This window comes from Vulpes lagopus, chromosome 2 (assembly GCF_018345385.1).
Source record: "Vulpes lagopus strain Blue_001 chromosome 2, ASM1834538v1, whole genome shotgun sequence".
NCBI lineage: Eukaryota > Metazoa > Chordata > Mammalia > Carnivora > Canidae > Vulpes > Vulpes lagopus.
This window is the reverse complement of record NC_054825.1, coordinates 19,916,876-20,061,054: the sequence shown is the minus strand read 5'-3', so window position 1 is coordinate 20,061,054 and position 144,179 is coordinate 19,916,876. Positions and strand designations below refer to the sequence as shown.

Here is a 144,179-nt window from a genome sequence, read left to right as displayed (position 1 = left end):
CTGGGCCTTGGTGAAATCACCCTTTATATGGCCTATAAGATACCAACGGATCCAGTCTCTAACATATCCCGCCCCTTGTGACACTTAGCTTTCCACCTCAAACACACCACCATCTCACCAGCCCCAGGACCTTTGCATGTGCTCTTCTTTCTATCTGAAACTCTCCCCTGTAGCTCTTTACATAGTTTAGAGTCCAGCTGAGCCTTCACATCCCAGCACAAATGTCACTCCTTCAGGGAAATCCTCCCTGCTTCCCCAAAGTCAGGTCTCCTTACTCTAGGCTCCTCAGCATCATACATGACTTCTTTGCAGCACATATCATTCATTCCTTCTTTTTCCCAAAGGCTGTAAAGGCACAAGCTTGACACTTTCCAGCCACATAAAGAGGGCCAGTGTGGCTGGGACACAGTGGGAAACGGAGATGAGTAGGTCAGAAAGGCAAATTAGTCTGGCCCAAAAAGCTTAATTCAGGATTTTATTCCTAAGAGCAATCAGAAAATGCTGGAGGGTTTTAAGCAACATAGTGACACAATCTGATTTACATTATGAATGTTACTCCAGCTCCTGTGTGGAAGGAGATAAGGGCAACTTGAGAGCAGAGAGATCATTTGGAAGGCTGTCATCCTGAGGATATAGTTGGGCTATAGGGGGATTTGGTGGAGGTGCAGAGGAGCAGATGGATTCAGTGTGTTTTGGAAAAAAAACATAACATGATATATTGCTAGATGGAATGTAGTGTTTGAGGAAAAGAGAAGAATCAGTTTGTGGCTTGAGTAAATGTGGCATTGTTTATTGACATGGGGAAGACGGAAGGAGTGGGTAAGGGAGGGAAATCGATGTTGTTTTGGGGAGTTAAACTTGAAAACTCTTTTAGATACGCAGGCAGAAACGTCAAGAAAGCAGATGGACTTGCTAGAAAAGTCAGAGCTGGAAAAAGAGATGGGTGACCATTAGCCTCTAGACGGGTTTACCAGGGTCAAGGCAGCTACTGAGTACAATGAAGGAGGGGCTGGCATCGATGTTGTGAGTCAGTGAGCATATGGAACCATAAGGCCTGAGTGAGCAGGGCAAGGAGGACCTGAGAACAGTAGGAGAAACGGAGGGTTGAAAGTCACAATGAAGTGATGGGGGAACTCTAGAGTAGGTGAGGTGAGAGGATAGGATAGGAGATTTAGGGAGGCAGAGGCGTCCACTTCAGACTCACCTCCTTAGCTAGCACACACATTCCATCCCAAGCCTTGCTATGCTGCTGGTGTTGCTCTGCTCCAAAATATCTTCCCTCAGTTTCACGTACCCGTCCTTCCATGACTGGTTACACACTCGGCGACTTTAAACCATCTCCATGTGCCTGTGGGCTGCCTACACACTGACCATTAAATGAGTGCGAGAAAGGCTCTAAAATCATCAGTGAAAACATTCCCAAACCACCTCCTGCTCATTGCTGCTCTGCTTGATTTCTCACCCTCTGGAATTCTGCTCAGCTCCTACACTCTTTGCTCTGGTCCAGATTCTGGGTTCCATTGTCCACACAAGATCATGCCTTCTGCTCTGGATTCCCTCCGATGGTCATCACTGCTCCAGTTAGCTCAGCGGCACTAAGTGTCTGGCTGATGGCACCCCAGCTGGTTCTGCCTGGTTCTCCAGGAGGGAGAGGATTAGGAAACACCCACCCCCCTCTCCCTGGAAGGCCTCCACCTGCAGACACCATCTCTGTACTGATGAGCACCGCCTCCCATTCTCTCCTTAGGTCTGAGACTATGTGCTCGTCAACTTTGTAAACATGTTCCTTCCAGAATGCTTTGTCTGTAGAAACGTCCTGCTTCTTATTCTCTTTCTCTCTCTCTCTTTTTTTTTTTTTATTTCTAACATCTTTTTTGGAATTTGATCTCAATCTTTTTGTTATTCATTTTTATAGAGATTTTGGTTGCTGTATCCTTCCTAACGTCTTGGCTCCCTCTTCTGCTGCTTTTGCGAAATGTCCACAATAGGTTTCCCTTTCAAAAAATCCTGGTCTTCTCTTCTTCCATCTGGACTTTCTTTTTTCCTTGTCTCTATTGATCCCAAGCTGCTCACTCTGGATCTCATTCCCAGCAGTTTCCACTCACTGTGGGGCTTTGTCTTGGAAGGCAGTTTGTATGGTTAGTGTGAGGGTTTGTAGGGCCCCGACTACCAGGCACTTCGGATCTCGTCACCTGCACCCAGTCTAGCCCAGTCTAAAAACTCCTCCAGTTCCAGCCATTGCTCCCCAGTTGGCCCACTACGTTTCCAGTGAATACCTATCTACTTATCTGAGAGATTAGAACACTCATCAGATGCCCTGCTGCTCTCCTTTGCTTTCTTCAGCACAGACGTGGATACAATTCAGGTCTTGGGGTGTTGGTGGTTTGTCCTCACCTACTCACGTGTAGAGCTCATGAAGATATTTTTTGTGAGTGTTGACTCTAGATGTTGGGAGTTGCAGGGGAGGTTCTAGCCAATGGCTTTACAGGTATACGTAGAGAAATTACAAAATCATGCCACCACTGCCATTTTTCCAGAATCCCTTGGGTTATCTGTTTAAGCCTTTTAACAACCGTCTGAGGTACTTACCATTATTATGCCCATTACATAGTTGAGGAAGTAAAACCTAGAGAGGTTAAGCAAATATCCCAAGGCCAAATAGTGTAAGCAGTAGAAATCAGATACAAATCCAGACATTCTACCTCTTCAGCTTATACTCACCATTCTGGAAGGCTTCATTTAAGTGTCATTAAGCTACAGAAGGACAAGTAGAAATTGAACAGATGAACAATAGGGAGACACTTGCTCTTAGTTGAAAGAATGGGATAAACAAAGGCCCTGAGACTTCCCTGCATTTGAAAAATTGAAAGGAACCAGTGTGACTAGAGATTTGTGAGACATGAGGGCATCACGTGAGAAGCCACATGAAAAAGATGCCAAAGTAGATTATCTAGGACACTGCAAGCCATGGGAGGGATTTTGCATTTTAACCTCTATGCAAGGTCATCCAAGAAACTCCAAGTTGTATGCAACAGAACTCAGAAGAAGGATCACTTTGCTCCACTTAAAGAACTAAATTAGGTATCTTTGGACCTAAAGAATAATTTAACCACAGAGAAGATGGGTGAATGGCACAGTCTAGTGCATTCATTTCCCGTTAGGCAAAGAGCCAAGATAGAAGGAAAATGATACCCAGAGAAGGGAAGAATTAAGAGAAAGGAGGGTAGATAGCTTGGACAGGGGACCAGATTGAGAAAACTCTGGACAGTCCTTGCTCAGCAGGTTCTGGGAGCAATGGCCATTCCTCATATCAGTTACTACTGAGAGAAGAATGGTGACAGAGCCATGAAGACTGTGACACAATCAGAGCTAAAGAGCTACTGCTTTAAGCTGAATAGCACAGCACATTTTTTCAAGACGCTGCATCCTCTTTCACAATTTTTAGGACTCTGCATCAGAAGGTCAGCCACATTCACCTGTCAAGATATTTTGGGTAGTAATGACTCCCCTCTCTTGCTATTCATACCAATCGCCTTTTGTTAGAGTTACCAAGGCTTTGAGAGCTGGCTTTGTGATAATGCCTTCCACACAATGCAATATTCGGCACTTTTTCTACTCACATTCAGACTTCGGGAGAAGTATCAGGGAAAATGGGAGAAAGGATGATGCTCATGACTCAGGTATTATTTTTATCTACATCACATGGAGGGAAGTTGCTTAGATGCTGTGGAATTGTTTTTTTTTTTTTTTGGTGGTTTTTTTTTTGGATTTCATATGTTTGATAAATACAGCAGAGTTACTTTTCCACACTTATTGATGATTTAATTTCTAGAGCTATTTTAGGTTTCCATTTTAAATGTTGTCTTCTTTGGAATTGTTGGGCATTATCTGTGGAAAGGCCACTGGGTGATGAGTCATAGGCCATAGGCCAGAGGAAGGTCAGGACAGCTCTAGTCAACTAAAGGCAATCATAGGGAGATTGCCACTAGTCAACCAGATATTATCCTCTATCAACTCCCACCACTAGTGTAGATGGCAGGTAGGACATAGTTTAGGAGGGTTAGGAATGAGGTGAGGGACTTAGGGCAATGGTGAGACATGCAGCTGGGCACTTTGTCCCAGGAAGGGATAGGCAGCAGCAGTGATGTCATCATAAGATTTAATGTTTGACATGATGAGCATGATGGTTTCCTACTCAGCTGGAGCTACTCTATGGATGGAAACAGGTGCCTCCAATTCTCTTACACAACTCTGCATGAAATTTCCCTTCCTAAACCAAATGGGCCAGGGGATCCTCTACTTAGCATACCGTGGTTCTCAGCATCACCTGGGAACACATTAAACTACAAAGTATGTACCCCACCCCAGAATTACTGAATGTGAAAATCTGGGAGTGGGGCCAACAGTCTGTCTTAATAAGTCCTCCAGGGGATGCTGGTGCTCCCTGAAGATTAAGAACTGTGCATCATACTAAACATAGCAGCTAAGTAGGAAGTATGGGGTGGTCCCAGAATTCTCCTTACCTCTGGGATGTGGCATTGTCACTGTGTCACTTGCACAGACACACCACACTTGAGTCTCATATTCTTATGGGCTCCTGTACATATGAAATTAAATTTGGTCTTCTCCTATTAATCTATCTTATGTCAATGTACTTATTAGACCAGCCAAAGAAACTAGATGGGAAAAAAGGAAGTGTTTTCCTTCCCTACACTGACAACTCCTCATCCCAGGCTGAAAATTAGTCTATCCACATTTGCCTAAGCAGCCAAGGAAGGCAATTTCCACAGATGGGAGGTGGGGAACTGTGCTCCTACACTCCACCTCCCATGTGATGATGATGATGATGATGTTGATATGACCCCACTGGAAAGGCATGTCCTTCATTAGTAATGAGATGAATGCACGATGGAAGCTTGGAAAAACTTCTTAAAAGACCATCTCCTTGGGGCACCTGGGTGGATCATCTGCCTTCAGCTCAGGTCAGAAAACCAGGGTCCTAGAATCGAGTCCCACATCGGGCTCCTTACAGGAAGCCTGCTTCTCCCTTTGTTATGTCTCTGCCTCTCTCTGTCTCTCATGAATAGATAAGTAAAATCTTTTTTTTAAAAATCTCCTTTAGGAATCTTCCCTACTACAAAAATGAGGCAACATTTCTCTCCTCTTGCCCATCACTCAGAATCCTTGGTAGAACCATTTGCATTAATGTTTGCAATGCATCCAAGTTTGGGAAGGTGGAGTTTGTTCTTGTTGTTTTGTAGTGTTTTATCTTATTTTAAATAGAGTTTTGAAGTAGAGACTTTGGAATCAGAAAGGTTAGGATTGGGGATCCCTGGGTGGCTCAGCGGTTTAGTGCCTGCCTTCAGCCCAGGGCATGACCCTGGAGCCCCGGGATCGAGTCCCACGTCAGGCTCCCTGCATGGAGCCTCCTTGTGTCTCTGCCTCTGTGTGTGTGTGTGTGTGTGCGTGTGTGTCTCATGAAAAAATAAATAAGATCTTTAAAAAAAAAAAAAAGGTTTCGACTTGAATCTTACTTGTTGAACTTAATTGTTGTATATCTTGTAATCTAAAGCAAACTCAACCTTCCAAGGTCTCTGTTTTCTTACCTGTCTAGTGGAAATAACAATTTGTGAAAATTTTAATAAAATAACTGATGCTTACTTTATAGAACAAGTACCTTTTTGTCTCCCCTGCTGTTTTCTTTTACTTGCACACAGATACCTCCTAGGTGAGACTTCTTTCCATAGGGGAAAACAAAGGACATCACTTTATGATTCTCTAGTTTTTAATGATCCCTATATTAGTCATGTCCAAATCTCCCACAGGACTAGAACACTTCCATTTCTCTATAAGCCTCTGACGTTTGTGTCCCATGTCCCCCTAAAACGTTAGAACCAAAAAGAGCCTTAGAATTGGTCCATTTAATGTAATTTTTTCATTTTATAAATGAAAAAAAAACAGTGACCACAACGGCTAAGAGGACCAGTTCAAGGTCATTTGTTTAGGTAGTAGCAAAGCACAGATTCAAGTCTATTCTAGTCCATCTTCCATTCTGTTATCTTCCCTAATGGCTGAAATTAAAGACACCACAATTCTCCCTTGTTTAGCTTCCTGCTAAATTTTTAGCTTAAAAACAACATGAAAGAAACTGATTTTTCTTCCCACTCAAATCCTGGCTCTAGACTATGTACCTAAGTTTTTAAATCAGAGAATAATGGAACAGGCATGATCGTGGATATATTTCAGAGAGTTGCAAGAGCAAAACAATCCCATGGATCTCAAACATCTTTTTAAAAATAATAATCTTTGCAGCCCAGTAAGGAAACACCGGAGCCCTCCCAGACCACCCACACGGTTCTGCATCCAGGAACACCCAATAGAAAGTCAAAAACATGACCCAGAAAGGAGACTAATTAAAGCACACAGCAGGAAATGAAGCTAGCCACCTGCATCATCAATAACCAGTGTTTGTTCAAACAACTATAGCATCAAGAGAAGAAAAAGTAAAGAAAACTCCCCTATTGTAGTTGATTCCAAGGGAGGCATGGTATGAATTCTTTGATGTTCCACCACAGGATGTCTGCAACAAGCAGCCAGGCCTGAAAACAGAGCTGCTCCGTTGGGAGGTCAGCATTAAAACCAAATGATATCAGTAGAGATGCGGTAAGATGGACCCAAAGGTCACTACATGTGTGACTTAGATGCAGAGTAAGACTCCTTCCAAATGTCAGATTTGTTCAGCAACCATGCACCGAACCATGGCATGAAGACGGACCAGGGTCTCCTTGATCTGACAGGAGAGAAAAGCAGCCCCACCCTAACAACACTGAGCACCAGAAACAGCAAGACTCAGTGCTAGGTGGGTAAAATAGCAGTGAGAGCTAAGACAGTCCAGCTAAGAAGAGACCTCTGAGGGTGGAGGTGAAGGAGGACTTTACTTAGGAGGGAAACAGCCTGACTCTCTCCCACTCCCTATTCACCAACTCTCCTCTTGGGATCACGGGTCTTAACCATGATAGTTCACTTTGGGCCATAAGAGTGTCATTCACTACTGACCTCTTTGTGTTCCTACTCAAGACTTACAGAAAAGTTGGGAACATGGGCTCCTGATTCTGTGCCACTTCCCCATGTCCTCATCACCCACAGAGGCCATAAGGGAAGCTCTTCACCAACTCAACCTTAACACAATACATTGCTGCTGGTACTATAGTCCTGCTTATACACTCCCCAGGCCTCCGTCTTTCTTTCAGAAAGTGCTATTCATTCCAATTTCTTCAATTCTTCATGATTGCTTTTTTAACATGCCTCTGCAATAGTCTCCTCCCCTCCCCACCTCCCTCCAGACAACTGACGAATAATCCTATGCTTCAGTGATTCCTTCCAGCCCTGGGCTTTCTATTCACCCATTCCCTCTACTCTTGTCTTTGAATGATACAGCTTCTGGAGTATGAGTGATTTGTGCGTATCTATGTACGCACAGTGCATCTCTTCACTCTTCTTATCCACATTTAACTTGGACTTAAATATCCCAGTGAGCTATCCACAATATAAGAAAATAAAAAGGTTCTCTAAGAGCCTCCTAATTTTCCCAAAACATATGCTGTACTTGTTACTCTTAAGTATTATTGTAAGCATTATTTAACAGTGCACTAGCTGCTGTGAAGAAACAGAGATGCATTCCCTTCTCAGTGAGTTAACAAGTTAAATCAGAAAAAACATCCGTGTGTGTGTGTGTGTGTGTGTGTGTGTGTGTGTGTGAAAGCACAACAGGAGAGGAAACAAAATACTAAGGAGATTGGTAATTACTTGGTAAGAGTGTTTGAGGTGCATGGGGGTTAGAGGTTCTTCTAGTATGTGTTTGATAAACCTGGGAACCCACCAGAAGGTACTTGTGAGACCCATGGAGCATTGCTTGGATGACCTAAACAGGCAGCAAACTCATTTCCAACTGGAAAAGATCTCCTTTACTCAGTTTAAGCAGCCAGTGTTAATTGTCCTAATCACTTTGAACAACCACCTACAGGTCTCTGGATCGTGGCGATTTTTCCCTGGCCATTCCCAGATGGGTCGCAGCTTGCTATAAACAGCCTGTCTCCAAGCATGGGCTATAACCTACAGTCATTTCCCCTACAGAAAGGAGATTGTTTCCAGTATGCACAAGATGCTAGCAGCCCTTACGTCTCCGTCCTCATGGAGTTTACAGTCCAGTGGAGTGGGCACACTTACCTGTGTACCCATGTGATTCTGTGTTTAATTATACCTGCTCTGGAGGTAAAGTCCTATGAGAGTTCATGGCAGAGACCCAACCTCTAGGAAGGGAGGTGATCAGAGAAGTTGTCCCTGAAGATGGGGTAATTAAGTGATGGCATAAAAAGTGAACAGGATTAATCAGAGAAACAAAAAGGGACTGAGGGGTTGGCAATATCTGGAGGCCCATTAGCCCAGGAAGGGTGACACATTTGAGGAGATGGACAGTAGTCAATGTGGTTGGGACACAGGCAAGAGTGGCCAGGTACGGGTTCAGATTGCCCAACAAGGACCAGATCAGACACGGTCCTGTGGCTCACGTGGACAATTTTGAATTTTATTCCAAGAACAACAGCTAGTCATTGTGGGGTATGATTTTGTAGTTCGGTAACCAGGGACCATGGAGCAAGACTTGAATGTTTAAATCATACTTACCTTTAGCTGATATGAAGAAATAGTTCTTTGAATACCTCTCAAATTTCTTTTTACAAATTAAGAATGTCATGTGAGGTCTTTATTCTCTCGACATCCATCTGGAATCTGTGCTCTTAACTGTCCTGACAGGATGTGGGATCAGGGAGGAGTAGGGTTCTGCTTTGGCTCTGGTGACAGCAGAGACCTCTTGTGTGCTACACGTCTGCCCTCTTGTGTTTACTTCAGAATCGACTGCTTTGTAAGCCCAAATTCCAAAATAAAGCAGCACGGGAGTGTGAATGAGGGAGGAGAGGGTGGATTGGGTCTGTAAGGAAAAACAGCCTCTAAGTCACAACATGAAGGGGAATAACGCTCTCTTCCCTACCCTCACCCCCCTGTCCTCCCAGGACGGGTGTTAAAAACTTAGGTTATGCTGGTTAACATGAATAGTTACGGGGTTTTGAAATGGATTAAACATCGACTTGTATTTAGTAGCCCCAAAATTGACCAAATCCTTACAGATTACTGAAATCAACATCTTGAGGCACACTTTCAGTTTAGAGAGAGTTCAATATCTTTTTTTAAAGGTTTATATATTTATTTTAGAGAGAGGGGGGGAGAGACAGAGAGTGGGGGGAGGGACGGGATGAAGGGAGAATCCTCAAGCAGACTCCCCGCTGAGCATGGAGGCCAACGTGGGGCTCCATCTCATGACCTTGAGACCATGACCTCAGCTGAAATCCAGAGTCTGATGCTTAACTGACTGAGGCACCCAGGCGCCCTGAGACAGCTCAATATTAAGAAGGAAATTTGTTGTTGGTCTTGAGCTGCTTCTGCCTCAGATCCATTCAGGGGGGCGGAGGGCATTTCCCCCAACTAGTCTTTCTATCAGCGTTTCCTGGCACAGCACCTGCTTGTTCTCCCCTCCTACCAGCCAGCCACTACCCCTCTCCTACCCGGTCTCTCTCCTCGCCACATTTCTCTCTCGCTCGCTCTCTCTTTTTAAATTTGTATTGATTTCTTTATGGAATGGAACTGAATAAAGGGAAATGTATAGAGAAATTGTACACCCTAAGATTGTGTCAAGAACAACGTCCTAAGAGTCAGCTCCATTACGTGGTAGAATGAGTTCCCGGGAGAAATAAGGAGACAATCACCCAAGTTATTTAAAAATCAACTGGACTAAGTCACCTAGGATGTGCCGGCAGGAAGGCCCCGGTCTCAGCCCTGGTAGAATGAAGAAAATGATCCTAATAGGATTTCTTTCTCCTCGTCTTACTTTTTCTGTAGGCTGAATTCTTTCACTCATACTAAAATCAGTTATATCCAAAGACAGTGAGATTCACTGCTTTCCTGTGGCCAAACTCATCAGAAACTAGAACAAAAGCTAGGGAGGGGGATATTAAAGAATCCCTTCTTCAACTATCAAGAAACAACCCTGGTCCCATGGGAGCAAATCAATGCAGGGCTCTCACTGGCAGCCTGCTCCTGACTCTGATCAAGGGAAAAATTCTCTGAAAACAGGAGGGTAAATACTGCTAACATTTTGTGGTAAAAACTACTGGTTATAGATAGCTTCCTGCAGTGTCTGCATATAATTTTTGCCCGTCAACAAGTAAAGTTTTATCCACCAAATACCACCTGTTTTCCCATTATATGTTTATGGTAATTTCTCTGAAGACCATTTATTATTTTTTGTGTATAGCCTTGCAGAGCTTTGCAGTAATTTTTTCAAAATCAAAACATGAAATATGAGCATTACTCTTTGGGGACCAATCAGTGCCCTTACTGTCTAGCACTCTCTAGGTCCAAGGAAGTATTGTGGCTTTCTATAGAGCATGCTCAGATAAACATATCCTTTCACTTTACCCAAAACTTCAGTGAAAAAACCTACCATGTTTAGATAATTTGCTAGTACCTCATACACAGAGCACTTGTACTTTAGAAGCTCTTTCACAAAAACCACTCTTTTGATCTTGAATTGGAGTATTATTAAGTCCATTTTACAAATCAAGGATCTGAAGCTCAGAGCAGGGGAAATCATTTTCTCAATGAATGGCACAGAGATGGCAAGAGCAGGCTAGAATACAATCGTGGATTTGTCTCCAAAACTAAACCTGTTGCTGCATAAAAAATTACATCAACAAGAGGCTTAAAACAATGCTCAGTTATTACTTCACAGTTTCTGTGGGACAGGAATCTAGGAATGGCTTCATTGGGTCCCTTACTCAAGGTCTCATAAGATTGCAGTCAAGATGCTGAACATACTGGAAAAGATCTGCTCAAGCTCCCTCAGGCCGTTGGCAGATTTCATTTCCTTGTGTTTGTAGAACTCATGGTGGGCTGGCTTCTTCAAAACAAGCAGGAGAGAGAGTCTCTCATCTCAGAGAGAGCCTCCAGTTTCTCTTTTAAGATATTTCACCTGATTAAATCAGGCCCACCCAAAATAATCTCCCTTTTGATTAACTCAAAATCAATGATTTGGGATATTAATTACATCCTCAAAATTTACTGCATTCTTGTCCTACTCTATTAGCTAGAAGCAAATCACCAATCCACACACACACACAAGGGAAGGGAATATAAGAACATGACTAACTGAGAGTCACCTTATGATGTGTCCAACAAGGCAAGGTACCGTCCAAATGTTCTGATTGGTGCCAATAAGTACTTTCATTTAGCCATATTATTTTAGCAATTTTCATTAACTTTTAGTACTTTCATTTATCCATTATTATTTTACAAATTTTTTTATCTTTATGATGAGGATCTGTATCTCATACATATTGCCAAGTGATTCCTTTCTAGGTGTCAGTATCCTAATTAGTTTGCATTAGAGCACATACTGATTTCTGTTCTTATAAATACATAAAACTCATTTTCTAAGTGAACCAAAAGGATCTCACAGTCCCCCTAGCTGCTGAGTCTTAGAAGATGCATCATTTATTCTCAGAAGAGGCAAACCTTAGAGTCTACAACCACAGTGCCTAAGAGTGACTTGAGCCTCCTATAATAGACCATACTGAACCAGTTAATGATGAGAATATTTTTCCCACAGGCTTCCTCCCCTGGCAGTGTGTCTCAATTCTCAAATCCTCAGCAGGGGCAATGAACAGTAGTCACCAAAGGAGCAGAGGATCAGGACCAAGTGTAGGACTCTTGCAAGATTCTTTCTTAACTTTCATGGTAACTTTTCATGTTCTTTGGGTTAAATAGTTAAGTGATCTAGACATACCCCACAGCCTTGATTTCCTTCCAAAAGTAGGAAGACGTGTCTGTTCTCTACCCCAAACTGGTCAATAGAGCAGAGAAAGACAACTCATGAGATCGCTTATAACTTGAGGAGAGGAAACAAAGTAGAAAAGTAATTGCCAAGGGCTAGGGGTTGAAAGAAATAGGGAGAGACTAGTAAAAGGTACAAACTTTCCATTAGAAGATAAATAAGGTCTGAGGATCTAATGTATAACATGGTGATCATGGTCGATAACACTGTACTGTGTAACTGAAATTTGCCAAGATTGTAGAGCTTAAATGTTTTCTCAAGAAAAAAAGAAAAGGTAGGGGTGCCTGGGTGGTTAAGTCAGTTAAGTGTCTAACTCTTGATTTCAGCTCAGGTCATGATTTCAGGGTTGTGAGATTGAGCCCCTCTGCTGGAGCAAGCTTAGGATTCTCTCTTTCCCTTGCCCCCTACCTATATCTCCATCCCATATGCACACTCTCTCTGTCTCTGTCTCTCTCAAGAAAAATAATAAAACTTTAAAAATTAAAAAATTTTAAACATTAGAAAAAGAAAAAAGGAAAGTAAACGTGTGAGGTGATAGATGTGCTAATGAACACAATGAGGGAATACTCTCAACTTATACGAATGTCAAGTCATCATATTGTATGCTTTAAATACCTTACGATTTTATTTGTCAATTGTATATCAATAAAGCTGGGTGGGAAAACTAATTAGTAGAGTACACAGTACTTGATGCTTTCATAATTTGGAGAGGTAATAAATGAGAGAGATGAACTCAAGTAACTTTGTTGTAACTCATCCTCTAATACTGTAAGATTTCAAATATTTTTGAGTACCTTCTTCCATGGGTTTTTACAGGACCAAATGTCCCTGGTTTGGAGTCACTTTGGCAAGGTTCCCTTGTCCGTGCGGTATAATGAGATCCTTACACAGGCAGTCTGGGAAAAGAAAAAAGAAGTAATTGTACAAATCTGGAAAGATCTCCACCATCTCCTTGCTCCGAGGCCAAGTATGAAAGGGTGCTCAGGCATGCCTATCCTGCCAAGAGGAATATGGGCACCTCAGTATTCCTTGTGTTGACAAACAAAACTGGTCTATGAACTGAAAGAGTTAAGCATCATTTATGGGGAAGCTAAAACCTCCTTTCCAAGTCAAAAATATCTTCCACACACACCAGTCCATGTCTTTTATTTAACACATGTGTCCTAAGCAGCCACTCTTGGCCAGGAACTACCTGAGGCTCAGTGGCTTCCACAATATGCAAGAGATGCCCCATGCTCTCAGTGAACTTGGTGATGCCCCTGGGAAGGAAAAATATATTCTCAGAAAGGCCAACACATTGAGCTTTATATGTTAGGAAAACCTAGGACCAAGTCCACACTCAGTGGTATACCAGCTACATGACTTGAGAACAATTAAGTCACCTCACCCACCGAGGACAATAACAATACCCACTTCCTTGGAACGTTGTGAGGATATGTAAAGCATCTGACACAGTGCCTAGCATAAGGAAGTTTCCTTTTTCTTCCTAATCACATCCCTCTTTCCCTGAAGATTCTTGTAGAGAGCAGGGCAATGAGTTGACACACTAAGGACAGGTATAATTCAAGATGGAGGATACCTGGGTGGCCAGGCCTAACTAAGCATGGTATAAGACATGTAGCATTCAGGTGCATGCAAGAATTGTCTGGAACACTGAAAGGAGGTCTGAGGACCATCAAATTCATACTCAACAGCACACTGCAGACCTTCTGAGACTCTGAGTCTGGTCAGCGTGGGTCTTTCTGGCAAGAGTCCCTGCCTTATGGAAAATGAAGTCAGGGCTCTGGGGGCTATTTTGGGCTCATCTTATTTTTCTTGGTGATTTATGTTTCTTTCACATTCTTAAATGCCTGGGAATAGGGCTGGCTTATGAATCCTAGAATTAATGTCTTCTATTTTCATGAAGCTGGGAATGTGTTTTCCTTAGGGAGAACAGGTTGGCTGGCCATAACAAGAATTACATTTCAAGAGAAAATGGAAATGGTATGAATTCTAGGGATGGAATTCACAGGAAGAGATATCTGTAGGAGAAGGCAAGGTCTCAGTGACCCCCTCCCCACCCTGCCCCGTAGGCCCAAGGAAAAGGCCACACCCTATCCTCTGATGACCTCTGTTGACTGTCACTTCTTGAGAGAAAGGAAAATAACTACCCAATGGAAACCCAGTTGGGTTTGAGGTTCTGACCCTCAGACTAGTAGATGAATAACTGAATCATGAGGCCATAGGAACCTATAGGCACCACAGCTGTTACTTACTTAGGGCAAAATATGAAGACAAACAGGGAAGAAAGAGGAACCAAATATTGTTCACTTCCTCAATTAGAGGATATCTATTATTTCTTACCATCCAGGATTCCTTCATCTTTCTTTAAGTAAAATAGTTGTCTAAATTCCCTTTAGTACATCACACCTCCTATACTCTCAGTCTGGGTTTCAGCTACAGTTGACTTCACCCTTCCAGGGGCAGGTACTGAAAAGTCTAAGTGTCTCGTTCTCAAATCTGGGTGCACAATGAAATTACCTGGAGAGTTTTTAGAAAATGCTTATGCTTGCAATTTATCCCCAGATATTTTGTCATAATTCTAAGGTATGGAAACAACATAAACATTTTTAGCAACTCTAGGTGACTCTACTGTGAAGCCAGAATACAGAACCACCAGTTGATCTTATCAACATATCCTGTGCTCCTAGCTATATTGATTGCTTCAGAGATAGGACTTTAACCTTATCTAATATAATGAGACCCTGACCCTAAACATTTGTCTATGTGGAAGGGGGAGGAAAAGGAAACAAAGTTCTCTCTCTCCAGCTGGAGATAAAGCTAAAATGATAAAATGTTTGGAGCTGCTGTGACTCTGAGGAGCATAAGAGTGAAAACAACACTGTGAGGAGCATAGCACTGAGCAGAGAGATGGAAGAAGATTGGGTCATCGTTCCAAGCTGCACCTGAAGCTCACAAGAGCTCTAGACTTTGCAGTTCTCAGCCAGTACATTTCTTTTCAGCTTAAGATAATTGGCGGGCAGGCAGGGTGTGTGGAGGGGTGTTACTTGCAAACAGGAATTGTCCTAATATATTGCCACTGGCCAACTCAGACCAAAAGTCTAGTTTTCCAGGTTGATCTCCACAACAACATAGATCAATCAGAGTTATAGATTTTTGGGAGGCCAGAAAGAACCCATTGAGTTTCTAGTCCAACACACTTACTTTATGGATTAAGGTCTATAGCACTTTGAGAAAAAGCCCAGTGGGTGACAAGCTATATATCAAGATCAAATTTCTTGACTTGAAATCAAGTGGTTTTTTTTTTTCACTACTCCACACTACTTCAATACTACAGTAAAAATCTATTAGACAGTGATTTTTGAGAACCAACTATGTGTGCAGTTATATGAATTTCTTCCCATAAATAGTCAGCTGTCCCATAGAAGGAGAAGATATGGTTCCCATTCTCAAAGAATTTACATTCCATCTATTATGAATTGCCCAGTTGAAGACAGGAGATGTGAACACAGAATTAGTGGTAAGGCATACAGAATTGTAAAACCCACCCACTTATTACCACTTTCTTTTGACCTTGAATGATATATTTAACTTCTTTAATTTCTCTATTTCCTCACCTTAAAATGTAGTTAATACATGCCTTCATATGGCAAAGATTGAGTTAAATACCTTAGGTTTGAGTCCTTAACACCATATCTGGTAATTTTCAAGAATGATTTAATACTGTTATCATTACATGCATGAAAACTCATGCAATATAATGAACAATTTAAATATCACACATGGAAAAACTGAAATATATCAGATAGCACAAAGCACTGGATGATAAGTGATGGATGCATGGTCTTTTCAGAGTTTGCAAGTCCTCAGCCTATAGGGTGAATCTAGTTGGGAAACATGTTTTGTGTGATCTACACAGTGTTTTTAAAAACATTCAAATTATTTTCTGACCCCTAAAGCTTAAGGCATTTTATATAAAAATTTAGATTTCTCGAGTGAAATAAGTCAATTGGAGGAAAACAATTATCATATGGTTTCACTCATATGTGGAATATAAAAAACAGCACAGAGGATGATAGGGGAAAAGAGGGAAAACTGAATGGAAAGAAATCAGAGAGGGAGACAAATCATGAGAGACACTTAACTCTGGGAAACAAACTGAGGGTTGCTTAAGGGGAGGTGGATGGGGGGATGGGTAAGCAGGTGATAGGCATTAAGGAGGACACATGATGTGATGAGCACTGGGTGTTATATCCAAATGATAAGTTATTGAACACTACATCTGAAACTAATCATGTACTCTATGTTGGCTAATTGAATTTAAATAAAAAATTTTAAATTTTAAATTTTAAAAAAATGTACCAAAATAGAAAAATAAATAAGTAAATAAAAATAAAAATCTAGATTTCTCTCTTCATTTCACAAATCAGAAGATTCAAAACTCCTGGAGCAGCACTCCAGCATTGCAGCAATCAGCTGGAGCTGAGAAGTGCCCAATTCAGAAAGACCACATCCCCACCCTCCTACCCCATCCCAGACCCTACTTAATTGTAGTTTCTGTCCAACCCTTGTAGACTTTGGAGTTTTGTGACTCAAATAAACATGTAACAAAGATGTTCTTAGAATCCCCACTTCCACACTATGCTAACATGCATTTCACACACACACACACACACACACACACACACACACAAAGCATCTCCTTTGTCACATACATTAGGAAATGCTTCATAATAAATCCTCAGCCACCTGGAGCATCACAATTCACTTTAGACTATAGAAACATTGGAAGAAAGAAACCTGTTGATGGCACCTGGATGGCTTGGTGGGTTAAGCTTCTGCCTCCTTCTGCTCCAGTGGTGATCCCGAGATCAAGCCCCCGCATCAGGCTCCCTGTTCCATGAGGAGTCTGCTTGAACTTCTCCTTCGGCCTGCCACTCCCCCTGCTTGTGTGTCCTTTCTGTGGAATAAATAAAATCAAAAAGAAAGAAAGGAAAGAAGAAAGAAAGAAAGAGAAAGAAAGAAAGAAAGAAAGAAAGAAAGAAAGAAAGAAAGAAAGAAAGAAAGAAAGAGAAAGAAAGAATGAAAGAAAGAAAGAAAGAAAGAAAGAAAGAAAGAAGGAAGGAAGGAAGGAAGGAAGGAAGGAAGGAAGGAAGGAAGAAAGAAACCTGTTCAGAGTGTTTTAACTTGGTATTTCTCAAATATATTAGACTGTAGAAAATTTTCTTCCAAAGACTTGGTAACATTATCTACACTAGTGTTTCGGGAAGACAGCTGGAAATTATTGGAATAGACTTTAAAGGACCGTATGCTGATATGAAGAGAAGGTTCATAAGAAGTAGTATCTATCATGTCCTCTCTCCAATGTGTAGACATAGCCTCTATACTAAGGCTGCAGAGCAGTTAATAAACAATGTAAGAGTGAAGAGAAGTTGGAGAAACGGTATTTATGAAGACTGATACAAGGAAAAGTAATATATTATGATCTCACTTAAAAAAAAAGAGGACTTGGGAAACCAAGCCATGTAAGTATTTGGTACCATTTCTTGAAGAGAAGCAACCCCATGATAATGGCACCCAGATAGCAAAAACTCCTGATGGCATTGTAACAGAATCTCAACTTTCATCTGCTGCTTTAGTGTGCCATTGCTTTTTCTCCATATGCTACATTCTGACAACTTAAGACCAGATTTTCCTTTTATAATAAGTAGATTGGAGAATTTGACTAATGATCTACTTTTCTTCGGCAAACTGAACTCAGAATGATCAGTCAACCTTTAGTTACATGGGCCAGCATAAAAGTCCTTTGTTCACTGGCTTTCATCAACTCAAAAAGTTGGTTGTGCTCTGGGCCAAGGGCCTGGCTTGGTGAGTCATCAAATATTAGTAAATATCAATAATTTATGGCCAGATTAATTTGGCAAAGCTTAAGTCTTTAATTTCATGAGGTGATTTTATTTGTTTTGAGTACTGAACAAATAGTTGTTAGCTAGAGAAATCTGGAAAGTACAGATAGAAGACAATTCGAAATAAAAAAAAAAAAGAAGACAATTCGAAATAACTAAAAGCAAATAATAATAATAATTGAAGACAGAATTAAGGGTTAATATTTGATATATCCCCTAAACCTTTCCAAAGAATATTTAATATATACATAGTATTCTGTATAATGTGAATTTTTAAACCCATAATTTTAAAGGTTCAATAAAACATTTTAATTGTAAATGTATTCAAACTATCCAAATGTCTAACAACAGCAGAATAGATAATATCCTATTATCTATACACAATGAGAATGAACTCTCTGAAATCATATGCTTTAGACAAATCCCACAGAAACAGAACATTAAGTAAAAGAAACCAAACACAAAAGAGTACAAACTATATGCTTCTGTTAATACAAAAAACGAAAATAGACAAAATGAATTTATGCAGCTAGAAGTCAGGATGGTGCTTTCTCTTCAAGTAATGATACCCAGAAGAAACTCAAGAGGTCCACTTGGGATGCTGGCAGTGCTCTAGGTCTGGGTGTGGTTACACAGACATTTCTGTGTATTAAGATTAATTGATCTGGCATTTACGAGTGCTTTTTATGTATGTATGTATATATACAAAAAAATTTTAATAAAAATTTTAGTTTTGTAAAGTTTATGTAAGCCATTATCTCAGAACTTATATGAGACATCTGCCTGCAGCTGGCCATGGTCATCGTTTTCTGCTCCCTCTTCAAGGAAGACTGAATATTGAGTCTAGAAAAACAGCCCATTGAGAACACTGAATAAAAACATTTAAAATGTCAGTGCAACCACAAAACAACAATGAAAATTCTGTTCCCCTCTCAAATACTTTAAGATGATATAAGATTTTGTGGATTTATGTTTATCCACATCTAACTTCCTCCGTCGTTAAAATAGTCTATATTCTCTCACCCAATTTTTTATTACAGTAAAATGCACACAACACAGGATTAAAAATAAAAGTAGTAGGTGGAAATATAGTTGAAATGCTTGTTAACGATCTTTTTAATAGTATGGTTCCAGTTACTCCCTCCTGACCTTTATGCTATCATTGTCGTATATTTTAATTTCATGTATGCTATAAACTCACAAAACATCGTTACTATTGTTGCTTTAAACAAGCATGTGTAATATGGAGTAGTTAAACATAAGCAAAAAAATTGTCTAAATTTTTTTAAAAGACTGAATAGTTGTTTATTTCTTTTCTCTGACTTCTCTTCTTCCTTCCGTTTCTCAGACACAATTACCCCTATTATCACTTAAAGCAGGATATACTTTACATAGCCAATAAACACGATCACAGATCAGATTTAATTCACTGGTTCTAGACATGTATATTAATAGAGTTATTTTTTGTTGGAGTATGATTGACCTATAACATTATATTAGTTTCAGGGGTACAACAAAATGATTCAATATTTGTATACACTTTGAAATGATCACAATATGTCTATTTACCATCCATCACCATAAAATGTTACAAAATTGTCCTTTCTTCTGATGAGAATTTTTAGATTTACTCCCTTGGCAACTTTCAGATATGCGCTACAATATTTTTGGCTACAGACACCATGCTTTACATTATATCCCCAAAACTTACTTATTTTATAACTGGAGGTTTGTCCCCAATAAAGTTATTTTTAATGGGATTCTAGACTACATATGGAGGTAAAAAATTCCCTATCTTAATCATAATTTTTCATTTATTTATCATACGATAAATAATTTCTGAATTATGACCATGAATAAAGTTAAATTCTGTACACAAAATATAATATTCTCTAAAAGTCATAAATTTTTCTCTGGCCATTTTTTAATTATACAGTTCTATAGTATCAGAGCCAGAGGTAAGTAATTTGGAGCTCTTGTTTTACTTACTTTCAGCGCCTAAAAACAAAAAAATTATGTTGCTACCAAGAAACCATTCCTTTTAGCGAGGAATGAGCTGGAAGCATTGGATCTGGAACAATCTCTAAAACTGAATTAGTGTTACATTTGATTCAAGCTGGCTTTGAGGACCAGTTCCAATATGGCTTAATTATAACATGTACAATCAAATATAAATGAAGATTTTGCTTCTAGCCATAGTAAAATAACTATGACTTACCCAATCTTTTATTCTGTTCTACAGCCAACTTGACCTAATAGATATTTATAGAACATCACACTGAAAACAGCAGAATGCACATTGTTTTTGATTTCTCATGTAACATTCACCACAATACACCAGATGGTAAGCCATAAAACAAGACTCAATAAATTTTAAAAGACTGAAATTAAAGAGAGTATGTTCTCTGACCAAAATATAATTAAATTAGAAATTAACAAGAAGATATCTTGAAAATCTCTAAATATTTAAAAATTTAACAACATACCAATTAACCAATATGTCCAAGAAAAAAGTCACAAAGGAAATGAGAAAAATGTTGAATTGAATGAAAATTAAAACACACCATCTCAAAGTATGAATGATGCAACTAAAGCAGTGACTGCAGGAAAAGTTAGAACTGTGAATGCTCACATTAAAAAAAGAATAAAGGTCTAAAAATCAAGGGTGTAAGTTACCATCTTAGGAAGGTGGAAAAGTTGAAGCAAATTAACCCCAAAGTGAATAAAATTTTAAAAAATAAAGACAAGCAGAAACCAGTTCACAGAAAAGGGCCAAGAAACAGAGAAATACAATATAAACAAAGCTCATTGAGAAGCTCAGTGCAGTTGATAAACTTCCAAGTTCATCAGGAAAAAAAAAAGAAGTAAAGGTACAAAGATATTAGGAAGAAAGGGAGGAAATTGCTACAGATCCTACAGATTTTTTAAAAAAAATTTTTAGATCCTACAGATATTAAAAAGATAAAAAGGAAATATTGTGGGGCAGCCCGGGTGGCTCAGTGGTTTAGCACCGCCTTCGGTCCAGGGCGTGATCCTGGAGACCTGGGATCGAGTCCCACATGCGGCTTCCTGCATGGAGCCTGCTTCTCTCCTTGCCTGTGTCTCTACCTCTCTCTCTCTCTCTTTCCTCTCTGTGTATTCTCATGAATAAATAAATAAAAGCTTTAAAAAAAAAAGGAAATATTATGGAAAACTTTATTCCATTAAATTCCACAATATGGATGAAATGAATAGATTTCTAGAAAGATAAAATTCTTAGAAATATTAAATCATCATAAGAAATTAAAACATTAACAATGCTATATATATTATGGAAACTGAATTCCTACTTTAAAATATTTCTATAAGAAAGAAAGAAAGAAAGAAAGAAAGAAAGAAAGATTTTTTAAAAACATTTCTATAAAGTAAATTCAAGCTCCAAATAGCTACATGATAAACTTTATTAAATATTCAAGAATAGGGCAGCCCGGGTGGCTCAGCAGTTTAGTGCTGCCTTCGGCCCAGGGCGTGATCCTGGAGACCCGGGACTGAGTCCCATGTCTGGCTCCCTGCATGGATCCTGCTTCTCCCTCTGCCTGTGTCTCTGCTCTCCCTCTCATGCTCTGTGTCTCTCATGAATAAATAAATAAAATTTTAAAAATATATATTCAAGAATAATTTGATGTAATATTAAACAAATTCTTTCATAAAATACAGAAGAAAGGAACACTTCTGAAATGATTTTATGAGACCAACTTATTCTGATACCAAAAACAAAGATATTATAAGAAAAGAAAACTAGATACAGGCCAACATCCCCTGTGAAGAATTGATTTTTTAAATTAAGAAAGTTTATCCAGCAATATATAAAAAAGCCAAAAAATTGGGGCACCTGGGTAGTTCAGTTGATTAAGCTTCCAACTTTTTTTTTTAAGATTTATCTACCCATTTGGAGAGAGAGAGAGTGTAAGCATGAGTCAAGGATGGGCAGTGGGAGAGAATCCCCAAGCAGACTCCCCTCTGAGTGCGGAGCCAGATACACCTGATCTCATGACCCTGAGATCATGACCCCAACCGAAACCAAGAGGTCAACGCTTAGGCAACTGAGTCACCCAAGCACCCCAAGCTTCAACTCTTGATTCTGGCTCAGGTCATGATCTCGGGATTATGGGAAGGAGCCCTGCAACAGATTCCATCCTCAGGGCAGCCCTGGTGGCTCAGCAGTTTAGCACCACCTTCAGCCCAGGGCCTGATCCTAGAGACCCGGGATTAAGTCCCACATCAGGCTCCCTGCATGGAGCCTGCTTCTCCCTCTGCCTGTGTCTCAGCCTTTCTCTCTCTCTCTCTCTCTCTCTCTCTCTCTCTCTCTCTGTGTCTCATGAATAAATAAATAAAATCTTAAAAAAAAAAAAAAGGATTCCATCCTCAGAGGTTCTTCTGCTTGAGATTCTCTCTCTCTCTCTCTGCCCCTCCCCATGTTTGCTTTCTCTCTCTTTCTCTGTCTCTCTCAAAAAAATAAATCTTTAAAAATATATAAATAAGTAAATAAGCCAATAAATTATGACCAGGTTGGTGGTTTCTCAGGAATAGAAAGTTGGGTTAACAGTCAAAAATTAATCAACATAGTTTTTCACATTAGCAGAATAAAAGAGTAAAAGCAGATGATCACTTGCTTAGATGCATAAAACATTTTCCCAAATTCAGCAACCATTCATAATAATAACTCTCAACACACTAGCAACAGAGGAGAATGTCCTCAACCTGATTTTTAAAAAGTATCTGTGAATCATACTAAATTATGACAGATTGAATACCTTTAGACTGGGAACAAAACAAGGATGTCCACCATAACTATTACTATTCAACATTGTACTAGAGGCACTAGCTAATTAGATAAACCAAAATAAATAAATAATAAGAAAAACAGGCATACAGTTAAGAAAAGAAGTAAAACTGTCTTTACTCACAGATGATGAGTAAAAATTCTAAGGAATCCATTAAAAAAAAAGCTACCGGGATCCCTGGGTGGCGCAGCGGGTTAGCGCCTGCCTTTGCCCCAGGGCGTGATCCTGGAGACCCGGGATCGAATCCCACATCAGGCTCCCGGTGCATGGAGCCTGCTTCTTCCTCTGCTTGTGTCTCTGCCTCTCTCTCTCTCTCTGTGACTATCATAAATTAAAAAAAAAATAAAAAAATAAAATAAAATAAAAACACAAGGTTTTAAAAAAAAAAAAAAAAAGCTACCATAACTGATAAGTCTAACATGTTTGCAGGATACAAAGTCAACATACCTAAATCAATTTTATGTCTATAAACAAGTATAAACTTTTTTTATTTTTATAAAAATAAAAAGCAATTTCAAAAGACTGATAATAGTCTAAGCAATGTTGAGAAAAGATAAATAGAGAAGCCTATACTACATCATTTCAGACAGTAATCAAAATGTGTGGTGTGGGCATAAACATAAACATACAAATTAATAGACTAGAACATAGAATTCTGAAATAGATCCACACATTTATAGTCAATTGAATTTTGGTCATTTTAGGGAAATAATACCCATTTTGATATTGCTGCTGGAACAGCTAGATATAAATATGAGGAACCATATCTTGACCCTCACCTTGATGCACCTCACACCATATATAAAAATAAACTTTAAATGGACCATAAACTTCTATAAATAATTTAAAACTTTAAAACTTCTGGGGCACTTGAGTAGCTTAGTGGTTGAACATCTGCCCTTGGCTCAAGTCATGATCCCAGAGTCCTGGGATCGAGTCCCACATCGGGCTCCCTGCAGGGAGTCTGCTTCTCCCTCTGCCTGTGTCTCTCATGAATAAATAAATACAATCTTTTTTAAAATAAATAAATACATAATTTTTAAAGAATAAAACTGTAAAACTTCTAGGAAAAAAAGGATAAGGAGGAACAGATCTTTATTGGCCCTAAGATGAAAAATGATTTAAGAAAAAGGAAAATCAGACTTAATCAAAATTTAAAATTTTTGCTCATTAAAAATAAAAATGCAAGCAACAGACCAGGATAAAATATTTACACTATACACATCTGACAAAATATAGAATTTTTTAAACCTACAAAATAATAATACAAATAAAATTGGCCAACTACTTGAAAAGATACTTGACAAAACTTATGTGAATGACCAAAAGTACATGAAAAGATGTTCAACATTATTAGTCATCAGGAAAATACAAATAAAACCATGAGATACTATTCCACATACAGTAAAGTGACTAAATTAATACTGGGTGCCTGGCTGGCTTGGTCAGTAGAGAATGTGACTCTTGATCTTGGGATTGTGAGTTCAAGCCCCACGCAGGGGGTAGAGATTACTTAAAAATAATTTTAAAAATCTTAAAAACAAAAAAAAAGACTAACAACGCCATGTGTGCGTGAGGATATGGAGCAACTAGAAGTCTCATGCATTGCTCATGGGAATGTAAAATTGTACACACACTTTTTTTTTTTTTGTACACACACTTTAGAGACTATTTGGCAGTTTCTTAAAAATTTGAATCTATACTTACCATGTGACCCAGTAGTTCTATCCTTAGATACTGATCTAAGAGAAACAAAAATGTATGCCTACAAAGAACACCTTTGTTCATAGAAACTTTATCCACACAAGCCAAAAACTGAAAACAACCCAAATGGCCATCGACAGGTACATGGATAACAAATTATGGTATATTTATGCAACAGAATACTGCTCAGAAACAAAAAGAACTACTGGCATGCAGAAAAAATGTGGATGAATCTCAGAAACCATATGCTAAGCGAAAGAAGCCAGAAACAAGAATACATGCCATATTGTTCCATTCATTTAACATTCCTGAATAGGTAAAACTAATCTATAGTGACAAAAAGCCATGGTTGCCTGGAGCTAGAAGTGCAGAGCATTGAGTGTAAAGGGCATGAAGGCGTTATGGGGGGAAGAAAAAATGTTCTGTATCTTGATTGTGATGGTTACATGAGTATACATATTTGCCAAAACATTCAATGGCGCACTTAAAATGAGTGCGTTTCATTATAGATAAATTAAATCTCAATAAAAGTGTTTTTTAAAAAAGAAGAGTCAGGTACAAGGATGAGAATACTTTTTCCCCTTCAGATTAATTCCCATTTCTCATGTGGTATGGGTCTCCCAAAGACAGTGTACTGAATGTGCTGATAAGCCCATGTGCTGAGCGGGAAGTTTTCTCTTAGTGATATCAATTGTCACAAGCAATGCCTGAGATATGTTCTTAAGAGTCCTCTAAATGGGCCTCAGGTCTTTGAGGCTATGAAAGTTGGAAGGACTGTAGTTCCTGCCTTCTGGTCCCAGTGGACAGAGGATGACCTTCTGATTTAAGGAGCAAGTAATGTCCTTGGTCAGCACAACCAATGAGTTCTCCCAGTGGCTGCATCCAAGGGAGACTTGCTCTTTGGCCCCTAGCAGTGAGCCGACCTCCACTGGGTTTGTTAGAGCTGCACCAGGAAAGCGGGCAAATTGCATACAGGGACACCAGAGGCATTAAATATTGTTGCCACATAATTTCAGCTCTTGTCAACATCTAGTAATCCCCTATAAATCAGGCATCCTAAAATGGCAAGCAGTTGTTTATTGGAGCCAATAGAGGTCTAGCAATTACAAAACTAATTATTAAGACCAAAAAAAAAAAAAGAAAAGAAAAGAAACAGAAAACAATGAATAAATAATTGTTCCTGCAGTTTTTCCACCTACTTGTTATCAAGAAGCTAGTGCAGCAAGAAGCTGCACTAAGGGGGGTATGGCATGCTTTTAGAGTAGAGACATATCCAGAAAGGAATTTTTTTCCTGAATGCTTTCCATCTAAATTTATCAGGGATATTTAGAAATAGGCTAGGGAGAAATAAAACAAACAAAGATGGTATGTTCCTGAATTCAAGGATTTACTAAAGAATTCTGTAGAATTTTGTTATCCTTAACTTTCTCATCAAAGGATGACATTCAGATCAGAATATCATGAAACAAGGAATGGGAATGTGGGTTTGTTTGGGGGAAATGAGAGGAACCACCTGCTCCAAATTTATTTAAATTTAAGAGCTGGAAGGGACCCTCAAGTCATGTAGCTCTGAAGTTCCCCACACTCAGGAATTAGGTGGTAATGCCCACACAGAGACTAAGAATCAAAGGTAAACATGGCTCAGCTTCTAAGATAATTCTGTGCCTTTAGAAGGTTTCCTACACACACATTATTATGTATTAAAACAAACACAGATATACTGTTAAGTCAAGTGAACAATTAGCCAAAATTTTTTTAAGAGGCCTTGTCAAAAAACTTTACTGATTGCAATGGCTGCTCCAAACCCACAGGGCCCATGGAATGTCAGAGAAGCACAGAATGAACTGCCTCCTCACCAATTCTGTGATGATGAAAAGGGACCCAGGAAACACAGTCCATGCTGTGTCTATGGGCACAGCCAGAGCTCTGTTCCCATTTCTCCTCTTCCAGAGCTCTTCCTCTGACCTGAAATAGGGTGGAACCCGGGGAGGGGAGCCTGTCCAACCTCGCTTGCTCCAAGCTGGACTTTGAGATAAAAACAGAACCACTGACTGCTCTTCCCTGGGAGAAATCAGCCCCTGGGTGATAGTTCCCAGTTTTTCTCTAAGAGCCAGGTCACATCCCTTCCCACCCTGTCTCTACCTTCCTGCAACACTCTCCCCTAAAACAGAACTGAGTACTCTTCTGTCTTCATGGGTGGTGTTTAAGTGAGCTCATTCCTGGGATGCCTGGGTGGCTCAGCGGTTGGGCACCTGCCTTCGGCTCAGGGCATGATCCCAGGATCCGGGGTCGAGTCCCACATCAGGCTCCCTGCATGGAGCCTGCTACTCCCTCTGCCTATGTCTCTGCCTCTTTCTCAGTCTGTGTCTCTCATGAATAAATAAACCTTTAAAAAAATAAGAGAGCTCACTCCTTCTTTCATTCTTTCACTTGTATTCTATGCATGTAGATGGAAGTACAGAGCTAAGTAAAGGAGCCATTGTCTCTCCCCTCAGGGAGGTTACAGTCTAGTCTAACAGGAAGGTAGGGAGAATGATGTCCCTTACACAGTGTGCCTTCTACCTCCCGGTTCCCACCCAAGTATGAGTTTTAATGACAAAGAAAATGATTTGGGGGTGCCTGGGTGACTCAGTTGGTTAAACATGATTTTGGCTCAGGTCATGATCTCAGAGTGGTGGGATAGTCCAGTGCTAGACTCCATGCTCAGCAGGGAGCCTATCTCTCTCTCTCTTTCTCTCTCTCTCTCTCTCGTTCTCCATCAAATTTAAAAATCTTTAAGGAAAAAAAAGAAAATGATTTGTCCTGCCCATGCCCAGAAACTGAGATGGCTCAGTCCTCTCTCCCAGAAAGTAACTGCTCCTTTCTAATGCTGCCCCACTACAATAAAATATATCCACAACAAACAGTGGAACCAGAGTTCTAGAAATTAATCATTTGGTAAATATTTGCATAATAGTGATGAAGCCTTTAGCAAACTTCAGACTAACTCCTGGTGCTAAGATGGAGACTCAGGTGTTTTGTGTAGCCTAAGGACTTTTTCCCCTTGTTTCTAGAAAGTATATCCTCCCCTCTACCTCCCACCTGTGTCCATGTGAGGGCAGGATGGAGATTAAGGCCAATCATCCTGACCAGCAGTAACAAAGCGTGGCCCCAGGGACTGTCAGCCAAGCGGTTTCCTCTTCCTGGCTCCCTCCATGAGCCACACCCCTCTTCTTCTGGTCTTCCTGATGCCTCATGTTTCCCTACATCATGATGAAGGAGCAAGAACCTTAAGAGACCCTCCTCTTCCCCTGGGCCTTCTAAGAAGTAGAAGACCCTGGATGTCAGAGGCAAACCTGCCACCTAAAGTCTAAGAGTACAGCACCGTCACTGTTTGCCAATACAACTGTTGACAGGCAGATTGTGTTCCAAAGCCTTACTCTACCTTGACATTCAGTACATCTCTCCATACTTTACTTTTAAAAAACTGGCAATACCTTTCCCTTTTTGACTCATAATAAAATGGAATTTTTTTGTTGTTGTTCTGCTGAGCTGCTGAGGCAAGAAACTTGGATTCTTGAAGTCGGATTGGCAGACACCAGCTGGGTTTATGAGCAGCCATGTGATTTCTCACACAGATTCTTCTTGTCCGGTTTGATTTGAAGATGTTTGATTAGTGTATAGTTCATCAGCAGATATTTTAATACTTATAATTCCCCTTGATCTTTACTACAATTCTGTGAGAACTTTTCTCATTATGCTGGGGAAGAAACTTACTCAACCAACATTTACTAAATGTCCTCCAAGCGCCATCACTGTGCAGTGGATATAAAGTTGAACCAGACACGCCTCCTGCTTTTAATACTTATAATACTCTGTGATACATGAGCTTCACCACCCCCACACTATCTTATATACATGATACTAATAAATGCTGATGGCTGTCCTGTCATCTGCTCTACCTAGAGAGATCAGGGGAAGATCTAATGAAGCGATGTTCTAGCAGAAACTTGAAGGAAGACAATTTATCAAGTGACAGACCTTTGAGGAAAAGAGAAGAGGGTGTTCTCTAAGAGGCAGCAGGGTATGCAAAGATCTGGAAGCATTAATGTGCATTACAGTGTGTTTATGGAACTACACGGGGTGGGGGGGGTGGCAGTAAAGTGACCTCTCCAAGGTCCTGCCGCAAAATTGGGGACAGAGGTCAGCTCTCTTTCCACCACATCTTTCTCCCGACCTGTAAGTGGCCAGGCTCTCCCCAACCCACTGAGGCCCCCAAATGGAACTGTGCCTGACAAATTGCCCTCTCAGTGTGCGATCACAGCAAATCACCTCTGTTATTCATGATTTCAAGCTGCATCTCTTTGGATAAGCTATCTCAATACACTAGCAAATTGCAATAGTTATGATCACAGTAATAACATCACAAGAATAATCAAATGCTATTGAAACAAAAATGCACCAATTTAGACTAGGCTTCACCCACTGTAATGTGCATTTAAGTTTATGCACATTTGTGATTTATGATCAAAGCTGATGCCCTTTATGATTCCCTGGAAGCTGTGCTAGACTGCCCCCTCTGCAATATGATTTTGTTTGGCAATTTATCTCCCCTTCCCCAGTCTTGAAAGGAAGGGAAAGCAACCCACTTGCTGCAATCTGAGCCTCTGCACACTAAAGCAAGGCTAAAGTCATAATGAACTACTAATTGATAATTCCCTTCAATCCACTTTTCACTGGCCAGGACCAGATTGGGTTTGTGTAAATAATCTTCATGCAGCAATCAGCTCAGCAAGTTGGTCCCTTATCATTTTCCTGAGGCCGGCTGGATACCACATTCTCCTGCCCCATGTCTGCTGGCGGTGTCATTCTGGCTGCTCTGGTAATTTTCAGACTCTTGAAAGTAGACAGTATCTGTCACGAATTTTCTCTGCAGAAAGAAGCTCTCCGGTTGGTTGGAAGTGGGAACCAGAAGACTTTTTTGAAGCTATTATACTTGCATATCAAGAACATCCGGTTTACTACAATTGTGTGCCTATTTGAGGTGGCTTGGGGAGAGGTGATGCCAGGTGTACTTAGATTCGCTCTCACTCCTCAGTGTCACCAGCAGGGGACCACGCATTGGGAAGATTGCTTTGCTCTTCCATATCGATTTTAAAGTTCATGTTTCCCAGCAGCAATTTCTTCCAGAAGGCCAGGAAATATTTTATTGACAACCAGGGACATAGCCCTAAGAGAGGGGGGCACACAAAACTGCAAACCCCATCTCTCCCATCTCCACAGTTACCTTGGTGCTCTTCCCCTATCTCAGTGCTTATTACAGCCTGCCAGGTACTAGGATTGCTCAGGTTTGTGTATCTTTTTTCTGGTCCATGCTGAGCTCTTAGGGGAGGGTGTCATAGTTATCTCTGCCTCCCACCTGTACAATAGAGGTTCAACAAAACCTGGGTAGCTTGTCAAAGGCAAAAACCAGTCAGCTGAGGGGAAAGGCAAAAACTAGATGAATAAGATTGATGGTATTCAGAATATTGCAATAAAAGAGAACCCCAGATCCAAAGATCAGGACGTCTCCACGGGATGGTTTTGCACTAAACTTTTGTAGGAGCAAAAGGGGAGTAAATAAGTGCGATGATTTACAGTTGGGGTTGTTTTGCAAGCAGGGCAGGTCTCAGTCAAGTTATCAGACCAGGAAATGTTTTTCTCTGTGGTTAGCTAGTTTTAGGGGGCACAAACAGTTCTAATCTCAGCTAATCAATCATGAGACAAAGAACAGGAAGTTGGAGAGGTTGTGTCCAGCCTTGTCAGCAGGTCAGACAAAAGGGAGAGGGGTCTGTGTTTGGCCTTGTCACAGGTAAATAAGGGAGCCACCCCCATGTCTTCTGAGAGCCATGAGAAAGAGTGAACCTTGAGTCTTATCTAAGTCACATGGGGAAGGGTAGTTCTTTGTGATAAACTAGTTGTTTATCAGAACACAAAAGAGTAGGAGATTTCTTAACTGTCACTGTTTTCCAGGAGCAAAGGGCTTGGGTAAAGTTTAATATTGTCAAACTGAATAAAAGCAAATGTGCTTACACACACACACACAGAGAGAGAGAGAGAGAGAGAGAGAGAGAGAGAGAGAAAATACTTATGTAGAGAGTATATATGTATTTTATATGTATATATATACATATATATATATTCAATATGTCACTCTACATTGGCCAGTGGTCACTTTAAAGAAAGATTATTCTTGTTTTTCTCTTCCTGCCTCTTTTCTATATTTGTAAACTACTCAAATGAAGAACTAGAGAGAGAAGGCAGAAAGTCCAAAGGGAAGAATTGCCTTTGGAGCTTTTGGATTCTAAGACTTGCAGGATAAATATCACACTGGCAACTTTTCCACCAGAATGGAATGTGTGAGAAGCAGTGAAAACAGAGTGCTTCTTCATGTGTACTGGGTGCTGATGGTGGTCAAGGGGGCTGTGACCTGAAGAGCTGTAGTCAGGGAATTGTGAAAGTTTGGTGTGATCCTTGTTTACCCCATGGTGGTCCATTACCCACCATCCCCACCATTCAGTGGAGCTAAAACCCCATATCGATGTTCTGCAACCACCTACCTCTACCTGAGGCTCACTGGGGCAGGGCCCATGTGGGAAGAATGACACTTGCTCAGGAATGAGCTACACATTTCTTTCTACCTGCACATTTCTTGCTCGGGACATGGAGCTTTTGCACATATGTTTCTAGCCCAGGCTGGAGAGGAAAGAGGAGGCTTGGCCGTAAGGAAAAGAATTGTAACGTGAGGAAGTTCTTGAAAAACAAGCTTTGTTTGAAGTCCTTCCTCTTTTTTAAGTTTCAATTTGTTTATCCCTAACAAACGGTAGATGAACAGCTTTGGATATAATTATTTAAAAGGGGGAAAAAAAAAAAGAGGAGAGCCTGAGTGGCTCAATCAGTTAAGCATCTCCTTTCAGGTCATGATCCCAGGATCCTGGGATGGAGCCTCACATCAGGCTCCCTGTTCAGTGGGGAGTCTGTGTCTCCCTGTCCCTCTGTCCCTCCTCCTCCACTTGTGTGCTCTGTCTCTCTCAAATAAATAAGTAAATCTTAAAAAAACAAAGATAAGCTTGTATGTACAGAAATTCTTATCTTGTGGCATTTGGTGGGGTGCCAGGCTGTATTTAACCCTAATACCCTGTTACCTATCATAGTCTTTGGCATGTAATAGATGCTTGATTAATGGTTATTAGTTGACTGAATTGCCTCTCAGTGGTGTATCTCATTAGGGGATATAGCTATACCTCCTAACATTCTTGTATGGCTTATCAAAACCCAGCAAGGCTTACTTGTTTCCAGCATTTTTTAAGAAGTTGCCCTGTCATTAGTGCAGCAGGTGAAAGACTTTACCCACAGACACAGAAGATGCAGGCCAGCTGGCTCAAAGACAGCTTGGGTGGACACCCAGGCGGTGCTAATTCTTGGTCAAAATGAAGAAAGTTCTCTTCCACCTGCCTGATGAAGGTTGACATGTTGCTCATAGAGAACAAAGCTTTTCACATCACGACTCATTTTGGCCTTGGAGGCCGGGTCCTCTCCTCCTCCTCCTCCTGCTCCTCCTCCTCCTCTTCCTCCTTCTCCCAGCCCTTGACACAGCTCAGTAGAGCTGAACAAAGTGGAGGCATAAGATTCATGTGGAACCAGGGCATGGTAAACTTCGGAAATGGCCATCGTGTGCCCAGGAGGTATATGGCGCTAAATCGAAGTTTCCTCAGCTACCCTAGGAGCAGGTATGAAAATGCAAGCCCCCCTCCCCCCCCTCCACAGTGTAATGGGCACTGTCAGAGACTTCCCCAGAGGAGTTTGGGGTTTGGGAAGTGCTGGGGTACTTTCCTCCTGTGACAGGGAGTCCTGATTCACAGAGAAATCAGAACTGAGCTGGAAAGCAAGGCTCAGAGCTAACGCCTCGTTCCCACACGGCCCAGTCCTGCTGAGGTGAAGCTTTCGGAAGATGCCAAGGCCAGGCTGTGCAGCTCCACCAGCTGGGCTCCCTGAGCTGAATATCGTTTGGGAAACCTCACAAGCTTGCTTTGCTGTTTGACCTAGTGGCACCACCAGTTCCTAACTTTTCAGGGTCATTTAGAGAGGTTTTGGGGTTTGGGGTTTGTTTTATTTTTCTCTCATGCAGTATGAGCAGATGAAGCCACTGGGTACCAGCGTGTTCTGTGAAGTTTGGTGGTTGTGGGAATATCTCTACTTCCTTCATGCAGGGCTTCTCCCTTTGGCCTTTCTGGAGGTTTTCGGACCCCAACCACCGATTCTGATTCTCCAGACACCAACTGGGTACTCAATAATTCAATTCAATTCTGATGCTTGGTCCCACAAGCTTGCCCCCAACCTCTTCAGACCCCAGCCACAAGTCCTGGGCCTCCTATACTTCTGACTACCAGGCTATAAGTCATGGGTTCCCACAATCCCTTCCTCAGGGTTGATAATTTCTTAAGTCAACTTACAGAACTTAGGAAAGCATTTTACTTAGTATGAGCAGTTTTTATAAAGGACACAATGCAGGACAGCCAAATGGAAAAGACACACAGGGCAAAGATGCATTAAGAATAGGGTGCACAGAGATGCCTGGGTGGCTCAGTGGTTGGACATCTGCCTTCAGCTCAGGGTATGATCCCTGGGGTCCAGGATTGAGTCCCACATCAGGCTCCCCACATGGAGCCCACTTCTCCCTCTACGTGTACCTCTGCCTCTCTCTGTGTGTCTCTCATGAATAAATAAATAAAATCTTTAAAAAAAGAAAAAAGAATAGGGTGCACAGAACTCCCATGCCCTCCTCAGGTGTGCTATCTTCCCAACACCTTGATGTGTTTGTTTACCAACCCAGAAGCTTTCTGATCCCCATCATGTAGGGTTCTTTACAAATATTTCATTTCATAGGCATGATTGAATCACTGGCCATTGGTGATTAATTCAATCTCCGGCCCCCCTTCCTCCCCGAAAGTTGAGAGGTTAGGGCTGAAAGTTCCAAGTTTCTGTTTAAAGCTTGGACTTTCTGGACCAAGTCCCTATCCTGAAGCTATCTAGCGGCCTACCAAGAGTCACCTCATTAGAACAAAAGACTCCTATCACCTTCATCACCCAAGAAATTCCAAGGGTTTTAGGAGATCTGTGCCCAAAACCAGGGAGAATAGCAGCTCTCTAAATAGTGTTTCCTGCTCCTTGTTTCAATCCACTCATAAGCAATTAGATATGGCATTTTGAGTGTGTGCAATGAGAGGCAAGTACAAAAAAGATAGGAAAAACAGTGTTACTTCCATGGGAAGCCTATGGAAATGTCACTAGTAATTACTGTATCAATTAAAGAATTATCCAAGGCAATGTCTTATCAAGTGCTGAAGTGGGCATTTTTCCAGTTTCCTGCCCAGCTAACACTGCCTCCCACTCCCATGTCAGAAAAACTGCCCCTACCTACAAAGTATACTCTCGCTTGGGTCACAGCTGATTGAACCACAGTGGTGTCCACTGAATACTGAGATGGACTAACATGAGTGTCCCTTTTGGGGTGTCTTGGTGACTCAGTTGGTTAAGTGTCCAACTCTTGATCTCAGCTCGGGTCTTTAATTTTTTAAGATTTATTTATTTATTTATTTATTTATTTGAGAGAGAAAGAGACCGAGAGCTGGGGAGGAGGCAGAGGGAGACAAATAATCTCAAGCAGACAACGCACTGAGTATGGAGCCGGACACGGGATTCGGTCTCACAACCCTGAGATCATGACCTTAGCCAAAATTAAGAATCAGATGCTCAATCAACTGAGCCACCCGGGTGCCCCAATCTCAGCTCACATCTCGATCTCAGAGTCATAAGTTCAAGCCCTGTGTTGGGCTCTACTCTGGGCAGAACCTACTTTAAAAAAAAAAAAAAAGGGTATCCCTCCCACAACATTGGAATTCCTGTGTGTCTCTTCAAACATTTGAACTAGAAGAACATGTAAGAGTAGAGGGATGCTGACCAAGTAATGGACATGAAAATAACACAGAAAACCTTTTGTATGGGAAAAAATGAAGCAAAACAGAGACAGAAACTGAGACCCATAAGAGAGAGTAGCAGCCTTGCTTCCTGAAGGCTTTCAGATCCTGGATCAAGTCCCTCATAAGTCCCAGATACATGACTTATCCCTCAGTCTCGAGAGATAAATTTTGTGTCCTTCTGTTACATTCATATGCCTCATTCCTTCATATGCCTGAGGCTAGAGTGGTGTTTGCTACTTTTGACCAAAGGATATGGACTAAGACAAGTCTCACCTGCCCTGATTATAATAGGAATTCAAAGAAAAGAAAGGTCTACACAGCCTGGAGTGGCCAGAGAAGATGTCACAGAGATGAGGGTTTAAACTAAGCCTTAAGAAATTAGTATTTGGAGAGGAAAGTAGAGGAGGAAAGAGATTCACAGATGGTGACAGTAGCAGGACCAGAAGCAAAGGGACAGGAATGAACATATGTAGGGGATATCACGGGGCCCACCTGATTAACAAGATGTGTTTATGTCTGAAGCTGTGACAGGTAGAGCAGGAACATCAACTCGAAATGCCCATTTTGAGGAAGGCCATGATTGTTGCCCCTTGGAGTGTTAACCTGAAATGTCAAGAATGCAGCCACGAGAGCCTTAACTTCCATTGCCTTTCCATTACCCCTTCTGCAAAGTTTATGTGCTGTGACTGAACAAGGCAGTCAGTTGTGAACGAAAGCACATAAACTTTGGGACCAGCCAGACTGGGACCCAAACCTATCTCTATCATTTATCAGTGAGACTAAGAAAGATATTTAGATGTTCTGGCTTCAATTTTCTCATGTGTAAACTAGAGATAATAATACTTACAGCAGAGATGATTTAAGGCTAAACGAAACTATGTATGTAAAGTGCCTAGTACAGTCCCTCAAAGATGCTAAAATATGTGCCATTACCCACAACCATTGTGCATCAGTATCACTGTTAATTAGGGTTGTAACACAGCACTGATTAAGAATTATGATAGTAATAATAACATTGCTGCTTACTTCTGTTTATTGAGCACACACACTGCCACAAGCCCGACGTTAAATGCTTTTAGTGTGTTACCTCATTTGATCCTTGTAACAACCCTGGGAGTGAGACAGTACAATACAAGTTTACCCTTGTAAAAAACCTCCGATGAAATTATGGACAAATGATTATCAAGTTTAGACAAATAACTTCTCTGTTCTGAAGAGGAGTTGAACATTGTCATGAAAACAAATGCTCTCCCACAAACCTAAGCTCATCAGGCTTCAAAGAATATGGCTTTGTTCTCATGAGAAGGGGGAGTCAGAGTTCAGAATTCAAAGAGCATTGACTGCTCATAAATTGGTTAGGAGAAAGTAGCTGAATTATGGAAACAGCCCAAGTGTCCACAACTGATGAATGGATAAAGAAGATGTGGTATGTATATGTATTTTTTATATTTATATATACGTATATATAATGAAATATTACTCAACCATAAAAAAGAATTAAATCTTGCCATTTGCAATGACATGTATGGACTTAGAGAGTATTATGCTAAGCAAAAGAGGTCAATCAGAGAAAAACAAATACCATATGGTTTCACCCATGTAGAATTTAGAAACAAATCAAATGAGCAAAGGGAAAAAGAGAGAGGGCCAATCCAAGAAACAGACTCTCATCTACAGAGAACAATCTGATGGTTACCAGAAAGGAGAGGGGTGGGGGATGGGTGAAATAGGTGATGGGATTAAGGAGGATACTTGTGATGAGCACCAGGTGATGTATGGAAGTGTAGAATCACTATATTGCATACCTGAAATTAATTTAACACTGTATGTTAACTAAATAGAATTTGAATAAAAACTTTAATAATAAATAAATGTTTTTTAAAGCAGCATAAGAAGGAGACTTTGGTTCTAGATGCAGATTCGCTATATATTAGGTTCCTTGTGTGACTCTCACACAAGTCACTTGACCTCTCTGGACTTCCTTATAACAGATATGACTTGTCCTACACAAGGAATGTGCCTTAGATCAGTGGCTTTAACTCCTGATTACACATTAGAATCACCTGAGGATAATTATTTACGCTGTTTTTAAAAATTTTATTCATGACAGACACAGAGAGAGGGAGGCAGAGACACAGGTAGGGGGAGAAGCAGGCCCCATGCAGGGACCTTGACATGGGACTCGATCCCGAGTCTCCAGGATGACGCCCCAGGCTGAAGGCAGCCCTATGCCGCTGGGCCACCGGGGCTGCCCTGTTTTGTTTTAATAAGATATCCAAGCCTCTACCCAAGCCAATTAAGTCAGAGTTTCTAGAGACTAGAGAGTGGATCCCAGGCATAGATGTTTTTTAAAGTCTCCCGATGTGATTTTAACGTGAAGCCAAGTTTAAAACGCAACAAACTAGATAATTTTTTAAGAGTTCTTCCAGGTTTAAGTACCAGACACTTGATACAACAAGATGAAGAAAAAGTAGATATCTCATTGTTTGAATTGAAAGGGGTCAATGAATATAGTGTGGTACAAATGAAAGTTATGGCTGCCTGGTGATTTGAGACAACTATTTGAGAGGCTGAGCCCAGGGTGGTGAAAAGATGTAGGAATCTGGACAAAGTTGATGGAGTTGGCAATAAACCTAGAGATCAGCATCCTGGGAGATTTTCATGAATTTATTAATCAATAAATATTTATTGAGCACTATAGGCCAATCGCTGTTAGACTCTGTAGTTGAAACACAGGTAAATTGGACATGGATAGCTCGATATGAGCATAAGAGAGACGCTACCAGTGGAGACACTAATCACTTCTCTGTAGGCATCAGAAACTGCTCAGGGAGGAGGTGGTATTTGAATTGAACCTGAAGAACGCGTGGAAGCCCACACACATGTAGAACTCAGGTTGGGGGTAGGAAGCACCCTGGAGGCAGGAGGAAGAGGGTAAACAAAGCTTCACACTTCACACTCAGCAAAACTGAACTCTGTGTTTCTGCACCCACAGTTCTTTCATTTCTTCATACTTTAATCAAGGTAGTCTGCCTGCCTCTGGTACCTCTCCTCTTTTCACCTGGATGTAGTCCGTCATTTCTAAAGAGCCAGCTGAGTGTAACTCCCTCTAGGACCATCCCTGACGCACCAGATCTGTTTCCCAATACTTCCCTGTGCTTGCCTCCATCATAACGCTTACACATAATAGCCCCAGTCACACCGTGAGCTCTTCAAGGGCAAGAATGTCTTATATATGCTCAGCGATTGAGCATCTACCTTTGACTCAGGACATGATCCCGGAATCGAGTCCTACATCGGGCTTCCTGTGTAGAACCTGCTCCTTCCTCTGCCTGTGTCTTTGCCTCTCTATGTCTCTCATGAATAAATAAAATCTTAAAAAAAAAAAGAATGTCCTATATATTATTCATGGTCTGATTTCCATTGTCTATCATGTACCCTGACTCATAGAGGTCTTCAATAAGTGTTTATTTAATTGGACTGAGAAAAGTCTTTTTAAAAAAATAGATTATATCATTCTTTGAGTCTTTTTTTTTTTTTTAAGATTTTATCTATTTATTCTATAGAGAGAGAGAGAGGCGGAGAAGCAGGCTCCACGAAAGGAGCCCAACGTGGGACTCGACCTCTGGTCTCCAGGATCACATCCTGGGCTGAAGGTGGCGCTAAACCGCTGAGGCACCCGGGCTGCCCAGATTGTATCATTCTTTCACTAAAAATTTTGTAAACCTTTCTTGTTTACTTTAAGTAAAATTCAGACTCCTTACTGGGGCCTACAAAGTTCTAGATGATTTGTTCCCTAAATATTTTTCTAACTTTTAATCACCTTCCTCCCTTTTTCACTATGTACCTAAATCAAGACCTGACCATCTTAAACCACAAGTAAATACACTCTCTGCCAGGATAAAACCTAACTCTTCTAACAAGGAAAATGATAAAATACAGATAATCATACTTTGGCATCCAGCATACAATCAAAACTTTCTAGTTATGTGAAAAATACCATGAAAATGTGACCCAAATCCAAGAAAGAAACCAGTCAATAGGAACAGATACAGAAATTAAAGGAATGGTGGAATTAGCAGAAGGGGCTTTAAAATAGCCATTAGAGGAGATCAAATAACATACTAAAAAAAGTCTCAGTTAAAGAATGCAGGAAGGGAGGGGAAAAGGAACAAAGAACAGAGGGCCCAAACAAGAAACAAAAAGCAAGATGGTAGACTCAAACCCAGTTAAAGGTAAATAAATTAACCACTCCAATTAAAGGACAGACGGTTGTCGACTGGATAAAAGTAAAATTGAAAATAATCTCGTGGGAAATGGCAAATGTCCAGTTTGACCAGCTCATCAGGTGTGAAGTAATGGGGGACAAGACTGAAAAGTCTGACTGAACCCAAATTATGTTGGGTCACAGATGTCAAATCCTATACTTACTTCAGGCACTTGTGCCTTCTGTGTGTAAATAAATAGTCCACACCATAAAATAGAATGACCTTCTGGAAGAACAGGTATAAAGCTGACTTATTTTCCAGAATGTTTTATTTCATAAGAGAAGCAAAGCTTTCTCACATCTAATTCTTACCTTCCTCATGAGAAAACAGGGTGGCCATGGCCATGCATTTCAGCCTCCCAAGTCACCAATGCATAAATAAGCCAGGTGACAAACAAAACATCAACCTTTAAGCTACACACTATGATCTTTGTTTTAAAAGTGAAAATGTACTTGGACACTGAAGAAAGCAATAAGTCTAATCTTCTCTTGTCATTAAATCAATAAAGAAATTAAAGAAAACATTACTCAAAACTGTGGTTCTTAGGAGATATCGCTTTTTTTTATTATTGTCATTATTATTATTTCATTTTTCAGTGGCCACCAAGTATAAAAGTTCCTGGAGTTAAAGCCATAGCAAGATATAGAAAAGATATTGCTTTTTGCCTGAGTTTCATGAAGCTGATATCAATCTTTTATTTCATAAACGTCAGGCTGGTTATTGCTTTAAACGCAGGCTTTGGTGCATTAAAAGTGGCAGTGACAGGAATACAAATAAGAGAATTCCCAAGGATACTAAGCAGGGGCCAGAGGAAGGACTGGCTTCCCTCCCACACCTAGAGAATGAAATTCAGGAAAGGTCAAACAGCCAGGCTGGAGATAAATCTGAGCTCAACAGACTCAGTGAATAACTCAGAGGCACTGTGTTTGCTGTTGTTTTTCCTCAACCAGAGGAGAAAAGACAAAGGATTTGACTGAGCCTCAGAGGGAGGTCTGGCTGTGGGGAGGTCTAAAAGGCCCAAACCTGCATCAGAAGATCTAGTTAACCCCCCAATTCAGCTCCCAAATATTGCCCCCTAGGGGCCTCAGTTAGATCTATGTGATAACAGCACTTCCAAGCACACTTGCTCTAAGGATCTGTACCCTAAAAACCACAGAATACTACTGAAAGAAATTGAGGAAGACACAAAGAGATGGAAAAATATTCCATGCTCATGGATTGGAAGAATTAATATTGTGAAAATGTCTATGCTACCCAGGGCAATTTACCCACTCACTATCACACATTACACAATCCCTATAAAAATACCAGGGACTTTCTTCAGAGAGTTGGAACAAATCATCTTAAGATTTGTGTAGAATCAGAAAAGACCCCGAATAGCCAGGGGAATATTAAAAAAGAAAACCAGACCCAGGGGCATCACAATGCCGGATTTCAAGTTGTACTACAAAGCTGTGATCATCGAGACAGTGTGGTACTGGCACAAAAACAGACACATTGATCAATGGAAAAGAATAGAGAACCCAGAAATGGGCCCTCAACTCTATGGTCAACTAAGATTCGACAAAGCAGGAAAGACTATCCACTGGAAAAAGGACAGTCTCTATAATAAATGGTGCTGGGAAAATTGGACATGTGCAGAAGAATGAAACTAGACCATTCTCTTATACCATACACAAAGATAAACTCAAAATGGATAAAAGATCTAACTGTGAGACAAGAATCCATCAAAATCCTAGAGGAGAACACAGACAACACCCTTCTTGAACTTGGCCACAGCAACTTCTTGCAAGACATATCTATGAAGGCACGGGAAACAAAAGCAAAAATGAACTATTGGGACTTCATCAAGATAAAAAGATTCTACACAGCAAAAGAAACAGTCAACAAAAAGACAACCTACAGAATGGGAGAAGATATTTGCAAATGACGTATCAGATAAAGGACTAGTATCCAAGATCTATAAAGAACTTATTAAACTCAACAGCAAAGAAACAAACAATCCAATCATGAAATGGGCAAAAGACATGAACAGAAATTTCGCCAAAGAGACATAGACATGGCCAACAAGCACATGAGAAAATGCTCCGCATCACTGGCCATCAGGGAAATACAAATCAAAACCACAATGAGATACCACCTCACACCAGTGAGAATGGGGAAAATTAACAAGGCAGGAAACCACAAATGTTGCAGAGGATGTGGAGAAAGGCGAACCCTCTTGCACTGTTGCTGGGAATGTGAACTGGTGCAGCCACTCTGGAAAACTGTGTGGAGGTTCCTCAAAGAGTTAAAAATAGAGCTACCCTAGACCCAGCAATTGTACTGCTGGAGATTTACCCCAAAGATACAGATGCAGTGAAAGACCAAGACACCTGCACCCCAATGTTTATAGCAGCAATGTCCACAATAGCCAAACTGTGGAGGGAGCCTCCGTGTCCATCAAAAGATGAATGGATAAAGAAGATGTGGTCTGTGTATACAATGGAATATTACTCAGCCATTAGAAATGACAAATAAAAAAAAAAAGAAATGACAAATACCCACCATTTACTTCGACGAGGATGGAACTGGAGGGTATTATGCTGAGTGAATATTACTCAGCCATTGGAAATGACAAATAAAAAAAAAAAAAAGAAATGACAAATACCCACCATTTACTTCGACGAGGATGGAACTGGAGGGTATTATGCTGAGTGAAGTAAGTCAATTGCAGGAGGACAAACATTATATGGTATAATTCATACAGGGAATATAAAAATTAGTGAAAGGGATTATAGGGGAAAGGAGAAAAAATGGATGGGAAATATCAGAGAGGGTGACAGAACATGAGAGACTCCTAACTCTGGGAAATGAACAAGGGGTAGTGGAAGGGGCAGTGGGCTGGGGGTTGAAGTGACTGCGTGATGGGCACTGAGGGGGGCACTTGATGGGATGAGCACTGTGTGTTATATGTTGGCAAATCGAACTCCAGTAAAATAATATACAAAAAATTTTAAAATAAAAAAATAAAAGTCTTTTCTGGCTTGAAATGTTAAGGACCAGGCAGCCCAGGTGGCCCAGCAGGTTAGCGCCACCTTCAGTCCAGGGTGTGATCCTAGAGACCTGGGATCGAGTTTCCAGTCAGGCTCCCTGCATGGAGCCTGCTTCTGTCTCTGTCTCTGTATATGTCTCTGTCTCTCTCTATCTCTCTCTCTCTCTCTCTCTCTCTCTCTCTCTCTCTCTCTCAGATAAATAAATAAAATCTTAAAAAAGAAAAAGAACATTTTAAGGACCTAGTACCTACCAACATGGAAGAATGGTTGACATTTGGAAAATGCTCCAAAACACCAGTTGTCTTGATGATAATCACAACTTTGAAATGAGTAAAGGGTATAGGTGAGGTAAAGTGAGTTTTAACTAAACTGGAGGATGAACAATTTTAGCTAACCAACTGACAGCTCTGGTCATACGTGGCAGGTCTTCTGGCTTCAAACCATGTGTCCTCTATCCTATTCCACACTGCTTTTCAACAAGGAGAATATATAAGGCTTATTTAAAGGGAACATTCAGGGGCTCCTGGGTGGCTCAGGTCATGATCCCAGGGTCCTGGGATGGGCCCACTTCTGGCTCTCCGCTCAGTGGGGAGTCCACTTCTTCCTCTGCCACTTCCCCACCCCCATTCATTCTCTCTCTCTCTCTCTCTCTCTCTCTCTCTCTCTCTCACAAATACATAAATTTTTAAAAATAAAAAGTAAAAATGAATAAAGGGAACATTCAAGCAAAATGGGGAAATGGTGCTTTTGAGTTCTGCCAGAAGGATTTGGATCTGGGATCAATCTATAAAATAAGATGAGGCCATTCATCAGGATTAAGAATGGAGTTTGCCTACTTTTGGGTATATTCTCAAAAGAATTGAAAACAGGCCCTCAAATCATTGTACACAGATGTCATTAGTGTCAGGGGATAAGAACAAGTCTTTAGGCAGGACATGTGGATAATTTAGCCATTGACAAAATCCTTAATCTCCAAATCATCTGCTTGTTCTTGCCTTTCCTCACTACTATTCCCTTCAGATACCTCATGCTCCGGTCAACCAAAGGACAATTGTACTTGCCCTACACTTTCCTGACACCATATCCTTGCTCACACTATTTCTTTGGTCCGTAATTGGACTCTCTGCCTTCATCTAAACATATCTCCACAATTCTGAGAAGTATCTCTGATTCTTCCAGATGCAAGGGCTTTTCTCTCTTTCTCCTCTGTATACCTTACTTCTTCCCTACATTATAATTACTCTTGAACTTGCTTTAGCTCCCCTCTTAAATAGTACATCCCTTTAAGGCTAGGGGAATTGTCACAAGACATGGAGTTAAGAATTCAAACCAACCTTATCTTGATCTTTAGGGTGCCAAGAGCTACTAATTGTCATCTCAATTTGGATATTGAGAAGCCCAATACATAGTATGTGTTCAATAATATTTGTTGAATGTTATTTCTTCACTTATTCATTTTATTTTAGGGTCATTTCAACATTAAAGCTCTCTTTCAGTATGTATTCACTAGTTTATTTTAAAACTGGTTTTTGGAGTAATATCATCTTATACCAAAACAAATTTGCAAAGTAGCTATGGGCTTTTATACACATTTTTAGGGAATTTTGTTCTAGAAAAAATGGAGGTGCTAAAGACCAAGATCTCAAGATCCCTTTCCCATTGCTGATATCACCAGGAGAAACTTTGCCTTGGAGCATTTGTCTCGTGATATGTTTTTAAAGCTCCTAGATGAAAACATGTTGAACTGAAAGAAAAAATCTTCATTTCATTGCTTTAAACCCTTATTGGTTTGACTACTAAAACACATACCTAATCATGGCACATATTTAAAGCCATGAAATATTTACAGCGCACTGCCTAAGGCAAATGATGTATTGTATATTCATTCTACAGTTCAGTAAATTCTGGATACAAAGACACAAGCTGATGCTCTCAAGTGATCGTGTCAGCGCAAACAAACTTCCCTTAAAAAACAGTTCTTCATCTCCAGAATTTCATTTTCATTCTGAAAGATGGTATTCTCTAGATATGTCTCAGATGACATAAATAAATCCAGGCTATAGCTCTTTCCTACAGCCATCAAAGTACATTCTGTCTTGTGAGTGAATCATTTCTGAACAGGTGAGGCTCTTCCTGCTGCTCCTAACAGGTTAGAGCTAGCCCATAAAAGGCTACGTCTAAGTACACATTTGCTAAATGAAATAAAAATTGTCCGTTGAATTTCCCAGAGTTCTGAACAACCCCCTACCACTATTTTGATGTCTCTCAGGAAGTGCTGGCTACCTCAGAGAGTTTGTCATCCTGGAGAACAAGTACCGGATAGTAGACATGAATCGAAGTGTGGCCCACCAAGAGCCTTTCTTTGTCAGAGACTGAGAAACTGTTTTACTAACCTCTGTACTTTTTCCATTTGCCTCTTTAAATCATATTGTGTCTGCAACTTTCCCTTCTCTGGTGATACCACCACTATTATCCTTTGGGGTTTTTTTTTCCTCTCTCACTTGTACAATAGTCACTAGCATCAGTCCATGGGTGTTCAATAGATATTTGTAGAAAGAATGGAACATTATTTGTGAAACTCTGTTACCATGTGTGAGTACTGTGTTGGGAGCCTAGTGATTAAACTGTAAGAACAAATATGACTTCTTATGCTGTGGACCTCACAGTCCAATGGAGAAGATATACCATCAATCAAATTATGACAAAATAAATGTTGGCTTCCAGATGCAGTAAGTGCTACATATAGCAGCAGGTGCAGTGGTAAGATGGGGGGCGGGGGGGGCAGGGGGCTCTGAGCTGGTCAGGAAGGTCAAGGAACACTTTCCTAGGACAAGGAAGCTCTGAGATCTGACTTGTGAGTAAGAGCTGACAGGTGGATACAGAGGAAGTGAGCATTCCAGGCAGAGCTAGTGGCACGTGCAAAGGCCTGTGGGAAGGAATTAGAAGTTATCAGGAGCTGAGAGATGGGTTGTAGGGCTGGAGCAAAGGGAGTTAGAGAGAGTACAGAGAGAGAGAGAAGCCTAGGGAGGAGGACTATGTCAAGTCATACAGGCCTTTATTCCAGGGTCCACATTCTAGGGTCCTTATTCTAAGAGCCCCAGAAGTCATTGGACGATTTTGAATAGAAGGTTGGCATAACTGGGTTTAGGTTTCAAAATCAGTGTGAAAATTACTGATACAAAAGGAGGAGGGGGGCAGCAGAACTGGCCAGGGAGGGGAGAGAAATAATCACCAGAAGGCTAATATTAACAATCTGTTTTTGTGATTGAACTTTTATTGTGTCCCACTCTCAGTGCTAACTGGACCATCTATTCCTAGAGGAATAATCTGTTTGAAATCATCTCCAAGTAAATCCTTGCCAATCCAACCTCCTGCACTAACTTTCTGGCCTTCAGAGACACTAATGGAAATGATGGGAGAAAGATCATCCCTCTGTGGCCAGATCTTTGAAAGCTTGGTGGTGGTCGTTAACACTGAATGCTGGTGGTCATTAACTCACTTGGTTTCAGCATGAGAGGAATTCAGAGGTCACTGGGTGTGCAGTTTCCTGGGACCACTGGGAAACACAGTGTCGCTATGCAGCCAGCTCCAAACTGCACTCCTGGCCCCATGGCCGTCACTGAGCAGGGACCTCAGTCACATGCACCTCACTCCTGCAGGAACTCTGGGCGTGAGACTTCAAGTCATAAGTCCATCACATTACTTTTGTCTATGAACCAAAGGGCCTATTTGCTTCCCCTCTAGGGTGTTTTAGTGACACCGACTCCCCACTAGAGCTTTGAGTTTTTAGTACATAGTAGGGGACTGATAAGTGAGGGAGCTTTTTAAATGAGAACCCTCTCAATTTGTGTGCTTAATCATCTTTGTGTGGATTACAGGACTAACTCGGGTATTACCGTTCATTTAGGAAGACCCCTGAATATCAAAGACATCCTACGTGAACATCTGAAACTTTATCCTCAATTCCGTCTTCCTACTGAAATTGAATAGTCCGGTCCTGGGGAGGGGACCTCACTGATTGTCAAATCCACTATGTTCACAATCCAAGCACAACTCTGCAGGGGTCCCCTTTTCTTCTTCCTTGGTTGAAATACCACCAGTCTTCAGAAGGGTCCATGTTTCTAACAATACCTCTTCTGTTGAGCTTTTCCTGATTACTGCCCTCTTTAGAGGCCACAAGAGCTTTCTTCTCTAAGTCTTCCAAAGTTTTTAGAACACAGTTTGCCTTCTGGACCAGTGCACCCACCTACGCACTCCCTAATGGCAAGTTGTTTGAAGGCAGGGGCTTTAACAATGAGCATCTCCTGCATGCTGGAGTTTTCAAGGGGTGGTCCATGTGCTGAGTTTAAATTTAACTGACATGTAGATGGTCTTTGAGAGCCCCAAACTTAATCACAGTCTTCCCGAGGCTGTCTCAACAAAATAGGAAATTAAATTTCTTAGGTTTGAGCTGCCATTTCCATCAGCTAGGCTGGCTCTTCTTATTGCTTAGATAATAATAAAGATGAACCCAAATCTACAAAATGAGAGAATGGCAATCTCAAGTGTATAAATGTATAAAAATCGCTGAAGAGAACAATGGGTGAGTGTATGCTACTGCATACAGGAGACTTCTTTAATTACGTAAGCAGCTCTTTGCTTTCCTTACAGAACCTTACATGCTAAGTATTTGGGGTCGCTCTCCTCTTTGTATTCACACCACCCAGAACTATGCCTGGTTGGTAGTAGAAGCCCCACAAATGTTTGTGGAAAGTGATTCTGGTATGCCTTACTACCATGAGTAAAATAAGCCACATTATAACAATTTATCCCTTCCCAGATGTATTCCATGTTACAAAGGACACCTGCAGAAAATAAAGCTTAACCTACATCTTTAATAAAGTTGGCTGCCGCCTCTTTGAACCACAGCTATAGGATGGCCCACCCACCTCTCAGAAGGTATTTTGTTTTCCCAGCTCCACTTTGAGTTTGCCGAGGGCTGGGACTGGGTCTTGCAGGCATTCCTCTGTTACCTGGCACAGAGGGAGCACACAAAAGGAATAGGGTAAAGATGTGCTATTTCTGAGAGTAACACTTCATTGCCCCTGCCAGTCTCAGCTCCAGACTATCCTATGCCAGAACATTCTCACTCACTCAGGAAGAAGGCATGTCCAGGTCTTCCAAAAGGTCTAGAACGGAGCTAAAAAAGATCAATCAACAAGCATTTGGCTCTGTCACTTGTGAATTTGACTTTTTTACCTACATCATTACCAAGAGATGGTCAATCCAATAAACCTGAATGTCCTTTTTATCCCATTAAGGAGAAAGTCCATCTTTGAACAGTCTTGGCTGTAGAAATTCATCCTGATATTGGGCCTGTCTTCCCTGCAACTTCCTCCTCCTATTGGAAAAAAATCAGTATTGATGACAGGCATTTTTGTCCTTTTTTTTTTTTTTTTTAACTGCTTAAAAGCCCAGTGTCTAGAACAGAGCCTGGCACAAAGTAGCACTCAACAATATTTGTTAAATGAATTAATGATGAGTCTTCACTCTGCTTCTCTGAGCCCACAGAATAAGTGCCTTTTTCCACTTACCACCCTCTTAGACACTGAGACCCTCACCTTCCTGCTAAAATTTCTCCAAGACAAATTTCCAAGCTGCTTCACTATCCTGGTCTGTCTTCTCTGACCACTAAATCAAAACGCTCAACAGGTTGGCTCAAAGTGGCTTTATCTCTCTAACTAGACTACAAGGCTGGTGAGAATGGGGTCATGTTCACAATTATGTATGTAATATGTATTATATTCACGCAACCTGGTACAGCACATTGCATCACTGCATGCAGTAAGTATTCAATAAATGCTCATGAGTGGGGGTGCCTGGGTGGCTCAGTTAATTAAATGTCCAACTCTTGATTTTGGTTCAGGTTATGATCGCAGGGTCAAGCCCTGAGTTGGGCTCTGTGCTCCATGGGGAATCTGCTTCTCTCTCTCTCTCTCCCTCTTCCCTCTGCCCCTCCCCTGAATTGCACTCTAAGTTAATAATTAATTAGCTAATTAATTAATTAAAATCTTTTTTAAAAAAATAAAGAAAGAAAGAAATGCTGATGAATGAAGCTGTTAGCCTCTCTTTAGATTTGTAGCTCCCTTCATGACTCACCTGAATTTCCATGGCAAGGTCCCTTACTCTTCCTTTCTGTTTCGCTGTCTTTTCTCCATAGCGTTCAGTCTCAGGGAACTCCTCCCTCTTAGGACTAGTTAGGACTTGCCATAACTAGGAAATTAACAACAAAACACACTAAGCTATAAAATGGAAAATACCCTCTTAAAACCAAGGTTATTCTCCCTACCCCACCCCCACTCCTATACTCCTGCATAATTTCTTTCCAACCTGTACAGTGGGAGCCAAGAGCCATGGGAGAGAATTAAAATGATCAGTGAGGGGGATCCCTGGGTGACTGAGCAGTTTTGCGCTGCCTTCAGCCCAGGGCTTGATCCTGGAGTCTCGGGATCAAGTCCCACGTCGGGCTCCCTGCATGGAGCCTGCTTCTCCCTCTGCCTGTGTCTCTGCCTCTCTCTCTCTCTTTCTCTCTCTCTCTCTCTCTCTCTCTCTCTCATGAATAAATAAATAAAATCTTTTAAAAAATAATAAAATAAAATGATCAATGAGGCAAAAGCAGAGTCGATGGGAAGCGTAGATTCCCTCATTCGTGAGTTAAGTGAAATCTTTGATGCCTGTTCAGTTTACATTTGTGTGAAAGTCGTGGCTTTATTTTTTTTTAACATAATCCTTTAACACATTCTGGAAGTGTAGGAGGATAATTTACTAAATAGGGTGATATCAAGGTGTTTTTAATTAACCCCAGACACACCTTGCTTTGGGAGGTGACCTGTGCCTTGGCCAAGCGCTGTGCTCCCAGCCCCTACAGAGGCCAGCTGGTGACATTCCTCCGAGAAGGTGAAGAGATTGAGGCTCTGGAGTTGTGTCCTACTGAACTGAGCACGTGTGAACTTCCAGGCGCTTAGGCCAGCTGTGTCCTTCCAGCCAGCATGAGAAAACTGAAGCTCCGATGACTTGCCCAAGGTCATCTCCATTAGGAGATCCAGGATTTAAACCCCAGTAAGTCACTCTGTCACCACAGCCTGTGATCCAGTCACTAGACATGAGCAGCCAGAAGAGGAACCAGGGACTTGGAGAGCTCCCCGCCCCGGGACAGGAAATATCCCTCAACCACTGACAAAATAGACACGAAGTAGACTGGGCCCCCTGCCCCAGGCCTCCATCTGCTGCGAGTTAATCCTCATGCCTCCCCGAGCAAACTCCCCGCTGCTCGGAGCCTCCCCATCACACACAAGGCCTGGTCCTTCCTGCTCTGCAGCCTCAGAGAACTTACCAGTTCTCGGGGGACACTGCATTAATCTGCTCCATTTTGTGTGCTGTGCTGCTCTGAGAATGTTCCTGAGTCATTTTCACATGTGCATGCACACACACACACACACACACACACACACACACTCCTTGCCCCAGCTCAGCTTTATGATCCCTCACAGCAGAGAAGGAGACTTGGCTGGTTTTCGCAGCGCCCACCTCAGGGCAGCAGCATTCGGTGGCTCCTGTTCTGGACATGCAGAGGGTAGGGTGCCGTGGCTGCTGACAGCTGGCAGGAGAGAAGCAGACCCAGGAACAGTGGCAGGTAACCTGTGGTGGACAAATTATGTTCACACAAAATGCAAAGTAGAAAGTGGAGCCAACGGAGAGGTTCAAAATTCTAGAGAATCCTTCCAATTTGGGGTATAGGAAAAAATCAGGGCAGACTAGGAGAGGTGACATTTCCCCTCGGCTTTGAAGAATGGTAGAAGTTGGGTACGTGGGAGGGAAAGAGTGTTCCAGATGGATAGTAAGGGGGAAAGCCCCAAGGTGAGTAACCATGGGGAGGACACAGGGAGAAAGAACACAACCATTCAGTGCACCATCTGGAGTGGGAAGGGTGCAGCAGGGGAATGAAGTCGGTTAGGGGAGTGGGGTCCAGATGGGAGGTGTTTGAATTAGGCTGGGATTTGAGATCTAGTCTGTGGACAATGGGGAGTCATAGGAGGTTTTAGAGCAGAGGAGTGGTGCAATCAGAAATGTGCTTCAGAAAACATTCAGCTGCTACATACATGGGAAATGTATAAATGTATTGGAAAAGGAAGAGACTTGTAGCAGGGATGCTAGTCTGAGTAGGTCAGAATTAAATGAACAAAGTGAACAAAATGAAACAACAGGGGTGCAGCCGCATGGGAAGGGAAAGAAAGGATTGTGAGGGCCCCCAGATTCCACAGAGGTAGTGTCAGAGAGGACAGACACCTGGGAGCTGGGAACGGTAACACTTCCTGGGTGTTTATCGGGTGCCTGTGCGAGGCACTGATTCACATCTGAGCCCTCAGGATCTTCATACACACCCTATGAGGTGGGCATCCCCATTTCACAGGTGAGGTCACTGAGGTACCAAGAAGTTAGACAACTTGCCCCCACACACACACGTGCAGCTGGTAAGCGGCAGCACTGGGATTTGAACCAGAGCGTCACTGCTTCAGCTCACACCCCTCACCACAAGACTGGGCTGAACCATAGCATTCCAGCAGGTTAGGGCAGGTAAGGATGAAGAACCAGAGGAAGTGGAAGGCATTGGAGAGCAAGGCAGAGACTCTGGGGAGTCCACGGGTGAAGGGGGAAGAGGCTCCCAGAAGAGAGCACTACTCACTGAGCTCTCGCTCTGTACCTGGAGCCATGCCAAGCACTTTTTTTTTTAATTAAGATTTTTATTTTAATTCCTATAGTTAACATACGGTGTTATATTAGTTTTGGGTGTACAATGTAGTGATTCAACAATTCCATACATCACTCATGCCCATCACACTGTGTACTCTTCATGCCCATCACCTGCTTCTCTCATCCCCCCACCCTCCCCTCTGATAACCTTCAGTCTATTCTCTATAGTTAAGAGTCAGCTTCTTGGATTGTCTCTTTCTCTCCCTTTTTCCTTTGCTCATTTGTTCTGTTTCTTCCACACATGAATGAGATCATATAGTATTTGTCTTTCTCTGTCTAGCTCCATCCATGTTGTTGCAAGTGGCAAGATTTCATTCTTTTTATGGTTGAATAATATTCCATTATGTAAATATATATCACATGTTCTTTATCCATTTATCAATCAATGGACACTGCTTCCATAATTTGGCTGTGGCATATAATGCTGCAATAAACCTGGTGGTGCATGTATCCCTTTGAATTGGTGATTTTATATGTTGGGGGCAAATACTAGTGGTGCATATCCTGGACTGTAGGATAGTCCTATTTTTAGCTTTTTTAGGAACACCAAGCACTTTTTTTTTTTAAGATTTTTATTTATTTATTCATGAGAGACAGAGAGAAAGAGAGGCAGAGACACAAGCAGAAGGAGAAGCAGGCTCCTCAGAGTGAGCCTGATGCGGGACTCAATCCCGGGACTCCAGGATCACACCCTGAGCCAAAGGCAGGCGCTTAACTGCTGAGCCACCCAGGGATCCCCAACACCAAGCACTTTAAATGCTTCCCTCCCTGAACACAGTAGCCATCCTATGAGGGAAGTACCTTTACTTTTATTCCAATGTTTACAGACAAAGAAATGGAAGCCCAGAGCTTGTGCAGGAGGTTCTGGGGTTTAACGTAGGGTCTGTTTAAAAATAAATAAATATAAATAATTAATAAACTCAAGGTCTGTTTGTCATCAAAGTCAGAACCATTACCCGCACTTTGCCAAGACTGACACAAGAATCCACACAAATGAGAAAAAAAAAAAAAAAAGGCCACCGTCTATGGCTACCAAGCAGTGGCACAACCGCATGGCTTCAGATCCAAACCAAACACTTCTCTCGGTAATTAATGCTAGTAATTACTCTGGCAGAACTAGGGGAAGCGGGGCCACACCAGGCAACCCAGCAAGCGTTCATCCTACTGAATGGATGCTGGCTGCATAACATGCAATGAAATAATCAAAATAAATGAAATAGAAATAAAATGGTGGTGAAGGTGAAGCCAGACAACCGTTGGTGGGAGAGACACAGGGCACAAGGAACCAGAGAAAATGCAGATGGAGCGAGCTTCTTCAGAAAGTCTGAAGATGGGATCCCTGGGTGGCTCAGTGGGTTAGATCCTGCCTTGAGCCCAGGGCCTGATCCTGGGACCGGGGATCGAGTCCCACATCAGGCTCCCTGCAGGGAGCCTGCTTCTCCCTCTGCCTGTGTCTCTGTGTGTGTGTGTGTCTCTCTCTCTCTCTCTCTCTCTCTCTGTGTGTGTGTGTCTCTCATGAATAAATAAATAAATCTTTAAAAGAAAGAAAGTCTGAAGACAGATAAGCACTTGAGAGGTGGTGAGACCCGCTCTACCTGGAGCATGGACAGCTCTTTATAAATACCTGTTGACTCATTATCCAAACCAAGGAAGGGACTGTTTGGAGGGGAGGAAAAAATACTGAGTATATTTGCAGTCAGAAGGATATGACCCGACTGGGGGAAAAGAAAGATTAAATGCAAATACAGGGGAACCTGGATGGCTCAGTCGGTTATGCACCTGCCTTCAGCTCAGGTCATGATCCTGGGGGTCCTGGGATGGAGCCCCACATGGGCTCTCCGCTCAGTGGGGAGCCTGCTTCTCCCTCTCCCTCTCCTCCCTCCCACTCATGTTCTCAGTCTCTCAAATAAATAAATAAAATTTTTAAATGCAAATACAAGAGGAATTAACAAAATAAATCAGGTTGGAGAGCCTCAAGGGTGCAAGTGGGAGAAAAGTCTGCCTTGAAAGGGAGGAGAGGAACTTTCTTCTCCAGAAAAATAACAAAATGAAGGCATGGTGAGGCAAGGATTTACGGGTCGGAGGTGGACAGCTCTCAGCTGAGGGGATGGAAGAGCTTCAGGTGAGGCCAGGATTCAAGCCACATCCCTCCCATAGGTCCCCAGCAAGTGTATATTAAAACCCTTCCCCCAGTTTCAGACTGGATAAAAAAGCAGGACCCATCTATTTGCTGTCTACAAGAGACTCATTTTAGACAGAAGGACACCTACAACCTGAAAATAAAAGGTTGGAGAACCATTTACCATTCAAATGGTCCTCAAAAGAAAGCAGGGGTTGCCATCCTTATATCAGATAAATTAAAATTTACCCCGAAGACTATAGTGAGAGATGAAGAGGGACACTATCTCATACTCAAAGGATCTATCCAACAAGAGGACTTAACACTCCTCAATATATATGCCCCGAATGTGGGAGCTGCCAAATATTTAAACCAATTAATAACCAAACTCAAGAAATACCTTGATAATAATACACTTATACTTGGTGACTTCAATCTAGCTCTTTCTACCCTGGATAGGTCTTCTAAGCACAACATCTCCAAAGAAACGAGAGCTTTAAATGATACACTGGACCAGATGGATTTCACAGATATCTACAGAACTTTACATCCAAACTCAACTGAATACACATTCTTCTCAAGTGCACATGGAACTTTCTCCAGAATAGACCACATACTGGGTCACAAATCGGGTCTGAACCGATACCAAAAGATCGGGATAGTCCCCTGTATATTCTCAGACCATAATGCCTTGAAATTAGAACTTAATCACAACAAGAAATATGGAAGGACCACAAACACGTGGAGGTTAAGGACCATCCTGCTAAAAGATGAAAAGGTCAACCAGGAAATTAAGGAAGAATTAAAAAGATTCATGGAAACTAATGAAAATGAAGATACAACCGTTCAAAATCTTTGGGATGCAGCAAAAGCAGTCCTGAGGGGGAAATACATCGCAATACAAGCATACATTCAAAAACTGGAAAGATCTCAAATTCAAAAGCTCACCTTACACATAAAGGAACTAGAGAAAAAGCAACAAATAGACCCCACCCCCAGCAGAAGAAGAGAGTTAATTAAAATTCGAGCAGAACTCAATGATATCGAGACCAAAAGAACTGTGGAACAGATCAACAGAACCAGGAGTTGGTTCTTTGAAAGAATTAATAAGATAGATAAACCATTAGCCAACCTTATTAAAAAGAAGAGAGAGAAGACTCAAATTAATAAAATCATGAATGAGAAAGGGGACATCACTACCAACACCAAGGAAATACAAACGATTTTAAAAACATATTATGAACAGCTGTACGCCAATAAATTAGGAAATCTAGAAGAAATGGACGCATTCCTGGAAAGCCACAAACTACCAAAACTGGAGCAGGAAGAAATAGAAAACCTGAACAGGCCAATAACCAGGGAGGAAATTGAAGCAGTCATCAAAAACCTCCCAAGACACAAGAGTCCAGGGCCAGATGGCTTCCCAGGGGAATTCTATCAAACGTTTAAAGAAGAAATCATACCTATTCTACTAAAGCTGTTTGGAAAGATAGAAAGAGATGGAGTACTTCCAAATTCGTTCTATGAGGCCAGCATCACCTTAATTCCGAAACCAGACAAAGACCCCACCAAAAAGGAGAATTACAGACCAATATCCCTGATGAACATGGATGCAAAAATTCTCAACAAGATACTAGCCAATAGGATCCAACAACACATTAAGAAAATTATTCACCATGACCAAGTAGGATTTATCCCTGGGACACAAGGCTGGTTCAACACTCGTAAAACCATCAATGTGATTCATCATATCAGCAAGAGAAAAACCAAGAACCATATGATACTCTCATTAGATGCAGAGAAAGCATTTGACAAAATACAGCATCCATTCCTGATCAAAACCCTTCAGAGTGTTGGGATAGAGGGAACTTTCCTCGACATCTTAAAAGCCATCTACGAAAAGCCCACAGCAAATATCATTCTCAATGGGGAAGCACTGGGAGCCTTTCCCCTAAGATCAGGAACAAGACAGGGATGTCCACTCTCACCACTGCTGTTCAACATAGTTCTGGAAGTCCTCGCCTCAGCAATCAGACAACAAAAAGACATTAAAGGCATTCAAATTGGCAAAGAAGAAGGCAAACTCTCCCTCTTCGCCGATGACATGATACTCTACATAGAAAACCCAAAAGCCTCCACCCCCAGATTGCTAGAACTCATACAGCAATTTGGTAGCGTGGCAGGATACAAAATCAATGCCCAGAAATCAATGGCATTTCTATACACTAACAATGAGACTGAAGAAAGAGAAATTAAGGAGTCAATCCCATTTACAATTGCACCCAAAAGCATAAGATACCTAGGAATAAACCTAACCAAAGAGGTAAAAGATCTATACCCTAAAAACTATAGAACACTTCTGAAAGAAATTGAGGAAGACACAAAGAGATGGAAAAATATTCCATGCTCATGGATTGGCAGAATTAATATTGTAAAAATGTCAATGTTACCCAGGGCAATTTATACGTTTAATGCAATCCCTATCAAAATACCATGGACTTTCTTCAGAGAGTTAGAACAAATTATTTTAAGATTTGTGTGGAATCAGAAAAGACCCCGAATAGCCAGGGGAATTTTAAAAAAGAAAACCTTAGCTGGGGGCATCACAATGCCAGATTTCAGGTTGTATTACAAAGCTGTGGTCATCAAGACAGTGTGGTACTGGCACAAAAACAGACACATAGATCAATGGAACAGAATAGAGAACCCAGAAGGGGACCCTGAAATGTACGGCCATCTAATATTCGATAAAGGAGGAAAGACTATCCATTGGAAGAAAGACAGTCTCTTCAATAAATGGTGCTGGGAAAATTGGACATCCACATGCAGAAGAATGAAACTGGACCACTCTCTTTCACCATACACAAAGATAAACTCAAAATGGATGAGAGATCTAAATGTGAGACAAGATTCCATCAAAATCCTAGAGGAGAACACAGGCAACACCCTTTTTGAACTTGGCCACAGTAACTTCTTGCAAGATACATCCACGAAGGCAAAAGAAACAAAAGCAAAAATGAACTATTGGGACTTCATCAAGATAAGAAGCTTTTGCACAGCAAAGGATACAGTCAACAAAACTAAAAGACAACCTACAGAATGGGAGAAGATATTTGCAAATGACATATCAGATAAAGGGCTAGTTTCCAAAATCTATAAAGAACTTATTAAACTCAACACCAAAGAAACAAACAATCCAATCATGAAATGGGCAAAAGACATGAAGAGAAATCTCACAGAGGAAGACATAGACATGGCCAACAAGCACATGAGAAAATGCTCTGCATCACTTGCCATCAGGGAAATACAAATCAAAACCACAATGAGATACCACCTCACACCAGTGAGAATGGGGAAAATTAACAAGGCAGGAAACAACAAATGTTGGAGAGGATGCGGAGAAAAGGGAACCCTCTTACACTGTTGGTGGGAATGTGAACTGGTGCAGCCACTCTGGAAAACTGTGTGGAGGTTCCTCAAAGAGTTAAAAATAGACCTGCCCTACGACCCAGCAATTGCACTGTTGGGGATTTACCCCAAAGATTCAGATGCAATGAAACGTCGGGACACCTGCACCCCGATGTTTCTATCAGCAATGGCCACAATAGCCAAACTGTGGAAGGAACCTCGGTGTCCATCGAAAGATGAATGGATAAAGAAGATGTGGTTTATGTATACAATGGAATATTACTCAGCAATTAGAAACGACAAATACCCACCATTTGCTTCAACGTGGATGGAACTGGAGGGTATTATGCTGAGTGAAATAAGTCAATCGGAGAAGGACAAACAGTGTATGTTCTCATTCATTTGGGGAATATGAATAATAGTGAAAGGGAATATAAAGGAAGGGAAAAGAAATGTTGGGAAATATCAGGAAGGGAGACAGAACATAAAGACTCCTAACTCGGGGAAACGAACTAGGGGTGGTGGAAGGGGAGGAGGGCGGGTGTTGGAGGGGAATGGGTGACGGGCACTGAGGTGGACACTTGACGGGATGAGCACTGGGTGTTTTTCTGTATGTTGGTAAATTAAACACCAATAAAAGTTAATTAAAAAATAAAAATTAAAAAAAAAAAATAAAACCCTTCCCCCAGAGCGGGGTCCCTAAAGCCTCCAGGACATTTCCTAAAAGGGAAGAGGTTACTAAATGATGACTAAGCCTGAAGCAGTGAGCAGGCCCCAAGCTAAGCCTTAGTGGACCCAGCCCCAGTTTGACCATTGATTTGCCTTGTCACCCAGAAAAGGCACTTCCCCCTCCCCGGGGCTCAGTTTCTCCTCTGCCAAATATGGATAAACTTGATGAGTGGGTTTCAAAGTGGCCCAGGGTAGACAGTGGTGAAGTGTTTGCAACATTCTACTTAAATATAATGCTTACACGTGTCACATACACCTGTCTCATAAGTGCACCATTCTCTGGATTTTCACAAAGCGGGCACGCTGTGAAGCCAACACCCAGATGAAGAAGCAGAACGTCGCCAGGAGCTCCAAAGCCCCATGTGCTCACTTGCAATCACGAATCCCCCGACCCAGAGTAAGCATGTCCTGTGCCCTGGCCTCAAGGATGAGCACCCCCTCCCTGTGTCTGTCCTGTCCCTGCATGAGGCCTGGAGTGCACTGGCTGGGGCCCAGATTCTTCCATTCAGCATCCCCCATGGTGCTGTGCATAAGGAAGACATTGGCAACATTCCCCAAAAAAACCAAAGTGACAAAAACAAAGGCAATTTCATGACGTTTCATCAAGTTAAATATGTTTAAGTTAAATGACTGTTTTATTCGGAGATAATGTTCTTCCATCTGTTTTGTAATAAACCTCTGTCCTGGAAGTTTGGTTGGTTTTTGGTTTTATTGTGGATGCATTTGTCTTTGTCCCTGTTTAGCACATTCAGCCTCTCAATTATATTGTGTTGAAATCTGGCTGCACCCAGAAATCCCCAAACATGGGCCCTGCTGGTGTGAATGAGCTGCGGGGTCCCAGGTGCTGTGATTCATTGGGCAGGGCTCCTTCAGGATTCTGAGCTTCTTGGTTCAAGCCTCTCTGATGGCTGAGTGTGGAAGGAGACAAGTCCGCAGGTGCCCAGTGGTGCCTGAGAAGCCGCAGAACTAGAATTCCTGACTTTTCTTGAGAGGAGGATGGAGAGAGGAAGGGCAAGTGTGTAGCCCACACACACTGTGTCCACACAAAGATGGTAAATGATAGTGTCAACTTCTCTTTAAAACAGAGCAGATGAGAGGCACCTGGGTGGCTGAGTGGTTGAATGTTGGCCTTTGGCTCAGATCGTGATCCTGGGGTCCTGGGATTGAGTTTCACATTGGGCTCCCCACAGGGAGCCTGCTTCTCCTTCTGCCTGTGTCTCTGCCTCTCTCTGTGTGTCTCTCATGAATAAATAAAATCTTTAAAAAAAAAAAAAAAAGCTATTCCAGGGGAGGGGCCTTCACAGAAAACTCATCCACTTTCCCCATGGGCATGCAGTTACACATGTATGCAGCTGAATCTCCTTCAGAACAATTCATTATAAGGCAACCCACCTCAAATCAATCAATCTGAGACTGTGTTTCACTTCACGTCCTTGTACAAAGATGCACCAAGAGCTTCTTTCTGTAGGTAGTATCCTGGTCCATCTGCCACAGGACTTCTTACAAACATAACTTTTTTAAAAACCTTATATATTACATAAAGAAAAATATGTATTTATAGTTCTCAATAGTCGGTGTTTTTGCCAAGGGTAACTGGGGGGCAATTTTATTTTGCTTTGGCTATCCAGACTTCAACACCCACCATTCCTTTTCTGTTAGTCCCTCCATCTCCTGTTTGGGAGAATTCCCCATCGTTCAAGGCCTTGGCTGAAGGTAAACCCAGCTCCTGCCACCTCACCCTGCCTCCTGTAACAGCAGAAGGCAAGGGGTGGCACTGTTTCTCCACTGCCCCCTGAGGCAGGCCAACGACCCAGGCTTCGCAGGGCAGATGCTCGTTCCTGGGACCCAAGCCTTGGCCAAGTGGTGGTAAGAGAGAATGTTTGAAGGGCAGTTTCAGCACAGAATCACACCCTTTTGACACCAACTGTTCCTGATGCCCAACACCAGTGCCACCAACCATAAACCTCTTCTCCTTCCACTTTTTTTTTCCCTAAATGTGGAAAGAGGCCATTTCTGATTCTTACAAATGATAACACAGCTGATACTGTTTCTACCACATGTATAATGTGGCCATATGTCAGCCCAATAAGCTCTACCTCCAAAACATCACAGATTCTTCGATAGTAGAGACATGTTCTATTCTCTCTTCCCATAGATGTTCAATGAAAAGGTTGAGTTACACTAACTGATACTAACAAAAGAAAGAGAAAGAAATCTGATGACCTCACAAGTCAAAGTATCAAAGCTAGTATGAAGTTCTCTGAAAAGAGGCCAAGTTTGTACCTTAAATTTCCCAGAATGGATTTGGCTTTAAATAATCCAGTGAGTTAGCATGCTAAAGTGCAAGAATATAAATAACTCCACTTCACATCTGCCTCATGAGACATTATGTCTTAGGTATTTAATTTTAAAGTCACACTGAACATTTCAGTTAATGAACCTTGCTTCATAAGGCAATGAAAGCATTTCTGCCAATTAGCATCAGGTCTACCTTATACCCGTGTCCGCTAATTCTACACTTGCACACTGGGGTAGGCAGGGAGAAGGTAATGACTTCCCTTTTGTTTCCTGCACATGGTTGTTTTCATCCACTGGTACCTCACATTTGGTCACCTCTCTGCCAAAGGACAGCTGGCACATCTACATCTGCATCTGTGAATGCTATTCCTTGACCCATAGTCATGGCAAATATAATTTCCTTCAGAGCAGAATCAGCAAGAGCACTCCTCCAGATCCCCAAGACCTCCCATCACATCCAGGTTGTGCAAGGAGTGTGTCCAGCTCTGCAAACATCGGCTGCCTATGTAGGATCAGCATGAGGGTGGGGATGGGCAGAGAGGTAATAAAGCCCCTCAGATAGGAACACAGTCTCCAGAGACACTGCCTAGTGAGGTTCCTGGTTCCATCCTTTACTAGCTGTGCCATCTTGAACAAGTCATTTATTTCCTTCCCTCTTTAGCTTCTTTACATCCAAAATTGGACTGTTAGCAGTGCCCCATTTTATAGGGTTTGGGGGAGGATTATAGGAAAGGACAACTGTGTAGTACTTAGAAGAAGACCCACACTTAGAAAGTTCTCAGAAAAATAAGTGTTTTCTATTGCTCTGCCTCCAACATATGCACTTTGTAGAGATTTTTCTGCCAGTCTTTATAGCAAACCAATAGACCCAAATGTTCCTAATCATTAGTGTCAGGGTTTGGTTTGGTTTGGTTTGGTTTTTGCAAGCAATGCACCTTCCTTACCAGATGTTCTTTGAAGCAGGCACCCAAGATGGTGATGGGCTGCATTGTCACCCAGGCTCCCTCACCAGGTTGCAGCAAGTCTAGTGCTGTAGAAGTTAGTAAGCAATGTGCCTCCGATGCCCTTGAAGGAGAAGGGTAGACCACGCCAGGGAGTGGACTAGAAGGATCAGGGATTGGATCTCTGCGCTACACATCCCTGGGACAGGCAGCAACACAGCAGTGGTGCTGGAGACAGAGTGAGAGGCAATGTTCCAGGCTAGTGGCAGCTCCGCCAAGCCCCGCAAATGGCAAGTGTCCCACCACATATGAATGAACATGGGGTTCTGTAGTCTACAGGTGAGAAAGACAGGGAAATAATTGGCACCAATGAAGCTGGAACATTCCAGGTCCCGGGAATGCAAAGATAGAGGAAGTGGAAGAATGGAAACTAGTGAACTGGCACTGACTAAACATTTTGTAGAAGACGGTACAAGCAGTCTTTTTAGCCATTCCCATCCCCATAAGTAAGGAAGAAACTAGTTCAGGGAAGCCAAGAACCAAGCCAAGGTCTTACATTGGGTAAGTGATAGGTATTCTCCACCCCACCACGTTAGTACTTCTGCCCTCATGAAATCCAGGAGTCACCAGAAGGCTGAGCAGAAAATAAAAGCTGGAACTCAGGCAGGCAGGATCACTCAGAAACCCAGTCTCTGTCATAGAAGTGGGGACAAGGGAGAAACCCAACTGACAGAAAAAAGGACTCAGAATCAGCTCAGCAATTCAGCTGGGCAGAGGATGAGTAAGGTCCTGGAGTCTGAGAGAGGCCAGTCCTGAAGGTGGGAGCTAGAGGACCTCATTTTTAGACTGAAGGGATGAGAATAAGAGAGGAGAAGCCAGGACATCATGACGGTGGTGACAAGTTAGAGGGTATTGGTTATGATCATGGAACAAAAGAAATCCACCGGCTCATGTGGGGTCTCAACAAAGGATTCTGATCTTATTGGTGCTGAGCTCCAAACCACTAAACTAATCAGACTTCCTGAGGCTACAGAGTGCAAAACACAACACATGGAGAGGGCAGAAAAGGTTTCTAGGGTCTGAGTGAACATAACCCTTTAGCCTTTGCTTAAATAGGAAACAGCACTGTGGATGGGAACCCATAATGTGTATTTCCTGCTGCAGATAATGAAATCCACATGGAGTTCCCTTGTCCAAGACTAAATGGGACAAAGTCAGGGGAAAGCCACAAAAGGCTGCAAACCAGAGTCCCAGAGGGAGAGGGATAGGAAGTGAGATTGTTGATGGTGAGGATGAAAAGGCTGCAGCCACTGTGGAAGACAGTTTGACAGTTTCCTACAAAACTAAACATACTCTCACACACGCACCAGCACTTGTGCTCCTTGGTATTTACCCAAAGGAGTTGAACATCTGTCTGCACAAAATCCTGCACATGAATCTTTAATTCAGAATTGCGGCCTTATTCGTATTTGTCAAAACATGGCAGCAGCCAAAGTGTCCTGCAGAAGGTGAATGGATAAACTGTGGTAGCTCCAGACAATGGAATATTATTCATCGCTAAAAAGAAATGAGCTACCAAGCCGTGAAAAGACAGAAAAGAATAGAGGAACCCTAAAATGCATACTTCTAAGTGAAAAAAGCCAATCTGAAAAGGCTACATACTGTGGGATTCCAACTCTATGACACCCTGGAGAAGGCAAAACTATGAAGCCAGTTAAAGATCCGTGGTTGCTGGGGATCAGGGAGTGCGGGATGAATTGCTGGAGCACAGAGGATTCTTAGGGCAGTGAAAAATTCTGTGGCTCAATTGGTTACACATTTGCCTTCGGCTCAGGTCATGATCTCAAGGTGCTGGATCGAGCCCTGCATCCGGGCTCCCCGCTCAGCAGGGAGTCTGCTTCTCTCTCCCTCTCCCCCTGCCCCTCCTCATCATTCGTGCTCTCTCTCTCTTTCTCATAAATAAAATCTTTTTTAAAAACTCTGTATGATACCATAATGATGACTACATGCTATTATACATTTATCCAAACCCACAGAGTGCATAACACCAAGAGCGAAGCATAATATAAACTATGGATTTTAGTCCTTGTAATGCATCGATGTAGGGTTATCAATTGTAACAAATGTACCACCCGGGGGGGGGGGGGGGGGTGTTAATAGTGGGAAAGGCTGCCCCTGTGTGGGGACAGGGAAATCTGTACCTGCCTCTCAATTTTGATGTGAACCTAAAACTTCTCTTAAAAAAAATAATAAGTCTTAAAAAAAAAAAAAAAAAAAAAAGGCCAGAGAGCAAAGTTGTGATTTTCCAGCCTCTCCATGGGCATGGTGAGCCGTCCTGGCAGAGGCCAGCTGGGGTCGCGACTTCACCTGGATGGACTCACGCAGGCCTGGAAGCCGGAGGCAGGCACGGATGTGCCCGTGGGCCAGAGCACCGCGGAGGCCTCAGGGAAGCTCTGCAGACACCCCAGCCTGTCCCACTTACATTACAAACTCCCCTGTGCTGTAGTCACACTGGGACAGGTGTCTCCGTTGAAGCACACGCCCTGAGAGGGGCCCCATGGGATGCATCGCTCTGCACCCGTCACCCCAGCCCGGGCTCCCATCCGAGCCGGCATTTCGGGCCATCCTCGTTAAATGAACTGTACCTACATCCCTGCCTACGGTGACTTCTGAGAGGGCGTTGCGCGGCAGCCGCTGAGCACGGGCGGGTCCTCCCCGGTGTCCTAGTACCCGTCCTCCGGCACGTCCTCGCAGCCCCCCCCCCCCCCGGCCCTCTCTGAAGGACCACACTGCCACCTGCTGACCGCGCACACTGCCACCTGCTGACCGCGCACACTGCCACCTGCTGACCGCGCACACTGCCACCTGCTGACCGCGCACACTGCCACCTGCTGACCGCGCAAGGCGCGCCCCGCTGCAGCTGTGCCCTCCGCAGGCTTGCTCAGAGGGCCCGGCCCGGCGCCCACAGCGAGCCCCACTAACCCCTGGGGGGCCACACTTCCAGCTGTGGAAACTCCAGGATCTCCCCCCTGTGGCTTCCCAAGCATTCTCCTTGGACGATTCGTCCTTTTCTTTAAAAACGTTTCTCTTGGGGGCACCTGGGTGGCTCAGTCAATTAAATGTCTGACTCTTGATTTCTGCTCAGGTCATGATCTCAGGGTCCTAGGATCGAGCCCCGAGTCAGGCTCCGTGCTGAGCGCAGAGATTGCTTGAGATTCTCTCTCTCCTTCCTCCCACCCCCCTCTCTAAAATAAATTGATAAATAAAATCTTTTTAATAAACAAAATATTTCCCTTGTTCAGAAAGGTGTCCTCCCCATCCCCCTGAGCATATTGCAGACTCTTCTGACCCTGGGAGGAAGGAAAGGGAGGATAGGACAGTGGAGAAGTCATCTCCCACTCACTCCTTTTCCAAGAGGCTTTACCACAGCCCCAGATCACCCGAGCAGGCTTGGTCAGGTTTTCTATAATGAGGTTTATTTCACATTCTAACAATTCAGACATGAGGATACATCTTAGAGTCATAATGTCTCTGCGTGAAAACCTTCTTTGATACCTTCTGGGGAGACTGAGAAAGTACCAGCATCCACATCTCACTTTAAATAGAGAATTGCATGGTGTGTGAATTAAATCTCAATAAACTGCAATTTCAAAACCAAGTCCCTCAGGCTGGGTTGGAAGTCATGGGTGTCCAGGCTGCCAACATTTGGGGACACGCACCACAGAAGCTTTCTCATTCAGTCCTCACAACCAAAGGACAGGGAGAGGCCACCACTAATCTCCCTTTGCAGAAAGAGAAACTGGGGCTCAGAGAAGTTGTGCTCTTGCCCAAGGACACACAGCTAATAGACGGTGCCATCTGCTTTGGAACTGTGTTCCTAATTACTATAGTACTCTGTCTCTCACATGCTACTCCTCTAATGGAAAAATAAAATAAAAACTCCCTCAGGAAAAAAAATTCCCTCTCAATAAAAAAATATGATAGAAAAAAACAAGATTTCTTCCAATAGGTGGAATATTATTCAGTGATAAAAAGAAATAAGCTATCAAGCCACAAAAAGACATGGATAAATCTAAATATTGCTAGGTTAGAGAAGCCAGTCTGAAAGAATCTACATACTGTATGATGCCAATTATATGACCTTCTAGAAAAGGCAACACTACAGAGACAGAAAACAGGTCAGTGGATGCCAGCAACATGGAGAACAGGTGGGAAGTCTGAGTAGATGAAGCCCAGGGGACTCCATGAAGGCGGTGAAATTACTCTGTATGATCCTGTAGGTGTGGACACACAACACTGTACGATGCACCAAAACCCAATGAACCATACAGCACAAAGAATGAATGTGAATGCATGCACACTGGAAAAAAAATCAATTAAGAGTTTGGGAGGCCCCAGCATGGAATGAGGGCTGTGGCAAGACATTCCAACTGCATTCAAATGTGTGAAACAAGCTCACTGAAGGGAGAGGAAGGAGGGTGCTGCCTTAAATCACTTTGGAAATGAGTGGTGTCTGCAAAACCAAAACAAAAGGAACTGCATAGAACTGCATATAAACACTGAACTCGAGTTGATAGAGTTTTTCCCACTGTGGCACAGGTTCACAAACCTAATACTGCCACACATGTACAGCAGAATTCATCAATTAGGTAAATGGATGGGGATGGTTGGAGCCAGCTTTCACACTGGTGGAGTGGGAGATTCCAGAGAAGCAGGGGTGGGTGATCGCAGATTAGAGCTGGAGATATCAATACCACATCTAGCTTAATATAGACACAGATAGTTACATGTGGAAATTTATATATAAGTAGATAGATAGATAGATAGATAGATAGATAGATAGATAGATAGAGATGGTTAGTGTACATACATACATACATTTCCTTGCCCTTGGCTGGGAGGGCCTACAAACAATGACAGTCCAGTAGCAAAGAATCCATCCATTATCCAGATAGTAATTTTAAATACTTTTCTCCAAAAAAAGGAACTTGGGCTTCTTGGAGAAATGGCTGATTCTAGAACTGAGGTGAGAAATACACAAGATGAGCCTGGGGCCGGAAAGTAAGAACATGCCTAAACACACACACACACACACACACACACACACACACACACACCCCTACGGAAGTGTATCAAAAAGACAAAGGAACCAGGTGAAAGAGTTCCCCATGGCCAAAGCTAGAAGAATTTGCAATAAAATTCAGTAATATTAATTATAAACCAAATCATAAGTCAATTTGGATACAAAACAATAATTGAAAAAAATGAATGTGAGAAGAGACAAATTTTCTATGCAGAATTTCAAATAATTGATGTAGACAGTCCACCCTTAAGAAAACTGAGCATAGGTTGCTGTTGGTTGGGGCCGTCCCGCATCTAAGGCAGGAAGATGGTGGCCGCAAAGAAGACGAAAAAGTCGCTGGAGTCGATCAACTCTAGGCTCCAACTGGTTATGAAGAGGGGAAAGTACGTGCTGGGGTACAAGCAGACCCTGAAAATGATCAGACACGGCAAAGTGAAACTGGTCATCCTGGCCAACAACTGCCCGGCTTTGAGGAAATCTGAAATAGAATACTATGCCATGTTGGCCAAAACTGGTGGCCATCACTACAGGGACAATAATATTGAATTGGGCACAGCATGTGGGAAATACTACAGAGTATGCACACTGGCTATCATTGATCCAGGTGATTCTGATATCATTAGAAGCATGCCAGAACAGACTGGTGAAAAGTAAATCATGCAAAATTTTTCTTTAATGAAACTGGCCAGAGCTTGTTTAAAAAAAAAAAAAAAAGAAAAGAAAAAGGAAAACTGAGCATAGCTTAGTGGGCTACACATAGTGACTTCCTTCCAAAGAGTACAGTATGGAAATGGGGGATTAAGAGTGACTATAGGGGAGAAAACAGACAAACACCACCTCAGCCAGGTGACCAAGGTCAATAGCAACAGGAAAAGTCATGTTCTAAGTCTGTACCCTTGATATGACGCAATAAAAATGACCCTTTATCTCTGTAGTTTTCCTCCCTAAAACCCATAACCACAGTCTAGTCATGAGAAAAATCGCAATAGGGGGACATTCTACAGAACTCCTCAAAACTCACAAGGTCATCCAAAATGAAGTCCAAGAAACACAACTAAGAAGAGCCTAAGGAGACATGACAACAAAATGCGGTGTGATATGCTGAATGGGATCCTGGAACAGAAAAAGGACATTAGGCAAAAAACTAAGGAAATCTGAATAAACTATGGTCTATTGTTAATAATAATACATCAACATCAGTCCATTAACTGTGACACACGCACCATAATATGTAAGATGTTAATAACAGGGGAGCCAGGGTCAGGGTGTAAAGGAACTCCCTATACTATCGTCACAGTAAATTTAAAACAGTTCTAAATGATAAAGTTTTTTTTTTAATAATAACATGAGAAAATCAGAGAAGGAAGAAATAGGGGAAAATAAGCAGAGAATTCAAAACAGGCACCTCACCTTCTGCTTAAAAATTTGGGTGTCCCAGGTAACTGAGTACTTGTACTTTACCTGTCTAGTAGGCTAGTGTTTTGTGCAGAATTTTTCACGTAGCCCGCACAAATATGCTAACAGGGGCAGCCCCGGTGGCACAGCGGTTTGGCGCCGCCTGCAGCCCAGGGTGTGATCCTGGAGACCTGGGATCAAGTCCCACATCGGGCTCCTTGCATGGAGCCTGCTTCTCCCTCTACCTGTGTCTCTGCCTCTGTGTGTGTGTGTGTGTCTCATGAATAAATAAATAAAATCTTAAAAAAAAACAAATATGCTAACAGCAAATATCATATCATCCCCATTTATAGACGATGATGGGGTCAGAGAAAAGTACGTAATTTGCCCCATACCAGCTATTAAGAGGTGGGACCAAATCAATCACTCTTGTAATTAGCTCAGCTGTAAACATATTTGGGATGTCTTCACCACTGGATCAATCGATAAATATATAGTGAGTGTGCCCAGTCCTGGCTAGTCCCAACAAGCTACAAGTCTAGTTAGAGAGATATGGGAAAAGTTTGGTTTTAACAAGGAAATATCCACTACCGTTTGTGAAGAAAGCAAATGCAACAAGAATTTGGAGCAGGGACTTTCAACTGGAATGATCAGGAAACACTCATACAGACTCCGAAGAAGGGAGAGAATTAAAAGGACAGGAGGGGGCCCCTTGCAGGGTGGCTGGAGCCAGTGGCTGTCCCTGCTGGTAGGACAGGGACTGGGGATGCAGCACTTGCTGGAGGAAAGAGCCCTGGCTGGAGAACCAGACCAGGAATCGGTGCAACCCTGGTGAGGGCCTCCAAGCTGACCTGTTCCCTCCTAAGATCCCTTCTCCCTCTTAAAAAATAATCATAAAATAATAAAAAATAAAAGATGCTGAGAGTCCACACTAACAATTAGAAAGAGATCCTCAGCCATATGACGCGGTGAGTCTTCTGCAGCATCTCCTTTCATGAAGACAGTGGATGCGCACACCTGAGCCCCGGTGTCTGAGAGGTGCCGGGCAGCCATCCTCTCACTGGGCAGCGGTCACTGGACTTGAGGCCTGTCCTGGGGTGACAGGCCAACGAGGAGACACAACTGCTGCCCAAGAACCAAATTCAGGTCCCACATGTTTGTTTGACCCACACAGGTTTCTGGTTTTTGTTTCACATGAGATTGGCTATGGATGTTTAAAAACTAGGGTATGTCACACATACACACACAGTTTCAGCTCCTCTTTAAAACCACATTTAAAGGGCAGCCCGGGTGGCTCAGCGGTTTAGCACTGCCTTTAGCCCAGGGCGTGATCCTGGAGATCGGGGATCAAGTCCCACATCAGGCTCCCTGCATGGAGCCTGCTTCTTCCTCTGTGTCTCTGCCTCTTTCTCTCTCTCTCTCTCTCATGAATAAATAAATAATTTTAAAAAACACACACACATTTTAAAAATATCAAAATGGGTTGTTTGGGTGGCTCAGTGGTTGAGTGTCTGTCTGCCTTTGGCTTAGGGTGTGATCCTGGGGTCCTGGGATGGAGTCCGGTGTCAGGGAGCCTGCTTCTCCCTCTGCCTATGTCTCTGCCTCTCTCTGTGTGTCTCTCATGAATAAATAAAGTCTTTTTAAAAATTTAAAAGTATCAAAATGAAAATAAAATCACATTTTAATATTTCTCCTGTGAGCCTTCCTCATCACAGGGCATGTGAGGTGCAGGTGGGTACCTCCTGCCTCCTTCACACCAGATGCAAAAAAACACAGGATACAAATGTGGGGCTCAATGAATTATAATGAACACCCCCCGTAAGCATAACCACATGTTACTTATCACCAAAAATGTTGCTGTGAACAATTCTAGATGGCAATCGCACATTTTTTTCTACTGTTAAGTTACTGGATCATTTGTTTGAATACTAAAGGATTTATTATTTTTCTTTAAACTATGAGAGCTTTATTACAATATGTCCTGTTGGTCATTCTGGGCCTATTTATTCGGTTTTGGGATGTTCCTCTGCAATGTGTAATTTCAAACTTTTTGAGTTTTTTAAATCTTGGGAATATTTTCTAAAATTATAGTTAATTTTTGTTCTATTTCCTTGCTTTAAAAGTTTTCTTCTTTAGAGAAACCTATTACATAAATATTAAATTTTTTGCCTATCTTTTATAACTGTCAATTTCTCTTAAATCCCTTTTATTCATTTTGGTTTTATTTTTTGTTTTCCTCTTATTCATCTTCTATTGATCTTGAAACATTGTTGCATTTATTCATTTCGGTCTTCCTGCTGGTTTTTCCTTCATTTTTAAAATGATTGCTTTTTCTCATTCTTTCTTGAGTTCTCAATTTCCCATCTTTTCTAATTCTGTCTTATGTTGTTCTGGCATGTTATTTTTCAAACCAAAGATATATTTTTGAAACATTACCATTTTCACTTTTTTATGGACATGCCTTGATGATGCGATTTCACCGTAGGCAGGTCATTCTGCACATTATTTTTAAGTTCATAAGAGCACTTTACTTCAATCTTCTTTTCTGTAGCCCATTTTTAGGTGAAATTAATTCTCCTGAACTTCTGGAAGAGAGACTTGAACTAGGATAGTTGTATTCAGGGCTCTAGAGCCAGCGGCCTTTGCTGTTGACTTTGTGATACGTTAAAAGACACAGCACTTACTTTCTGCAAGGTCCTGGCTCTGTTCCCACTGGTCCTCTTTCCTTTGTCTGTTCTGCACCAGACCTGCCTTCTCTGGGAGCCTATCCCTAGTTTCTCCTGAGTGTGGGACTTTGTCCTAGGCATTCCTGGGACACTGCCCGCTCCAGCCCTGCTGGCCTTACCTCAAATCCCTCCTGCTCACCTACTGATGTGTGCAAACCATCACCACTACACACCTTCCCCCCTCCCTGTTTCGGTGGCCACTCTTGAATTGGCTCACTGAGATTTCAACTTCCTGATGGTTATTTGGGGGCTCTTGGCAGACCTTCGGCTTCCTCCTACACTGATGCTGACATGCTCACAGCAAGGGTTTGTGGGGATGCTTGTCACCTACCTCTGGTGTAGACCTCATCCATGAGTTTTATTTTTGTTATCCCAGCAAAACACCATTTTTATGGAGTGATTTGGGGAAATCCAAAAACTACAACACGACTGCCACCACCTTGCCAAAATCTGCATTTTTGTTTTTAAACACAGATACTGTGCATCCCTTGGTGGCGCAGCGGTTTGGCACCTGCCTTTGGCCCAGGGCGCGATCCTAGAGACCCGGGATCGAATCCCACATCAGGCTCCCGGTGCATGGAGCCTGCTTCTTCCTCCACCTGTGTCTCTGCCTTTCTCTCTCTCTCTGTGACTATCATAAATAAATAAATAAATAAATAAATAAATAAATAAATAAATAAATAAATAAACAAACACAGATACTGTGCATTTAATCCCTACTCTGTACTCCAAATACTTTCACACCTAACAAGCACAGTATGGGCTTTAAATGCCAAGCCCCTCCCCACAACCCCCCCCCCACCTTCCCACAACCACCCCCATCTCCCCCAGGAGCAAAATAGATTGAAATAGATTCAATCTATTTTGCATGAAAAATGTTACAAATTGCTTCTCACTGACTCTTCATGTCCTTGCTGGCCTAAATCCCCCAGCTGTGTGGAAACAGCAAGGGCAAAACCGTCCTCCCAGCTCACAACCATGCCTCCTTACACAATTGCCCATTCCTGTCTTCGTGCTGCCAGGATGGGCCCTCGGGCTGGACAAGCACAAAGGGCTGGGTGGTGGGCAGGCCCCTCACACCGTACAAATGACATGGATGGATTTATTTTACCAAGAGGGAAGTCAGCCCCTGAGGGCTGTCCACAGCACAAGCCCCATGTCTGTACCCCTCCTGGAATCCTCACCACCTCGTACATTAAAACTTCACCAAGGGATAAACTGAACAAGAAAAAAAAAAATCAACTTGGGATCCCTGGGTGGCGCAGCGGTTTAGCGCCTGCCTTTGGCCCAGGGCGCGATCCTGGAGACCCGGGATCGAATCCCACGTCGGGCTCCCAGTGCATGGAGCCTGCTTCTCCCTCTGCCTATGTCTCTGCCTCTCTCTCTCTCTCTGTGACTATCATAAATAAATAAAAAGTTAACAAAAAAATTTTAAAAAAAAAATCAACTTCCCTGGAATTATTCCATAAATTTAGCATACTACCTGCTTTTACACCCAAACTTTTTTTTTAATCATTTATTTAAAAGTAAAGAAGAGTCTTTTGACTCACGTTTATCTCATCTTCCCTTTAATTAAGCACTTGCACATTGCGGTTTTAGTCCGATTCTCCATCTTTCTGGGATCAGCTTGCCTAGTGTTGTCACTTGGCCTTAATGCCAAGACACACAGATCCAGGCAGGAAGTTCCAGGAACCTGGCACCAGGAACCTTTGCTTCTTGGGCTTGAGCCAATTAAATCAAACTTTGCTCTAAGGCTGCCTTGGGAAGTGACAGGCTTAACAGCCTGCTGAACAAACAGTGGAGCTGCTGTCACACTTGAGTTATGGTCTGCTTGAACTCCAGATCAACTGCAATTCACAGCTCCCGTTTCCTGAGAGAGGAAAACCTTCAGGATATCAGAAGAGATGATGGTCTGAGTCCTAAAGGGGAGGTCTTCTGACTTTTAGAGGGATGATGGAGGAGAAACATGACTAATACATCCTATCATTTAAGGAGAAACTTCTTTTAAGTCCAATCCTATGGGACACAGAAAGAGGAGCAAGTGTGAAACACACATATTCAAGAATTGATCTTTGGTGGATCAAAATGCATCCTGTTATTTTGAGTCCACATCACAAATACAACCTGAGAACTAGCCATGTATCTTGCTTCCTCCCACATAGCAGGTGGAACCAACGATCCTTGAGAGAAGAGAGGAAGGACAACGGAAATGTTGGCAAGTGTTTTTAGGCACTCTGTCAATTTAAGGCTCATCGTTATCAGTGAAACTTTCCCTGCTGACATCCTGGTTCTGAATGGTAAAAATAGATTAGCTCACTCTATTTTCTGCTTCCCCAGCTGCAGAAAGTAACAGACATTGCCAACCATGCTTTTGGTGGATGGCCGAAGCATGCCTATATTGTTCATCTTTCAAAGCCATTCAAATCCAAGATATGGTTTAAGATTTAATGAGATTAGTTTTAAAAAGAGCTAGCCAGGGATCCCTGGGTGGCGCAGCAGTTTAGTGACTGCCTTTGGCCCAGGGCGTGATCCTGGAGACCAGGGACCGAATCCCACCTCGTGCTCCCAGTGCATGGAGCCTGCTTCTCCCTCTGCCTGTGTCTCTGCCTCTCTCTCTCTGTGTGTGTGTGACTATCATAAATAAATAAAAATTTTTAAAAAAGAGCTAACCATACAATGAAATATCACAAATAATCAGATCTATGTGCACCAATATAGAAAAATAATTGGATATACCGCCAAATTAAAAGAAATTTGGTAATATGTATAGCATGACCCAATGTTTATACATGTGATGTGTGTGTGCGCATGCATACATATTCTTTCTTTTTTATGATTAAGGAGGTTATTTAATTTTAATATTTTTCAGATATTAAAACCATAAATCCAAAAATGTAAAATATTCACATATTTTAAAAATTTCCCTCCGTTTCAGAGAACTTAAATCCGCATTTTGAACTGATAATCTCATCTTGACAGCAGAAAAGATGTCCTTTCAGAAGTTACTAATTAACCCATCAAACCAAACATAACTTGAATTTCCTAACAGATTAAAACTAGATTTAGGTTGTATGTACACAACACTATCAATTCAGTCAAAGAGGTTTCCATTTTTAATGTTCAGTGTTAAATTCAGACTGGAAGCAGTCTGTCACTTTTTTAAATTCAAGTATAATTGACACACAGTGTTGTATTAGTTTCCACATATGTATTCTTTTATACACATTTACTTGTTCTTCATGTTACTGAATACTTAGCACAAAGAAGTTGGAAAAAACATATACCAGATTAGTGGCTGTATCTCCAGGGTATGTCTTAGGTTGGGTTCCTTAAAAAGCAGGCCCTGACACAAGGATTTGTGTGTAATTAGTTTATTGGGGGGATGTCCCCAGGAAATACCGGTGGGGAAAAGGAAAAGTGAAACACAGAAGGAAAGAAAGAAAATAAAGGGTGTGTTCTTGAACAAGTTACCATGGTGGGCAACGGGGCTCCATCCCACTGGGCAACCCCATGAGTCAGTGTAGACCACACCTCAGACATCCCAGTCAAGGGCTGAAGAAGTCTGTTCTCCTGTGCCGAACTATGATGGTCTGTCATGGAACATCAGCTCTGCAGCCCTCTGGGCTTGCCCCATATGTGCAAGTCAAGAGAAAGCCCAAGGATGGGGAGTCGCAGGCACTTACCACAGAACACTGTGCACAAGCAAGGAAATATGATGGCTTTGGTGTGCGGGGGAGACCCCGCAATGTGTGACACCGGGTGGACCACGGAAGACTCACTTTTGACATACTCACCAAAATACTGGGTTTTCTAGAGAAAAGAAAGGGAAGCTTTCCAGTTAAGCCAGACAATATGTGGGGAGGCCAGGAATCTGCCCTCAGAGGGAACCTTCTACCTAGAAAACATCTCCCCCAAAGGCCACCAGCCCTAGGAATGAGCTTGTCTAACACGCAGGGTGGACAGTGATGCGAGGAAAGACACGGCTGAGACAGAGTACATTTTGACATTTTATTCACTGATCATAAATACAGTCCCATGAATCAAGGAGATTGTGAATGATGTACTAGCACCTGGAACCATCAGAGAGCAAGCGCGCAGGGCTTCACCATCACGGGCCAGAGAACTCACTGTGGCTGCTCGAGGCGTCCCCCCAGGTCAAGTGTTCAGTTTTGGGGGACCCTCCTTCCAGTGCAGCAATTTTATTCTTGGCTCGTTCTCAATAATTAAAAAAATCATAAAAGATCGAGTGTTTGCAAGAAAATATCAAAGAGGATAAGAAGATTTTCAGTTCTCCTTAGAATCTCAAAGTAAAAAGGGGAAGAAAGGAAGGAGAGGAAAGGAGACAGATGTCAGGAATCTGCCGGGTTTCTTCCCTTCCCTGGAGCATCTTACAAAAACCCAAACCAGGGAGGCATTAATGCTGTTTGGAGATGGGCTGTGTCTCCCTGATGAGCCACTCGAGAGCTTCCTGGCGGCCCTGCTTCTGCAATTCCTTCCCGATCACATCCCTGCAGGTCAGGTGGTAGTTGTTGAGCCAATCACACTACAAGAAGGGAGAAAGCCAAATGCGGTATTCACACCTCTCCCAAGGATTCCATGGGCAAACAGGGAGGCCCCGAGTACCAAGATTACAAGTTGAGGACAAAGATACACAAAACCTTCTCCCCCTGCTTAGGGACGAGTAACTTCCTTGTGCTCTATTTCCCTGGAAATCGATGGGACAAGGCCACATCACTTACGGCAAAATGCTTCCAGAACAGTCTACTGCATGTGAAGGAACCATACTTACCTGAGAGCAAGGTGTTGGGCTCCCCTGAGTCAGAGTAACCTGGAACCAGGTATTATTCTCAACAGGACCCCCAGAAGCCACAACCACAGGACATTGTAAGAGGGATGGGGCAGGCAATCTGGTAGGTTCTACGCCCACCTATGTGGCCTTGTTCCCAAATACCTTCGCCATCTCAGGGTGGCAGTGGAGGAAAGAGTACTGAAAACTAGCGCTGAGATGGCCAGTAAGAGCCCTGCTAAGAGACACACCTGAAGGTGTCCCACCAATGCACTGAGTTTCCTACTTGCATCCACTGACAAAGCTGAATAAACCAGGATCAGCTGAGCCCCTATGGGTCTTGGGAGTGTGGCTATCTAGATGAACCCCAAACCTTTGGCGAACCAAGGACTGTGGTGCTACAGGATGGGCCTGGGAGCTTAACTTTCAGACACTCAGCTGAATGTGCCCACCACCCCAAGAGATTTTTTTTAAAAAGAGTTAAGAATGAAGGAGGTCTGACAGGACTTGGTGCCTGGGTCAGAGCTGATCTCCAGCACCTGATGGTGAAAGTTCTGTAGCCATAAAAGGGTGAAGTCTCCCCCTTGGGGCAGGGCGGGTGTGAAGGCTAGAGTGAAGCAAATTCTACCCAGAGGACTACCACCTATTCTCTTCACTGTCCATGAAGTGGGCCTGACCAGACACTCAGGTGCAGTGAGGCTGGCAAGAGTAATATCATCATCTATGCTGCTGTTGTGATGACCCACACACCATCTGGGAAGGCAGTGGTATTACAAATGGACGGACATCAGGGACTACGGTCTTGCCCACATACCAAGGATGAGCTCAGGGACTAAGATGGGCAGACAGATGCAGTGGTACTGCCAGCTGGCTCTGACCCAGCCAGGGCTCCACTCTCCACTATTAAGAATCTACTAGCCCCTGCTGGGAGCTGGGGAGCAGGACAGGGTGTCAAAAGCTAGCAGACTGCTATGGGTCAGAATGGGCTACAAGACAGCCTGCAGCCGAAGGCAGCCAACCCTGAAGCCGAGGTCAAAGTCCCCTAAGACCCTTTCAGTTGTACCCACATCCTCAGTGGGGCCTGACCAACATCCCGAAGGCCTTGAAAGTCTGCAGCCGCCCATGTTCATGACCAAAGTCCTCAGCTGCCATCTGGTGATAAAGAATGGGAATGCAAACCCAACCCAAAAAGTCCCTAAAGAAACCAAAAAGACTGTTTGGGAGATGGTAACGGGCATGACCAAGTATCATAAAAGCCAAATGGAAAGAATCTGGTTGTGGGTAGTAATGTGCCTTCAAAGAGAATGAAGCCCCGGATTTATTAAGGGGTACATGGAAAAAGATTCTTTTGCTAAAAGAAACAACAAATATACTCTGCTTGATATGTTAAATACATCTACTGCTCTTTGTAGGAACTTGCTTATGATCTAAGGCTAAGAAGATACTATCTGCCCTATAAAAACGAATTGGTAGAAAGAACAGTGACTTGGCCATGCACAGTGTAGTAATGAACCAATGATGACAACAGAACCCACTGGTCTATCCAATGTCATGGGGTGGACTGAGTTAGGTTAACAAAACTCTCCCTCAAAGAAGAATGGCCTTGCTCACCCCTCCCCATGCACTATTTCCCGGGACAAAGTAGAGTATTACTGGAAGGAATGCCTCTTGATAGTGCACTTTATAGGGACAGCAAAGACTGTGTGACCTAGAGTTATGTGGTAGGGAGCCACTGCCATGGGCTGCCGAGAGGAGAGTGACTTTTTACAGGATTGCAGGAGAATCCCTTGCTAAGACCCTGGAAGCTGTACCCAAGCCCGTGAGAAGAGACATTGGCTCCTACGGTGCACCAAGGATTCAAAGCAGGATGGCTTCCATGCCCACTCATGTGTTCATCATGTCCCCTTTCACCTGAGTCACCCATAGGGGGGCTCGAGACGAGCCCCTGGATTGCTGAAGGAACTCTTCCTGCCAGAGACACACTGGACCCTGTGCTGCCGACAAGCTGTGTCTCCTGTCCAGCACCATCTACAAGCTGAATAAAGCCACAACAGTACCCCTCGTTTAAGTGCCGTGAGTGGGAACATCTGGCTGGTCAAGGACAATGACGGTTAAGCAGAGGTGCCCATGCTAAGCAGGAAGTAGATGGTCTTTTTCTGTCACCCATCTGTGAGCTGGATAAGGGAAAAGAGGCTTCTGGCTGGGAGAGTCCCATTCTACAGTCCAACAGCGAGGCCTCCTCAGGCCTTGGAGGCATTTGCTCTGGTGCCAAGCATGAGGCCCAGGTGCCTGAAGGGGCACTTCAAGGTCCCCAGGATGAGGCCAGTGGCTCTTCTGGGCAACAAAAATTTACTCCTACAGTAACCTGTCATGCTTGTCCTGCCTTTGGCTCCCATCAGTCACCTGCCTTGCTCTGGAACTTATGTCCTCCTGGCTTCTGGCTTGGGAATGGTTTGTCTGTCCAGTGCTGACTGTTCCTGCCCTGTTTCTGACCCTTTTCTCTACTCTGATTTTCATCACCTGCCTGATCCCTCAGGCCTTACTCTGGGTCCCGGGGCCTGCCACCTCACCTGGCCCTCTGGGCCCAGACACCCACCACAGGATGTGAAGGGGGGTTCAAGACCTGCAACCCTCTGAGCTTGATAGTGGGCACCACTGTGCTCCAAGCTTTACAAAGTTTCACAGCCTGGAGTGACCAGATAGTAGGCACCACCTCTCTTCTCTCTGTGTGAAAACTGGGCATGTGATAATAGATTTTGCTTTTCGTTCCCTTAATGTTTCATTCAACACGAGAAAACAATCTGGCATATGCAATGGCCAACAGGCCCTACCACCCATCCGGCTTTTCAGAGAGAAGACGCGTGGCCCATGGTTTGCTAAACGCACCTCAGCACACCTACAGGTCTGGGCCTCAAGGAAAGCAACATGGACCAGTCCCAGTCATAGACTTGCAGCCCCACAATGGTGCAAGGAGGACTATCTCTACCTGGAGAGCCAACAAATAAATACAGGACAAGCACCTATAGTCCTCAGGAGACCCAGGATTTTCAGACTCAGGTGGCACACACCTCTAAACAAGTGAGAACAGACTAGAGAATATGAGGTAAGCTCTCCACCCCCACTCTCACTCTGTCTCCTCCAAGCCACCCTCATTACCTCTTTGTCTGTAAGAGAATCCACATCTATCATTTTGGTCTGTATTGGAACCAAAGTTAAAGGTTCAAAGGTCAGGCTTCCCCGGTTATTGAAGTTATACTGTTGGAAAAGGAAGAAAACACAAGTTTTTACTCCTCTCTACCACAGTGAACCACCATGAGGTCATTCCCCCCCAGACATGATCACCGCCCCCATGCCCTGGGGCCACGTGTGACTAGGAAACCAAGAAGGGGTGAGCCGGTCAGCATTTTCATAGGCCCAGGAGGTACAATGAACCCAGTTGATGCCACTGTCCTCGAGTTGCTCCGCTATGCCAACAGCAGCTACCAGAAAAGCCGAGGGGCTGTCAGCAGCAGGTCTGCAAGCTAATGTCCACTGTGATAGAGAAACAGCAGGGGCAGAGCATGGTAGTCTGGATGAGGGGCATCAATGGTTTGTGTTCTCAAGACTCTATCGGAGTACAAGTCCCCAACATCACTTTTATTTAACAGTTAACCATGTGTCCTGCCTTGACTAGCTGGTCTCATCAGGTGACAGATAACAGGTCTGTCCATGTTACATAGCATGGAATGGCCAGGGCACCTGCCAGCATGCTGGGTCTCTGCTCCTGGCAAGGCCTGTGGGACTGAGTGAGGTGTGAGGCCACTCACAAGAACAGTGACTTCAATGTGGAAGCAGAGAGCAGATCCCTGCAGGCTTAGGAAGCCACTTCTTTCCAACTGTTCCATTTCCACCATCACCACAGAACAGGAATAAATGGGTCTTCTAGGTAAAGCCTAGCACCTCAAGCCTTGTAACCTCTTGATAATAGTGATGGGGAGGTGAAGCACCTGTCTTCTGGAGGGCAAAAGACCTGTCTAATCACCAGCCTGCGGGGCCTGTTATACCCATGGATAACTGAGGGTTCCTCAGGGTAAAATCAGTTTTACCCAATAAAAATCATCTGAGACATTTGTTGAAAATACAGTTTCCAAGCCCTGGCCCCGGGTTTGGGAGGAGCCGTTAAACAAGCACCTCTCTCAGCCCCAACACTTGCCCCCAGTAGAGGAAGCATCATGACAAGAAGCAGCCTCCAGTAAACTCAGAGAGAGCTCCAAATCACATCTGGCAGGGGCCTGCCTGGGGCCCATGAATTCCAGCTGTGGATCCCAATTCACTAAGGTTTTTCTTTCTGGTTTCGCAGAGGAGAGTAATTTCTAAGGGACTCCCTGATGTCGGGGCAAGGAAGATCCAGTTTGGCTCCAGAATGGCACACTCGTGGCTCCAAAGACAAACATCTTCATTTTGCCTCATTAAGAAATTAGAAAATTTTTAAATAAATAAATAAATAATCACCTACCTTGGTCTTCACAGGAACCACCAGGACAACATTTTCAATGCGAATTCCAAAAGCCCCATCTTCATAATACCCCGGCTCTAAAAGAAATCAAACCCAGAAATGAAAAGCAGCCCATGATGGACACGTGCACACAGAGGGGAAGGGCTTGCTCCTGGAATGACAGTTCCACTCTGAAGGAGCAGGGGAAACAGGTCAAGAGCCCACTCATCTCTGGGCCGCAAGAACCCAGAGATGCCTCCTCCATAAGGCTACCCCCAATAGGTACTCGAAGAGCAGAAAGGTTCCAAAGTCCCTGAAAACAGGTGCCAGGGTAGGGAATACAATTACAGAGGGTTCACCAAATAAATCACTGGAGCACATTCATGAGACACAACGATGCAGGCATTAAAATTTATGTAGAGATATGGTAATGATGTGGGAAAAGTAGTACATTAAGTAAGAAAGTAGAATACAAACAATAGGTCATCCAGTAGAATCGGAATGATTAGAAAAAAAAAAAGATACACACATATATAAAAGACCAAAAGCTATAACATCAAAATATTAAGCAATGTTTCCCCCTAGGTAGTTGGATTCCAAATGATTTTCATCTTCCACACACTGTCCCACAGTCTCACCTTTTCTAAAATGAACACGTACCACTTTTATAATCATAAAAAGTTGTCTTGTTAAATTCAAGGTGACAAAAGGGGGAAATTATATCCAATTTACTTTAAGATCATCAAAATATAAGAAACAACAAAGAGCCTCATACAGGCTCGAAGACCCGTGCACACCCTGGATGTGAGGGACACTTACCATCAGTGACGATCATGCCTGCCTCCAAAGGCTCATCAGAGAAGGTTTTATAACTGATGCCACAAGGACCCTCGTGAACATTCAGAAAAGACCCAACACCATGTCCTGTTCCGTGCAGGTAATCCAGGCCAGAATCCCATAAAGCTGAGCGGGCAAACGAGTCAAGAAGGTGTCCTGAAAGACACATAAGAACCACTTGATGATATTTGTCCAGTACTTTTCAATTTGCAAAGCACTTTAGAGATTAGATTTATTATGCTTGGCTCCAGAAAGTGAAACAGAAACCAACGTGTAAAAGTTACTGGAGGGCTCTGATTTCAACCCAGCGTAAGAAAGAACTAACAATCAGAGCTCCCAAGGACAGCCACTCCCCAGCCAGTCTGGAGCTCAGTCTGAAGCTAGAGAACTGTTTGTCCAGGAAGCCAGTGAAGGGGCTGGACACCTTGCTGCAGCTCAGGGTGTTGATGATACAGACATCCCCTTCCTGGCTCTGGGATCCTGAGGTTTCAGGATTACAAAGAGGAGACTCTAAACAGACTACAAGGAAATAGGTGCCAAGGGAGATGAATGCAGGCCCAATCTAAGCAGATCCAAGGCCCAGGGCTTGTCCACTCCCCATCTAATGCCCAGCCATCAGTCCTCAACTGGTATATATGTGAAGTCAGGTCCCCAGGAAAATAAATCCTGACAAGGATCCCAAAAGGAGGCACTGGTCCACTGAGGCAGGACAGATAGGAGGCCGTATCAACTTCCACTCAGGTCTGGAGGCCTTCAGCCCTGGCTGCTCTCTCCTGGGATCCACCCATATGTCTCATCTAACACCTTAGGTGGTTAGGAGAGGTACACCACTGACATCAGGCCCAAACCAAAGCCTGGCTCCCTGGGAGGTTCCCTGAGCTCAGTCAGTGGTTCTAGGAGACTCCATGCAACACTAGCTCTGGCTGGGCCTGACATGACAAGAAAGGAAATGTTCTCCTACTCAAATTTAGACATGTTTGGTGCCTGAACAAGAAAAAGCCTGCCATATGACAGAAGGAACCACCTACCTTTGGTTCCAGTCGGGAAAACGGCTGCACTCACAGCTATGTGGCCCTTGAGGACATATGTGAAGCATTCCTGCCAAAGAAAACCCAGGGGGCATGTTGCAGAACGAGGACAAGATGCTTCGGTCCTGTAGTGTCCCGGCAGTTCAGAAAACCTTGCTTCTGAAGGTTTTTAGCAACACCACAGAGAAAATCAGAGTAAAAAGAAAAAACTCTGGTGGATAAAAAAGGTGGGCCATGGGGCCGATTTTTCAGAAAATCTTGAAATTAAAGTTAGTTAAAAGAGAACTGTGAGAGAGATGAGCCCACAGGTTCTTCCCTTGTAATGAACATTCTGATACACTTTGAGCCTGAGAAAGACGAGGAAAAGTAACAAAAAATCCTGATGACACCAGCTAACATTTACCGAGCTAGTCCCCTGTGCCAGGCATGGTATTAAGCACTGAACACTAAACCCCACACGCTATGCTGGAGATTCTGTTGTCACCCTCACTTGACACAGATGAACTAGCCTGCCAGTGGCGTAGCTTGTAATTGGCAGCATCTGACCTTAAGCCAGGCGGTCTTGCTCCAGCAACTGTGCCCCTTACCAATGTTATACTCAGGGCTTAGCCCTACTGCCTGGAAAAGAAGAGTGCTGCTTGGAAGGTTAGTGGCTTGCCAGTAAGGTACAGAACCAGGACTAAACCCACACCCTTCAATCTGGTCTCAAGCTCTTTAGCCTGCACAAAAGAGTCATGCCAAAGTTATGTGGCACCGAGGTCAAATTCTTTTAAGGTGCTCGTGTCTACAAACAGATGAGGTACAAGACCAAGACTATGAAATCTGCTCTGCAGCTTGGCATAAAACTCTACCCCTGGGATAAACTTCCTATAGGAGCTCCTAGAAAAACAGATTCACTCAAGAGACTCAACCAACATTCACCTGGTAGGGACTGATCCTGGAATTTACCAGGGTCATGGCACCGTTACAACCAGCCCTGGAGGCAGGTATTCTTAGCCCCATTTTTATGGAGGTGGTCTAAGTGCTTTAGGCAAGTCACGGGGCCAGTGTACAGCAGAGAAGACCTGAAGTCCAACCTCCAGACTCCTGGTGCACATCCCTCTACCTCACTGCCATCTCCTCTCCACGCCAGACAGCACAACCTAAGCAGTGTGTACCACTGCAGGGGGTGCCTGAGGTAAGCCATAGATGGAAATGCTGAACTTAAAAGAAGGCAGGTGGCTTTCAGAATCAAATCAAGACAGTTTGTAAAAAGCAGACGTTTCATTACCCCACTCCCATCTCCATAGAGATTTCCTGACTCAAGAGAACACTGACGCTGTGTAAACTGAAATCTGAGTGGCTCTGACCTTAGCAAACGGAATGCTTTTAAAATTTCTCCAGTAATTAATTAAATGGACATCACGAAGCAGATAAGCCAGGCTCCAGAGTAATGAGCTGTTTTACTAACTCACAGACAAATTTTACTTCATTATACAATTCCTTTTCATAAAAGCAATGCCGTTCTTAAGAAAGCAGGGAGGGCTCTCTCATTTTCTGCTCCAGCTTACCTTCTCATAGGCTGTAGGGGTCCCAAAATGCATGGTCCGTGTCACGTCTGTCGTCCCATCCCTTTCCAAAAGAAAGGACAGATTAGTGTTCACTAAATATAAGCTTTTGCTCAGGGGCACCTGGGTGGTGCAGTCAGGCATCTGACTCTGGGGTTTCACCTCAGGTCATGATCTCAGGGTCATTGAGATCAAGCCCCACATCGGGCTCCATGCTCAGTGTGGAGTCTGCTTAAGATTCACTCTCTCCCTCTCCCTCTGCTCCTCCCCTCCTGCTTGTGGTCTTCTCTCTCTCTCTCTCTCTCTCTCTCTCTCTCTCTCTCTCAAATTAATAAATCTTTTTATAAATAAATAAAATGAAACAAAGTATGAATGCTAGGATGGTCGGAGGTAGTGAGAATGAACTCCATCAGGCCCTGACATAAGCACTTTTGGTCTACAATGTGAGGACTGTCTCATCGGAGATACTATCACGGGGTTATAAATGAGGGGGAGGAGGACAAAGTAAATAGGAGCAAATAGGAGCCTGCTTCTATCAAAACAGGGCCAACCTCTAATTCCTCCCCTCAGGACAGCAAAGGACTAGACCCTAAAAATACCCAAAGGCATCTCTTAGAGTGGCCTAATTCACACCCCTAACATAGAAATGGGAATTTTGCAATCCTACTAAAATTTAAAACTGAACCATCTCAACACCCTGAGCTCTAAGCTGTTATCATTAATGGTAACCAGTGTGTCCCCAGGCTAGGCTGTCATTTCCACATATGTGGCAGACCCCACCAAATAATCAGGCTCTCCAGGGACACCTGGGTGGCTCAGTCGGTTAAGCATCCGAAGCCCCATGTAGGGCTCTGCACTCAGCACCAGGTCAGTGAGATTCTTTCCTACTCCCTCTCCCTCTGGGGAGATCCCTTCCCTCCAATCTTGCTCTCATTCTCTTTCTTTCTCTAAAAAATAAATAAAATCTTTAAAAATAAAAAAAAAATACTCAGGCTCTCCATCAGCCACAGTCCCAACTGCAGTGGGAATGGAGCATTAAAAGGCCTGGCTTGTGCTCTCTTAATGCAGACAACACCTATTCCAGCTCCTTCTCCTGGGTTCCACATTCAGATCCAGCAAAATCTTGGGTTCTTCTCTGAGAAACTTTCTAGAGGCTGAGTATGAAAGCTGCGAGACATCAAGATGGAAATTCAGAAATTCAGGGGCAACCCTAGTTTCTCATTTACTCATTTAAAATTAATCCCTCACTTTGTAAGGCCCTGGGGCTGCTGCAAGTCCAGAGAGCTAGCACGCAGTTTATGAGCTATGGAAGAAGCCTTTCCAATGGTTTTGAAAGCTTGCTTTTAGTTATTTATTTAGTATTTAACAACTTCCGGCCAAGAACTAAACATTTCTATCAAACAGCCTTTTGTGGGAAGAGTCACCAATGGACAAGTTCAAGCAGGGGTGAAAAAAAGGACAAGACATGAGAACGATTCCATTAGTGCCTGGAGCAGAGTGAGATTCCCAGCTGAGCACCCTTGGCTGGAGCCTGGCTTGCTCCCTATTCAAGTTTTTTGACCCAACCCCAATCAAGCCCTAGTTCACTTACTTGTACTGAGCTCCCGAGTCAATGAGGTATACTTCATCTAGGGACAAGGTCCTATTCGTCTCAGGGACTGGCCTAAGAAAGTTAATTAAAAATTAATTATTCCACAAATTTACTAGCTGAATCTGGGAGAAGACATACAAGAGTTCCTTATACTACTCTTACAACTTATGTAAGTCTGAAATTATATCAAAATTAAAAGTTACCCACACAATTATTCCAAATAATTTAATCTTCTAGAACTACTCAAAGACCCAGTCAATCTATCTCCACAACTGGATAAAGAGCTCAAGAGAAGGAAGAAGAACGTATTTCTTCACATCTATCTCTATTTGTATCTGGAACAAAACAGGTATTCATGTAATAATTATAAAAGCTACAGAAATAATAATCAATAGATTCAAGAGGACCATGCTATAGTCCTGAAAACTGGGAATGGAGCGGCCAGGAGTCATTGTCTCTGGGTGTGGGAGTCCCAGGCCCCAGCCTCAGATTCCACGTCAGGGGCCTCCCCATGTGCTCCCAACACCACCAGACAGGCAGAAGGTAAATGTCTCAGTTTGGGAGAAAAACTAAAGGGGTTTTAACTGGGAAAAGGAGTGGATCACAATGTTCTAATGCTGAAGCACTTTTTTTAAATGAACATGAGGTATTTTTAAAGAGTGATCTGATTTCCAGATAGTACCACTGCACTGGGAAATGCTAAAGGGAGCATTCCAAGTCTCTGTCCTGCATCTGAGAGAAGGACTCCTTCATTTCCAGGCACCACCTCCTCTCTTCAGCACCAAGGGCATCAGTGGTCACACCCAAGCCAAACGACTGAGAAAGACAATCAGATATGGAACCAGCTCCAGCGCCCTGCTTCTCAACAGGCTTCCCACAGCCCACAGGGTAAAAATGCCAAAGCAGAAGCAGACTTCTCCCCCTCCTTGATCTGAAATTTTTTCATGTGTTAATTATATGCAAAATTATAGGATAGTATCCAGCCAAGAAATTCATCACCTGAATTAAACATAAGACAAAAAAAACTGAAGTCCTTTTTACATTTTAATTTTGGAACAGAAGCATTAATGTAAGAGAACTGCACAATCACATCTGTGACTGTCTCCCACACACCGCTTCAAAATTTGCCCCAAGACTAAAAGGTCTAAAAGCAATTATTAAAAGGGGGGGGGGGGCAGGAATCTCTGCCTATATACAGCCCGGTGAGACAGACCAAGCATTCCTCCACTGATTGTGTATATCACAGACATGAAGCAAAGAACTCAAAATGCTCAACACAAGGCAAAGCCATTCAACTGGACAAATCTGAAGCTAGAGCCTAATGACCAAGCCAAGTTTCGTTTCCCAAACTCATCAGTGCTCCTCCCATCTCAGAGTACAGGGAACGCTCTGTGCTGTGAGTCCACAGGATCTTGCACATCATCTGCTGATATTCCCCATAGGCTGGGTGCCAAGCTTCAAGCCCGCAGGGAGGAAAGAAAGGGTGCTACTTACCTCCCTTATCACAAGAGGATGCTCAATAACCTAGTGATAAGTTTTTCAGTAAGGAGGTGATGGATGGAGCTCACAAGATGTTTGGACTCATACATCAAGAAGGCTACCATTATCAGGAAAGACAAACACTAAATATTCTCATCACCATGATCAAGAGCTATGAATACAGCTTTTGTGACCTCAGAAAGGAAAGAGGGGACAACCCATTTGACTATATCATGGAGAAGATCAATGCCATACACCTGAGGTCAAGGCTCCCAAAAGGCAGAGACTTGGAGATTTAGAGGAAACAAGAGATAACAAGTCCTCATGTCCCATATAAGAACAGTTTCAACAGACACATAGAGGTGGGCATTGGGGCCTCTGGTAAAATAATGTCTCTCCCCTGCTCAGGCTTCTGTGCAGAAGCAGCAGCAAAGCCAGGCAGCGTGCTCCTCCGCATGCCTTACGCGTAGTGAATGATGGCGCCATTGGGTCCCGTACTGGAAATCGTTGGGAAGCTCAGGTCCACAAAGTCAGCCTGTTGCCTAGAACAGAAAGGCACAGAGAGCAAAGCAGCTTAAAGGATTTTATTGTGCCAAGAATCGGGGCCCTCTCAGCCTCATTTAACTTGCCAAAGAAATAACCATAAGGGTCATGCCCCCACACCCCCACACATGGTTCCTTACCTGCGAAATTCCTCGGCTTTGTCAGCAGCTGAGATCTCGGACACACCACCTTTGGGCACCTATTAAGAGAGTTGCTTATAAACCATCTGGGGCAATATATCAATGCATTTCGTACATATTAAAGGGCATGCATTAAAAGCTTATTTTTTTCTTCACTTCCCATGTCCCAACTTTCTACCTACAGGACACAGCTGATGTCTCATCTTTAATAAGGAGGGAATTTCTAAAGATTCTTATCAAAGCTATCTAAAGTAGAAGGGGTTTCTATCCTTTCAATTTTTCATTCAACTATTTGCCTCCATGTTATGCCCTAAAACCTCCCCCAAACAATCCATCTAAGTTTAAAAATTCAAAAGCATCTCCTGCTAGGATATCGTCCTAAAAAAGTCATCCTAAATAAAAAGATAAACACAAAGATAGTATTACAAGCTGATAATAGCGCAAAAAAAAAAAAAATGCTCTAAATACTTGAAAATAGGAGGAATGGCAAATTGGTCTAACCACTAAACACAACCTCTCTATTTGGATCCATTTTTCTGTTGCTATTTTTTTTTGTTTTGTTTTGTTTTTGTGGTTTTGAGTGTAGTTGACACACAATGCTATGTTAGTTTCAGGTATACAACACAGTGATTCAATATCTCTGTGTTACGTTATGCTCACTACAAGTGTAGCTACCATCTGTCACCACACAATGCTTTTACAATTTGGATCCTTTTTAAAGGCCTCAAAGCACATGGAAAATGCTCACACTATGGTACTAAGTGAATAAAATAAAATACAAAATCATATCTATACACTGAGAGACATGTAAAATTGATTTACACAGAACAACAACAGCCAGAGGGAATAAAATAGTTACACAGGTGGGAGTAAGGGTGATACTCTTTTTCCAATTTAAGCTACTTTTAAAGAGTTGTTTATATAACACTTAAAGGGAACATGAGATTGTTTAATAACAGCACAAAGCAATCCCCCTGCTGTCAACCATAAGGAATGAAAAGGCAAGAAACTCATGGCCGAAGAGTCAATATACTATCCAGAGTTTTATATCTCAAATTGAAGTCTAAAATGTACACAAAGATCTTTTTCTCTTAATACAATCAGCTTGCCTATAATATTATTGTGAATCATTTTTCCTTATAATGAAATTCCACTTACAAGAAAATGCCTTGACCCAAAAAAGGTCCTCTCAGTTAAGGAAATTCTTTCTTCATCAATGTTACTATTTTCAACAACTAAAAAAAATTCTAAATACACACCAAATTTCCTGAAAGAACTACCAAGAGAGAGTACTAAAATTAGATCAAGACCTTAGACCTCAGAGTCACCAGAGCACAGAGAGGGCCACGGTTAGAGTCACACGTTTACAGCTTCTGAATAATCTACAGCCACGTGGTAAACAAAGACTAAGAACCAACCTCTTTCTCCAGCCAGTTAAAGAGTTCACAGAGGGCAACAGCATCTTTAATCTGTGCAAACAATGGAGACATTTTTTTTTAAAAGTTATTACTGCAAATCAGCTGGGCAAATTCAGAGTCCAGCCCTAGCAGGATACCAAGAAGGCTGGACTCACAGGGCACGCCCTCCAGCCATCAGGACTTTTCATGCAGGCACTCCCTGTAAACAACTGGGCAGCAATTCCCACCAGCAGGGAAAGGCCTCCTCTGCTGCTCAGGAGCTCAGGCACAACCAGGAAAGGCCCTCCCAGAGAGCAGGGGCAAATCCCTCAGCGATCAAACCACTGGCAAAAGCCATCTGTGGGCCTCACATCCTTCTAGACCCACCACTGGCCTTGAAACATATGCTGGGCCTTTTAAGAGACATCATGATCAATGCCTTTTTTTTTTTTTTTTCAATGCCTTTTTTTTGTGGTGTATGTTAGACTCTGTAAAGATCTAACCCACTGAGTGTTTGATTTCATTCTCTCGTTAACACTGGAAGGCTCAGAGAATTTCTGACCTTGTGCCAGGCTCAAAGCCACGCGGCAGGCGAGGGACTGGGATGGGCCTCCTGACACCCCCTCTTCTGCACAGGCTGCTTTACTCACGTGAGCTCGTCTCATGCCGTCTGATTCAGCAGAATTCTTCACAGCTTTGGCAATGCAGATGGGGGTGTAAGGCATACAGCATCGATGATCCTAGGGGCACAAGGAGCGGTATGGGAAATCAAACCCGGCTCCACGCACCCCAGGCCAAGGCAGGCACGGCTTCACCCAGCACATCACATGTAAGACAAATCATGTGAAGAGCTTCCACTCAGGACCCACCTGGCTGTGCCTGGGGATTGAAGACCCACCCCTTTCGGTTGAGGACTCTGAGCATGACGAAAGGGGCTTGAGCTCTTCCAAAAAGATAAAGTCCATCAAACAAAGTATTTCTCTTCTATTGCCCCCATCCTCAGCTCTTGGACACTACTGGCTGCCAGCCATCAGGAAGATACTGCTTTTCAAGCCTCCATGGTCATGGTCATGGTCATGGTCATGGTCATGGTCAGACTTCACTAACGATCAAAGCTTGACCGAAATAACCCCTTTCTTGCTGCACAAAGGAGGCTTTTTCCCATTGTCTGAGGACACACATGACTGATGAGGGAGGGCTCCCACTCCTTCCTCTATCTTGTTCCAGGATCACACATCACCTGCTCTTCATGGTATGGGAAGACCCTATCCAATTTAAGAATGAGTTGGAACCCAGCCCTGTGTTATGGGAGAGGGATTCAGGACCACATCTGTGCTCTTGCACAGAGCTTGTTGAAAGGCATTCATTCTCTCCAATCTCATTCCCTCACTCTCACATGCAGACCTCCTGAAACAAAGAAAGCAGGCATGACCCCCCAACTCAGGTCAAGACTGACTCACACATACTATGAGGGTGGGAGGGTGCACTCACAAGGTAGGTCTAGTGGGCCAGGCCTAGGCTTTTCCCAGGATGGAGCAGAGAGGAGATACCCCTGGGCTTACCAAAGGCCACTTGCAGCCAGAGACCCAAGGCAGGACAGTTGAAAAGGCTACATACATCCAAGGTGGCCTGGATTACAGTCCTGCCTTGAGCCCTAGTGAAAATGAGCAGACAGGTGTCCACTGCTTAGCACTACCCAGCAGGGACTCAGTAAAGGGCAAGGCTACCACTATCATTTGACCTTCAACCAGTCTCTAACTTCCCACGCCACTCTGGGTCCCCAGCCTCCTTAGCTGGTAAATGTGGTACGGAAGGGGCATATGTTGTGTTTCCCAGATTTCAGGTGTTCTCATACCACCTACTCAGCTCCCACCCTGGCTGCCTACCCTCTAGACCTTTATTTACTTAATACTTCTTTAGACCATCTTTAAATCAACTTAGTTTGTTAAACTCTGTCTTAAGAAATAATTTTTATAATATCATGGTCTCAAATGCTAGAAATATTTTTTTCTAGTGTACACTAAATTGCTTTTAAAACAGGTAACATGGACAGCCTGGGTGGCTCAGCGGTTTAGCGCCACCTTCAGCCCAGGGCATGATCCTGGAGACCTGGGATCAAGTCCCAGGTCAGGCTCCCTGCATGGAACCTGCTTCTCCCTCTGCCTGTGTCTCTGCCTCTCTCTCTGCCTCTCTCTCTCTCTCTCTCTGTCTCTCATGAATAAATAAATAAAATCTTTAAAAACATAAAATAAAAAAATAAAACAGGTAACACCTAAATAAACCTAAGCATTCATATTTACCACCTAAGATCCTCTCTCATGCTACATTTTGGAAAACACAGAAGACTCAATGAGTTCTAAGGGCCCTCAGACCCTCAAGATGGCTCCAGCCCAAAGGGCTCCTTTAGGGACAGGTCATCCCTGACCTGACAGCCAGTCCCAGAGATCGTCCAGAACAACCTCTGTTTCAAAGACAAAGCTGCAGGATGCCAGAACTGGGAAGGGGCTGGCAGCTGGTAGGTACAGGCTTTGAATGGGCCTCAGCAGGGCTACCAACCTTGGGGATGGCCTCGCTCACAGCATAGCTGGCCTTGTCGCTGACCCACACTTTCTCCCTTGGGGAGAGATTGGCACACAGAGCCTTGAGCTCGCTCAGGATGGACTTGTAGGGAAGCACCTGGATTCTGTATTCGGCTTCCAGGCCCAAGTCAAAAAGCAGGTGCTCCTTCACACTGGGGTCATCTATGCGGTCACCATCAATGAAGAGCCTGCAGAGAAGCGAGAAGTGAGGTGGCAGAGAAAAGAGGGCATGTGAGCGAGAGGGAGGAACATGGCCCACAAATACAACAGGCTCCGTCTTTTAGCAATCAAAACCAAGCAGCTTCTCCTTCTCCGTGTTCCTTTCCCACATCCTGTTCACCAAGTTGTCTCTATCCCTGTGTATGTTATATCCATCCACCTCGTTCCTCCAGCCAGGACCTGGGCACTGTCCCCGATGTCCTTCCTTCCCTCCACTAAGATCTCTGGACCTATAGTCTAAATCCCATCCAGTCTGTCCAGCTTTGACTCCAGCCCTGCCCAGTCACAGGCCAGGTTCACACTGCCACCATCTCCCTGCTGGATTTGTGTCACAGCCTCCTAGCTGGTCTCCCTGGATCCAGTCTTGCCCCTAGCCATCCCATGTTCACAGCCATAGTATTCTCTATGATTTGCAAACCCAATCATGTGGTTTCTTGTGAAAAATCCATTCAACAGCTCCCCAGTGTCCTCAGAACAAAGGTCGGAGCTCCTGGACTTGGCTTACAGGCCTTCCTTTCCATGGCCCCTGCTCACCTTCCGGCCTCACACTCCCATGTTCCAACCACACTAAGCCACTCCAGGTCCTTCACAGCCATCGTGCTCTCCCCTGCCCAGAGCCACTGACAATGCTGTTCTCCTTTGCTTAGATCACCATTCCTTGTGGCCCCCATTCACCTAACCAGCTCACATGTGCCTTTGATCTCTGCTTCAGTATTACTTGTCAGTCTCCTGTGACCCCCAAGTTTAGGCCAGGCCCAATATCCATCCTACTGACAAGTCAGTGCGCACTTACATGCCTGAACCCCCTGAAGAGACACTCATCTCCCCAACTCTAGCCCCAGACCCTATCTGTCTGATGCAACCTAGCAGCCAACAGAGATTCTAGAAACTCATAAATGTTATGTGAATAAAGAGAGCCATCCAGATAGAAGCACAACCACAAGAAGGTCACAAGCAATTCCTTGGCAGATAAATAGACAATTCAACAAGGCATAACCATCTTCCTGGGTCATTTCCGACCTTTGAATGCCAGAGTTTATCTGAATTGTGTACCCAGGATTGTAGCACTGAGCCTATCCATCCCTTTGCACTGGCTGCTACAAAACCTAGAATCCAGTGTATGGCCTGACCAAGACTTTGCAGCAGGAATCTTGTGAACTAACCTCATTCCAGTTTTGTTCTGATGTCCCTGCCTATTTTTTTTTCATCTCCTAGTACTAGAGATACTTTCATGGATTTCAAATCATCTGGAAGATTAAGAAAGAGGCGAGATGTAAAAAACACCTACTGTGTAGGAAGATCAGAAGGGAAAGGGAGAGAGAGGCAGGAAAGGGGAAAAGCAGAAGAAAAGCAACGCATCAGCAGGACCTCAGGCAGCGATGGGGTTGACCAGGAAGGGAGACAGAGCATCTGAGGAGCTGTGTGGAAGGAAGGACTTTCCCGTGTGGGGCAAACACTCACATGATCGTCTCCAATCCTATGATTGCATAGGAGAAAAACACGGGATTGTGCTCCACGTCTGATCCTCGGAGATTGAACAGCCCTTAAAAAAAAAAAGATTTGAGATTTTAACAGGAATTTTTAAGTACTTTGGCATCCATGGAAGGCTTCTACAGAAGGATTCAGTGACACTCATCTCTCAGAAAAGCAGGAAACCTTGTTTCCTGGTTTTACCTCTGAGCTGCAGTTGCTCATGTCCACCAAATGATGGCACCAGATCTGTTCCTTATGCTGCCACAGCACTGCCCCGGGAACGGAATGCAATGGAAGTTAGTCAAAAAACAGGCAAATTACCCTCCAAACAAAAGAGTTGAAATGGTCTGCCTGGTGGTGACCGGCCAAGCCTGGCCTTGCCACAGGGAAAACCTTTGGCACTCCCAAGTAAAGGGAAAAGGGCCAAGCACTCTCTCCCTTCTGAAGACATAGGGTAGAAAAACTGAGACCCACCCACGATGAGGGAGCTCAAAGAAGGCCCTCTGGCTAAGAGTCGAGGAGCTCCACGGAGGCGGAACTTCCCAGCACAGGAACAAAAGCAGTGAGTCAGCAGGGCTTAGGCCCATGAATGAAACCCAAATCCAAGCCCACCCAAGGGTAAACTGTGGTACCAAACCAGAGTGGAGGACCTGCCTAGAGCCAGTGTCAATGGGCATTTGGGGAAGTCATTGTATGTTTAAGAAGTACAGGGGCCAGCAGAGACCATAGCTATGCTCCCATAGCTTCCAGCTGCCTAATTCTTGCTCTCCCGAAGAACAGAATGTTAAAAAGACCCTCGTGAGAGAAAAGAACTGCCTCTATTTTAAAATAATGGCCTCTCACAGTAAAGCAATGAAGCAATATTTTTTACCTATCAGACTAGCACTTTTTAAAAAATGACAGTATCTGGGACTGGCAAGGGTGTGCCAGGACAGGCATATTCATATCCACCATAAACATTTCTGGCAGGTAACTGGCAAGATGGGTCCAAAGCCCTACCATGTACATACCCTCTAACCCGTTATGCCACCCCTAAAAGCCAATCACAAATATAAGAAAATAATCAGAAATATACAGAGATTCTGATGTACTAAGATTTTGATGGTAGCATCATAATAAAGTCATGGGAAAATCAAAAATAACCCAAAGGCCATCCTTAGGGGAATGGTTAAGTAAGTAAGTTATGGATAACCATATGATGGGATATTTACATTTACTTAAATTATGATTATATATGCTTAGAGTATACAGAGACATTAGAAAAATCAAGCTATAAGACATAAAAAAAAAGAATGTGTTTTTTTTTAAGATTTTATTTATTTATTCATGAGAGACACAGAGAGAGAGAGGCAGAGACATAGGTAGAGGGAGAAGCAGGCTCCCTGCAGGGAGCCCGATGTGGAACTCGATCCCAGAACTCCAGGGTCATGCCCTGGTCCCAAGGCAGGTGCTCAACCGCTGAGCCACCCAGGTGTCCCAAGAATGTATTTTCTTAAAATCAAAGGGAGAAATTAACTTTACATTTGTTATTCTCGCCAATATCTAAGTAGTTAATTAAAGATATCAATCACTGATATATGACATACATGTCAAACATCACTGATATTTGACAAAGTTTGGGGGTTGGGAGTTGGAAAAACAGGACAGTGTGTAGTAGGGTCTCTTTCTCTAGTGAGAAGATAAACAGATAAAGTAGTGCCTCTTCTCAGTTACCTTGGGTTAAATCCAATCAGAAAACAGAAGACAGAACAAAAAGAGTCAACCAAATGTCTTCAGGTTCTAGAGGATGACAAGGTACTAAACAACTGCATAAGGGTTATTTAATGTCTAAAGATTCAGAAACTGCTATTGTTATCAAAAAGGTTGATGAAGGGGATCCCTGGGATGAAGGGATGCCTGGGTGGCTCAGTGGTTGAGCATCTGCCTTTGGCTCAGGTCGTCATGCCAGGGTCCTGGGATTGAGACCCACATCAGGCTCCAGCCTGCTTCTCCCTCTGCCTACGTCTCTGCCCCTCTCTCTGTGTCTCTCGTGAATAAATAAAATCTTAAAAATAAAAAAAAAAGTTGGTAAAGAATCTTCAGTTCCTGAGTTTTCTGATGTAGAAATATTTCTAGAACATCGCCACTGTGAAGACCTGAGGGAAATACAGGAAAAGTGTAGAGAAAAAAAATAATCTCCTATGGTGCCATTTCTACAGCTGGAGAGACATATGAATGTTGACAGACACAAAATGTTGGGAAGAAATGTCCTTCCTTGGTGGTGTCATAGTCCTGAAGAGACTCACCAGAGGTGGACATCACAGATTTCGCATCAGCCCCAGGCTATAATACCACTCTGAGCCAAGCTATGTCCCTCTCTCCCATTCTCTGTCATTCTTTCTCCATCCTACTTGGTGTATTGGGTACTCATTTGGTGACGTGGTCTTTTGTCTATTCCCTGGCCACTCAGAAAGCAGACTGGCGTGAACACCCAGATTCCAAGAGAACCAAGGGAGAGACCAGGTAATGTGCCCACACAGCAGAGCCAGAGCACTTACACGCAATCTCATCCAGGGCAGTGACCACAAACCACACGACATTCCTCTCAGCCATTTTCAACCGAAGGTCTGCAACCTTGTCCTTCCAGGAGATGCCTGCAAGAAACAAATGTGCTTGTGACTCTGGCCCTGCACGGGAGCCAAGTGAAAGAACCCATCCCAAACATTCTTACCCAGGCCATCTTATACAAAGCATGCTGCCTGAGGAAACAGGAGGCCTGGACTCAAGCTTCTTGTCCAAGCCTGTTGACTTTCGAGAGCCCTGACAGCCTTACTCACAAAATTAATGCATTTGTTCATCCAACAAATGTCTCTGAAGTATCTAGACTTCGTGGGCATAGATATCTGCCAGACATTGTGCTCATCACTGCAGTCACAGCTCTAAGCGATACCTAGCCCCTGCCCTCATGGGGCTTACAATTTAGAAGGGAAGACAATCAATACAGCAGTAGTTATCTTGTGTCAAGACTGAATAGTGGCAGAAGCACAGGGAGCTATGAGAAGATACTGCCCAGCAGAGAAAACTCATCCAGGCTTAGAGGCCCAGGGGAATAATCACCCACCACTTGACATTCTTGGAGCTGAGAGACTCGCCTCATGGTGCTAAGACCTAGGAACTCCCTGCAATCTGACTCTGTGACTATTAACTTCCAAATCACCCTTGTCCCATCATAGCCAGGGGCTGGCTCCCTGCAGCTCTCCAGATGAAACTGCAGCCCTAGAGAGGCACACCCCTTCACCACCACTATCACCACCATCACCCGCCATGAAACAGCACTGACAGCTCAGGTTACAAGCCTGCCCCTGGGAACTGGGGAACCATCTGGTTCACCCAACCCCTGGCACAGTGTCCTGCACGTAGGAGTCACTCACGTTTGCTGACCAAAAGTCTTACCCCCAACATCTGTTCTCCCCTCTTGTACAAGTAATAGGTCGGAGCCTCTGAGTCAGTTAAAAAAAAAAAATTCAAAACATGCTCGTGGAAAATGTTTAGCTGACCCCGGGCCACTCACTGGACCGATCCCCCTCCGTCTGTGATCCCCTCCGGTGAGGGCGTCACAGGGAAAGCAAGCTGGGGGCTGCCCCCGCAACCAACACAGCTTTGAAGATCAGCTCGGGAATGCTGTTTAAAACTTGGCAAGAGCCTGGGCTGTAATGCTTTCTTCCCAGGACCCCTCTGGGCAATCTGCCTACATTCCAGACATCCCCCATCCACCTCTCCTCTTCTGTTTCTACCGCACAGCTCTCTCCCCTGCAGCCCCACCTCCCTGGCCTCTCTCTGTATCCCTCACTGTTCTATAAATCCACACTTTCAGCTCCCACCAACAGTTCACAACTTGCTCTTCATCAACCACTAATATACAGGCCAAAGAAACCCACCCACAACCCAAAGCCTCTAAAGCAGAAGGTTCTAGATACAGGGTGGGGGGCCTAGAAAGGTAAACCTCCAAATGCGGGTGGAAGAAAAGGAAATGGAACCTAGAAAGCCCCCAGCCCTGTTTCCACTATCAGACATGTTAGAGGCAGTTAGCAACAGAGTGGTAAAAAAGCCATCTTAGCAGCGGCCAAAGGTCTGCCCAGAAGAGCGTGGCAAGCATAAATTATGCAAATAAGTGGCAAGTAGGTGGCCACTGTGGAAACAAATAAAGCTCCTGCTTTCATCAAATGCCGCACTGTGCCAGGGTGAGGCAAAACCGCCCACCAGCTCAAGCTGGATTCTGATTCAGAGGACTGGGATGGGGACAATGGTGACGGGCAGGGAACAAGGGCTGGGGGCCCTGTTGGGCGCAGCAGGGTTCTGACCTGTGTAATCCAGGCCCAGTGCGAGGAGGGGCTTGCACGGGCGCTCAGGACGGTCTGTCCAGATTTTGTCCACAAGGTTCTCCTTGACAGGAATGAGGTGGTGGCCTGCACTTCTCAGAACCTTGGCCATCTTCTTCCAGTAATCTGGGGAGAAATACACGTAGCCCAACCATACATGAACCAAATGCCATTTCAGCTGAGGCAGGCAGCAGTGCCTTCTGAAAGGCGGTCCTCCCGTGGCCTAGCACTGGGTATGCAGGATGAGTGTAAAAAGGTTATTTTCACCACCAACAGCCTTCCCCTGCCTCTCTGCCAAAACTCTTCTCTTCACCTTGACCTTTATCATGACATCAAGTCATGCTGAGCCCCTAAATGATCCAAGTCCACAAGCAAACAAAGGGAATGGAGAGGCATCTAGAATCCACTTCCTCCCCCACACTGGAAGGACCCCAGCTCACTCACCTGTAGGAATGATCAGTGGGTCCACACCAACCCTGGATCCTTCAGGAAGTACACTCACCAGCCAGTCTTCCTGAGTTGGTGTGTCCTTCAGACCTACCAAGGGAAGAACATGTAAGAAACAATTCCCAATGGACCCAAGCTCATAGTCCTACCCAAAGGATGCACTTCACCAACATCATGATCCTAGGGTCTTTATGAAGCACCTTCTATATGGTAGGTTGGCAGCACTTAGAGAACCCAAACTTTGCTTAATCCTGGAAGATTGCAAGAAGGATAAGATGATGTATTTAAAAAGTATATGATGGCACCAGGGGTGCCTGGGTGGTACAGCTGGTTAAGCGTCCGACTCCTAGTTTCAGCTCAGGTCATGATCTCAGGTTTGTGGAATCAAGCCGATGTCAGGCTCTGTGCTCAGCACAGAGTCCGCTTAAGAGTCCTTCTCCCTCTCCCTCTGCCCCTCACACTCACGCTCTCCCTCTCTTTCTGAAATAAATCTTAAAAAAAAAAAAAAAAAAAAAAGCATAGGAGTAAGAAGACAAAAAAAAAAAGGAAAAGGCAAGATTTTCATTCAACTCCTAGTAAAAAACAGCATCCTGGGAATCACTGCAACACTGGCACATATGTCATTGCAAAGAACATCTTCTCAGCCTTTGGTCACTATCACTACTGGTCACTTGATGAACACTTGGGTCGTGACTGGTGAAGGCTGGGAACTGGAAACCCTCCCTCACATCTCACACCAGGAAACACAGGACATGGTGCTCTCCCCTCACTGTAAGGTAGGGCGGCAGATAGGAGGCTCCCACCCCTGAACCAGGCCTGACTGGGGTCTGAACACAAGTCTCAGCAGCAAAGAAATCTTTCCAAAGATTACAAGAGGGCCACACAGGTCTCATCACCATCATCTTTACGATGGCTCCTTGGCTTCCCAATTCCTAAGAGCAAACAGCCCTTCCCATTTCCAAGAGACGAGTCATGGGACACCAAATAAACCTCAAGAAAGGAAGTGAAGTTATTTTTGATATTCCAGTTTTTCTTCAATCTAAGCCAATACCTTCTACATTTGGATGTATGCTTCTTAACTGATTAGATTTTTACTAAAAAGTTAACATCTTGGTGAAATAGATCTATATTTAGAGTGAAAGTTCGTATATTCTAAAAACAGTACTTATCTTCACTGTTTTCCCTACTGACTGCTGATAACCACATAACCACAGAGGGGAAGTTCAAAGGTTTATAAAGAAATGAGCTCATGAACCTCAATTCCAAAAAACTGCCTAAAAGCTGGCACTGAGCTGTTATTTTGCTATTTGATTCTTGGCTATTTTTTTCCAAACCGCTAAAAAGCCACTTACTAACGAAGTTTTCTTTTAATGCCCTTAGTATGACTTTTATAGGATGAAGTCATGCTATTTCCTAGCAGACAGATATCTGGCAAAAACTCAGGGATGAATCACTCCCCAACCAAACCCACCAGAATTGCCCTACACAGGAGAGACGCCTGAGGAAAGGGGGGCTTGGGGAAGACACAGCCAACTACAGGGGGACTTAGAAGGAAGGAGGACTCGTCCGCCAGGCCACCACATACCTACGAGATGGAACAGGCAGACCTGACAGCTAGAGATGTGGGCCCCAAAGAGAGATACCCATACCCCAGGGATACACTGAACAATCCCCTGGGGTGTTAGCAGGAAGTGTTAAGATGTCTATTTGTATTTATTTTTGTCTAAAAAATAAAGAAATTAATCTTTGCTCACATTTGAAATGCAGATATTTATATATAAACATATAAACAAGTATAATATATGTTGAAGGTACATGAGCCAGAGGCATGCAATAAACAAGTTTAAAGGCCACTAGCCTATCCATTTGTACCAGCCCCAGAGCCCCCAGATGTCTGCCTCTGTGTGTGCATGTGCACGTAGATATGAGAGAAAGAGTGTTTTCTTATGCCATGAACTGGAATGTGTCCCCCCAAAATCCTATGTTGAAATCCTAAGGGTGGAGTTCTAATCCGATAGGATTCTAAAAAGAAGAAGAGAGGTTCTCCCTGCCAGGTAAGAACTCAAGAGAGAAGGTGGCCATCTGTAAATCAGGAGGGCTGTCACTAGAACCTGAGCATGCTGGCACCCTGATCTCAGACTTCCAGCCTTCAGAACTGAGAAAATACATTTCTGTTGTTTAACTCACCTAGTCTATGGTATTTTGTTATGGCAGCCCAAGCAGACTAACACACCCTGAATTCTCAAAAGGGACCATGACCTCACAAAAGGGTTAAGATCCAGAGACCTTGAAGAACTCTAGGGTCCCTTCCCAAAGCTGGCCAAGTAAAGTTGGGCTGGCCACACCTCTACACACCCATCTTCATGAGTGTCCAGTTGCTGTCCATCTGCTTGGCAGCCTGGAGAAAGTAGCGTCCATCAGTCCACATGGCCGCATGCTCTTCTGTAATGATGGCCGTGCCTGGAGTAGGGGGCAAAAGAAAGAGAAAAATTTCTGACGACCACATAGAAGCTGCACACAGTAGCAGCAGGCTGAGAAGCACAATGAGAAGTACCAGCTCCTGTGCGGTCAGCCTACCACCACCACTCACGCCCAGTGGGGCAGATGGGCCTCTGACTCCAGGAAAAACTCTAGGCAAGAGAAGACAATGCCACTGAGAACCAGCTGTGGGTCAAGCTTTGAAGGAGACCGCCCTCAGGCAGCCCAAGTTGATGGGTCCCTGGAGCTCCCCATCTGCACAGCACAAGTCAAGGCCAACAGAACAGAGGACTATGTACCTATGGTCAAAAAGACCTCATGATCAACAAGACAGAGGGGAAACGGACTCCAGCACAATGATCATAGTGCTCTGCTCCACTTATGGTGGAGAACTGCTTCACCTTTCCTGAGAGAAATCAACTGGACTATCAGTATTCACAGCGACTCCTGGATGCCTCCCATCCCTACCTGCCCTCAGTCCCTACTGCCTGACAGAACTCAGGGCTTCTGGCAGACGTACCAGCCAAAGGCAACCCTGAGGTGCCAACCAACACAAGCACTTAGACCAAAGGAAGCAGTTCTTTGCCAAGTCTAGCTAGTGTAACACAGGAGAGTCTGAAGGGGGGAAATCACCCTAAAACTCAAGGGCACGGCAGTTTTGGAAAAGTTAGGGCAGGGCACCAATGTAGCTCAACATTACCCTTTATTTTTTAAACTGAAAGTGAAATTACTGAATCTGGAAGTCAAGCACTTAGAGAATGACATAGGACCAGCAAGCTTAGGGGGGGTTCGGGACGCTGTCAGTGTCCCATTTCTTATTCAGAGTGCTAGTTACACAAGTATTTTCAGTTTATTTGATACAACTGTCTGTATGTATGCTATATTCAATAAAAAGTCCAAAGCATTTTTAAAGAAAAATTTTTTAAAACTTTAATAGCAAAAAAGAAAAAGAAAACTTTAATAGCAAAAGCATCGAGAAAAGGGCCACTAAAGGTAAATTCAGAGTTGGGGGATGCTGGGAGTTCACACCTTTCTGCAGAGGCTCAAGGGGGAGTGTCTGGTTTGCATTTTCTTTTTGGTTCTATCACAGGCTGAAAGTTGGCCTGGTTATTTTGGGGAAGCAAACAAAATACAGAAAGAACAGAGAGAGAATTTAGCAACTCACCCGCAGAGCCATCAAATCCAGAGACGAAGGCCCGCCGACAGTCACATGGAGCAATGTACTCACTCTGGAAAACAGAAAGGATGCTGAAGTGGACCTAGACCGGCCACATGCTGACTGTTCTCCATGTGCCCGGCTGTGTGCAAGGGGACACAGCGGACACGGCTGGCAAAGCCTTGGCACCTTCAAGAAACAGTCTAGCTAAAAAGTCAAGCTGAACATGAAGAAAATCTCTGCTCATGCTGCTCATGCTCTGCTCATGCTGCAGAAGACCCTAATTAAATATGGGCTAAAAGAGCTATTCCCACTAGCCTCTATTTCTTCTTCTGGAGAACAAAGCAAATTAAGACAAAACATAATAAACTGCTCTTTTCTGAGATCTTACTCAAAAAACAAACCAATAGCCTTCTCTTCTCTCTTCCTTGTCACTGACATTTAGGCATCTGTTATTTTTCTGAAAAGAAAGGCTGAATTTCTGTTTTAGGTGCCAATAGTTCTCTTAGATCTCTTTAGGCATGAGCTTGTTTCCGAACTTCTGGGTGTATTCTCCTCTAATGTGGCGTCACCAATCATTCCCATACAGACCCTGTCCCTTCCCATTAGAGAATAAATGGAAACACTTCCTCTGATCCAGGAGGCTTCAGCAAAAGAAAATGTCATGTCCCAAAGCATGCTTTTCCCATCCCCTTGCCTCTAAAAGTAAGGGGTTAGAGACTGAACAACACAGGAAGTTCACATTTCTGTGCAGATGGTACCTGGTCATGGTGGGACACTTCTGGCAACACAGTTAAACACAGTAAAGTAACTTCCCCAAAGGTAGCAGGGGCTTTGAACTCAGGCTCTGAAGCACTCTGCTGTGCTGCACCCATGTGACATGTTATCTCTCGTCTTCGCAACAACTCTCTGGGATAAGACTACTGGCAAGTGAGAAAATTGAAGGGTGAAGACGGAATCTTTAAGCAACTTGCCCACTCACAGGTCAGTAGCTGGGCCAGGATCTGGTGTGCTGGAAACCAGAGCTGCTGTTCCTTCTACTGTTGGCAGGGGTCTTCTAAGCTAAAGGACCGAGCAGGGTTAAGAATGCTCATGATATGGGGCAGCCCAGGTGGCTCAGCAGTTTGGTGCAGCCTACAGCCCAGGGCCTGATCCTAGAGACCTGGGATCGAGTCCCATGTCAGGCTCCCTGCATGGAGCCTTCTTCTCCTTCTGCCTGTGTCTCTGCCTCTCTCTCTCTCTGTGTCTCAAATAAATAAATAAAATCTTAAAAAAAAAAAAAAAGAAAGAAAGAAAAGAATGCTGATGATAGGGCAGCTCAGTTGGCTCAACACAGTTTAGCGCCGCCTTCAGCCCAGAGTGTGATCCTGGAGTCCCGGGATCAAGTCCCACATCAGGCTCCCTGCATGGAGCCTGCTTGTCCCTCTGCCTGTGTCTCTGCCTCTCTCCCTGTATGTCTCTGTGAATAAATAAATAAAATCTTAAAAAATAATAATAATAAAAATAAATAAAAAATAAAAAGATTAAAAAAAAAAAGAAAGAAAAAGCATCCATGTCTCGCTCCCACTCATTTCACCGAGGCAGCTGCAGCCACAGCCTCAAACCGGCCAGAGGACCACTCTCCATGGAGATGTCCAAAGGGCCAACAGAAGAAGCCATGACAGAGGGAGCCATGACAGATGACAGAGCTCAAGGTCACACCTGCCCTCCAGCAGACCCAGCTGTGTGGTCTACAACAAGGCTCACTGCGTCTCTCAGGCTCAGTTCCTCATTTCTAAAACAGGTCCCCTCAGACTGCGAAAAGCCACAGCAGGCACATGTTTTATCCCCCAAACACAGAGGAATGCTTGATCTTAGCACTAATACCAGGAAGAATGGCCGCCAGCAGCATCTATGAACTGCAGAATTCTCATTTGGTTATTAACGCAGTAATCATTGGGTGCAAGACTAAAGAAAAAGAAGGCAAAAATGGAGGGTAGAGGAGAGCTCCCGCTCTCCCAGGATCGTTGTGAGGAGCAATAAGTTAATGTCTAAAACGACTCACCAGAATGCTGAGAGTGCTGCAAGTGTGCAGTGGAACAGATAGCATTAGTTTCTTCCTGAATGATGAAAAAGCGTCCAAGAGGCTGGGAAAACTAAGGAAACAAAAATAACCTCCATGCTAAAACTCAAGTACACAATGGGGAAGAGGCAAGGGGCACTCCTGATGGCCAAGGAGTCTGAGTCTCCCCTGCTAGAGGCTCAGCCACCTGCGACACACAGTGAGGCTGCCAGCAAAGGGCTGGCAGAGAAGGGACTGCTCGTCTGGGCACAGGCAGACTCTTCCACTCAAGCACGCAGCTCTCCAGGAATGCCCCACCCCTAGCGGGACAGGCCCTCTCAAAGGAGTTGCCTATCAGCAAAGGCAGGAGGCAGGTTTCTCCAAAGGGAGGTGGAATTAACAGCAGGTGGACATGTTTGGTTTGGGATCAAGAGGAGGTCTGGGCAAGAATGTCTAGACATGACCTAAGTAGTCAACCTGCCAGGAAGCCGTCACTGACCGAAGCTGTCACCTCTATACCAACAAGCTAGGCAAAAGCCAGACAAGCACTGGGCCTGGGCCTCCTACTTTTCCCCCAGCTGTGAGGCTGGCAAAATCCAAGAACATTCTCCTGGGAGATATAATTAACCCAAAACCTTAGCATGCCAGGAAAGAGAAACAAGGAAGTAGAGCTATTGGCTTTTTCTCCAAAAACACCATTTCTCTCCATCTCTTAAGACCAGCACCCAGTTCAGGCCTCCATCATCTCCACCTGGACCAGGGACCCACCAATCCATTCTTCTCACACACTCAAGAGTGAGCTTTCCAAGATGTCTACACACGCCATGTTAGCATCCTGCTTAAAACCTACCAAGAGCTTCCCATCAAACTTAGGGTAAAATCCGAACTCCAGCCCAGTCCCCAAGGCACTGCCTGACCAGGCCCTGCTGTCCTCTCAGGACTCTCCTCCACTCTCTCCACCACTTGAAACATTCAAACCACACCACCGGTTTTCTGCTCTTTCCCAAACTCGTTCTGGCTTCAGGGCCTTTGCATAAGCTCTTTCTTGTGCCTATCAAAGTCCCTCTCTGATCGTGGCATGGCTAGCTCCTTCTCGTCACTACATTTCAGCTCAGACATCACCTCACAGAAGGGCTTGCCTGAACCACCCAAAGTGGCCACCTGGCCTTTACCTCTCTGTATAGCACATTTTTTTATGCTCTTCTTCTTTCTTACATTATTATTATTAGCCTGCCCCAAAATATAAGTTCCATGAGATCAGAGTATTTGTCAATTTTGACTGCCCCTGTCCCTATCACAGCATAGGTAGTATATATTCATCCTCAATCAATATCTGCTGAATAGGGCAGCCCTGGTGGCGCAGCAGTTTAGCGCCGCCTGCAGCCCAGGGTGTGATCCAGGAGACCCGGGATCGAGTCCCACGTCGGGCTCCCTGCATGGAGCCTGTTTCTCCCTCTGCCTGTGTCTCTGTGCCTCTCTCTCTCTCTGAATAAATAAATAAATAAATAAATATTTTTTTAAAATGTCTGCAGAATAAATGAACAAAGCAGAAGGAAAGATGAGCCTTTTTCTCTGTACCTAGCTAAAATCTTAGCCATCTCTTTGAAGACAGAGGAAGGGCTACAACCTAAGGAATGCAGGTGGCCTCTAGAAACAGGAAAAGGCAAGGAAACAGATTCTCCCCTGGAAACTCCAGAAAAAACATAGCCCTACTGACCTACTGTAGACTCCAGAGCTCCAGAACTGTAAGATAACAGATTTCTGTTATTGTAAACCACTAAGTTTGTGATAATGTTATAGCAGCGGGAGGAAACGAATGTACTATTCAGACCAGAAGGGATTGTAACTGTGGTTTCAAACTCAAGTGTCTTAGGGTACAGGCAAGTAAACTAGACAAGGAGGATTAAGAAGTGACTTTTCCAGACAGCAGCTCTTCTCACCTCTGATGCCTGTCATGCTGGAGTACAGGCCACATGTTGCCACCCCTCAGTATTTCAGAAGCTAAATATATGTGTGTTGATGAAAGGTCACCTATCTTTCAAGCGTTGGCATCTAATTCAAACAAGTAAATAATACTCAGCCAAATAAAACACAACTATAAATAAGGAAAAAAAGCCTTAACCACCTCTCAAAATCCAGTTCAAATACATCCTCTTCCACAAAGCTTTCTAGCCCACTCCACTCAGAGAACTCCCACACATCAGAAATTTGCAGGACAATCCACACTGGCATTTATCCATGCCCTGCCCTGGGTGATGATAACAAAATCCCTACTATTGCCAACAACTATATTCCCCTCTAGGACTTCTTTTCCCGGGTACCCAGGCATCTAGGTGGGGTCACATGCCTAGTTTTCACCAATGAAATGTAGGGTTGGGGTAATGTCTGGGTCAGGGCAGTAAAAAGGGGGTGTGACCTCTTCATACTCCTCCGCCTTCCACTCACTGGAGTAGTGGTGTTAGAGGATGGAAAGAGCCTGGATCTCTGAATGACTCTCTTCCTAGTAGAAGAAAGTCACCCACCAACCAAGAACACCCACTCCAGACAGCTATACAAACAAGAGATAAGGCTCTACAATACCAGGCCACTGAAACTCTGAGATGTGTTACCACAGCTAGCATTACTCTAATTAATACAGTAGATAAAATCACTCTGTGATAAAAATCACTACTCCAAAATAATTAAAAATAAAAAAATCACTACTCCACCCTAGGAGAGAGCCTGTTTAAGAGATACAAAACAGGAAGCTGACTCCAGGAAGAATGGAAGTAGGACAGAGGTTAGGAAAATCTGATTCAAGTCTTCCAGAAGGAGGAACCATAAAAATAGCCAAAAACTCAAACTGGCAGTCACCTCTGACAGAACATGACCCTTTGATTAAACACACCCAAGAGCAGAACAATGAAGCCTTACATATGGGGGGGATAAAGAATTTGAATTTCTAAAGGGTAGTGCTGGCACAGTTCTGGCCCCACTCAATGATTCTCCAGGTTTAGGGCCAGAGGCACCCACAAATCCCAATGTTTGACTTAGATGGTACATGAAAGCATTCAGATTACCAAAAAGAATGGACAACTTCTCATTGTAAAACCCTGGGCCCAAACTCATGATTACCATATCACTTGTCCTGGGTTTACAAAGAACGAACTCTTAGAGTTGCAGAGGACAGTGAGACGCAGACTCCTGGAGTGCCCAGTCCTTGCGTAATTATGCATTTGGGGTGCATTCTCTCTCTAGCACGGAATAGTGTGTGGGTGTGCATATTTATGTTTTGGAAAGTACACAAAAGACAGAATTCAAGATTCCCCTTCATTCTCCAACACCCTCCCTTCCCCACCCAGAGGAGAAATTCCATCAACCCTGAATCTAGCCTGAAATGAAACAATTAGGAACAGAGAACAGCAGCTTCTCTATTCCTGAGAAGGCTGCTGCGGCAGGTCACACACAAAGCCAACCCTTGCTCCTTGTCTTCACAGTCCTGGCAAGGCCCCAGAGTCCCACTTAGCAGTCACCCCAACTATGCCCCACCTCTCCACAGGAACTGAAACAAGGAACTCTGCATTTCTCATTTGTTTCTCCGGATGGCATCACAAACTCTCCCAGGTTCCAACCTTCCCAAACCCCTCTGCCATCTGCCTATAAGGTCCACATTCAATCTGTGCTCTACTACTTCTCCCTCCAAATCCTTTCCGTCCTCTCTGCTCCTAAAGGCCACCACCAAGTCCAAGGCCTCTGTACCCCGACTCCGGGATCCTGCAATGGTCTCCCAATGGCTTCTTAGTTCCCAGAATGTCCCTTCTCCAATCCACACTCAACACTGCTCCTTTGATTATGTCACTGCCTTGTTCAAAAGCCCTCAACAGGATTTTGAACTCTCAGCTTCCTCATCCAGGGAGATGAGGCTCAACAGGCTTTTGACTCTCAGTCTCCTCATCCAGGGAGAAGCCAACTAATTCTAATATTCTGGGATCATTAGCAGGGGATGAAGAGCTGGGGAGAGCCTGGAATATCACCTGTGGTTCAGCCACTCTCATTGTCATTCCCCCAGTTTAACAAGGAACTGCTTTGGACGGATTAGGCCCAAATCAAGATATTGGACCAAAAATAGCTTTAAAATGACAAAAAAAGAAAGCAAAGCAAAGCAAAGCAAAGCAAAGCAAAGAAAAGAAAAGAAAGAAAAGAAAAGAGAGAAGAAAAGAAAGAAAAGAAAAGAAAAGAAAAGAAAAGAAAAGAAAAGAAAGAAAAGAAAAGAAAAGAAAAGAAAAGAAAAGAAAAGAAAAGAAAAGAAAAAAAAGAAGGCTCACAGCACCCAGAACCAAGAATAAAACTTGGCTTACCTTGGCTACAAGGACATCTCCTACTAGTAAACATATACATTGTATCCTAACTCCAGGTAGAAGACAAACTGAAATGCCAACACACCCTTAACCAAAACTTTCAACATTTAATTCAAATAACATTCATGGTCCAGTCTTTCCTACAACAAGGCCTCCCCTGGAGGTGAAGGCTCACGAACAAGGCAGAGCTGTAAGGAGTCTTTGGCTGGGACTCTACAACAGGCTCTACGACCCTCTCAGAAGAGAGACCCAATTTCAGACAGCAGTGTGCTAGGGGACAGGGATAGTGAAATTTGTGGGCCACCTTCTGGGATAAGGCATCCCCATATAGCTAGCTGGTAAAACATTATTTCTGACTTTGTCTATGAGTTGGTTTCTGGAAGAGACAACATTTGAATCAGCTACTGGCTGATGACTGCCACCCCAATGTGTTCGGCATCCAAGTCATTAAAGGTCTGAACAAAACAAAAGTATGGAGGAAAGTCGAATTTGCTCTCTCATTTAAGCAGAAACATTGTCTTCTTCTGCCCTCAGACATCAGCATTCCTGGTTCTCGGGCCTTTAACTCAGACAGGGACATACACCACTGGTGCCATCTGCAAGCTAGAGAACCAAGAACACTGGGGGTGTAGTTCCAGTTCAAACTCGAAGGTCTGAGAACCAGGGGAGCTAATGTGGGAGCCCATCCCTCAGGATGTCTCTCTATAAATAGGTATCTCTATACATCCTATTTGTTCGGTCTCTATGGAGAAACCAGACCCATACAGGGACTTACAGAAGATCCCACACCAGTTGCCATATAATGTGCTCCCACCTCAGGAACCACCATCCTGCTCAACACTGAGATAAAACAGCTGCAATCCAATCAGTCCAGGGCAACTGCCTGATGCCTGAAAGGCAGAAAATGAAAAACATCACTGGTGCATCAGCACAGAATCCATGTGATACGAAGCCCAAGTCCAAAGGCTAAAGCCTGAACTGACAGGAGGCAGGAAAGACCCATCAGAGGAGGCCCAGGCAGAGGGAAAAAGGATTTCCTCAGGAACAAGGCTAGAGTCTGCCCTTCTTAAATGCTGGGGTGCCTGTTACCTACACCTCCTACCATGACTCTGGCCCAGGCTGAGTTGGCTGAATTACTTATTCATCCAGTCCTTAGGCAAGATGAAACTTTGGTTCCTACGAAGGTAGCGAATCTTGTTCATCTATTCTAAAGAACATAAGTGAATGGAAGAATTGTTATAAACCCCTGCCCTGTGTTCCCTGGGTGGCGCAGCGGTTTGGCGCCTGCCTTTGGCCCAGGGCACGATCCTGGAGACCCGGGATCGAATCCTACGTCGGGCTCCCGGTGCATGGAGCCTGCTTCTCCCTCTGCCTGTGTCTCTGCCTCTCTCTCTCTCTGTGTGACTATCATAAATAAATAAAAAAATAAATAAAAAGTTAAAAATTAAAAAAAAAAAAACCCTGCCCTAAACTTGCACCCAACTCCCCCCCCACCTCCCCACTGCCTACTAAAGCTAACGGTAATGTACTCCTCCACCATTGCTTCCTCACATGCCACCAACTCCCACTCTAACCAGATCTTCTATTTCTCCTATACTCACATCTCACACACTCTCACCTCCCCCTTCGTCCACTTTTACATGCAGAACCCTAGTCTTTGGTGGCTTCTCCTCTCTACACAAGGATCTCCCTTTCCTCTCACCTGTTTGAGAAGCAAGTAAGACCCATCATAGCATGAAAAGTGCTGTTATGGATCAATGGACCAAGGGATTCCATGGAACACTGAGTCCCTGAGCCTACCCTACCCCCTGAGATGACTGTGGAATTGGAATTCCATGGAATTCCAATTCCAATTAAGTCTAGAAAATGCTGAATAAATACTTCATCCTCTCCTCAGAGTTGCACAGTGCACATTTGCATACTGAAAGCCCTGAAAAGTCCTACAGTTAAAAAACCATTCAAACGGGCCAAGGACTTCAATAGACATTTCTCCAAGAGCTGTACAGATGGCCAACAAGCATATGAAAAGATGCTCAAGGGCAGCCCCGTTGGCTTAGCGGTTTAGCGCTGCCTTCAGCCCAGGGCGTGATCCTGGAGACCCGGGATTAAGTCCCACATCAGGCTCCCTACATGGAGCCTGCTTCTCCCTCTGCCTGTGTCTCTGCCTTTCTCTCTCTCTCTGTGTCTTTAATAAATAAATAAAATCTTTAAAAAAAAAAAAAAGATGCTCAATATCACTAATCATCATGAAAATGGAGGATTAAAACCACAATGTGATATTACCTCATATCTGTTAGGATTCCATTATTGGGGAAAAAAGAAGAAAAAGAAAATAACAGTATTGGCAAGTATGTGGAGAAATTGGAATCTTTGTGCACTGCTGGTGAAAAGGTAAAATGGTACAGCCACCATAGAAAGTAGTATGGAGGTTCCTCAAAAAATTAAAAATAGAATTACTGGGGCAGCCTGGGTGGTTCAGCGGTTTAGCGCTGCCTTCAGCCCAGAGCATCGAGTCCCATGTCAGGCTCCCTGCATGGAGCCTGCTTTTCCCTCTGCCTATGTATCTGTCTCTTTCTGTCTCTCTCTCTGTCTTTCATGAATAAATAAATAAAATCTTTAAAAAAAATAGTAAAAAATAAAAAATAAAATAAAATAAAAATAGAATTACTGGAGCACCTGGCTGGCTCAGTCTATAGAGCATGACACTTGACCTTGGGGTCCTTAGTTCGAGCCCCACATTAGGGGTAGAGTTTACTTCTAAAAAAAATAGAATTACTGTATGATCCAACAATTCCACTTCTGGGTATATATCCAAAAGAACTGAAAACAGGATCTCGAAGAGACATTTATATACCCTACAGCATTATTCACAAGAGCCAAGAGCTAGAAGCAACCTAAATGTTCATCAACACATGAACAGATTTTTTTTTTAATGTGGCATATAAAAAAATGTGGTATATGCACACAATGGATTATCATTTGGCCTTTAAAAAGGAAATCCTGTCATATGCTACACCATAGATGAACCTTAAAGACATTATGCTAAGTGAAATAAGCCAGTCGCAAAAAGATAATATTGTATGATTCCATGTAAGATTCCACTTATATGAAGTATATAAAGTAGTCAAACTCTTAGAAATAGAAACTAGACAGGCACCTGGATGGCTCAGTTAGTTAAGCATCCACCTTTGGCTCAGGTCATGATCTCAGGTCCTAGGATTGAGTCCCGCTTCGGGCTCTCTGCTCAGCAGGGAGTCTACTTCTCCATCTCCCTCTGTGTTTGCTCTCTCTCTCTAATAAATAAATAAAAATCTAAAAGGGGAGGCAAGGGTGGGAGTTGTTCAATGAGTACAGAGTTTCAGTTCTGCAAGATGGAAAAGTTTCAGAGATCTGTTATACAACAATGTGCACATAGTTTACACTATTGTACTGTACACTTAAAAATAGCTGCGATGACAGTTAATGTTAAGCTTCCTTACCGTAACAATAAAAAGAAACTGCTCAGCTCATTTACTATTTTCTTGACCACTGAATACACTTTATCCAGAACATCTTATGAGACACAATAGAAATACTATGGAATACTATTGGGGGAATAAGGCTCTAAACATCAAAGTATACTAACTACACGCTGTTGCCTCAAATTATCCAATCCCTTTGGTTATTCATTTCAGCCTTTCATTTGCTCCTGAGGCCAGGAAATCTTATGTTTCCAGGCAGGGGTCCAATATTCCTGCTATCCCAGATTAACACTGGCCTGATATTGTCACAACCATGCAGTCTGGCACCTTTGGGGAGGGACAGAAAAGAGGCCAGTTCAAGTTGACATTTTGGGGAACTTTGTTCAACTTAAAGTAATACTCTTACACGTTTCCCCTCCATCATGGTAGACCCTCATCAGTCATATCTACACTACATGCCATCCCACAAATGCGTGCACACACACACACTAGAGTTTTTTGGGAGTCACCAGCTCAAGAAAATACAAAATACACCAAGTTACTATGCTAATCAAGTTCTCACTCAGCTGGGTGATGGGCACTGAGGGGGTACTTGGCGGGATGAGCACTGGGTGTTACGCTATATGTTGGCAAATTGAACTCTAATAAAAAAAAATTTTTTTAAGTTCTCACTCAGGACTCTGGATTTGGGATTAAGGTTCTAGCTCAATCTGGTATCTTCAAAGTAAAAGATCAAGATATAAACGTGGGAACTGTCAGATGGACCCCTATTTACCATATACCTTGTTGCCTAAGAAAGGAAGAAACTGATCTATGGCAAGAACTGAAACCCTCCCATCCCAGTTGTTCTTGGCCTCCTGCATTCCTGCCCTCAGTTTCCATGAGACACTCCATCTGAGGCCCTGACATTCCACAAGTCCAAAGACCACCATTCATAAGCTAGAGTTCTGCCAAAGCAGTGGCTCTGCCCATAAACCTTTATAAAGTCTTTTTATTTTTCAAAGGACCTCAAGGCAGTTTCTGCAACCTATAACTATTGGATCCTAGAGCACCAGCTATATTTCCCACCATTGCTTATGCCCTCCTTGGGCTTTTGCCATGGGAATTTGCCATGTTGTTTCTTCAAAGTACTCCAACCTTCCCCGCTTCTCTGCCTTTGCTCCTACTAATCTTCCCACCTAGAATCCTTTCCCCTTCCTCTATTTATCCAATTCTACCCATTCTTCAAAATCCAGTTCAAATGCCTTCCCTGCTCTTGAAGCCATCTGTCATCTTCCCTTTCACCCTCAAACTTCCACAGTGTTTTGTCCAGATTTTCTTGATGGCACTTCCACGTCCCACCTTGAATACAGACATGTCTCTACTCCAGTACTCAACTGTATGCTTCTTGAAAACAGGACCATTCTCATCTTTGTGTCATGTACCATACCTAGGGCAGTGCCTTGCATATAAGCAAAGGCTATAAAAAATATATATGTATAGATGAGTCTATGGAAGAATAATACTTTGTATATTCTTTGTATATTGTCTCATCCCTCTGAACAGTATTTTGTATACTGTCACATCCCTTTGTAAACCTGCAGTCCCATGACCATGGTATAGGCACTTAAACACTTGCTGACTCAATGACCTAAAAGAGTAGATACTAGAATCCTTCCACCCTTCTGCCCTTCAGCCCCATCACATGCAGTCTCCACCTCTCTAAACCCAACTCCTCCCATATTTAGATCACTAGTGTTCTCAGAGGTAAAGGGCACTTACTGAGTTGCTTCCATCAAAGGTAATGGTAGGGGAGGAAGGAGAGGAGAAGGTAGTATTCAAAATTATTTCTAAAATCTGCTGGGGTACAGATCAAGACTACTTTCTGGCTGTTCTTCCAGCCATGTCAGAGGGATGGGAGGGATAGTCTGGACGGGGAGAAGGGAGGCAGGACAGGCAATTCTTATAAAGAAAGGGTGTGGCAAAAGAGATGGGGTAAAGTGTGTCAGCAACAGAAAGGCCCAGACCTCTGCCCCTTCATTTGTCCACTAACGCTTCCACAAGTTATTGAAAACTGAGTGCATTCACTGGAAATAACGGAGCCAGGGACAAATCCACAAGCATTCATGAGAGCCAACTAGACACAGGTCCCTGTGCTAAGCCTTGGAGGACATGCTCAGCTATAGACTGACAACTAGAATCCTACAAACACCCTGGGGATGAGGGAAAAGAATGAAAACAGAGTAGAGGCTGATGAGGTCCACCACTGGCCCATCTCCACTCAGTACCTGGTGGGCATCTCCCGATGGGATAATGTAGGCCTGGATCGGTTCTGTCACATACTCTGTGTTCCTCATGGCTTGTCGCAGCTGCCGAAGCAACTCTGAGGTTACCTTTGGAGCCATCCTGCCGTCTGCAAAAACAGGAGAGTTAGTTCCAAAACCAGCCTGCTCTATGCAACTCATGACTAGCTCAGAGAGAGCCCTAGAGACATACCTGCCAGCTGCCTCACCCCAGCTGCATCTTCAAACTGACCACCTCACCACCAGACCAAAACCAAAGGTCCCTAAAACTCTCAAGTTTATAGTTTTATATACCACTTCCAAACAGCCATTTGCGGCAAGTAAGTTGAGCTACTAATACTCATTTCCAAATTGATCAGTTACCCCTTTCACTTCCAGGACTATATTACAAAGAGATATATAAATGCACAAAGATACCTGTTTATCTTTGTAGTTTTTTTTTAAAAAGTGGAGGAAAATACATAACTAGGTAAATAAACTATAATACATATAATACATATAATAGTACACTAAAATCATTAAAAGGTACACAGACCAAAAAAAAAAAAAAAATTATACAGACCTGTATTTCACTTGCAAGATTGAAAACAGATTATAAAATATGTATAGATCGTTCTTATTTAAAATTCCATATGTGTGGGGATCCCTGGGTGGCGCAGTGGTTTGGCGCCTGCCTCTGGCCCAGGGCGCGATCCTGGAGACCCGGGATCGAATCCCACATCAGGCTCCCGGTGCATGGAGCCTGCTTCTCCCTCTGCCTATGTCTCTGCCTCTCTCTCTCTCTCTCTCTCTCTCTCTCTGACTATCATAAATAAATAAAAATTAAAAAAAATAAAAAATAAAAAATAAAATAAAATTCCGTATGTGTATATCCACAGAGAAGTTTCTAGAAGGCCAGTCACCCCAGTGTTAATGAATGGTTACCTTTGGACAGGGGGATTTTTATTTTCTTTTTCTGGTATCTTACTGTTTAAGTTTGGCTGCATTAAAAGAAGTATGTTTTATGTTTCAGTTAAATAGCCAACTATAGATGAAGAGTAGAAAGGTCACAGACCACTACAAGTCAAGAGTCTAAGTCATGTGCTCTAGTGAATACTTACTATCAATTGGGTGTGCAACGTCAAGGAGAAGGGGACAGGCCTCAGTGGTCTGTGTTCACCTCTCTAAAATATGGTGAGAGCAGAGTAGATCCAAGGTTTCCAAACTGAGCCCTGAAAAAATCACAGGGGTCCCTAGGATTCTATCCCAATAAAACTAGAGTTTTTTGAGACAGAGTCACCAGCTCAAGAAAATACAAAATAGAAACAGAAATATGAAAATCATTAAAAAGAAAATATTAAATGTGGTCTTAGTAGAATTCTTAAAATTTTACTAATTTCTAGGTACTCAGAGCATTACATCGACTATTTCGATGTGATAAAGGCACAGATGACGCAAGCAGACTTTCAAATCACTTTAGTTAGTTCTTCAAAAAAATCTTTTCTCAGGATACCAGGGTGGCTCAGAGATTGAGCGTCTGCCTTCAGCTCAGGGTGTGATCCTGGAGTCCCGGGATCAAGTTCCACATCAGGCTCCCTCCATGGAGCCTGCTTCTCCCTCTGCCTATGTCTCTGCCTTCTCTCTGTGTCTCTCACAAATAAAATCTTTAAAAGAAAATCTTTTCTCAAAAAATATTGGTATCAGTGTACAGTTCTGATAAACCATACTGTATAGTAACTATAGATCTGACTAGATAAGGACTATATCTAACTATAGTCCCATGAGTTATAACAAAACAACTTCACAAAAAGCCAATTATAAAACAGCAACCATATTTTCCTAATCCCATATAGTGACACAAAACTATACTATTAGAATTCAAGTAGAATAATGAGTTTTTCCAGCTCATTTTTTAAATAGATTTTATTTTTTAGAAGAATTATAGATTCACAGCAAAATTGAGCAGAAAATAGAGTTCCTCTATACCTCCTTCCTCCCAACATACAAACATCCTCCCCCCCCCCACCCCGCCCCACAATCAAGGCCACCGCCAATGGAACTAGAGAGCATTATGCTGAGTGAAATAAGTCAGCCAGAGAAAGGCAAATACCATATGATTTTCCTCAGATGTGGAATTTAAGAAATAAACATGAGGGGAGGGAGTAAGGAGAGGAAAACCAAGAAACAGACTCTTAACTATAGAGAAGATGGGTGAAAGGATGGCTTTTGGGGATTAAAGAGGGCACTTGTAAAAAAAAAAAAAAAAAAAGAGGGCACTTGTGGCAGCACCTGGCTGGCTCAGTGGTTGAGCGTCTGCCTTTGGCTCAACATGTGATCCCGGGGTCCTGGAATTGAGTCCCACATTGGGCTCCCCACAGGGAGCCTGTTTCTCCCTCTGCCTGTGTCTCAGCTTCCTTCTCTGTGTCTCTCATGAATAAATTAATAAAATCTTAAAAAAAAAAAAAAAAGGAGGGCACTTGTGATGAGCACCCAGGGTTCGAAGTGTTGAATCACTAAACTGTACATCTGAAACTAATATCACACTATATGTTAACTAACTGGAATTTAACTAAAAACTTGAGGGTAGCCCCAGGTGGCTCAGTGGTTTAGCGCCTGCCTTCTGCCCAGGGCGTGATCCAGGAGACCCGGAATGGAGTCCCACATCAGGCTCCCTGCATGGAGCCTGCTTCTTCCTCTGCCTGTGTCTCTGCCTCTCTCTCTCTCTCTCTGTGTCTGTCATGAATTAATAAATTAAATCTTTAAAAAATAAATAAATATATATATATATATATATATATATATATATATATATATACACATATATATATATATATATAAACTTGAAAAAAATAAAATAAAATTTTTTAAAAGATCCCTCACCAGAGTGGTACATTTGTTGCTCCTGATGAACCCTCACTGACACATTATTATCCCCTTAAATCCATAGTTTGTATAAGAATTCACTCTTGGTGTGGTACATCCTATAGTTTTTTTTTTTTCATCCTATAGTTTTTGACAAATGCATAATGTCATGTATCCAATATTACAATATCACACAAAATAACTTAAGAGTTTTCATTGCCCTGGGGATCCCTGAGTGGCTCAGCAGTTTAGTGCCTGCCTTTGGCCCAGGGCACGATCCTGGAGTCCAGGGATCAAGTCCCGCATCAGGTTCCCAGCATGGAGCCTGCTTATCCCTCTGCCTGTGTCTCTGCCTGCCTCTCCCTCTCTCTCTCTCCCTCTCTCTCTCTCTCTATCATAAATAAATCAAAAAATAAAATAAAATAATTTTAAAAAGAAAAGTTTTCATTGCCTTAAAAATCCCCTCTGCTCAGTCTATTTAGCCCTCCCCTCACTGGCCCTCAACCCCTGAAAGTGACTCATCTGTTTATTGTCTTCATAGTTTTGCAAGTCAAATAGCTGGAATCCTATAATACACAGCCTTTGCAGATTGGCTTCTTTCACGAAGCAATATGTACTTAAGGTTCTTTTGGGTCTTTTCATGGTTTGATAGCTCATTTCTTTTTAGGGATAAATAATATTCCATTGCCTAGATAGACCAGTTTATTTATACATTCATTTACTGAAGGTCATCTTGGTTACTTCCAAGTTTTGGCCATTATGTACCAAGCTGCTATAAACATCCGTGTACAGGTTTTTGTGTGGACATAAGTTTCCAACTCCTTTGGGTAAATACCAAGGAGCATGACTCCTGGATCATAAGGTAAGGATATATTTAGTTTTATAAGAAACTGCCAAACTGTCTTCCTAAGTGGTTGACCATTTGTATTCCTGCCATTAACGAATGAAAGTTCCCAATGCTCTACTTCCTCACCAGCATTTGTGCTGCCAGTGTTTCAGATTTTGCCAACTCATTTTTTTAAACAAATAAAAAATATTTTAACCAAAAATATCCTAGCATACAAAGCTGTAAATAATGAAGAGTTACACCGGGGCCATTATATCTTCCAAGACTGACACCCTATAGCTTGAACTTGGCTAGGTATGGATCTTTCTAAGTTTCTTTTTCTTTAACATTTCCATCTGCTTCTTCTCCATCATTGCCAGCATCTGGAGCTACAGAAGTCTCCATCATTATGGTTACATCCAATAGACTCCCTTATGAGGCATCATACTGATCTTAGGACTCACTGAAAAAGTGCCTCATTCTCATTTTGCAAGGGTAGCTTCAACTACCAGCCTCAGAGCTCCATCTGAGTCTCCAAAGGACAGTACTTAGAGTCACTGGAAATGGTCCTATTCAATTTGAACAGGCCCACGTTCCTTGCATTAGAGCTAATTCTGAATACAGAGGAGCATCCTTTCCTTTTGTCTAATCTACTGAACCTGTAATTTCTCATCTAAGAAAGAGAGATCACAATGATCTGATCCAAACTAAGTTTATATGTCAATACCTCCAACTGGGTTCAAAATAAAGCCTATAGTGACCTTGTAAGCTTGCCAGCATCTGAAACTTTAGTATGACATTTTTCAGGGGTTTCAAATTGTATTTCTGAGCAAGTTATCATTAAAAAGAGCCAAGCCAAAAAGTAGACTTCCTTTGGAGCAGTATTTCAACCTTGGCTGCAAAACAGAAGTACCTGAGGGACTTCTAATAATTTAATTAGTCTGAAGTACAGGCTGGGCATCTGGAATTTTAAAGAGCAAATACATGATAGAAGCCGATGTATTTTCTGTCAAGATCATTAATTTCCTTATAGAATTTGGTTTCTATTTGGGCATATGCTGACTTAAGGATTTTGATGGCACTGACTGGGTGTTTATAGCTCTGACTATCGTGTGTATCAACATTATTGGTCACTGACTTCATTGACAAAGTCAACAGAACCAATGGCAAGCACAAAATCCTCAACTACAAACTAAAAACCATCAAAGATGAAATGGAATTGGTCAAAGGTCTCCTTTGGTTCCTAGGCACCATAACCTGCCTCCTCACCAGCACATCCTGGCCTTCATCACCATCTCCTGCCTCATCATCTCCTTTTCCCGCTCCACTGGCCTCCTCAGAATCATCAGCACTGCAGGGTTACTCTACTACAGAATTTCACACTTCCTTAGAAAATGCCACCTGCCATAACTGCTGCCCCCGCCCCCCCCTCCTCCTTCACGCCCTTTGCATTTGGTTGGTGTCCTGGGTCAGAGGCAGCCACTTCTTTGTCACAAAGATATCTTTGTGTTTGATATGTGTCCCAATACCACAACCTGCAGTTAGGACATGGTAAGCAGCAGTGGCAGCCACAGTAAAGGTGAAGAAGACAGTGACAGGCAATGGCCAAAGCAACGAGCTGTGGCCATGGAGGCAGCTTCACGGAGGTGGTGACAATGCGCCAAGGTGGCTTGGACAGCTGTAGCCACAAGCACCAACAGGCCGTGAAAGAGACTGAATGGATCAGGCGCTAGCTGAGGAGGGGACAAAGCTGACACCATTACAAGATCCAGCCATGGAGGTGGCAGTGGCTGAAAAAGCAACCAAGACAGAGGAGATGAAAAATCTTACAAGGATTAAATAGGTTACTATATACAAAGGCCTTAGAAACAGTGCTTGGCACATAGTAAATGTTATGTGTGTACAATTAATAGAGGTAGATACTAACTAACCCTGAAAGCAATGTGATAAATAGTGCAACAGGTATGCATATTGCTTCTCCTTAAACTAGGGACATGTCATCATCATTCCTGAATCCACGTATTAAGCCCACCACCTAACACATGTGGATACTCACTCAAGGATGGCTGAGTGAATGTCCCAAATTCATGTCATGATCTTTCCAGACTCAATATAATCAACAGCAATGAATCTTCAGTGAAAGAAGCTATTAGAAGACGTCGTATTAACAGCATCTGCTCATTCCGCATTCTATCACTTTGAGAAATTTAGAAGCAGCCAAGAGTTAATCAGGGTGTGCTGGGAAGTAGGAAGCCAAGAGCAACAAGCCTAGTCCATGATGTAACATTAGCCCATACGCTGCCAGGTATTTTTAAATCATGCTTTAAAGAGAATGACTCATGTAAAAGTCTCTTGCATATGTGGGCCTGCTTTTAGAAATAGATTCCGAAACCTTGAGCCTTTATCATAAACAAAACTTTTCACTGCTTAGAAGTATATGAAAGGCACACCTGTATTTATCTCACTGGGTGGGTAGGAGAAGTCAACTTCACAACATGTGTGAAAGTACCACCATGCACAGCATCGGGTACATTATAAAAGCTCAAGAAATATTATTTGAATCTATATCTGAAGCACCAGCTGGGTTTCTTACACGCCTTTTTGTAAGAATAGAAGGGGTTGGTTTACTCCAATTTCAGCATCTTAACACACACATAGATACCAGGCTGCTCTTCCAGCATCAATAGCTTTAGAGGCAGTGGTTTGTTTCTCTGTCTCACTGCTGAGGGAGGACCAAGGGCTTTACATACTTAAATGGTTCTCAAAATAACCCTTCCAAGGGAGGTTTCAGTATTCCCATTTTACAGATAAAGGAAAAGAGTTAAATACTTGCCCCATTCAACTCAATCATCAGGCACCAGGACCTAGTATCTATCTAACTCCCAAGTCTGTGCACTATTATACCATATTATCTGGAGGACGCTCTGCTACGCTCTCTTAAAGTATTCTAAGACCAACAGAATCGAAACAAGTGGATTCCAGTTTCCACGGGATCTGCAACCTCAAACAACTGATGGTCCCCGAACTTCTATTTCTTCAGACATACTAAAGAGAAGGTCTCTTTAAACTCTACATTTGATAATTCTATCACTGTTTCCTTTCCTTTACTTTTTTCCCCTTCCTTTTTCCTTCCTCTTCTCCTCCCTCCTAATATGGCCTAAAATATGTTGGATATATGTATCCATATTTTTAAAGAAAAGGAACCTAATTGCATGCAATTATAACACTGCTATTCTATGGTTTATGAACTTCAGATAATCGAGTTTTCCAGTTGACTAAAAGTAAATGCTCCTGGGTACCCCAAAGAAAAGCACTAGCTTTCAAGGGATAGAAATACAGTAATATACCACTTTTCAGAATTCAAGTTTCTGGCAACCCAACAACACAACTAACCAGTTCTGGGAAGAGAGTATGGTTCCAGAAATTTTTCCCAAAAAGATTTTCCTGAATGCATAATTTATATAGCAGAGTAATATACTATAAAATTTTCTCATTTCAAAATCTTATGACAAAAATTGAAAGCCAATCTCTAAGGTAGTAATAAAAGTTTATGTTAGAGACAGGAAAAACTAGAATAGTGCTTTTGGGGGGAGGTGGGCAGAGGGAGGAAATAGTGCTTACAGGGTGGAGGTGGGCAGAGGGAGGAAAAGGAGAGAGAGAGTCTGGAGTCTAATGCAGGGCTCCATCTCACGACCCTAAGATCATGACCTGAGCCAAAATCAAGAGTCAGACACTTAACCAACTGAGACACCCAGGCACCTCTAGACCCTAGAACAGGGTATTTTCAATAATAACCTATCTACTCCTCAACCACTACCACTTAATCACCAAAAATAGGAAATATGAAAATTATAATTCTCTTAACTTATTACCTTAAAAAAGTGGCAAATATATACAAAAACAGTAACCAACTAGCTAGAACCCAAAGGATAAAATGGTTTTTAATTTCCAGATTTCTGTCCCCTCAGTCCCAGCCATGAGCAATTATTAATCCTTTACCCTCTCTTCTCTCCCAACTTGGGATTAGGGTACAGGGACCTAAAATTCTTTTCAGACATCCCATCTAATTAATAGGCAAAATTATTACCTGTTTCCACACCTGGGTCTCCTGAGTGTGTCACTTCGTTAGGCTCAATTATTCTTAAATTTCTCAGCTGAAAATCCTGGTGATTTGCCCTTAAGAAGAGAAAGAACAGATATTGCAGACTTTGACCATAGGAAACGTGGCAAAGCTTAGTTAGAGGATATCTACTTGACTTAGCAATTTTCCTTCGTGAGTCAGAAGGACTCTCACCCCGGTATCATAACGAAATAAGTAAAAGTTTCAGATAAAACTTGCAACTACAACAGCACCATGGTAGGCAAACCTTCTCATATCTAACCTCTAATTCCTGAATTCTCTTCAGCTATGTCTAATCTCCTAAGCAGTCTAAAAAGCTTTTGTTTGCAATGACTGGTTTTTTTTACATGTATAAATTCTGTTTGGTTCTCTTTAAATTTGACTGCTCTTTCTTCATGGTGTCTCATTCTTTCACTATGGTTCCTATTCTTTCTCTCAGCTTTAATTATTTGGGGCCTTTATAATTCATTTCAGACTTTCCATTAGAAGGTCTGGGGATGGTTAATCTTCAATTTGCTGGGTCTGATGGCTCCCTCTTAGTAAGCTATTCCTTGTGTGTTTTGTAATCTTTTATTAAGAGCTTATCTTCAGGGCAGCCCTGGTGGCTCAGCGGTTTAGAGCCACCTATGGCTCAGGGCCTGATCCTAGAGACCCAGGATCGAATCCCATGTCAAGATCCCTGCATGGAGCCTGCTTCTCCCTCTGCCTGTGTCTCTGCCTCTCTCTCTCTCCCCTCTGTGTATTCTCATGAATAAATAAATTAAATCTTTAAAAAAAAAAAAGAGCTTATCTTCAGTTGAGACTACCTCATCTATGAAAATCAGACATGTCCTAGATTGTGTGAGCACTACTGTCACTGTTGTTTGCTTATGAGACTAATTTCCACTTTACTTTCTTCGATAGGAGATTTACACACAGGTCTCCAATCAGCATACAGGATAGTCTGATGCCCTGGACCCCAGGTATGAAGGCCTATAGAGTCTAATAACCTCCTCAGGCTCAGCTTACTAGCTACCATTCAAGCTTTAAGTTCCTCTAAATTTCTGGCACCTGAGGATTTCTCTCTTTCAAGTCCATTCAGTCAACAAATATTCATTGAGACTCTCCTATACAATCCAGGCACTCTAGACACAACAGTGAACAAAACAGACACCATCACTGATCTCAGGAGTTTTAGAAGGGTGTGTGGTAGGGGCTAGAGGATGCTAAAAAGAGGAGGATCCAGGAAGAGAGGCAAAAGATACAAAACAAGAATATGTTCTATCAGGGGGTATGCATTCTATGAAAAGAAGTAAAGCAGAGCAAGAGGAAGACTGTCAGGGAGTTAAGGTGAAAGGTGATTTTATATGGGTTTTCTAGGCAAGGTCTCTTTGCTAATAGATGATATTTTAGCAGGGTCCTAAAAATCAAGTCATGTGAATGTCTAAGAAAGGAACATTCTAGAAAAGGGGAATAGTAAGTACAAAGGTCCTAAGGCAGGAGTATGCCTGGTATACATCAGAGAAAGCAAGAAGGCCAGTGTGGTTGCATGTGCTAGCAGATGAGGAGGTAAGTGGTTACGAGATTAGATCTGAGAGGCAACAAGGAGCCTCTTACTGGTTATACAAAGAGTTTGGATTTTACTCAGTTATGAAGTTAAAAGTAATTTTGTTATAATTTTACCACATTTTTATATGTTAGTAAAGGGAGAAGAGCCCGCATTAGCTCAGTCTACGACACAGCCAGAACCAGAAGACCAGACATTTTCACCAATCACTCCAGACCTGTTCTCGGAGAATTTAATTGTGTGGGCAGAATGAAATGTTCTACTTTAATTTTGTTGGACAGAATGAGATATTCTTTATTGAAAGAATCATATATTCTTTCATTAAAAAGTAAAACATACCAATATCTCTTATAAATATAAGTGCAAATATCCTTAAGAAAATACTAGCAAAACTGAATCCAGTAACATATAAAAAGGATCATACATCATCACCAAATGGGCTTTATCCTAGGAATGAAAGACTGATTCAACATATAAAAATTAATGTAATAAATAATATCAACAGAATAAAGAATAAAAACTACATGACTACCCCAATAGACAGAAAAAGCATTTTGACAAGATCTAACACCTCTTCATGATAAAAGTACTCATTAAAGGGAAGAAGAGAAATTCTTCAACTTGATCATGAATATTACAAAAATTCACAGCTAATATCATCTTTAATATAAAAAGGCTGAATGTTTCTCCTGTAAGATCAAAAACAAGAACAGAGATGTCCAATATTTCTATTTTAAGTCAACATTGTACTGGAGGTTCTATCCAGAGCAATTAGGCAAAAACTGACATAGAAAGCATCTAGATTAGAAAAGAAGTAAAGGGACGTCTGGGTGGCTCAGTGGTTGAGTATCGGCCTTCGGCTAAGGGTGTGATCCCAGTGTCCTAGGATCGAGTCCCAAGTTGGGCTCCTTGCATGGAGTCTACTTCACCTGTTTCCACCCCTCTCTCTGCCTCTCTTTGTGTCTCTGATGAATAAATAAATAAAATCTTAAAAAAAAAAAAGTAAAATTATGTCTACTTGCAAAGGGCATTTTATCTTCAAATAGAAAATCCTAAAGAATCTACCCAAAAAAGTTAGAATAAACAAACTCATCAAGACTGAAGACTAAAAATATACAATAATAAATTTTTTTCTATATACTTAAAATGAACAATCCAAAAATGGAATTAGGAAAAGTTCATTTGGGGGATCCCTGGGTGGCGCAGCGGTTTGGCGCCTGCCTTTGGCCCAGGACGCGATCCTGGAGACCCGGGATCGAATCCCACATCGGGCTCCCGGTGCATGGAGCCTGCTTCTCCCTCTGCCTATGTCTCTGTCTGTCTGTCTGTCTCTCTCTCTCTCTCTCTCTCTCTCTGTGACTATCATAAATAAATAAATAAATAGAAAAGGAAAAGGAAAAGAAAAAAGAAAAGGAAAAGAAAGAAAAGAAAAGAAAAGAAAAGAAAAGAAAAGAAAAGAAAAGAAAAGAAAAGAAAAGTTCATTTGGGCAGCCCAGGTGGCTCAGCGGTTTAGCGCCGCCTTCAGCCCAGGGCGTGATCCTGGAGACCCGGGATCGAGTCCCACTTCGGGATCCCTGCATGGAGCCTGCTTCTCCCTCTGCCTGTCTTCTCTCTCTCTCTCTCTCTCTCTCTCTCTCTGTGTGTGTGTGTGTCTCTCATGAATAAATAAAATCTTAAAAAAAAAAAAAAGAAATAAAAGAAAAGTTCATTTACAAAAGTATCAAAGGAAGTATCTAGGAATAAATTTAACAAAATAGATGTCAAACTTATACTCTGGGGACACCTGGGTGGCTTAGTGGTTGAAGGTCTGCCCTGAGCTCAGGGCGTCCTTCACAATGGGACTCATTGAGTCCCACATCAGGCTCCCCACAGGGGCTTGCTTCTCCCTCTGCCTATGTCTCGGCTTCTGTCTCTGTGTCTCTCACGAATGAATGGATAAAATCTTTAAAAAAAAAAAAATTCAGCTAGTTTGTATGCAGAAATTGACAAAGAGATCCTGAAATTCATATGAGAATGCAATCCAGGAAGCCAAATCAATATTGAAAAAGAACAAAGTTGGAGGATTCATCCTTCCTGATGTCAAAACTAATAAAATATACTAACCAAGACAGTGTGGTATTAGCAAAAGGACAGACTTATATATCAATGAAATAGAATTAGTTCAGAAATAAACCCTCACATTTACTGTCAATTTTTGACATGGTGCCAAAACTATTCAATGGAGGAAAAAATAGTCTCTTCAACAAATAATGCTGGGACAACTAGATATCCATATGCAAAAGAATGAAGGTGAACCTCTACCCTCACACCATATATAAAAATTAACTCAAGGGACGCCTAGGTGGCTCAGTGGTTGAGCACCTGCTCCTGGCTCAGGGCGTGATCCGCAGTCTCAGGATCAAGTCCCACATCAGGCTCCCTGCCTAGAGCCTGCTTCTCTCTCTCTGCCTATGTCTCTGCCTTTCTTTCTCTGTGTCTTTCATGAATAAATAAATAAAATCTTTTTAAAAATTTAACTCAAAATAGATCATAGACATAAATGTTTTCCTAGAATACATAGACAGAAATCTGCCTGCCCCTGGAGCAGGCAATGATTTCTTCAATATGACATCAAAAAACATAAGCAAAAAAAAGCATAAGCAACTAAAGAAAATAGATACACTGGACTTCATTATTAAAGACTTCTGTACTTCAAAGGATACCATCAAGAAAGTAAAAAGACAACTTACGAAACGAGAGAAAATATTTGCAACTCATATCTGATAAGAGTCTAACATCCAGAGTATATAAAGAACTATTACAACTCAACAATAAAAAGACTACCCAATTTTTAAATGGTCAAGGGTTTCTGAACAGACATTTCTACAAAGAGGATATACAAATAGCTCATGAGCACATGAAAAGATTTTCAACATCTTTATCCATTAGGGAAATGCAAATCAAAACCACAGTGAGATATAATTTCACATTCACTAGGAAAGTTATAATAAAAAAAAATAGACAATAACAAGTATGGGTAAGGATATGGAAAAACTGGAACCCTCAGACATTGCTGGTGGGAATACAAAATGGTATAGTGACTTTGGAAAACAGTCCAGCATTCTCCAAGAAGTTAAATAAAGAGTTATCCTATGACCCAGCAATTGCAGTCCTAGGTGTGGGAAACTGAAAACAAAAGTCCACATAAAAACTTGTATACAAATGTTCATAGCAGCATACTCCTAATATCCAAAACACAGAAACAACCCAAACGTCCATCAACCGAAGAATGGATAAATCAGTGGTCTATCCATACAATGCAATATTATTTGGCAATTAAAAGGAATCAAGTACTGATAACCTGCTGCAACATAGTAAACTTTGAAAACATTTTATGTTGAGTGAAAAAAGCCAGTCACAGAAGACCATATTTGTATTAATCTATTTTTTTTTTAAGATTTTGTTTATTTATTCATGAGAGACACAGAGAGAGACAGGCAGAAACACAGGCAGAGGGAGAAGCAGGCTCCATGCAGGGAGCCCGATGTGGGACTCAATCCTGGGACTCCAGGGTCACGCCCTGAGCCGAAGGCAGAGGCTTAACCTCTGAGCCACCCAGGTGTCCCTGTATTAATCCATATGCAATGTCCAGAAGATGCAAATCCATAGACACAGAAGGTAGACTGGCAATTGCCTAGAGCTGGGGTGAAGCTGAGGGAATTGAGGAATGCCCGCTAACATGTACATGGTTTCTTCTGGCAGGGGAATAAAGATGTCCCAAAACACTGTGGTGATGGTTGTACAACTCTTGAGAATATTCTAAAAACCACTGAAATGGCAGAATTTTAAAAGGTGAATTGTGTGGTACATGAATTCTATCTCAATAAAGTTGTTGTAATATTTTACAAAGTAACCTCTTGTTTTTGGGCAGAGATCCATGTCGCATGGTCACCTGGCAAGTTGCTGGTTTTCCTTGACTTCATATTTTCACCTTTACAAGACGGTGAGCCAAGGAAGTTGGTTTCTCTATACATTTGGCAGTTAACTGGTCCCCGTGACTAATGAGGATACAGGACAAGAGAGTTGGAGGGAAGTTATTCAGAAGTAGCTCTATTCGTTCACTTTAAAAGAGAACAAAGATAACTTGCCACAGGCCACATACCTCAGCTGCAAAGCCATAATAAGAAATCAGGTCTGACAGGTGATGCTCATGGAGAACTTGAAGTAAAGCTCTCTCCCTTAGCATCACTACCTCCACCCTCCTGTCAGGATCATGAAGGAAGCTAAACATGAAGCAGTTAAACATGACAGTTTTTCTGCTCCTGTGATACCCTGATCTCTGAATCCAAGATCCAGCCACCCTACGGATGCCTGGGTGGCTCAGCGGTTGAGAGTCGCCCTTTGGCTCAGGGCACGATCCTGCAGTCCCGGGGTAAAAATCCTGCATCCGGCTCCCTGCATGGAGCCTGCTTTTCCTTCTGCCTCTGTCTCTGTCTCTGTCTGTCTCTCATGAATAAATAAATAAAATCTTAAAAAAAAAAAAAAAGATCCAGCCACCCTTCACTTAACTTGGACAGACACATTCTCAGGCCTCGCAGCTGCAGCAGGGCTACCATGAGATGTTAGAGATACAAGGTACCTCAGGTACCAACTCAGCTCCCTCCTCTAGACAAACTGAGGAACAGAGATCAAAGGACTCGCTCAAAGCCTCACAGCTAGGTGGTGACAGGGCTAGTCTAGAACCACAGCCAAGGCCTCCCAACATCCAGCACAGCGCTCTTCCCCTTCCCAGGACTTCTTCCGCCTACACCTTCTCAACATCATGACGTGGGTAAAGGAAAGGAAGTGTGCAGAGAACTGCCTGCTCGACCTTTGCATCAGGTAGGCAGGGCACATCTTTCTCCCTCTCTCTTCTTTCTCTTTTCTTTAAAATAAAGAAATCCCAGCAGGGGCGTGCTTACCGGCACCCTGACCCTCAGTCCACAATGAGAATCATATGTGTCTATCACACGCAGGATGGGGCAAAACAAGCACCGAGTTGCTCAATCACACCTCAGGAGTTCAGATAAGAGTAGACTGAAACAAGTTTTAGGGTATGTAGTGGGAAACGTGGTCTTCTCCTACCCCAAATCCATCCCTCCCTCTTTTGGTCAAAGCACAATGGTTTCTATCTGAGACCGTCCCGTCTCTTTCAGCCTACAGAGTTGGGATGAATGTCACCCCCTCACCCACCAAGTTCTGGGACCCAGGCCTGGACAATCTGTCCCTGGGACCACACAACTGGTTCAGGAATAAACATACGGTCAAATAAGCCCCCTGGAAATCAGATCTGGGGTTTGTGCTCCAACCATTAGGAAAGAGGGCTCTATTCTGCTGGGGCTGCCAACACAGAACGGGCATACCTCCCATAAGGAGAAAGTTGGCCTGAGAACGAAGCCAACAGTTAGGAAATTGGAGCCGAAGAGAGGCCAAGACTGATGCCAGGGTTGGTCTCCTGGACTCAGTTGCACTAGAGGCCAGCTCAACCCCTTTTTACCTAAGTCCATTTTACCTGAACTGCAAGAAGTTCTCATGCTTACACTGAATAGCCCTCAAATTCTGCCACAAGGGGAAGGGCCTGGGGCAAAAGGCTTGCCGGTCTCTCAGTTGCCTTCTGTGTGTGACAAGGAAGCTCTGCCAGCAGATGCTCAAAGACCCTCCTGCCCCCCAAAATACTGTGATTCTATAAACCTACTCTTGGTCCACGGATGTGCCTAGGATCTAACTCATCCTTATCCACTTGCCTAACCCCATTTCCAGCACTTAACACAGGGGGCAACTCCTTCCACACCAGGATGGCCACACCTCCCCCCATCCTTCCACAAGATAGGTCTGGTTCTCTACCCATCCCAAACATGACACAGCAAGGCCAAGGCCAGGTCAAGGTCAGCTTGGGATCTGTCCACTCACAATCACTAATACAAGCCATGGTCTGTGTTCAGCAAGTGAGCCTGGCCATCCTGCCAAGGGTAGTCACCAAGTCCCACCTGAGCTGAGCACGGCTGATCCCTGATCCCGTGTGGAACGCCAGGGATCTTTGCTTCCGGCCTTTGTGATCTCCCAACATTGCTCTGTCTCCCACTTTGTTAGCTGCTGTAATAAGCATACCCTAGGTGGGCGGGGGGGTGCATAGGCTGAAATGTGTCTGAGACCAGGAGTTTATCCTTCCCAGCTCCCTGTGCCCAGGGAGAGCCCAGGGAGAGCCCAGGGCGCGTTACTGGCGGGCTCTTCCTAGAGGTTATGACACAGTATTCCCTTACACAGCCACTGAAACCATCTGATGGGGATGGGCCCGCAGGTCCCTATCCTCCTGGCGGTGGCAAGTGAGTAAGGCGAGCTGCTGGTGTCCGCACTGTCAGGGCTGTAACCTCAAGATTACAGTCCACGGGAGGAGGGGAGAAGGCAGGGGCTCACCCATTCCCAGGACCCCCGGAGGCGCCCGGAGGGGCCAACTTCCTGCAAGAGCGGGGCCTTCCTGCCAGGCCTGGGGAGGAGGTGGGCCACGGCCGCCGCCCCTCGGGCCGAGCGCCGCAGCTCCGCGGGCACAGGCGTCCACGGGCCGGTATCCGGCTGCCCGAGGGCGCCCGCGGCCCTCCAAAAACGGCCCGGAACTTGCCCGGCCGCACGACTCCCTCCCGCTGCTCCCGCTCGGGGGGCTCCCGCACGCCGCGGCCTCCTCCAGACCGCGATGCGCCGCCTGCGGCTGCTCACCCTCTAGGTCCTGCCCTCCGGGGCTGCAGCCTGCGCGCCCGGGCCCCGGGGCCCGCGCCCTGCCCAGATGCCGGCTCCCGGGCAGGTCCCTCACCTTACTCGCGGTGCCTTTCTGGAGGCTGCCATTCGGCGGTGACGTGCCCCGGCCCACGTCAGGGCAGCGCACACCAGCTGATCACCCGGGGAAGCGCAGGAAGCAGGAGGGCCGGCGCGCACGCTGCGAGCGCGCGAGCCCAGCGGCCACGCCCCCTTCTGTGGCGTGCGCTCGCGCCGCGCCCCGCCCACCGCAGGGCCCGCCCACCGCAGGCCACGCCCACCGCAGGCCACGCCCACCGCAGGCCACGCCCACCCGGGGCTCCGCGGGCGCCGGGGGCGGGTCTGCGCTTCCACCGCCGCTGGCTTAGCCCCTTGGCCTGCAGGGGGGGAGGCTGGAGGCCGTGCCGCGCGGCGTCGTTCCTGTGGATTTTTCTCGGTGTTCGCCCCAGAGAAGAAAGAGGGGCTTTGCCGGCGGGAGGGGCTGAGGCGCGAAGAGCTGCCCCCCAGGGAGGCTCCAGCCTTCGGGAGGACAGAGGAGAGGAAGCCCGTCGTGATAGTACTTGGGCGAGGCTCTAGAGATGTCCCCCAGGATCACGTCCCCAAACAACCTCAGAATCCAGCGGGCCACCCGCTTGGAGAGCTAACAGGCCCCTCACACTTAACACGTCTGAACCACGCTCTTGGGATCCCTGGGTGGTGCAGCGGTTTGGCGCCTGCCTTTGGCCCAGGGCGCGATCCTGGAGACCCGGGATCGAATCCCACATCAGGCTCAGGCTCCCAGTGCATGGAGCCTGCTTCTTCCTCCGCCTGTGTCTCTGCCTCTCTCTCTCTCTCTCTCTCTCTCTCTCTCTCTCTCTCTGTGTGTGACTATCATAAATAAAAAAATTAAAAAAAAAATGAACCACGCTCTTGGCCCAAAGCATCAAAAAAAAAAAAAAAAAAACTGTGCTCCACCAGTCTTGACCACCTCAGTCAGTGGCTACTCCATTCTTGCAGGATGCTCAGGCCAAAATCCTGGAGTCATCCCTGCCCTCTTGGTTCCAACATCACATCCAGCAGGTCAGAAAATCGTGTGGGCCCGTTTTTAAAATAAATCTCTAATCCGACCCCTCTTACCAACCCCATCTGTCCCCTCTCTGGTCTGGTGCACTTCTGTGATTGAACACTGACCTCCCTGCTGCCACCTGGCACCTGCACACTATGGCCTCAACACCGCAGCTGGGTCAATCCTTTGAAGTCTGAGATCATGTTGCTCCTCTGCTTAGCGCTTTCTGATGGTTCCTCATGTCACTCAAGCCAAAAGCTCTACTTGATCTGCGCCTAACCTCACTTCCTTCTATTCTTACCTTGCTCACTCCACTCCAGCTAAACTAGCCTCCTTGCTGTCCTTGAAAAAAACTAGGCACACTCATGCCCCAGGGCCTTCGGACTTGCTCTTCCCCCAACTATTAGGGCTCTCTTCCTTACCTTTCTCTCACCTTGCCTTCAAGTCTTTGCTAATCCCACTGTCACTCCTAATCCCCCTTACCATACTGTTTTATTTATAGTGCTTATCGCCTTTTACCATAATAAAAATTTACTTGTGTGTATTGTATTCTATCCCCTCTTAAACACACACACACACACACACACACACACACACACACACACGAAATAGCCATCAGTGCAAGGATTGTGTCTGTGTTGTTTAATGGTGAACAATTCCTGCCATGTGGTAGGTTCTCATCGCATATATTCTGCAGGAATTAATGTCCTTAGAATGTACAGTTCTCAAGGGTAAGGGACCCTGGTGCTTAGAACAGCACCTGGCACAGAATCAGCACTTAGGAAATATTTGCTAAGTGAAAGTGACCGCATTTTTAAATGTGATCTACACTTCTTGCTTTGACCTTGGTGAAGGCCTAATACACCTGTACCAAATAGTTTCTGCAGCCTGCAAGAACTTGAAGTTCTGGTTATTATTGAATAAGCATTTAGACAAGCTAAATTAGGCCCCGTAGAAAAAGTCTGAAAGAACTAAAAGATGTGACGCCTTGGAAAGCAGCAGACGGCTGTTCCATATCCCCAAATTTATAGAGCCAAGAAGAGACAGATTGTAAATAAAATGACTGGTTCCAGCCCACACCTGATAGATGGTGGGAAAGATCAAGTTGTAAGAGAAAAAAGGAAATGTCAGAGAGACAGAGAAGTGGGACATAAAAAGAAACAGGTATTTCGTAATCACATTGCCTAGGAAGAGTCTGCTCAGAATTTACAGCATCTGGCTTTAGGGGAGAAAGAAAATACTTTGTGTTCCCTGGACTGGATTTGAATTCCGGTCTGCTGTATAACCAGGCACCCCTGCCCATCTTAAGCTTCTTTTGGGACAAACTCAGAGAGAAGTTGTTGAACTAGATTATCACAAAAGGTGATATGTCAGGCTCTTCTGACTCTTCAGTCCTCACATGTTTGAAGAGGTGGAACAATCACTAAGATTTACTGAGCACTGTGAGCCCACCCCACAACAGCCCAATGAACAGAGGACTGTTATTCTCATTTTGTTGGTCAAGGAGACTGAGATTTGCACAGGTTAAGTCACTTGCCACAAGCTAGGCAGTGGTAGGGCTCTGTAAGGTACATTCAGGCAGCAGGATGGATTCCTAGCCCCCAAACCCTTAAACACAAAGGAACAGAAAAGGTCACATCATCGAACTTTCTAGACCACACACCGGAAAGAGAGAAGCAACCAGACTCATCATTCAAATTCAGACTGGGTGGGCCATCTGGGTAGATGTAGCCAGAAACATTAAGTGTGTAAAAACATATTTTAAATAAAGATTTTATTTATTTATTTGAGAGACTGAGAGCACAAGCAGGGGGGAAGGGCAGAGAGAGAGGGAACTCCCCACTGAGCAGGGAGCCTGATGCAGGACTCCATCTCAGGACTCTGGGATCATGGCCTGAGCTAAAGGCAGATACTTAACCAGCTGAGCCACCCAGGTGCCCCTGTAAAACCATATTGTAGGTTGAATCATGCCCCCTCACACACACACATAAACACACAAGTCATAGTTTGAAGCCCCAACCCCCAGTACCTCAAAATGTGATCGTATTTGGAAACAGACCCATTGCAGATATAATTACTAAGATGAGATCATACTGAAGTAGTTGGCCCCAATCCAATATGACTGGTATCCTTATAAAAAGGAGAAACTTGGACACAGAATACCACGTGACAATGAAGGCAGAGATCCCAGTGATGTATCTACAAGCCAAAGATGGCCAGCAAACCACTGGAAGCTAGGAGAGAGGCACAGAACAGATTCCCCTTCACGACCCTCAGAAGGGACCAACCCTCTCTTGGTCTTGCAGTCCCAGCCTCCAGAACTGTGAGAAAATCAATTTCTGTTTGAGCCGTCCAGTTTATAGTACTTTGTGACAAAGCCCTAGGAAACCATACAAAATGAGTTCTTTTTTTTTTTAGATATTATTTATTTATTCACGAGAAACAGAGAAAGAGAGGCAGAGATACAGGCAGAGGGAGAAGCAGGCTCCATGCAGGGAGCCCGACGTGGGACTCGATCCCAGGTCTCCAGGATCACACCCTGGGCTGAAGGCAACGCTAAACCACTGAGCCACCAGGGCTGCCTACAAAATGAGTTCTAAACGTTCAAACATATAAACTGTGGAACTTATTTTGGCCACACAATATTCATCCAATCTCCTTCTGCAAACCAACCTATTTCCCTCCGAAGACCCATCCTTTCCTCTTCCCTCACCCCCTCATTCTCAATCTCAATTATTCTGGTGAAACATTTGGGTTCCAGGAGTCTTTCATGACCTGGGCATATGCTGCAGTGAAGACTCAGAGATTGCTCTGGGACTAGGGCAAGGCAATTTTCACAGTGAGTGCTGGAACAGGGCTTTGTTCTTTCCTCTGCCAGGCAAGATCCTGGATGTGTGTTCTCTGGAACGACCGCCTCTACATGCAACATGTGAGTGGCACCAAACAGCAAAAGGCAGAGCGAAAAGAGAAGAAGGGAAGCAGTAATGTCATAGTGTTATTTAAGCCCTGAATCCTGCCATGCCTGAAACCAAATCTCCCACTGGACTTTTCAAATGTCAGCCAAAAAATTTCCCTTTGTGTTTAAGTCAGTTTGACATGGATTTCCTGTCACTTGAAATTGAAAGACTCCTCACTGAATCATTTAAGTAAGTTATGTTCTATCTGTACAACTGAATTTTATACATGAAGTAGATATAATTTTATTAATATTAATAATCATGAACTAAGAAATGGAAAGAATAGATTACAAAACAATGTAATATCCCATTTTTATAATTATATATAGATACATATACGTATCTACTAATATAGATACATTTTTATAATAAAAGGAAAATGATCCACAAAATAGTAACAACACTTATCTTGAATTTGGGGTGTTCTTAATTTTGCTCTGCTTTTTAATTTTTTGTGATTGGTTTTGTTATTTTTATTTTTTTTATTTTTTTATAATAAATTTATTTTTTATTGGTGTTCAATTTGCCAACATACAGAATAACACCCAGTGCTCATCCCCTCAAGTGCCCCCGTCAGTGCCCGTCACCCATTCACCCCCACCCCCCGCCCTCCTCCCCTTCCACCACCCCTAGTTCGTAGGTTTTGTTATTTTTAAAAAAGCCTCAAAATGCTATTCATTTCTCTGACTCTTTCTCCTTTAGAGATGGAATGAAAGACCTATTCCATTCTCCAGATCTGAGCACCACAAGCATACACAGCCCTCCAGGATTCAGCTTGATAACTGGTTGATGGCTTCACCATTGATGGGGGGAAGGGGACAGCATCCCTTTTGATAAACCCCCACATGAAAGGACTGAAAAAATAAAAACTCTTGTAGGATATCAAACAAAATTACAACTTCGGAGGAGGGTTTTAACCTTTTCAAATGTTTCAATTTGTCCTAATGAAATTGAGAGCTATAGAACCAGTGATGAGTGAGGCTCTCATAAACTGTTACAATATGGCCTTATTTTTGTAAAGTTAACCAAGAAATAGGCTTGTGGTTACACCCTAGAAAGGAATGGGAGAAGAAAAGCCAATCTGGGGGATTGTAGAGTCTGCCAAAACAATGTACTGTAAATTAAGGGTGGGCGAATGCATTTGGCTCAGCTCAGAACCTACTCACCCTTTGTATTCAATGAAAACTGAACTCAGACCTCTGGATATCTGAGTTCTATTTACTCTTGGCAAAGTTCAGTTCTTCTGTTCAAACGAAAAAAAAAAAAACTTTTTTTTCTTTAACTTAAAGAGACCCAAAGGATTTCTTGGACATCAAATGGTTCTTGCACAAACAACATCATGATGAGCTAAGTGTAAATGAATCAGGAATATACAGAGTAAGTGACTGGAACATGCAGACCTCCCCATGATATAGGAAAAGAAGCTCAAGGAAACACTAGGTCTGTCTCTTCCTTTAAGGAGGATTCCTTTTTACCATATTTTATCTGTTTCTCAAGAAGTCTTTCAAGGTCCTTTAGAAGATGTGGGAAAAGGATGAGAGTACATCCAGCTGTTCCTGATGTTGATGTTTCACAATCCCTTCCTGGCTGTGCCTTGAAAGCGGGGCTTTGGATAGAAACAGTATGGCCTTGAGGTAAAGGTCAAGAGACCAGTTCTGGCCCTAGCTGGGCCACTAAATAGGCGTGTGACTTTAGAACTGGCAGATCATCCTCTTCCCTGGTTTCCCAGGAATTTGGGTTTGACCAGCCCCTTCCAGACTTGCTGTGCTTCCGATCGAGTTCTAATCAAAAGACTCGAACTAGGCAGTCTGGCAGATATGTTTTGTGGGGCTCTCACTATGGTCATTTTTCAAAACAGTGTTATTGGAATATAATTCACTTTCCATACAATTGATCCATTTAAAGTCTGCAACTCCATGGTTTTTAGCATATTCCATTTTGGAACACTTCCATCACCCTAAAAAGAAACCTGCACCCCTTGGCATTTATTTTAGTATATGTGCTGCCGAAGCGAGCACCACCCTTTGGCATTTACTTCCCATTTCCCTCCATCCTGTCTACTCTAGGCAACCACTGATCTACTTTCTATAGGTTTGCCTCTTCTAGACATGTTATATAAAAGGAATCTTATAGTATATGGCCTTTTGTAACTGGCCTCTTCCATTTAGCATAATGTTTTCAAGGTTTTTCCATGTTGTAGTGTGTACTTAATTCCTTATTATTGCCAAATAATAACCCGTGTAATGTTTATCCATTCATCAGTTGATGGGCCTTTGGGTTATTTCCACTTTGGGGATATTGCAAATAATGCTGCTATAAACATTCACTTACAAGTTTTTGTGTGGACATGCTTTAATTTCTCTTGAGGATATACGTAAGCATAAAAATGTTGAGTCATGGGATCCCTGGGTGGCGCAGCAGTTTGGCGCAGCGGTTTGGGGCCTGCCTTCGGCCCAGGGCTTGATCCTGGAGACCCTGGATGGAGTCCCACGTCGGGCTCCCGGTGCATGGAGCCTGCTTCTCCCTCTGACTGTGTCTCTGCCCCCTCCCTCCCTCTCTCTCTCTCTCTCTCTCTCTCTCTCTGTGTGTGTGACTATCATAAATAAATAAAAATTTAAAAAAAAAAATGTTGAGTCATGTGGTCACTGTATGTTTCACCTTTTGAGGAAGTACTAAGCTGTTCTCCAAAGTGGCTTCACCATTTTACATGCCCACCAGCAGTGTATGAGGGTTCCAATTTCTCCACATCCTAATCAGCACTTCTGTTATCCTTTTTTTTTATTTTAATCAACCTAGTAGCTATAAAATGGTATCTCGTGGTTTTGATTTGCATTTCCTGAGAGCTAATGATGTCGAGCCTCTTTTCATGTGCTTATTGGCCATTTGCATATCTTCACTGGAGAAATAGCTATTTAGATCCTTTTGCCCATTTTAAAATTGGGTTGTTTTTCAGTATTGAGTTGTAAGCATTCTTTATATATTCTAAGATGCAAGTCCCTCATCAAATATATGATTTGCAAATATTTTCTCCCATCCTGTGGGTTGTTGCATTTTTAAATTCTAATTAGATAAGCAACATTTAAAAAAAGAAAGGTTTGCTATTTAAAAATCCCTATCTTCAGCTTTTTTTGGAAAATCAGAAGATGGTTTGGCAAAACTGGCCCTTCCTTCTATGCAGCAACAAATAGCATGAACAGAACAGAGGCTTGTCCCTTAACATGGGACAGAGCTGTCCATTTGACCATGTAGGCTCTTCTCTGTTACCTGCCAGACCCGTATAGACATCCTAGTTTGTAACTTCTGGAGATTTTGACAAAGCATAGCCTAAATTTCAACTCCACTGAAATTGCCCTTGTAATTGAGTTAAATCAACTGCATCTTGCCAGAATGTTTCACCTTTGGCACTTAAACACAGAATCAAAATGCCCCGAATTTAGCACCACCTAGCTAGTCCTTCACTCTTCCTGTTGAGTGATTTGGATTTTGCAAGGCATGGGGCAATTCACTGGGGCTTGGCAAGGTCTTCAGAATTTTGGCAGCCCTGTTGGTACTTATGTCATTAGTGTCCCTTGCCATAAAGCATTCTCATTACCAACTCAACAAGCCAAACTCAAACAAATGGAATTGAAAAACAGGGTAGCAGTCTGCCTGAAGAGCTTCAAAACACTGCATAAAAATATCAGGAAAACAATTTCATGCTTAGGACAATAGCCAAGAATAAAAAATCACAATTTCTGTTGTTAACATCCCTTCCTCCAACCATAATTTGCCTGCTAAAAGTAGCCCCTTCTCAGAATAAAATGAAGATCTCTAAAAATATGTATTAATAACTTTACTTAGTCATGTGACATTCTTTTCTTCTGTTTCTCATTAACCTTTGTCCAGATTTTTATTCATTCATCCCTTCATTTAAATCTTTTTATCCCGGGCAGCCCAGGTGGCTCAGCGGTTTAGCCGCCTTCGACTCAGCCTGTATGTGACACTGGTGAGCCGGGATCGAGTCCCACATTGGGCTCCCTTCAAGGAGCCTCACTGGTGAGCCGGGATCGAGTCCCACATTGGGCTCCCTTCAAGGAGCCTGCTTCTCCTTCTGCCTCTGTCTCTGCCTCTCTTTCTCTCTGTGTCTCTCAGGAATAAATAAATAAAATCTTTAAAAAAAATCTTTTTATCCTTACTATTATTTTTTTAAACAGCCTCATTGACATGAAATTGACATACCATATAATTCACTCACTTAAAATACACCAGTAAGTGGCTTTTAGCGTATTCAGAATTGGGTGACCATCACCACTATCTAATTCAGAACCTTTCATCCCTCCAAAAGAAACACCATATCTTTTAGTATCTCTCCTCATTTCCCCCAACCCCCCCAAACCTTATAAAACCAATAATCTGTTTTCTGTCTCTATAGGGTTGCCTCTTCTGAGCATTCCACATAAATGAAATAATACAATACATACATACACCTTTTGTGTCTGGTTTCTTTCATTTAGTATAATGTTTTCAAGGTTCATCCATGTTGTAGCCTGTATCAGTATTTCAGCCCTTTTTATGGTAGAAGAGTATTCCATTGTATGGATATGCCACATTTTATTTATCAATTCAAATGAATACTTAGGATATATAAGGAACTCATACAACTCAATAGTAAAAAGTGATAATCCAATTTATAAGTGAGATTTTTCCAAAGAAGCCATACAAATGACCAACAGGTTTATGAAAAGGTGCTCAACATCACTAACCATGAGGGAAATACAAATCAGAATCACAATGAGATATCACCCCACACCTTTTAGAATGGCTATTATCGAAATACAAGAAATAACAAGGGCTGGTGACAATGTAGAGAAAAGGAAACCCTTGTGTACTGTTGGTAGGAATGTAAAATGATACAGCTATTATGAAAAATAGTATGGAAGTTCCTCAAAATATCAAAATAGGAGTACCATATGATCCAGCATTCCCACTTCTGGGCATATATCCAAAAATCACCATCTTGAAAAGATATTTGTACTCTCATATTCATTGCAGCATTATTTACAATAGCCAAGACATGGAAACAACCTAAAGGTCCATTAACAGATAATGGATTAGAAAAGTATTATATGTACAATGGAATATTATTCAGCCTTTAAAAAGAATGAAATTTTCCATTTGAGACAACATGGATGAATCTGGAAGACATTATGCTGAGTGAAATAAGCCAGACACAGAAAGACAAATATTGCATGATCTCACTTATATGCTAATTCTAAAAAGAAAGTTGAACTCACAGTAACAGAGTAGAATGGTAGTTACCAGAGGCTGGTTGGGAGTGATAGTAAGGGAAGAAGAGGTAATACTGATCAAAGGATGCAAACTTTTAGTTATAAGATGAATAAGTTCTGGAAACCTAATGTACAACTTGGTAAATACAACTAATAATATTGTATTATATATTTGAAATTTGCTAAAAGAGTAGATCTTCAGTATTCTCACCACAACAAAAAGTAATTATGGGAGATAATGGATATGTTAATTAGTTCAATTGTGGTAATCATTTCAGAATGTATACATATATCAAAATATCACATTGCACACCTTGAATATATGCAATTTTTATTTGTTATCAGTAAAAAAAATAAATTTTAGAATAGACATTTGAGTTATCTCCACTTTTTGGCTATTATAAATAATGGTGCTTTGAATATTTATATAAGGGTTTTCGTAGTTATATATCATTATATTTTATATATATATATATATTATATATCATTGCTCTTGGTTATATACCTAAGAGGGAATTGCTGGGTCATAGGGTTACTCTATGTTGAATATTTTGAAGAACTGCATAACTGTTTTCTAAAGGGGTTGCACTGGGGATCCCTGGGTGGCGCAGCGGTTTGGCGCCTGCCTTTGGCCCAGGGCGCGATCCTGGAGACCCGGGATCGAATCCCACATCGGGCTCCTGGTGCATGGAGCCTGCTTCTCTCTCTGCCTGTGTCTCTGCCCCTCTCTCTCTCTCTGTGACTATCATAAATAAATAAAAATTAAAAAAAAAATCTCTCTCTCTTAAAAAAAATAAATAAATAAAAATAAAGGGGTTGCACCATTTTATATGCACACCAGCAATAAATAAGCGTTCCAATAGTTCCATATGCTGGTCTGTTCTTTCTATTCTTTATGTATATATGTCTCCTTCTTCCATCTACTCTTCCCATATTTCAAATGATATTCCTAATGGCTTTTGCCACTGGAGAAGCAAGGTTGCACTTCATATTAGAGTGAACGCTCACTTAGCCTCTCCTTTTAGGGAAACCGGCAGGAAAAGTTACAATTTTAAGTTCCGCTATGCCCTAGTAAATCAGATTTGTTTCCATAGTGCACCATAAGCCTGAGTCTCTAAGCACCTATTCTAGATATTTTAGGTACAAACCAAAAAAAAAACTACTAATTCAATCACTTATATTAAAGCCATAGGGCAGCCCAGGTGGCTCAGCAGTTTAGTGCACCTTCAACCCAGAGTGTGATCCTGGAGACCCAGGATTGAGTCCCACGTCGGGCTTCCTGCATGGAGCCTGCTTCTCCCTCTGCCTGTGCCTGTGCCTCTCTCTCTCTCTCTCTCTCTCTCATGAATAAATAAATAAAATCTTTTTAAAATTTTTAAAAAATAAAAAATAAATAAAGCCATAGATTTATGGAGTTTTGGAATGGAAGGATCCCTTCACCAATGCCTTCATTTTATAAATGAGGATGTTCAAACCAAAAGATTCATGTAAGCAAGGCGACACAGCTGAGTTACTGCAGAAGACTGGTCTTCTGCTTCCCATTTATTTATTTATTTATTTGACAAAGAGAGAGCACAAACAGGTGAAGTGGCAGGCAGAGGGAGAAGGAGAAGTAGAATCCTTGCTGAGCAAGGATGTGGGGCTCCATCACAGGGCCCTGGGATCATGACCTGAACCAAAAGCAGATGCTTAACCAACTGAGGCACCCAGGTGCCACCTCCCCGCACCCCATTCTTCTTGTAGTTCAGCCCACAGTCTCTCAGTTAGCTGTTCAAACCCAGCTTAGCAAACCCTGGATAGCTATCATTTCAAGAGCAAGGGCTACATCCATACACATGACACAAGTGAAGAATCAGGTGATTCCCTGGATAATTTCTACCGCAAAATTCACTCAAGTGAAAACTGCAATCAAATGTTGTGAATTGGGTATCCAAGGGCTAAGTCTAGCCCATAGATTTGTTTAGTTCATCCCACATGGTATTTTAAGATTTTTAAAAAATAGTTGCCAATACATAAAAATGAAGAGATTTCACCCCACCACACACACACACACACACACACTAATCTATTAAGATTGGGCCTGTGGTTCTAGCTAAAATTTTGCAACAAGCATGGTGGGCCCCCATGCCTCCTGCTATTGGCCTTGTTCCTGAAATTATTGAGTTGGGGACTCTTGATCCAAATCATTGAGACATAAGTGAGACATTAGTGCATCTGCTGTCCTCAGGAGGGCTCTAGGCAGTTTCACCATAAACATCTTTGCTGCAAGCATTTTTGCCACATTAACTAATTGGCCATAGGCCATTTTGCTATACAAGATGGAATAAAATCATGAAAAATAAAAGAGGGACATACATTTAAAAGAACATAATGAAACATGAAAAATAAATAACAAAATTTAAAAGACTATTACAAAATGCAAAATATTTTAATATATTCAAAACATATAGTGTAGATTCATGGCAATACTGCACAAATAACTGATTTTATTTTGTGGACTATACCTATGCACTCGTCTTCAAAGTCTTTTGTTTATAGTACTACATATACTTTTTTTTGCTTGTTAATTCAACATTCATCTTTTCATTCAGCATCACACTTTTTCTTTTCCCCTAAAATTTCTTCCTTCATTAAAAGAGGTAGCCATTTCAAAATACTAGGATGAATATTTGTTACTGAGCTTTGTATTGCATTGTGAATGCCTTCTTTAAAAAAAAAAAAAATCTTTACATTTTTGAGAGAGAGAGAAAGCACACAAGCACACAAGCTGGGGCAGGAGGGGGAAAAGGAGAAGCAGATTCCCAATCCCAAGATCCCAGGATCATGACCTGAACTGAAAGCAGACGCTTTACCAACTGAACCACTCCAGCGGTCTTTGTGAGAGCCTTTTTACTGGCATTTGCTCTTGGCATATTATCTATCACATGTCTGTTGATAGATGTTCTAAAGTTCTATGGGAAATGTGGCTTCAAAAGTGTGCCACTGTAGAGACAGACCATAATGAGGGCTAAGATTTATATAATAAAAAAAAGAGAGAGAGAAAGTACTGCATCAATGGAGAAATGAAACCACACTGTCAACCAATTATTTTTTTCTTTTATGACACCAATGCCTCATGGCCAATTGCTTACACAGCAAAAATGTTTGTGGCAAAGGTGTCTATGGCAAAGATGCTTACAGTAAAAATACCAGACGTGCTGCAGGACTACTCCCAACCTACATGACTCTGGTTAAGACAGAGAAAGACAAACACCAGACAGACTGACAGACAATGGTGGGCTACTGAGTGAGATCTTTGTAGGCTTGGAGGGCTTATCTGGGGAGCAGATGATCAAAAGAGGAGCGCTAGAGTGCAGAGAAAGAGCAAGGAGGAGGCTCTAGCCCTCTGCAGGACCTCCTTTTGGCTGAAGTTCACAAAATAAGCCACAGATGCTTATTTGTGGAGGTCTTACAGACCTCCACAGATTTCAAAGAGAAAGAACAACAGTGCTGCCTCAGAGCACAAGCCTCCACAGGAGAAAGGCTGGAAAGAGTGTGCAAGTCCTGTGAGCTGGGGCCCTTCACCTCCTTGGGTGCAAGGAGCTGGGCCTTACTTGTCTCCAGAAAGTGCCATCTAGTTTACTCTGCTGTTCAGCACATCAATTCCTATAATAAATTGCACATTGCTTATTGGGCAGAAGATAGGTGACCCTAGAGGTTGTCTGAAGGCCAAACAAAGGAACACAGGAGAAGCACTTTGCACTGTATCCGGAGCCCAGAAAGAACACAGTGCATGTTAGATGTGTTATTACTGGTGAACTCCCACAGTGCATTTTAAAACCCTGATTATCTATACATCTTCATAAAACCATGACTGTCAAACCGGAGTTCTTGGAGACCTTCTAGTTCACTGAACTTATGAGAAGAGCAGTTTCCTCCTCCAGAAGGGTGGCCCTGACCAGTGTGTGGCCCTATCAATCTAGGGTTTTGTCAATGCTCTGATTAGGTAAAGCAAGGCACACCTGTACCTAGGAGGGTAGCTCTGCCCACAGGGTAGTCCTTACTGTTATGCTAAAGAGTCACCTTTCTGGGCAGTTCTGGCTCACTATTTTAATAGAAGTTAAGAGGCCCCTGGGTGAGGCTCCAAGATAAATGAGCTCAGAACAAATGGGGGTGGGGGTGGGGGGACATGATTTACATCCTCTCCCTTCTTAGTAGAGTTGCCTGAATGTGTGGAGTGGGACGGACAGCTCTCAGGTTGGAGCTCAGCACAGCTGTAAAAACAGCCTGTCCCCAAGGCTCTTTGCCACAAAGAAGCTGGGGAGTGGCCTAAGGAAGTAAGAGCAAAGCAGGAAGTGCTCTTAAGTGGAGAGAGAGTAACACAAAAAGTTTCTATTGTATGACCTCATCACCAGCCAGGTCTTTTCTTCCTTTCTTTAGAATTAGGAAGAACTGGAATCATGTGAGTGTCAAGTCATAACAAAACAAAAAATTGTTGTAGATTGAAAGCTCTAAAGATGATTTTGTTGGAGGTCGTGATCACCAGTTCTCAGGGCCTCTCAACTGCAGGCAGGCTTTAAAAATCTAGCTGCTGTGCTGTGCCCCCTCCACCTCATCAAGGACTCTCTCTCTGGACTCCAGCCCCACCTTCCAGCTCCTCTGAGGGACCTTCCTTTGTGCCTTAGACCTTTGCACAGTGTTCACGCCCCAAAGGGCTGCATAGTCCCTGAAACAACAAACAGTGCTTGGGGTGAGGAGGCTGGGACTGGCACTGAGCTGAAAGAAAAGGGGTTCCAACTAAACTCAGAGGAGCAGCGGGACAAACTGGAAGAAGGAGCCCTGGCTCTCACATGACCTGGCTCCGCCTTGTGCTGAAATGCATGACCTCGGGAATCAATGCCCCATGGGGCCATAATTCAAGGAGTCGTACTCTTTCTTAATAACGTATGCACTTTCCCGTACGTATTATACTTCAATTAACATTCTACTGAAAAATACTTTTAGAAGAAAATACAGGAGACGACCTCAGGGTAAGGAAAGATCTTGGGATAAGGAAAATTTTCTTAAATAAGATGCAAAGATGGGCAGCCCAGGTGGCTTGGCGGTTTAGTGTCCCCTTCAGCCCAGGGCGTGATCCTGGAGACCCAGGATCGAGTCCCATGTCGGGCTCCCTGCATGGAGCCTGCTTCTCCCTCTGCCTGTGTCTCTGTCTCTCTCTCTCTCTCTCTCTGTGTCTCTCACGAATAAATAAATAAAATCTTAAAAAAATTTTTTTTAAAGATGCAAAGAACACAAATCAGGAAGGAGAAAAAAATTAAATAATCAATCCTACAATTTTTTTTAATTAAGAGGGAAGCAAAAATAATAAATGCACTGAACCTGCAAACAACTTCAGTATGATAAGGAATAACATCAAGAGTGGGTAATGTTTATTTTGCCATGAACCATGCCATACCCTTTGCCAACTTCACCCATTGAAGCCTTATAATGACCCTGTCACATCAGGACTGTGATCATCCCTGAGTCCCCCCACCCTCTGTCCTCGAGGTTGCTCCAAAATGCTGAGTTCATTTCAACCTCTGGACACAGTTGCATAGTTTCTCCCTCCTGGAAGTCCCTTTGCCTCCTCTTCTATCTAGTTCTGCTCTAGATAGAACTACTAGCCCACCCAGAGCCATCCCGATTCTCCAAAGTCAACTTCTTCTGTCACTCTAGGCCAGTACTGCCCCATAGAACTTTCTGCAAAGTCAAAATATTCATTTTGCACTGTCCAGTGTGGTGGCCATCAGCCACAAGTGGCTACAAGTACCTATCGTGGTGAGGATGACTGAGAAACTAAAATGCCTCATTACATTCCATTTTAATAAATTTACACTTAAATAGGCACATGTGGCTAGTGGCCACCATATCAGACAGCACAGCTGTGGACTGTGCTGATTTCCTGTTTGGCCTTGATTTTCTTCCTTCTCCACGAACTAAATACAAAGTTGGTCAGTTGTATAAATATTTTATTTATAGGAGTCTTACCTTTGGACCTGGACCATTAGCATAAAGAGGAAGTTAAGGTAGGAAAAAGCTACTTTTGTGGCCCTCCTATTAGTATAGGGTGCAGAGCACAGAGCAGAATGGTATCCTGCTAAAATCAGTTGTCACTCAGAACAGAGAGAGGTAAAATGCAAAGCCAAGAACACTTGGAACCCAAAGTAGCTGACGCTCTACTATGGAGGGGCAGTGTGGGGTGAGGTAAGGTTCTAGGGAAGAAGCTAAGAGCTCACCCGTTAGAGAAGCCAGCGCCCAGAGCCCAGATGTGGGCAGCTTCAGCTCTAGCCAAGTACTTAACCTCCTTTGAGGCCTCCTGTGTTTCCTGGAAGCTTCATCTTGCACCTCAGAAGTGCTTCACACTTTAAGTAAACGCCCAGGTCTGAGGCAGAGCCCAGAGATGGTTACACTGCATCACAGCAGGTGGGAGGAAGCCCAAGCACCCCTGGGTGCGAGCTAGAGAGGCCTTAACAGTGAAGCACTCCTGTGAAGCTGTGAGCTCTCCAAGCCTCAGAAACACCCTCACTGAGATTTGCTCTCTGAAGTGCTGACTGACCCCAGCAGTGGTTAGAGGAGGAGGTGGGCCAGGGACCTTGATAGGGGCCCAGTCACTGCAATTTGTCCTTAGGTTCTGCCCACCAGTCTTGGGTATTTTCCATGGGGACGGATGAGGAAAGGGTCAACAGGGACACTGTCGGAAAAGGAGAAAGGGCTCTGAGTCCATTGAGACAGGAAGATGGAAGACATAAAGGGGCCTGTTGAAGAACGTTCATCAGGTCCCCCCCCCCCCAGAGCACAAGCACTCCCACAGGTCAAATGGAGATTTTTTTTTTAAAGATTTTATTTATTCATTCATGATAGACAGAGAGAGAGAGAGAGAGAGAGAGAGGCAGAGACACAGGCAGAGGGAGAAGCAGGCTCCATGCAGGGAGCCCAACGTGGGACTCGATCCCGGGACTCCAGGATTGTGCTCT

At 43.2% G+C, this 144,179-nt stretch overlaps 2 protein-coding genes and 1 long non-coding RNA gene across 7 annotated transcripts; 1 reads left to right on the top strand and 2 right to left on the bottom strand.

The window, feature by feature from the left end:
* Nucleotides 1-46,532: 46,532 nt before the first annotated feature.
* LOC121485324 lies at nt 46,533-49,357 on the bottom strand. The gene is made up of 3 exons (XR_005986250.1): nt 49,245-49,357; nt 47,817-47,930; nt 46,533-47,058 (listed from the first exon to the last, which is right to left on the bottom strand). It is a non-coding gene; the product is annotated as an uncharacterized LOC121485324 (long non-coding RNA).
* Nucleotides 49,358-65,315: 15,958 nt separating this feature from the next.
* On the top strand, nt 65,316-65,771 carry LOC121485217 (60S ribosomal protein L30-like). Its single transcript, XM_041745318.1, has one exon. It carries the CDS (start codon nt 65,353-65,355, stop codon nt 65,698-65,700), a length of 348 nt encoding a protein of 115 aa, XP_041601252.1. The 5' UTR covers nt 65,316-65,352; the 3' UTR covers nt 65,701-65,771.
* A 7,390-nt stretch (nt 65,772-73,161) lies between these two features.
* XPNPEP1 (X-prolyl aminopeptidase 1) lies at nt 73,162-128,126 on the bottom strand. Of its 5 annotated transcripts, none has more exons than XM_041744356.1 (22): nt 127,883-128,019; nt 119,575-119,663; nt 117,544-117,683; nt 111,806-111,930; nt 99,709-99,772; nt 98,421-98,525; nt 96,063-96,155; nt 95,601-95,744; nt 93,798-93,893; nt 91,249-91,330; nt 89,546-89,756; nt 87,640-87,729; nt 87,011-87,061; nt 85,593-85,651; nt 85,374-85,451; nt 83,431-83,502; nt 81,843-81,903; nt 80,293-80,362; nt 79,247-79,420; nt 78,449-78,525; nt 77,110-77,208; nt 73,162-73,710 (listed from the first exon to the last, which is right to left on the bottom strand). In XM_041744356.1, exons 4-22 carry the CDS (start codon nt 111,920-111,922, stop codon nt 73,582-73,584), a joined length of 1,872 nt encoding a protein of 623 aa, XP_041600290.1. In that variant the 5' UTR covers nt 111,923-111,930; nt 117,544-117,683; nt 119,575-119,663; nt 127,883-128,019; the 3' UTR covers nt 73,162-73,581. The 5 variants fall into 5 exon arrangements, with proteins under 5 accessions (XP_041600290.1, XP_041600288.1, XP_041600289.1 ...); XM_041744354.1 differs by lacking the exon at nt 117,544-117,683 and adding an exon at nt 112,921-113,031; XM_041744355.1 differs by lacking the exon at nt 117,544-117,683 and adding an exon at nt 112,921-113,031 and having other exon boundaries at nt 127,977-128,012.
* Nucleotides 128,127-144,179: the final 16,053 nt, after the last annotated feature.

Coding starts and splice junctions, on each gene's coding strand:
- LOC121485217 (XM_041745318.1), top strand. CDS start 65,353: ATGGTGGCCGCAAAGAAGACGAAAAAGTCGCTGGAGTCGATCAACTCT.
- XPNPEP1 (XM_041744352.1), bottom strand. CDS start 128,008: ATGGCAGCCTCCAGAAAGGCACCGCGAGTAAG. Junction 119,664..127,976: donor AGAAAGGCACCGCGAGTAAG/GTGAGGGACCTG, acceptor TCTCTTCTTAAG/GGCAAATCACCAGGATTTTC. Junction 98,526..99,708: donor TGGATTTGATGGCTCTGCGG/GTGAGTTGCTAA, acceptor CCCCTACTCCAG/GCACGGCCATCATTACAGAA.